Genomic DNA, 144179 nt, shown 5'->3' with positions numbered 1-144179 from the left:
ATTGAAATCAAATCCATAATTCAATATTTGGGTTTTGAGATTCTTCATCGGTAAAAACATGATAAAGATTGGGTTTTAAAAAGAACTTTTCAGACCAACTGGATCATCTCCACCGGGAAGCTTCCAATATAATTGAAACTCTGCTGCATTGCCTGCATCAAGCAATCATTCATGGTGACACCCAATAATTTGTCTAAGTTTTTACAGTTATATTGCATTCATATCCTAGTAGACGTGCTAATTTTTGTATTTTTGTATATTCATGTTATCTAGGTTTGAGACTCGGATTTTTTAGGTCATTTTGAATTATTCGAATTGTTGATTTTGAAGTTCAAAATGAAAAAAAATATATAATTGTTATATTTTGTCACATTCTTTGTGTCCGATGCTCATGTCCAACACATACCATACATGTGTATGAGATGTAAGATAATCTAATTTGAGTATCACAGGCATGGATATATGTCACCAGTGGCTGTCCAAATATTATTTTAAGAGAATGTACACATATGTTAATAATACAAAAAATTTTAATGAAATGAGCACAAATAAGATTTCGGGTGAGTATCATCAGTAAAATAGGTAATTAAAAAAAATCGATCAGTGTTCACTCTCTCGAGATGCTGTGGATCCGCCATTGTATGCCATCTTGCAGCTTCTTTTTGGTGTAAAAGTAATCTAATCTTTATTGTGTTTTAGTTGGCTGAAGCTGGTTATACAACCGTCTATGTCTACGTTCACGTGCAATAATTTTATGTTTTTGTCACCTTCCAAAAAAAAAGTTCTAGTCCTTTTTTCTTCCATATATTCTCAATTTATTAAGGCCTCAATTCTTCCACATCTAAGAAAACTATCAGAACGTATGAATGATTTCAATTTGAGTGTGTACTGTGAGTATAAAAATTCAATACATGTATCAGTTTCACTAAACATTATTGAGTCCTTGTTTAAGAAAAAAAGAAGAATCCAAGTAACATAAACTGCAACAAGAGTACATGCTGCTTGTGTAAATGGCTGAGTTAGTCCAGGGGGCAGTTTCTTGATATATTAATCAGCATCATTATGTGTATAGAATGTGTTTGCTTTGCTTTTAGGCAATTATTGTTCTGACAAAATAAAAATATATACACGTGCTTTATTTGGCCATTCCATATTTATTTTATTCTGCTTTGTTCTGTTGTTGTATCAGTATTTGTTTTCATTTCCTTTGAGTTGTGTTGAGTGTTGACTTGAGGGTCTTGCTGCTTTTTGGCATTGGGGGCTTCTGTTCTTGATTCCATACTTTGCAGCTACAACAGGCAAAAATGATTCTGGGGGAAGGGATATCAGTGAGTGATGGAAAGTTGAATGTGTTTGGAAACTACATCTTGCATGATGTTCATGAAAATGTAGTGATAATACCGGCCTCTGACCCCCGGGATGCATCGGTCTATGGGGCTTTCATCGGAATCGAATCAGATCACCAAGCCCAATACATGTGTCAGATGGGCCTTAGTCCAGGGCAACATGTTTGAGAGGGACATCAGTTTTCTAGTGCTTATAGTGTGTATATATATATTTGGCCCAAAACAATTAGCCCAAAACACTTGATCGATCCATGGAAGGCTTAGGGTAGGCAACGAAGATCCAAAAAAATTAATTCTCCCTTATAAGTTCTATTACATTTTTGTTTTAAAAAATTATTTATGTTTTGTCTATTATACGATATAAGTATAGGCATAAAATTATTATCTCGCCCAGGGCATTAAAACTCATTGGACCGGCCATGTAGATCACAAGGGAAGCAGAAGAGTCTTTCCCGTAGGAAAGCTTCAGTATGTTCATCTTCATACCTCTTCAAATTCATTAAAATGTTCTCTCAAATGCATGTGTTTCTTGTTTATTACCTTTCTTTAGACATGGAATCTACCTATAAATGCAGTGTAGAAACATAGCTAAAAGTCCTAGGGAGGTGATCAAGTATTCCGGTTTTAGTGATTTTGATCCTATAAGATGAGTTTTGGATCGCATTGGCAGGGAATTGAGGTTCATGTGTGTCTTCAGACGCAATTTTTGGTGGATGACTCAGTGGATGGGAACATCTGGAAAAGATATCCCCTTTGAGACCCAATTCTTACTTGTTGAAGTATGCGACGACACTCTTCTCGACAATCGAGATAAAGATGATGCTAAACACTCAGCTGTTGGAAGTCAACAAAGGTGGGCACCGCCTGGAAATTAAAACTTTCAAATTGAGTGGGCAGAAATTCAACAAAGGGGGCACCGTTCGGTGCCCCAATTTTTAATTAAATTTGTAAATGGGTTAATTACTTTTGTAGCCATTGCACACTTTAGGGTATTTACAAGATTAGTCCTAAGCTTCAACTATAAATACCCTAGCTCATTTAGCTTCAAAATCATCCCCAAAAACATTTCTTTCTTCCGATACTAGAGAGCTTTCTTGTGAGTAGTAAGTGTTTTGTAAACACCTGTAAATTTTCTCTCTTAGTAAAAGATCTGCAGCAGCCCGGAGACGTAAGCACAATTGGTTGAACTCCGTTATCAATTTTCGGGTATTATTTTTCCGCTTTTATTTCGCATTCTCACTAATCTGGTTATAAGGAAATTACTTGTACTCGGTTTATTTCCTAACAACTGGTATCAGAGCTTTTTGGTTGTGAATTCTGTCAATTTTTGCGAGGTTACTATTCGGGTTACGATTCACGTGAATAGTGAATTTCGTGAATAGTGAAATTCGGACGGCGATACGAGTTTGTCGACGGAGGTGTTCTAATACACGGCGGTTCGTAGAAATTGTCAGAAACGATCCAAACGAAACAAGATTCGAGTGGGAGCGATGGCTGCAGACGAAGGGAATGTGAAAATTGAAAAGTTCGATGGTGCGGACTTTGGATTTTGGAAGATGCAAATTGAAGATTTTCTGTACCAGAAAAATCTATATCAACCCCTCTCAGGAAAACAACCAGAGGGCATGAAGAATGAAGACTGGGCTCTTCTCGAAAGACAAGCCCTCGGAGTTATCCGACTGACGTTATCCCGTAATGTTGCTTTCAACATAGCAAAGGAAAAGACCACGGCGGGTCTTATGGCTGCTCTCTCCAATATGTATGAGAAGCCATCGGCCTCAAACAAAGTTCATTTGATGAGGCGATTATTTAATTTGCGGATGGTGGAAGGGGCATCGGTGGCACAACACCTAAATGAACTCAACACAATCACAACCCAGTTGAGTTCAGTGGAAATTGAGTTCGATGATGAAGTTCGAGCTTTAATTCTCTTATCATCTCTGCCAGACAGTTGGAATGCTACTGTCACAGCAGTCAGCAGCTCATCGGGGAACAGCAAATTGAAATTCGACGATGTTCGGGATCTGGTATTGAGCGAAGAAATTCGACGGAGTGAATCGGGTGAAGCATCAACCTCCTCAGCCTTGCACACAGAGTCCAGAGGGAGAACTTCAGAAAGAAATTCAAATCGTGGCAGATCGAAATCCAGAATGGGAAAATCAAGAACATGAAATAAAGATTTTATTTGTTATAATTGCGGCAAGAAGGGTCACTTTAAAAGAGATTGCCGAGCACCGAAGAAAAATACCGGCGCACAGGAATCTGCTAACATGACAGAGGAGACAGGTGATGCCATGATTCTAAGCATCAACAGTCCGATTGAATCATGGATCTTGGATTCAGGGGCATCTTTCCACTCCACCCCATGCCGAGAAATCATGGAGAACTATGTCAGTGGTGATTTTGGGAAGGTTCATATAGCTGATGATGAAACCTTGAAGATCGTCGGAAAAGGAGACATCCGACTAAAGCAGCCAAATCAGACCACCTGGAAGCTGACAGGAGTGAGACATATTCCTGGCCTCAAAAGAAATCTGATTTCTATTGGACAGCTTGATGGAGAAGGATATAGTACAACCTTTTCAGGCTGTGAATGGAAGATTACCAAAGGAGTAATCGTCATTGCTCGTGGAAAGAAGACTGGTACTCTCTATGTAACCTCAAACTTAGAGAATATCATTTCTACAGCAGATGCTGATGGAAAATCAAACCTATGGCACCAAAGGTTTGGCCATATGAGCGAGAAAGGGATGAAGATACTTTTGTCAAAAGGGAAGATGTCGGATCTAAAGAATGTAGATGTCGGACTATGCGAGGATTGCATCTTTGGTAAACAAAAGAAATTCAGCTTTACAAAGATTGGCAAGACTCCCAAGGAAGAAAGGTTAGAATTGGTTCATACTGATGTATGGGGACCTCCCCAGTTCCATCTCTTGCAGGCTCACTATATTATGTCACCTTCATCGATGATTCAACAAGGAAGGTGTGGGTTTATTTTCTGAAGAAGAAATCAGAAGTCTTTGATGCCTTCAGAAAATGGAAGGCCATAGTGGAAAATGAGACTGGTTTGAAAGTCAAGTGGTTGAGGTCTGACAATGGAGGAGAGTACAGAGACAGTAGATTCAGAGATTTCTGCGCAAACAATGGGATCAAGATGGAGACAACAGTTCCCATAACACCGCAGCATAATGGCGTAGCAGAGCGCATGAACAGAACTCTGAATGAACGTTCCAGAAGCATGAGGATACATACCGGATTGCCCAAATCTCTATGGGCTGAAGCTATCAACACTGCAGCTTACCTGATCAACCATGGGCCCTCAGTTCCTTTGGATGGCGGAATACCAGAGAAAGCTTGGAGTAAAAAAGAAATAAACCTTTCACACTTAAGAGTGTTTGGTTGTATTTCTTATGTACACATAAACTCTGCTGAAAGAAGTAAACTTGATGCTAAGTCCAACAAATGCGTCTTTGTTGGTTACGGTGGTGATGAGTTCGGTTACCGGTTTTGGGACTACGAAAATTGAAAGATCATCAGAAGCAGAGACGTCATTTTCAATGAAAATGTGATGTGCAAAGACAGGTCAACCGTAGAATCAAGTAATACCGAAGCTGAAACAAAGGAATTTGCTGAGTTCGAGGAGATTTCTGGAAATGATGTTCAGATCAATCCTGAAGCAGTTCAAGAGAAAGAACCAGGCACACCAGAACTGAGACGCTCCTCCAGAATTCCTAAACCAACCCAACGGTATTCGCCTTCTTTGCACTACTTGTTGCTGACTGACAATGGTGAACCAGAGTGCTATGATGAAGCGATGCAGGTGGATGATTCAGTCAAGTGGGAGTCTTCCATGAAAGATGAGATGGACTCGCTTATGTCAAATCAGACGTGGGAATTAACTGAATTACCACCAGGCAAGAAAGCGCTCTATAACAAATGGATTTACAGGATCAAAGAAGAGCACGATGGGAGAAAACGCTACAAAGCAAGATTGGTTGTCAAAGGCTTTCAGCAAAAAGAAGGTATTGACTACAATGAAATTTTCTCTCCAGTCGTAAAACTGTCTACAATCAGACTGGTGTTGAAAATTGTAGCTGTAGAGAATTTACATCTTGAGCAGTTAGATGTAAAGACAGCTTTCCTTCATGGTGATTTAGAGGAAGAAATCTATATGAGGCAGCCAGAAGGCTTCATAAAGGCAGGCAAGAAAAACCTGGTATGCAGGTTGAAGAAGAGCTTGTATGGTTTAAAACAAGCTCCTAGACAGTGGTACAAGAAGTTTGATAGTTTCATGAGTAGCAATGGTTTTACCAGATGCCAAGCAGATCATTGTTGCTACATCAAGAGGTTCGACAATAGCTTCATTATTTTATTGTTGTACGTTGATGACATGCTCGTTGCAGGATCAAACATGCAAGAGATTATACACTTGAAGCAAAAATTGTCGAAGCAGTTTGCTATGAAGGATCTGGGAGCTGCAAAGCAGATTCTTGGGATGAGGATCAAGAGAGACATAAAGTCGGGGACTTTGATGTTATCACAGGCTGAGTACATCAACAAAGTACTCTCCAGGTTCAACATGCAAGATGCTAAACCAGTAAGTACACCTTTAGGTGTTCATTTCAGACTCTCCAAAGACCAATCACCAAAGACGGAGGAAGAACGTGCACACATGGTGAAGGTGCCGTATGCCTCAACAATTGGAAGTCTGATGTATGCCATGGTTTGTACCAGACCAGATATTGCTCATGCAGTGGGAGCTGTTAGCAGGTACATGAATAATCCAGGCAAGGTACACTGGGAAGCTGTCAAATAGATCCTCAGATATCTGCGGGGTACTACAAACAAAGCACTTTGTTTCAAAGATGGAGATACGATACTGACAGGCTATGTAGATGCTGACTTAGCCGGAAATGTTGACATCAGAAGGAGCACTACAGGGTATGTCTATACTCTAGGAGGTACTGCAGTGAGTTGGGTTTCTCAACTACAGAAGATAGTTGCTCTCTCCACAACTGAAGCAGAATATGTCGCTGTTACGGAAGCCAGCAAGGAGATGGTTTGGCTCCAAAGTTTCTTGGAAGAGTTAGGCAAGAAACAAGAAAACAATGTTTTGTATTGCGACAGTCAAAGTGCTATCCATCTAGCAAAGAATCCGTCTTTTCATTCCAGAATGAAGCATATACAATTGAGATATCATTTTATTCGGTCTCTTATGGACGATGGGATTTTGAAACTTGAAAAGATTAGTGGAGCTCAAAATCCGGCAGACATGTTGACAAAGACGGTGACCACGGAAAAACTGAAGTTGTGTTCAGCTTCAGTTGGCATGCTAGAGTAACAGGACTAGAAAAGCTGCTGCATTGATCAAGGTGTGAAGACAGATTAAAATCAGTCTTCAAGTGGGAGATTGTTGGAAGTCAACAAAGGTGGGCACCGCCTGGAAACCAAAACTTTCAAATTGGGTGGGCAGAAATTCAACAAAGGGGGGCACCGTTCGGTGCCCCAATTTTTAATTAAATTTGTAAATGGGTTAATTACTTTTTTAGCCATTGCACACTTTAGGGTATTTACAAGATTAGTCCTAAGCTTCAACTATAAATACCCTAGTTCATTTAGCTTCAAAATCATCCCAAAAATATTTCTTTCTTCCTATACTAGAGAGCTTTCTTGTGAGTAGTAAGTGTTTTGTAAACACCTGTAAATTTTCTCTCTTAGTAAAAGATCTGCAGCAGCCCGGAGACGTAAGCACAATTGGCTGAACTCCGTTATCAATTTTCGGGTATTATTTTTCCGCTTTTATTTCGCATTCTCACTAATCTGGTTATAGGGAAATTACTTGTACTCGGTTTATTTCCTAACATCAGCTGCATATGCAGTTTTCATGCCAATGCTTGAAGGTGATTTCAGGGCTGTTCTTCAAGGGAATGAACAAAATGAGATGGAGATATGCTTGGAAAGTGGTAAGAAAAGCATCAACTTAGATTTTACATTATCTGAAATCGGTTCTTTTTATTAATTCTTAGGATTGGTGATTGTCTGCAGGAGATCCTGCTGTGTATAACTTTGAGGGCAGTCATTTGGTTTTTGTAGCTGCTGGATCAGACCCCTATAATGTTATCAACAACTCAGTGAAGTAAGCTTTTACAGTTTTGTATGAAAGGATATGTAGCCTCAAATGTCTGTTTGCAATGTTTATTCTTAGTTACAGCCTAAATTAATTGACTTGGGTGCTAGTTCGGAGATGAATATGTCCAACACGGGTGTCTCCAATTTTTTTAAGGGTTTTATGTACTTGGAAATCCCTTGGAGGATCATATCCCCATACCCGTATCCAAATATAGGTTGAACACGGTACCAGATACGAAGGAAAATGAAGAGTTAGAGAAACGTGTGTTGCACTATTGTTGCAGACCATTGTTTTTGGGATAAGCAAAGTCGCCTTTCTAAAGCACAAAAAATCTTTTTTCTTTTTTAGTTTTGGCAAAATGATTGATCAAGTTGTATCACAAATTGAACACAGGACTGTTGAGAAACACTTGCAAACCTTTTCTCACCGTGAGAAAAAGAAGGTGTTTTCTCATGACTATTTATGCTGCTCTCATCTCATCCCTTGTTGTCAAAGGTCTTATTGTTTTTCCACACATGATGGCTCAGATGCCAGACATTTTGAACTGGTTTGGCTGGTGTACATGGGATGCTTTTTACACCAATGTCTCTGCTGAGGGTCTGAAACAAGGATTAGAAAGGTTTTGCTCTTCTATTTAAGCAACACTTTATAAGATAATATGGTTCTTGCATCAGCCAAGGGCTTGTAACTGATTATTCTTTTTGCAGCTTTGAGAAAGGTGGAACCCCTCCTAAGTTTGTCATTATTGATGATGGATGGCAAACAGTTGGTATGGATCCTACTGGCATCGAATATCGATCTGATTGTACAGCAAAGTAAGTACTTGAACTTCAAACCATAATTAGTTTTCCTTTTCATGGTCAATAAATTCTAACCATCTAGGCTCTTTTCATTTTCTAGCTTTGCTAACAGATTAATACATATCAAAGAGAATCATAAATTTCAGAAAAATGGCAAGGAAGGTCATAGAGTAGATGATCCGGCAATGAGACTTCGATGCATTGTCAATGAAATGAAAGATAGATATGCTTTGAAATATGTTTATGTATGGCATGCAATAACAGGATACTGGGGTGGAGTAAAACCTGGAATTACTGAAATGGAACACTATGAACCAAAGTTGGTATATCCTATTTCATCTCCAGGGGTACGGTCGAACGATTATTCTGATGTTTTGCAGTCCATCACTATGAATGGTGTTGGCCTAGTGAATCCGGAGAAAGCTTTTGAATTCTATAATGATCTTCATTCATATCTGGCATCTGCTGGTATTGATGGTGTCGAAGTTGATGTTCAAAGCGTTCTTGAAACTCTTGGAACCAGACATGGTGGAAGAGTAAAACTCACTAGAAAATACCATCAGGCATTAGAGGCCTCAATATCTAGCAATTTCCGTGACAATGGTATGAGTCACAATACCGACACGCTATATAGGTAGCTGTTCTAGTCAGTTATACGATGTTATCGCACATACCCCGTAGTTACATATTTTCATGAGTGAACAATCTGTTTTTGCAGTGCAAAGAACACAGCTGTTATGAGAGCTTCAGATGATTTCTTCCCAAGAGATCCTGCCTCTCATACGATTCACATTGCATCGGTCGCTTACAATACTGTTTTTATCGGGGAGTTTATGCAGCCAGATTGGGATATGTTTCATGTAAGCTAACAAGTTATAATTATCCACCATTCCTTATTACATTCAACATATTGTATTGATGTTTTTTGGAGTTTAAATCGAAAATAAATTTATTAATTCTTATGCCAGAGCTTACATCCAATGGCTGAATACCATGGAGCTGCTCGTGCCGTGGGAGGATGTGCAATATATGTCAGGTGCAACTTTTGGTCATTAGTTCCAATGGCTTTTGTTTAACAGTAATCGATTCCAAATTCGATTTCTTATAACGGATGATTGATCTTCACTTCTGCAGTGACAAACCTGGACATCATGATTTCAATCTGTTGAAGAAGCTTGTACTTCCCGACGGTTCCGTGTTGAGGGCGAAATATCCTGGAAGACCAACTAGAGACTGCTTATTTTCTGATCCAGTCAGAGATGGAAAAAGGTTAGACTAATCTTCTAAATGTCCTTTGGGAGTCAACTTCCTCCCTAATTTGCTAATGTACGCTTTGGCTTTGCAGTATTCTGAAAATATGGAATGTAAATGATTTCACCGGTGTCATCGGAGTATTCAATTGCCAAGGAGCCGGATGGTGCGGGGTAACAAAAAAGATGGTTAACCATGATGAACAACCTGCAGCTATCACAGACTTTATTAAAGCTAGAGACATCGAGTATCTGCCTCGAGTAGCTGAGGGTAGTTCGACTGGGGATAGCATCTTATATTCACATCTTGGTGGTATGCTATGCAAAGCTTTTATTTCATTCCTTAAATACAACTGAAAATTGCAGATTAATAAACTTCTCCGTGATGCCAACTGCAGGAGAAGTGACTTATCTCGCAAGAAACATGTCTATCTCGATTACGTTAAGGCCCCGGGAATATGAAGTTTTTACTGTTGTTCTTGTTGTGGCACTGTCTAGTGGGTCTAAGTTTGCTCCCATAGGCCTACTCGAGATGTTCAATTCGGGAGGGGCCATCAAGGGATTGAAATGTGAATCTGAGGACCCTGTTACAACTATTAACTTGAAAGTTGAGGCTGCGGTCTGTTTGGTGCCTATTCATCGACTCGACCACAAAGGATAATGGTTGATTCGGAGGACGTGGGGTACGAATTCAAAAGCGAATCCTGTTTGGTTACCTTTGATCTAGGAGTCCCCAAGGAAGAGCAGTACCTCTGGAACATTCTCATTGAGCTATAAGAACGGAAGTATAATGTCGCGGTGGTATAAGGAAATTTGAAATTGGTTATTGTTCGATGATTGCCTACGGCTTGAGCTGTTTCACTTCGTTTCAAGAATGAAATGTGTACGGATTAAACAATGAAGCTGGTGTAACAAGCAGTTTATGTTGAAGTTACTGATAATACTAGAAAATGCATATATAACAAGACTAACTAGTTAAGGCTGGAGGCAAAATCCAAATGTGCTATGCAATTAGTCACAACAGGATGTAAACCTTTGACACACATCTCTTTTAATGGACTGACCATCATCTCTGAAAAATGATATATATATATATATATATATATATATATACTAACCAAGTCACCTCAATAGTAAAAGAATAGTTGTTATGTTTAGACGTCTCAGATTCGAGAATCAACGACTGTAAGGTATTTAAACGTTTATTATTAAATGATTGAAAGTCTTTAAATACCACTTAGAATCACCTTAGATTAATAAATGCCCCTCCATATAATCAGAGGATCATTTGTGTACTTTACTCTAATTTATTTTCATCTTTTAAAATTTTATAAATTTATATTTTAACATAAAATTCTACGCAGATACATACTTATACTTATGTTCAGATTGCAGCAAAATTTCTTCATTTATTTCATACCTATATTTACTGCATAGATAAGTGGAGAAAATGTGTTAATTAATAGAAAAATAAATGTGGAAATAGAAATGACAAACAATTTCCCGATTTTGCATGCAATGCAAAATGTCAATTATGTCGCCTGCTTAATAGCAGCAATAATTAATTAATGAAATATGTCATTCTATGTTTTTTTTTTCTGTTTTACATAAATATTAAGGTTCGCCTCACCACCACATCACTCCTTATTAATATATTTTTCCCCTATCCTGTTAATATCTTCAAATATATACCATTTTATGTAAAATTTCATTTTTGGTACGAAACCATTTTCTACCACAACTCAACGCTTTCCCAAATCCCAATTGTTCATCATTGCATGAAATTTATTTTAAATAATTAATTTTTATAAAATATTTATTTAAAAATTATTTGATTGAAATTTACTAAAATTATTTTTTAGAAAATTCTTATTAATAAGAAATTTTAAATAAAAACTGAAATTAAAAAATTAATTATTAAATTAATAAATAATAATTTTAATGAAGCAAACAAATAGATATTATGATTAATGTATTAATTTAAGGAGTGGCCTCCACGAAGCTAAATGGGTTTGAATTTCTAAACGTAATTTTAGTTAAAAATGTTTATTTTTATCGTAAAATTAATGTCAAATAAGTAAAAAAAAATATGGTACAAACGGTGGTTTTAAATTAATTGCAAAAGTTAAAATTTGTAACTTTTTCATTTTTAAATTTGTATTTGGAAACAAATTATAATTTTACTCTTACTAACGCACGAGTTTCACTCAATTATGTATTTATACTTTATTTTAATAATTCAAAACTAACATCCTTAAAAATTAATTTATTATTTAATAATTTATTTTATTACTTAAATCTACATAAAATTAATAGTTTATATATTAAATTTCACTTTAATTTGCAAGTACTAATGTATTTTTGTAATATGTTTTGTCAAAACAAGTATTAACATTATTATTTTCATAATAATATTATATTCACGTGTTAAAAAATATTGATAATATATTTTTTAATAAAATATCTCATTTACAAAAATATTATTAGTAAATTATTATAAAATATTATCATATTTTTATTTTAGTTTAAGTTGATATATTTTATATATCATAATATTAAAAAGTATAAACATAATTTAAATTCTATATTTTTAATTTATAACATAATGTCACATTTAATCTTTTCAAATTCACTTCTTAACAACAATCACAAATAGATAAGGTCCATTTGATTTTAGAAAATATATTTTATTTTCATTTTCATTTTTATAGAAAATAAAAAACGTTGAAAAAGCGTGCTTGATTATAAAATTAAAAAATGATTTCTGAAAAATGAAAACAAAAATAAGTGAAAACATGAAGAAAAAAAATATTTTTACTATTTTCATTAAAATTGTTTTACGAATTCAAAAAAAAAAAGGAAACGTTATATCTACATTTTTAACTTAACTTATGCATGCTTAAATCATTCTAACAATAATTTTTTGATTTAATGGCATCTAAACCTTCAAATTTTTGTAAAAAAAATCAATATGGTTCCTAAATTTTTTTTACACTCAATTTAATCCTTAAATTTATTTTTTAGTATTTTAATATTTAATTTGTTGAATATCGTAATCATTGTTTATATTTTATATTTTTAATATAAATAAATTTTAAATTTTTAAAAAATTAAAAAGTCTTCAAATTTTCTAAAATAATCAATTAAGTTCATCTACCACATCATTGTTCATCGAGTACTATTACAACAGTATCGTGAACTGTCACATCAATATTATATATTGTCAAATTTGTGAACTGTCATGTAAGCGTCGTGACAGTCAATGTTTGATTTTGTTATTCAAAGGGTTTGATTAATTTTTTCTAAGTTTAACTATCACAGTTGGTGTAAAAAAAAAGTTTAGGGATTACACTAATTATTTTTCCCAAAAATTTGAGGGTCTCAACATATTTTTTATGTTAACGACACTTTTGTGTGCTATTACTTGTAACAATATTTTTATGTATTTTTAAAATTAAATTAATGTCTAATATGCATTAACATTATATTCTTATTATAAATTAAAATAAATTTCGTATTATGAAATTTCTGATCAACTTTATTGTTTTATATTTTATATAACTCATATGTTAAATTTATGTAATGATTTTTAATAATTATAATATAATATAATTATTTAATACTATTCTTTTTATTTCTATTTTAAAAAATTAGATATCAAATATATATTTATGGTATTTTAGTTTTGAATTTAAATTTTCATTTATATTAAGTGAACATGTTTTTTAATTTTCAAAAAATTAAAAATAAAAATTATTTTCTAAAAAAGAGAAAATAAAAATATAAAATCCTTTCAAACTTAGTTTTTAACAACAATAAAAACAATTAAATTTTAAATTGTATTCTTAAACTACACTTTTAAAAAAAACTATTTCAAACTTTTAAGAGTCATTTTTTAAAAGTTCTGTCAAATTAATCTTTAATTAAAGTAGATATATCCATAATTCTCCAATTATTTTTAAATTTTTATTTTTTAAATGAATATACACATTATTTCAACAATTATTTTTATTATTAGTATAATCTAAAATTAAATTAAATTTAAAAAAGGGATCCGTTTCATCCGTCATCACACATGTATTCTTACGTTTATTAGTACAAACTTATTTACTTATTTTAATACTAATATATTATAATGCTGAACCTTTCAAGACATTTATTCATTTTTTTATTACTTTATTAATTTCTAGGTCTAATTATGATTTTAATCCTTCTATTAAGTTGAATTTTATATTTGACCTTTTTCTTTCTCTATATAATTTAATGCTCTATTTTAATTATATTATTAGCAAATTCATATCAATAATATTATTAATTCCTTTAATGACATATTAGAGAAGATAGCGGATTATTATTATTTTTCTCTTGTACTTTCTCATGTTTTTCTTAAAGCTTTCTTGCTCGCCAAACATCATGGGAGCTTCAATTTTTTATCGGAGAGTTGATATTGATGACAAGATAGATAGATCGAGAGGTCACCAGCTGCAATTGCTTTATCACTGACTGCAGTGGAGCCCGAGAAAAATTTATACTTGTTTTGTAATCTTGCGTCATCATATATTTATTTCTGAATTTAAACGGACACTTTTTTAGGCGATTTTTTCCAAAACTCACCTATTAAAATTTTATTTATCTGTCAGATATCTTTTTATCTTTATTTATCGATCTAACATCCTTTGCATGAAAGAGCGACCCATGCACAGTGTCTTACGTTAATCTGACGCCACGTGGGGTAAGGCGCGGCTCATGCACCGCGCCTTATGCTGACATGGCGACACGTTAGCTATGGCGCGGTGCATGGGTCGCGCTTTCTGCCACGTAGGGTTATAGCGTGGTGCATGGCCGCGCCTTCCTGCAATTATAACATGCTTCAGAATGGCGCGGTGTATAGATTGCGCCTTGCATAATTGCATCCGTACTTCTCGGGTTTATAGCATCTCCTCTCGACTATAAATACCCCTCTCACCCGTAAACTCTCTCACAACTCACTCTCAATCGAGAAACTAATACAATAATCATCTCAACTAGTAAATAACACCTGGCAATCCTCTTATATTTGATTCAAATGTTCGTTCGAGCTTTCGTTATAAGGTAATTTTTTATAATATTTTTTATAATTATATATGATTATTTAAAAAAATATTGTACTAAATGTTTTCAATTAATTTTTGTGGTTGTAAAATTTGAAAGCGGGAGCATACGTCGAAATATTTTTGTCGATACGGTAATAATATAAAATTATATTATTTAAATTATTTACGTTTATGTGTAAAAAATTTATTTTGTTATATTTTAATTTATATATTATTTATTTAATTAGGCTTGTTTCAGTTTTTTTTGCAGATATAATATTGTTTTACTTTCAAACTCTATGAATGACGCGAATTTCAGCTATTGATTATTATGATAGAGAAATTCAGGAAGATGAAACCGGCATTGTTTTCGTATCAAATCATTATGTTAAAATATCCTTCAAGAGAAACATAACTCTTGAGGAGCTGGTAACGAATATTACAAGGAAGGTTCATGTTGGAAGTACTAGAAGAATGTAGTCGCTTCAGTACAGATTTCCAACATCATTTTTTCCATTAACTTATACAGCGTTCGAACTATCGAACACTGATGATGTTGAAATGATGGTTAATTCTCAAAGTAATTATTCAGACGCCGATACGGAGATGTATGCAAAGTTTGTTGAAGTGTGTGCTGTTCGGGGTCTGTCATTAAGCTTCCACTATGGGCTGACTGAACAAGTTGACAACCCAACTACAGTAATGTGTAATGAATTTAATGTCATAATGGGAAATCCGCATCATGGTGTCATCCCATCAACTTCAATGGGGAGACATTCATCAGCAACTCCTTACGATCTGTACCGAGGTGGGTCCACAAACAATCCGTATAAAAACATCGCGTCCAGTTCAAGGGGAAGGCATTCATCTGCCAATTTATTTGACTTTAATATGGAGATGCCCTCGATGCAACAATCTGTGTTGTTTCCATTTGACACGATGGCTTCAAGCTCTAGGGGGAGGCATTCGACTTCGAGCTTTTTCGATCTCAATGTCGATATGCCTTCTAGTTCAAGGGGAAGACATACAAGTAATAGGTTCTTCGACCTAAATGTGGAGAGCATGGAGGAACCATCATCTCCACCAGAAGAACCACTTCGTGAGCCAGGTGTGGATGGTGTTGAGACTGGACTATTCATTCACCCAGAATCACTGTAATTCAACTATGATAATGATGATGTAGATGAAGTTTCCTCAAATGTGGCATAAACTAACCCTTCAACACACATGTATGAAGCTGACTATGGTGCAATGTGCGGGTCAGAATTTCCGGATATACCTCATCTCGGTGGCTATGGATTTTACTCATCAATAAATAATGGTGAGTTATCTTTAGGCATGAAGTTTTCAAGCATAGAAGAACCGATGATGGCTATAAAAAATTACAATATACGTAATTTTGTTCAATCCAGAGTCACCCACTCTACGACAGAAAAATATGTATGCCACTGTGCCCGACGTGAAAACGGATGCAATTGGATGGTTCGTGTATCGAAGAGGAAGAGAAAAAACAATATATGGGAACTAACAGTATACAACGGTCATCACACATGTTTTGCTGGAGGGATCAACCAAGATCATCCTAACTTAGACTCTGAAGTGATCTGCCAAGCCATCATGCACATGGTAAAAGCAAGCTCACATATAGCTATTGTTGTGTTGATTTCAACTTACAATAGCAGTATGGGTATTTTGTCTCATACAGAAAAGCATGGAAGGCAAAGCAGAATACCATTAAAAAACTTCACGGCGAATGGGATGCATCTTACAAAGAAATTCCAAGTTGGTTTAAGTTGGTGCAGAGGTTGAATCATGGGATAATTGTGGACTTCAAAACCTCTCATGCATACCATAATGATCGAGTTTTTTACGATCGATGCCAATTCTACCGGGTTTTATGGACTTACCCACAATGCATTAATGTTGTCAAATACTGCAAGCCTGTGGTCCAGATCGACGAGACTTTCTTGTATGGAAAATACAAGCAAGTTTTACTATTGACAGTTGTCCAAGATGGTAATCGCAATATTCTTCCAGCTGCTTTTGCTCTTGTTGAAGGAGAAAATACATATTTTTGGGGTTTTTTCCTTCGAAACTTACGTTCACATGTTATCACGAGGGAAAAATTTGTGTCATTTCAGATCGCGGAGCTGGGATCAAAGCATCAATGGAGTCTTTAGGTCTAATGTGGCAACCACCCTTTGTCCAACATAGGTATTGTATCCGACACATTGTTGCGAACTACCATGGAAGGTTCAAGAAGAATGATGAACGCCAATTACTTGTGCGCATGGGTAAGTGAAACTGCCGTAGTTTTTTTTTCTTTCGATCATTTTCATTTTTTAAAGAAACAAAGTTAGTAAGTTATACATTTTATGCTCAGGTTACGAACTACTACCTCAAACATTTGAATCCATGCTTCAAGATTTGCGGGCGAATAACGAGGAAGGATACGATTACATCAATCTCATCGATAAAGAAATGTGGACAAATGCATATGATGGTGGATATCGATATGGACACATGACGACCAACTTGGCTGAGGCAATCAATTCGACCTTAATGGGTGCACGTCACTTACCTGTATCGGCTTTGGTAAAAACTACATATTTTTGTTTAGGGGGCCTTTTTGGGAAGCTCAGGGGACAAGCTTAAACCTGGATGCAAGGCGGTCATGTCTATCACCCTAGATTAGTTACAAATCTACAAAAAAATTTGATGCATCAAATGGAATGTCTGTAACAAGCTTCTCTAGAACGCATAAATTGTTTCGAATCACAGAGTTACTGCAACCTCTTCAAGGGATTGAAGTTGTGTTGTTAAGAGTAAATCTACAAGACAGATAGTGCGACTGCGGGTTTTTTCAAGCTCTGAAATATCCATGCTCTCATGTGATAACAACTTGCTCACATACCCATCAAAAATGTGATAACATAAGTGTTTAAGGTATACGAATTTGAGTTCCCCCCATAGGTAATGACAAAGACCCTAATGAGGTTCAGAATTGGGTTCCGATTGTACCATATCTAACTTTATTGAGGGACCATGGTCGGCCAAAATCCACTCAAATTCATTGTGATATGGATATTCGAGAAACATCTAGACACGACAAAAAATGTGGGCATTGTAGAAACCCAGGACACACTAGAAAAACATGTCCACTTCTGTTGTCATCAAGTAACCATTGATGAGGAATTGATGTAGTTGTTGTTTATCAAATAATAATTCTTGTAGTTTAATTTATATTTACTTAAAGTTAATGTCATTTGATAACCGCTGATGAAGATTAAAAAAACAATTCAAGAAAACGATATTCGACGTTGGTGTTATATGTGATTATAATAAAAGAGATAATAACTGACATACTTAAGAAAGTTATCAAACACAATTATTAAATTTTATCAAACTAATAGCAATTTGTTATTTGAATATAATTTTAAATACTACAAACCTACAATAAGTAATAAATGGTAAATAAAAAAAATTACAATAACTTGTATTAAATGGTAATAAACAAAATTAACAAAATAAATTAACAAAAAGTCCAACAAAATTAAGTATTAAATGATAAATAATAAAAAAATTACAATAAAAAAAATCCAATAAACAAGTAAATACAAATATAATAAAATATCAAAAACTATCGATGTCTGCAGTGCGAATGTGTTCCGCAGGACGGTGGCTGTCGGTCTCGAGGAGGATTTATTCGTATAACTGGTTGTGACTCCTCACTATCATCATCATCATCATCACCATCATCATCATCATCATCATCATCATCATCATCATCGTAATCGTCGTCGTCGTCGTCAGGAGCAGATACATTTTGTTGATGAGGAACTGATGACGATGTAGCACCTCCATAGAATAAGGACCTTGGAGGTGTATGACTGACTAATCCATCGCTCATAGAAAACTGAGAAAACTCAGAAAACACATACAACGATGAATGAGAAAACTGTACAGGAAGTGTCTGTGTGACAACCATCAGTGATGAGGTTGCACCCGCCAAATTAATAATCATATGAACCCTAAGTCGAATCTACAAACATAGGCCCATAATATCCTCCAGGAAGGGTCATATAACTCTATGAAAGTGGCGACGGTGACATCTAGTAAGGGAAAGGCAGTGGCGGCATCAGATATGGTTGCGGGGTGTACGTCGTTATAGACGGTGGTTGCTGTGAAGGTTCCAGTGGTGCAGTCGACGATGAACCGGAAGCACTTGCTCTCCGTCTACGAGTCGGGAGACGGTGGGCTTGTGAAGGTACACGTCTCTGTCGACGTCAATGAATATTCCATCCTCATGTATCATCGGAAAGCAGAAACAGTTTCCTATTGCTGTTGAACCACTCATAATAATCATCTACAACCATCAAGTCGTCAACATAAATGGGTTCCCTATGGGGAAGGCGCCGATGTCGATCCTCCCATATAATGACCCACTCATAATGCTTCACCAGCCAATCTGTATCCGTCTTTCCGTGCCTATATGTGTTATGCAACTGGTACATATTGAGAGGTGCTTCCGGAATTGGTTGTACAAAACCAAATTGCCGGAGCACGCGATCAGTGGGGAGTCACTCGACAATCGCATAACAGATCAGAGGGACAACCGCCATCCAAACATCTAATGGGCCCCTCAGGTGGGATGCACATCCTCATATCATCATTAGAATATGGAGTTATTCAAACTAAAACAAATATATGTAATTCTTATCAAAAATAATAATCTAATTATTATACTATGATACAAAATCGATTTTCAAACATTAAAATACATACCTCTGTGCCAGCCTTCTGATAGATTAGTAGCCTGATTATTTCTAATTCATCAGGTAGACCCCGATGATTTTTCCTGTCAATAGACCACCTATTCAAAGAATTTTTTTTATTATACACTGGATAAAATGATTAATATACGAAATCAGTTTTGTAATTACCTTAATAGCAGCGGGAATACGAACGGGTTTTTCACAACAGGACATAAAGAGAGCAAGCGATATCATGCCCAAGACTGTAGCAGAAGGAGACATCCACCGATAGCATTTTTCCTGTAGTCAGTCGCTCGACACATCTCCCTATACAGGAAAGCCAAAACTACCGAGTCCCAACTCAGTGATCCAGACAGATGCAAATCGTCAAGATGCCGCAACCACATTCAGTGAAATTGGTTGCGTGATTTGTCCGGCATCAGCAACCCTCCTATCAGCTACAGTATGCATGCCTGTACATACTTTTTAACTTCATCATCTGAGGCGTCCTCACTCAAATTCTGAAAATTTGCATATAACCAATTTAACAGTATTCGACCATCGTTAAAATTTTGTGGGACACCTCCTAAATACTACTGACACAAAAATATTCCAGTTACCGTGCGCCATCCCTGAAATCAAATCTCCATCCATCGGAAGCCCCAAGTGCATGGAAACATCCTCAAGAGTAATCGTGCACTCTCCGCATGGAAGATGAAATGTGTGAGTCTCCGGTCTCCACCGCTTCACTAATGCAGAAATCAGGTTTGGTTCGATCCTACAATGGCCTTCATATCTAGCTATATGACCGAATCCAACCTCAACAAAATACGGCCAGACATAGGTAGGTATCACTAACTTAAGGTTTCGGATAAAAAGATCTAATATACGATCGTTCTCCTAAAAATATTAATAATTATCGTAAATTAATTTATAAACTAATAATCATACATTAAATAAATAAATTATTACTAATAATTTCAATTAAATTAAAATGTAAAAATGTTACCGTATCAGCATAATGACTCGATATATGATTTCCATCCAAACGAAGCAGGCCGCCTTCTATTTTATAACTGCACAAAAAAATTATTAAATAAAATATTAAAAAATTTAAATAACTAAATAAAATACTAACAAAATATTAAATATAATAAAATATACCTTAAAGAGTTATGAGAGAATATAAGAGTATTTGAGAGAAATTAAGAGGATTTGGTGTGATGAAAATGATTGAGAATGAATATATTTATAGAGAGGGAATGGGGGTGTGAACTGACGTGTGGTTGCGAAATTAAAGCATGGGTCGCGCCTTTCTGACTCATGTTAGAATTAAAGTAAAGGCGCTGCCATGCACAACGCTATACCACTACGTAGCGCCACGTGGTGTAAGGTGCGGTCCATGCACCGTGCCTTACTCAGCGTGTCGTCATGTCAGCATAAGGCGTGGACCGCGCCTTACTTCACGTAGTGTCAGATCAGTCACCGTATCTTCCTACAAAGGGTTTTAAATTCGTAAATAAAAATAAAAGGGTGTTTGACAGATAAATAAAGTTTTAATCGGTGATTTTTCCAAAAATCACCTTTTTTATATATTCAAACGATTTTATATTTATTTTAATTAATAGTTTGTTTCAATAACTCTTTATACGTGGCTTGTTTTTAGCTATAAAAATATAAGCCTAGAGACCTCAGTAGATTTGAGACGTCAAGTCGAGTGCCCATAATAGTGAAAGTTGTAGGGTAATTCAGAGATAAATTTGTTTCGACAACGTGAGAAAATGATAACGCTTAGGGTGTGTTTGGTTGGGAGAATGTGAGATTTTCATGGGAATAAAATTCACATTTTCTCGTTTGGTTGGACGGGAATGTCATTTCCGGTAATCTTACATTACCAATAGTAGATTTTTTTGGGTATATTACCGGGAATGTCATTACCTCTATTTCCTTAGTTATTGTTGGATTACAGACATTTTAGACTAAAACGTCCTTAAAAAAATTTTCTTTCAAAAATATCATTATTTTGTCATTGAATAATAAAAATTCTATGAAGGTTAAATTACAAATTTATCCTTAAACTATTTTAGATTTAAAAAAATTCTATAATTAAAATTTTATATGAAGTTTAGGGGTAAAATAAAATTTTACCATTTTATTAAACCTTTTTATATTTTCAATTTTGTAAAAATAATTATATAAATTTTATGAATTTAAATTTTTAAAGAAAATATATAAATATTTTCTAACTTGTTAAAAAAAATATAATAAGGATAATTTGGTCAAATATATATTCCAATAATATTTTATTCTTTTAACCAAACACGGTAATCTTGCATTCCTGCTAAACCAACCAAACACAAAATTAAACATTCTCAGTAATCTTATTCTCTAGTAATCTTTTATTCCCACTGGTAATCCTATATTCCGTGAACCAAACGTACCCTTAGAGTTAGAGAAATATAGATTAGGTGAGGTTATTTGGGTTATCGATAATTGTATACTTCGTATTAATCACTACATATTCACCAATTGTCACTCATTAGTTCATCATCATCATTTATAAACATGTATTGTCGTTTAAATCGAATCGATAAATTGCACTACTTGAATCTCTAATCGTTTAAAGATGTTTCAGAACCTCATGTGGAGATAAAAGTGAAGATCAATTGAATAGATTGACGACGATAAAAGGTGATGATGATCGACTAGTAAGAATTCGATAACGAAAATAGTAAACGATAATAATTAATTCATATGTGTTTTGAGAATTAGGAATTTAAGGATAATAATTTTTTTGACTTTAAGATTTTAAGAGGGTTTTAAAAAAATAAAAATTCTATATCTTTTTAATAACAAAAATAAAAATAGAGCACATGTTGTATGTTTATTGGATGAATTTTTAATGAACAATTTTAATTTTAGAATAATAATAAAATAAAAAATATAATTTTATAAAAATAAATGAAATATGTAAAATAAAAATTTAAACATTTAAACATTTTTTTATATTAAATCAAAATTTGAAGTTGTTGAAAATGTGTTACCATCATCATCTTAAAACAATGACTAACAATGTGAAACAGCAAAGAAGGATGAGAAGAAGACAAGCAGTTCAAATTACCCGAAGAAAAAGGTCGGAGCAAGGAAAACTTAGCAACTGACATACTACATGTATACCCCCACCAACGCTTTTCAAAATTTCAATCTGCTTTTATTTCTTTGATGTTATCATCCCTACAAAGAAGAAAAAACTTAGGGTGTGTTTGGTTCACAGAATGTAAGATTATCAATGGGAATAAAAGATTATCAGATAATAAGATTACTGAGAATGTTATATTACTGTGTTTGGTTGGTTTTGCACGAATGTAAGATTACAGTGTTTGGTTGAAAGAATAAAAGATTACTGGAATGTATATTTTACCAAATTGGCATTGTTCTATATTTTTTAACATGTGAAATTTTAAATATTAAATAAAAATTATTTATATAAAAATTTTATTTGTTGATAATATATTACTTAAGTATTTAAATATATCATGTATTATTTTAATTTTAATTAATATTAAAATTTACATAATTTATGTAAAAATATATTAAAATTTTACATTAATATTTAATTAAATGTTTACATTGTGAAATTTCTTCATAAATATTCATAATAATAAAAAGATGTAAATTATTTTTGTTATCTAAGATATAATATTTATTATATTTTCTATATATAATTTATTTATTTATCTTTTATATTTATATTTAATTCTGCATACTTTATCATTATTATTTATCTCATGAATTTATATTACAAAAACATAATTCAAATAAGTAAGAAAATATAATACTAAAATTAATATTGTCTATAATTTTATATTTCACCGTCATTTATCATTATAGTTGCTAAAATTTTAATAAAATTATTAATACTCGGTTCTAATCTGTTTTGTACTTAACTCTTGATTACGAAAAGCAAGCAACCCAATGATCCATGTTTCCCAACCTGTAATTTCTCTCTGAACTTATAAAAACCGACAGATGCCAAACTTTGAACATACTAGACCATTAATTTCTTTCAGATCATACACAAATGACAAGTGAAATAGCTTACTTGTATCTAAAGAGATATAAAGTAAAGCAAGAAACAATGGGAAGCTTTAAACAAAATTAAAATTATACTAATATAAAAACAAGTTGATGCTTAGGGCCGGGTTCGGGCCGGGTATTGGTCCCCCCGTCCCCGTTTAAAAAACCCATACCCGTCCCCGCTTAAAAAACTTCTCGGATTTAAACAGGGATCCCCATCGGGTAATCAGGGAAAACTACGGGAAAACGGGTATCCCCGTTTAGCATAAACGGTTATTTAAACGGGTATCGGGCCGGGTATATATATTTAAATTAAATATATAAATATTATATATATTTTTTAATTTAAATTTATTAATATTATATATATATATAATAATTATTTTTAATATTTATTGGGCCGAGTATCGGGCCGGGTAATCGGGGCGAGGATTACTAAACTCATCTCCGTCCCCATCCCCATTTAACATAAACGGTTTTTCCCCATCCCCTTTCCCGTTTAGCATAAACGATTTTTTCCCGTCCCCGTTTAATTCAGTTTTCGATTTTCCCAGTCGAGTTTGAGTTTTTTTGCCATCCCTATTGATGTTTAACAAAAATCCAACACTTGAGAAAAAACAATTAAATGAAGGTTCAACAAATAACATGACAACTTTCTTGAAATTGTCACATCTAGCTTGCTATTTGAGATCCTAGCTCGTCGCCAGTTAAGATCGACTGGAAGAAAGAAGAGAAAACATACAGTGGATGAAAACTTCAAAACCCAAAATCCATCCTTGGTTTAAATAAATTAGAGAACCAATGGAATAGTTTCTCTGAACTAAAAACATAAAATAGGAGCTCTAATAAAATTTACCTCCTGACTAGCAAACTCAGTGCTATTGCATCGAACTGCACTAGTATTTTTGAAAGACCAAAACTTTTGTTTTAACAGCCATGATATTACGCAACTCTGTCATGATATTAAACAAGAACTATTCAAAATTCACTTTATTAGATGCAAAGTCAATCATGATGAAATGTCCTAGTTATTTACACTGGACTAGCCTAAATCTAAGCAATTTCTTAGCTATAGTGTCGAATTTTATAATTTAGGAAATATACCTTCATATACAACAATGCATACACACATGAAAGCGATAACGGTTAACTATCAAAGACAGTTTTTACTACAAAAAAACTATCAAAAGTAAGAACATCTTTGTAAAATGTTTCAGGGTTTTGGTCAGATAATCATTAAGCTTCTTGAGCATGATGCCATCTCCTCAAAGCGCTCCCCGGATCTCCACCACTTGCAATAACCAGTTCGTGGAAAGCAACCAACTCTTTCGATAGATCATTGATTGTCCTCAGCTGCAACTTATCTGAAAGTCTTTTGAGAATTGCAGGGTCGGGATCCTTTTCTTTCTGTGCTACTGCTAAATCATGTTCCATATGCAAATCAGGTGAGTCCAGCCTTCCTTTTGCTCGTCTGAATTGTGCATGAACAAGTTCAATCTGATACGAAAGAGAAATAGTAAGAACAGGTAACTCGAATCTAGTTGTTTGTTTTTGTGAAGCTATAATTTCGATTGTCCTAAATGTGCATGGAACAATTCAAACAAAACAAAGAATCAACAGAACATATCTAATTTTGGCAACATTTTCGTGGAAAAGTACCTCTTCCTGGACTTCCTATGATATATCAAGTTCATCATATGGAATCTCATTCAAAACTGCCTCAATGGCTTCAGTCATTTACTGGAACTTATACACTATCTGGTTCTTTTGCAAGGCCTGCAGAAAGTAATACAGACTCATCTCAATAAATAATTACTACATAAATATAAATGAATTTGTGAAAGATAACAAGGTTAATTAGTAGCAAAAAAAGATAGCTTAAAAGAACGAAAAGATCAAGCCTATTTCTACGAATTTACCTACCAAGTAAAATTATGCGCTGAAAAGGATGGAAAGGACGATTTCCATTTTATTCGACTCCGGCATAAACAGATTACTATATTTTATAATTGATCACTTGAGTTATCGCTTAATTGGGTGATTGAAGGAATAATTACTAGATTATGTGCATCTTTTCTTGAATTCATGATTGCTTTATAAGGTTTAGGTGATGAACCCGACAAAGCTTCCACTGGTTTCCTTTCTTCTATGCAACCTATGTATACAGCATAATTATATACTTATCATTCAACAAACATTTGTAATGATATATTAATAATCATCATCTTTTTTTTCACTCCTTCAATCTATCTTCTGCTATCTAAGCATATTTCCAATCAAAAATGGGTTCGACCAATCATACTAGATTATGAAAAATGGCAGAATGAATCCAAGCAAAACAACAACTATAAGGAAACTATCGATCGAGGTTAACTTAAATCAACTACACTAATTTCCAATCAAAAAGCAACCAAAACCTTAAGAAACCTAACTCGAAGCATATTTCCAATCAAAAATGGGTTCGACCAATCATACTAGATTATGAAAAATGGCAGAATGAATCCAAGCAAAACAACAACTATAAGGAAACTATCGATCGAGGTTAACTTAAATCAACTACACTAATTTCCAATCAAAAAGCAACCAAAACCTTAAGAAACCTAACTCGAAAGCATTTTTCTGAAAAAATGGGTTCGACCAAAAAATACTAGATTAAGCTAAACTCTTACCCGAAACCAGTTTTCTGAAAAAATTAAACAAATCAAAAATTGTAAAGAAAGGGAAATCCAACATGATCACACATACATAAAACCAGAGAAAGTGAAAACAGAAACAGTAGATGATGATATCAAGCTTTATTCATCGAAGGAATCCAAATACCATGGCAGGATTCCAATTCATTATAAAACGTCCAGTTCATTATAAAACGGAGTTTCAATTACTTCATGTGTCCAACCACATCACTTCCAGTTCTCAACCAACCCTGCAAAAAAAAAAGGAAACGCCGACTAAATGAGAATAGTGAATCGATATACGGAAAACGGTCGATGAACATTCTTTTTTCTTCAATTTTTTAAGGGATTACGTACTTGGAACAATCGACGTTCGGTGAAATGGCGATGGGCAATGAGATTCCACAGTTTGAAGGAAGAGCCTGAGCCAAGTCGTTTTTGGGTTTCATGTTCTTAGCTGCAGATTTTATGCACGCACAAGCAGCCTTCTTGTCAGCCGACGACGTAGCCGCGGATGCCAGAGCAGACGCTCTGGCACAACAAGTCGACGGCGGTTTCCCGCTCCCTTTCACCAGATAGTTCACACATGGTCTCAAGTCCTTGATCATGGCACTGCACGAAATGGCGGCATTAGAAGTCGTTGCGATCAACGAAAGGGAGAAGAGAAGAAAAGGAGAGAAGAAGAACTCTTACCATGAGAATGATGAATTTTTCGCAAAGACAAGCTAAAGGGGAGAAGAAGATACGCAGAGGCAAAGGGGAAAAGAAGGACATTTTAGCCGTTAGCACATGGGAATAAAAGAATACCTAACATGTGCGTGGGAATAACATTCCCAAGATTAAGCACACAATATTTACTATTGGGAAATAGATATTACCCCCACTTGAGAATGTTACCCAACCAAACATGAGAATCTTTAACTAGGAAAAAAATATACCTATCAGGAATCATGAAATCCTTGATCCAAACGGGACCTTATTGTTTTTCTTCGGTAAAGAAAAGTATTAACTTTATTTAATTTTCTGGTTTTTTTTTATTCATTCCCATTTCAGCTTTTCCAAAAATTTTCTATAAAGGTGTGTTCTTTGCTATGCCTTTTCTCAGATTTGATGTAGGTTCCAGTTAGATGCATATAAAGCTTGGAAATGAAGATATGAAGTTTAATTTTGTTATAATATGAAATTGATAGTAGGGGATAAACTTGAAAGATGGGATCTTGATTTGGGGTTCTATTGCTTTGTTGATATTTCTTTGTGTTAAGCATGCTTGCTAATGTTGTGTTTTCCCTTTCTCTTGCACAAATTTCTATTATGCGTATGTTATTTAAACCTTGAACATTTAAAAACCAAGCAAGTGACTTTGTGATGCTTTTTATGTTACTGGCTGTGGGGACCTTATAGCTCTCTTGATAGGTGAAGATGGATAACAAGGGGGAAGTTGGAGTTCAACCTCACCTTGAAGTAAGTTATTATTCATATTTTAATGTTTTATAGTCCTCCATTCTTTGTTCTTCAACCCTTTTTTTGGTTGATGAATATGCATTTTAAGTTGCTATTTCCTCTTTAGTGTATCTAGAGCCAGCATTTCTATTGTTGTAGTGCATATTGTTGCAGATGGGACCACTAGATGATGTGGCAATGCATGATCTCGATGATGAGTGCCTCTATTCCTCTGAAATGGATGCTCAAAAGACACATCCTATTCATTCAAATCAACCGGTTTTGTTCTCTGGTTTGCCTGTTGGTGGTAATAAAATGACAAGGAATGGTGTTTATAAGAGCATAAAGACCGTAGTTTTCTCGAATAAACTCAACTTGCTTATTCCTTTTGGGCCTCTAGCGATTATGGTTCATAAAATGAGCGATAGTAATGTGAGTTTTAGTTTTGATGCTCTTTTTTTGCTTGGTTTTCTTTTTGAATTAAGTTCTTTAAATGGTGAGGTGGATTGATGGGGTGGGTCTTCTTTCTAAGTTTGCTAGGTATAACACCTTTTGCGGACCGTTTGGGTTATGCTACTGAGTATGGATTCGTGTTCTTCTTTGAATTTGGTATTTTGATGCTATGAGTTGTTCTATTGCCGCCTAATATTGCTTTTTTATTTGATCAAATTTAGGCAGCTGGCTTTTCACACTGGACCTACAGGTTTTTTTTCTATTCTTAATTCTTATGGATTTTTTCTTGATTAAACTTGTTTGTTGGTTTTAACTTGCTTGTCAAGGTTCCACTTAAAACCCCCTCTCTTTTCTTTTTTATTTTTAATTATAAGTTCCGTGTTGTAATAATTTTTCATCTGTCTAAACGAGTTTCAGTCGGTGGTATTCTAAATGCTACATTTGGGAATGCAACCGAATTGATTATTTCAATTTATGCACTGAAAAGTGGAATGACACGTGTTGTTCAGTTCTCGTTGTTGGGCTCAATTTTGTCAAATATGCTGCTTGTTCTTGGATGTGCATTCTTTTGTGGAGGGCTTGCACATTATGGAAAGGAACAGGTCTTCAGCAAGGTAAAAGTATTAGTATGTTGTCTGATCTTATTTCTTCTATTTTCCATTATTCTATCACTCTAAACTGAAGTAAACTTACATTCAGGCAACAGCTGTTGTCAGTTCAGGACTGCTGCTGATGGAAGTCATGGGCCTACTCTTTCCAGCAGTCCTTCACTGCACACACACTGAACTGCAAGTTGGGAAGTCGGAGCTGGCTCTTTCAAGGTTTAGCAGTTGTGTTATGCTTCTAGCCTATGCTGCTTATCTTTGTTTTCCAGTTAAAAAGTCAAAAAGATACCTATGTTCCCGTTGGTGAGGTTGGTTATCATTGTTATTGGTATCCTTTTAATATAATAGGTACTTTCCTTGTTATTTTGTGTAGCATACTTGAGTGTTGTGGCAAATGGTGTAATGTCAGGAATGAAGTATCAATAGGGAGAATGAAAATGATAATGACGATGAAGCTCCAGAGATCTCCAAATGGGAATCAGTAATTTGGCTTGCTATCATGACTGCTTGGATTTCGATCCTGTCAGACTATTTGGTGGATACCATAGAGGTAACATTTGTTTTTTAATCTTTCCTCTTTCTTGGTTAAGGAGATGGATATGCTAAAACATTTGAGTTCATAGGTCACTCAAAGAATCCAGTTGTTAAATCGGGAGCGAGTATGTAATGAATCATACATACTGGTTTTATAATAAGCATCCTCTAATGTCATGTCTGGTCAAGCCAATCTGAGGATGAATCACTGATAGAATGATTTGAAAGTTGGTTAGAGGCCTGCATCTGCATCTGCATCTGCTTCTTTTTTTTTTTTTTTTGCACTTGAGGTATTAATTAGCACATTGTAGGGGTTTAAAATTGATTTTCCTTTTAAAAGCTTCACAAAGGCTCTTAACAGAATCCGGATTGATTATCTATGTAACAAGCTGTGCATGATTAATATCTATGCTCCAACTTGAAGGTGAGTATTACAGATTTATAGGTTAAATACTAGGGTTGATATATATTGTATGATATTCAAAGTTAATGTAGGATATTACTTTACATATTATAGGACCTTTATACTTGTATATATACTCATAATGTTGATGAATAAAATACAAGAAAGTATTATCTTCCTACTATTTCTGCAGTTTTTAAAAAGTTCTTGAGAATATATGGTGATTGGTTTTCAATTAGCTTTCTCTTGTCTGATGGTTGTTTCTTGGGGGGCATCTGGTGCATGGAATGTGCCGATTGCATTTATTAGCGTTATCTTCCTCCCCATAATTGGGAATGCTGCTGAGCATGCAAGCGCTATCATGTTTGCCATGAAAGACAAGCTTGTAAGTTGATTCTCTTAACTTCTATATCGTAAATTCATTTACATTTTTGCTATTTAATAAATTATCTTCAGGCATATCCCTGGGAGTGGCGGTAGGGTCATCAACTCAGATTTCTATGTTTGGGGTATGTATTGTACATTGGATCTACCTGTTTTTCTATTGATGCAATTCCATTATCTCCATATACATCCGAATGCTGGAGACTTATCGTTTTATTCTCCGGTTTCTGTAACAACAAGAAATGAGTTAAATATATTTCGTTACGATATCTGTCTCTTAGGTAGGGGGTGTGGCTTACTTTTGTCAATTATTTAGGATCATCCACTTTTTCACATCACTTGTAATGATGTTAAAGCATGAACGGTGTTCAAGTCACGAAGAATTTATACTCGACTTTGGAGCAAAGCTGGAACTGATTTTTTGCCTCAGTCATGTTAACTTTTATTGTCTTTGAATCTGCAGATACCATTTTGTGTGATTATTGGGTGGGCGATGGGGCAGGAAATGGACTTAAACTTCCAGCTTTTTTAGACAGCAACTCTGTTCATTACTGTTATAGTTGTAGCCTTTTTTCTGCAGGTTGGTATATCAAGAACTTTATATTCGAGTTTGAGTAATGGATATCATTTTTAAGAATTAACCGAATGAAAAATAGGACGAGAAGGCTGTGGGATGTAGGTGAAGGTAACTTTGTTTTTCTCTAATTTCGTGTGCAGGAGGGAACGTCTAACTACTTCAAAGGACTAATGCTTATACTTTGCTATCTGATAGTGGCAGCCAGTTTCTTCGTACATGAAGATCCTTCAGCAGCTGGTCAGTTCTTCCTCCATTCCTTGTCAAAATCCTTCTTTTGATTTGGTTTCTCTTTTGTGGTTTCCATTGTTTTAGTAATGGTTGTGCTGTATGTAATCAATTCGATATTACAGATCAAAGGAAGGAACCAAAGACTTGACACTAGTAAAACTGTTGAATTATGGGGATTTTGTAACCTGGAAAGTTGCAGAGGCAGATTTCAAACAAGTTTGTCCCACAAAGCATTGCATGCTGCTGTAAATAGTTTGTTGACAGCCAAATTTCCATATGTTTTCCCAGAGCTAAGTTAAATGCAGGATTAAACTGTGTATTTTTATAATCATAATCTTGTGACAAATCAAGATTCAAGCTTTTGGGATGAAAAATATGTTTTTTGCTTAAAAGACAGTAGTGATTAAGTAATATGATGCAATGGGATTTTTCATGGAAATAGTTTTACCTAATTCGTCCCCACCCCTACTAAACTTATTTTAATTCGTTTTATCTAATTCGTGTTGAAACGATGAAATTAACGTACCAAAAACTATTCACAGCAAAAGCAAAAGAAACAAAAACCCATCATAGCAAAATGTAAGGAAACAAAGATAGAGGGAAGAGTTTAGTTGGAGATTGGGTGGAAGGAGAAATAGTTGTCACACCTCAAACGGGGTTAAATTTTAATAATATAAAATATTAGTTTCATTGTGTGAGTGCTCTAAAAGTATAGGGATTTCTGCTGCAATTAGACCAAGAATAATATGTTAAAAACCAAATTCAGTTTTGTAGACTTGCTTTTCCCCCATTTTTAAGATTTAAACTGTTTCTCTCTTCTACGAAGTGACCTATATGATAAATGAATTGTTGTTATTCCTTGAGTACCTGGGTTCGAGCACCATAGATACCAATGATGTGAGTGTTCAATGTCAAAAAGGTTTAGAGTTATCTTTAAACAAATATTACATTGTACTTACACTAGATTAATAAAAAAATTGTTTCTCTCACACACACTCTCTTTAGCCTTCTTTGGTTTTGCTCAGTTTTGTCACTGTACTGACCGTCGTGACAGTCACTGCCGGTACCATTGGAATTCTTTCATTTTTTCCATTACCCTTGCGTTTGTGGAAGTGAGGCTAAGGAGTTTTGGGTTTCGTAAAACTATCGTCTCTGTCGCTCATTGTTAGAAAATAAGGTTTGTTTGAGACTCCTCACTAAAATTTAAATCTGTAAATTTGTGTATGACTTCGGTCACTGGAGGGTGGCTCACGCACCACATGCGTTGCTGTCGCGCGTGTGGAATTGTTTTTCCTGCAAACCGAGTTTGATGGGTTGAATCAGCTTGAGCAAACCAGACTCAATCTGTTTGATCGTATCGACTGACCTGTTTGATTGTCCAACTCGTTAACTTTGACTCTTGATCATTGACTTTGACCATTGACTGTTGACTTTGATCACATCCCTTTGACCATGATCATTGACTTTTTCTAAAGATCCCTATCTTTTTGTTTTTGACATCCTGAATTCATTTCCGCGGTCCGTTTTGCCAAATTCTAACACGAAAGCCCTGATTGTTTTTCATATTTAGTATTTTACAATATAGTTAAGTAAAAGTATGAAATTTATGGACTTATTATATGATAATATATTATGATGATGGTCACATGTCTCCGTACCGTTCCTTAGTAAGTCTTAAGTGTCTAAGTTCAGCTTAGCTTGACTCAACATGTTTGATTCGAGATACGCGTTTTCGTTACGCAAGATCTACTACTATTGTTTGTGGGAATTTAAAGCTTAGTTGGTATAGGTTAACTCATATATGTGTGTTCCTTTGACCTATTTGTTACCTTTGATATTGTATGCTATCACGCTATATGATATTATTTCTACATATTCTGGTTTGTGTATCTGGGTTATGACCCTTTTTTATTACTACTACATCATTTTAAATATGTACATTGATGCTTTCCTAATTCTGCATGAGATTTGATCCCCATCTTGATTTTGTTTGGGATCCTCTTCGGAGGGCTAAACCCTCATCCTAACTTCTGTATTATGACTTGGGCACCTATTCGGAAGGTAACGTTTGTCGACAGTCGTTTTCGTCCAAGTGACGCTTATTATACGTCATTATATATAATAATAATATAAATATTATTATTTATAAAGCCCGAAGGCCAGGTTACAAAGCGAGGCATACATGCCTGATTACAAACCCAACCCCAACTCGGGCTAGGTCCAGATTTGGGTTACAATTAATTCAGGCCCAGCAAACTGAACAAGGCCCAATTTCAGCAAGCCCACGAGCAAATCCACCAGAATCTAGGGTTTCCATCAACGTTCCAGTGTCGCACAGCTCTCCACCATCCGATCCAGATGAAGATCGACACACCAGATTGCTCCAGATGATTCCAGAAACCCTTGGGTATCATTGCAACCCTAGGGTCTATTCTGGCCACCGCCGCCATCGCTCCAACCAAAGACTGCCACGATGGTTGACGCCTCTCCAGATCTCACTAGAGCACTCCAGAAGCCTCTAGAAGATCAACACCAGCTGTACAACGCATCAAGCTAGGGCGAGTCACCACCGTGGGTCCGGTGACTCACCGGATCTCACCATCATTACACCGATCTTCAGGGGCTATATACACCCAGCCCTGCAAAGAAAGAAATAAAGCAAGAGAGAAAGAGGCAAACAACAACAAGAACGAGAAAGAGGAAGCTCTACAAGCAACAGAGAGCAAATATCCACACAACATCCAAGCAAGCAATGAAAGAGCAAAGAGAACAGTGATTTTACCGAAGGTAAAAATCCCAGATTTAGGCTTATTGAAGGATTTTTAGCAAAAAAAGGACTTGGATTCGAGACGAGGGTGTTCGAATCTACGTTTTGAGGTAGTTTGGTATTTTCCAACCACAATGATGAACAATACCGTGAACAGTACCGTGAACAGTGAACCGATACACTGCTACAGTACATGAACAGTGTATCGATGCACAAAAATTCGAAGAAAAAATGTGTATCTATGCACTGCTACAGTGCATCGATGACTTCTACAGTAATTTTCGTAAAATACATATAAATTCATAAAAACTTAAACTTTCATCAGTATAAAATTACCATTTACATATATACGTTTAAATTTATTTAAAACATTTTTATATTATTAAAATCTGTTACATGCCTACTAAACTATGACTAAAACAGTCTATAATGTCATACGGTTACTGATGAGGCGACATTGACTGAATGTCCCAATATCTCCTTACAAGCTGTATTCAACCTACGAGTGAAATAAAACACATGTTAAGTATTACTTAGTGAGGCATAATTAATCACAAATAACATTTTTACGTACAAATTATATTATGATATTTAATCTCCAAGGAATCTTTAATTCCAATGAATATACTATAATCTGCATTACTGATGCCATTAACTCATTTATCAATCATTATTGGAATCCATACATTCCATAGGAAATTCATACAATTCATGTAATTTCCTTTTTAATATTAGCACTCTCAGTGCTCTATCTGGAAGATCATACACTTAGTATGCTTCCCCTTTCATTTTAGCACACGAAGTGCCCTATTCAAAAATCCATACCATTAGTATGATTTTGTTACCATTTTAGCACATGAAATGCCCTATGTGAAAATCCATACCATTAGTATGATTTCCTTATCCTTGTAGCACCCTTAGTGCTTTATCTGGAAATCCATACACTTAGTATGATTCCCTTACCATTTTAGCACATAATATGCCCTATCTGGAAATCCATATTTTCAATATGATTTCCTTATCATTTAGCACACTCAGTGCTCCATATGGAAATCTATACATTCAATATGATTTCCTTATCATTTTAGCACACAAAATGCCATTCGGTAATCACTATACATACATCAATAGGTTATGCTATTTTAGCTATTACCACATGTACGTACACCTGGTTCGTATTGCTATTATTTCTAATACACAATTCTGATTACTCAACTACTTTGTCTTTGCCTTTCGTTTTGCTAGACTCGGGAGCTTGATTTCGATCTACTCAAGCATCCATTAAAGACACATTCAATATCACTTATTAGTATATTGAAATATTTCATTTCTTAAACTAAAAGAAAGGCTATTTTCATTTATTTATTTAATGTATGCATCGGTACATTTTATAATGTATCGATGCATCCTCTCACTGGTACATCGGTAAACAACCTATGCATCGATGCACTATCTGCATTCGATGTTTAATTATTTAAGTGTGCATCGGTACACTCCTTGTGCATCGATGCACTATCTACATTCGATGTTTAATTATTTAAGTGTGCATCGGTACATATTGAATGTGTACCGATGCATTTTATCCAGAATTTACATTTTGAGCACGAAAATCACTTAATTCCAGCTCAAATGCTCCATATTCCAACCCCTTTCATACCCTTAACTCCAATACCTTCATCTAAACTCATTTATACGCATTTACTACATCCTTAACCTCAAAATCTTTTATTCTACATGAGATTCAAGAATCATACCCAATTTTTAACATGTTCTAAATCTAATTGTAACACTTCATATCTCTTAATTAAGTTGATGACAAGTCAAATCTACCATAAAACATTCATAAACCTTCATATTTCATCATGTCACTCAAAAACTCATTTTCTTTAATCTCTAATATCTCATCTATAACTTAGTTTTAATCTCTTTTAAACCTTCCTATAGCTTCTATAATATACAAAGCTTCAATCCTCAACAAAAATTGAAGGAAACAACCATTAGATTGAAAACTTACCTTTGAGCTGAAGGGGAGAGTTTTCCACGGCAAGAAGAGAAAATGATGAAAGAAAAGGTTGACTTCATATTCTCCTCTTCATCTTATCTCTTATCCTAATCCCATTAAATTGAATATTAAATTCAATTTATTCCAAATGACCAAAATATCCCTTTAATAATCATTTCTTACAATTTAATCTAAACTATAAATCCTATTCATCATCATCTTTCATTATTTAATTTAATTAAATCCACATCTTTAAATCATTTCGATTTAGTCCTTAAATAAATTTTTGGGGCATTACATGTATCTTGAAGAAGCTTTTAAAATCATGGAAGGATATGCACATAAAAATCCTGTTAGATTGGTGCCAAAAGCTTTTTATGGTAAGAGCATCAATAGAAGCAGTCACAATGGAGAGAGTTTTTATAAAGCTCAAGCCCGTTTTTGGAAAGATGAAAACAAGAAACTGAGCAAAGAGGTCGAAGCCATGCTTGATGATTTTTGAAAAGTCAGTCAAACCTTTAAAGATGTTGGATTAGGAAATACTCCTGAAGAATGGATGACATAAATTATTAAAATGAAGAGTGATGCGGATTACTGGAAAAAGCAACATGAGAATCAAACAAAGAAATTCTCCTATGACTTTAAAATTACTGAAGAAATATACAACGCAACCATCACAAATTTGGAGAAATATCAAGCTGAAAACCAGATATTGAATAAGGATATAGCTAACATGGAAACTTCATACCTGATCCATCAATGTGAGATTAATGCTGAATTAAAGTCAACTAGAGCTCAGAACCACACATTGCTGAAAATGGTGGATGATTATAGAAATCTGGTACAAGAACTTCTTGAGCATAGAGGTTCTATGATAAAATAAAATGAACAATATTGTCTACAAATTCGGAAATGATAGATAAGATTCAAGAAAAAGAAGATGACATAAAGAAAGTTGCGGCTCAAGAAAGCAAGGTAGCCCATAAGATGGTAAATTTAACTAGTTTTACAAGGGAATTAAAACAGAATGACGAATCCACTTCTGAGTATGAGTGGAAATTAACTTGAATTTTTAAGGAGATAGAAAAATTAGAAGGGAAAACTATCCCTTATATGTAATGATCCTTTGGATGTATTGAAAAAAACCTTTTTTGTGTTCAATGGGAGCTGTTTTAAGATAATTACTCTTGAATTACACCTTTTCATACATGCATTTCACATTCACAATCATGTTCTGCATAGCTTGATAACATGCATCAATCATGAAAGCATGAGAGTAATCAGTAAAAGATTTTGAAATCAAGAGTTCTGAAAATCAGGGGCAGGTCTTAAAAAAGATTGAAAGCAATGAATGGAATATTAGCTCGAGTTGGAAGGGTTAAGAGAATCCAAGAACAACTTATGGAAATCCAACGAGAAATGCTTGAAGAAACAAGAAAGTTCCAAGTTGAGTCCAGGGAACAAATGTTTGAGATGACGGGTATGATGGTTACTTTGTTATACGGGGAGAAAATGTCATAAGACCCTATTGAGCATGAAAAGATGAAAGCCTTGGGAAAAAGTCTGGATTTCAATGATATGATGACAAATGACCAAGAACCTGTTGTTGAATATAGAAATCCAACCCATTTTCACAAATTAGGAAATATGACAGATAGGATGGACATTGAAGCTGGTACAAAGAATATAAATATTTAACAAGTCCCATTGAAAATGGATAAAAAAGGCAAGAAGGAAAAGAGGATGACACATCTCTTTCCAATTCTAATTTTGTATTCAAAATTGTTACCCTTTCTCTTTGAAAGTGGTCTTATAGCACCCCTTCCTCCTAGTACTTATTTGCATCCAAATTGAAAAAATATCAATAATCCATACAATTATCATTCTGGAGATTTTGGTCATTCTACTGAAAGTTGTATAATACTAAAATTAAAAGTCCAAGACCTTATGGCAGAAGGGTTATTATGTTTCGAAAATGGGAAACCTAAGCTCCTCAGAAAACCAAAGCTGGTTGAAAAACAGAAATTTTCAAGTCATCGTCTCTTTCAAGATGATGGTCAAAAGTCATATATTCAAAGCAAATATTTTTAGGAAAGCAATAGTAAAGAAACGATCATATCAATGGAATCTCTACCCTGTTTTCGTTCAATCTCATTCAGCAAGTTATATGCAAAATTACATGAATGCCAACTTATTGCTCCATGTCTGGCTAAACCATTGGTACCTCCTTACCCAAGATGGTATAATAAAAGGGTCTTTTATGAGTATCATGCTGGAATCCGAGGATACTCTATTGAAAATTATGGTAACTTCAAACGACGAGTTCAAGATCTTCTGACTCATGGAATTATAGAAGTGGATGCCAAAAGTCAATCCATTTTGATCAAACATTTGGAAGTTAACTACAGAAATGAAGTTGATAGTGTCAAAATAAATGGAGGACAAGGTAAAAAATGAAGCATGTATGGCAAATTTAACTCTTGTTACTTCTCCTAAGTTAAAAAATGAGGCAAAAATGAGAAATGAAAAAACAAAAGGAAAGGTAATTCGTGACTGACCTATAGGTTTAAAAAGAAACAAGGTAGATACAACCTTTGAGACACCTATATCAGATCTTTTAAAATCAAGAAAAGCAAGGGGCAATTTAGTGAATGCTACTCTAAATACAGTTGGAAGAAACATCCAGAATCAAGACTCAACCATCGTCATCAAAGAGATTGGTTCTGAAATTCAAACTAAGCTCAACTGTTAATAAAAAAAGATGATGGAAGGATTTGATCAAGAGATTACTCAGGGAAAGCTGAGATTTGTGTATCTAAAAGCTCATCCAAAGAAGCTACCCAAGAAATGATCAAGAAATGGGGGCAAATATAGACAGAGATCATGGTCTGATTATACACCCAACATCCAAAGAATAATGGGGCAGTGGAAGTTGTTATCTACCACTATTGTACCTTTCGTTTTGTAGCATCTTGTTTGAACATGTTTTTGTTCCTTTCTCCGCCTTTTGTAATAAAAATGTGTTAATTTTAAGGTTATGAACATTGAATCAATTTTGCAATCTTGAATTTCTTTGTCATTGGATTAAAAGCTCTTTACAATTAGAGTTATACATATTTGAAAAAAGTATCAAGATTGAACACCAGAAAAAAAAGGACCCTGACCTTACCTCAGAAGAAATGCATCCTAAATATTACCTTTCCACAAAAATGAGGGAACCTTTTCCAATGCAAGGAATTATACAAAAAGGCTTGGTATTGATATTTAGAAGCATACAACGTGGGGAATCTTGTGAAACATTACAAAGCTAACCAGATTACCTTTCTATTGATGAGGTTTGATGATGAAACTTTGATAAATCTAGTCTAAGTTAGTTGCTAGTAAATTAAAATTTGGTAATGAGATTTTCTAAATTTCACCAAACACATAGACTATAACAGGTTCTCATAAAAAGTAAGAGTCATAGGTACAGTAAAGTTGTCCCTCTAAAGCAATTGGTTAATAGCCCTGACTTTATGGATAAGTTTCAATTAGTCCAATGATGGCTAATGTCAATAAAGCCGAATTCAGCTAGCCAAAATGGCAAAGGAATTTGTTGTAAAAAAGTGAAATAATGCATGTTATAGTCTATTTCATACATATGCACACATAAATCTCATTATTAGACCAATGTTTTCACACTGCTTTGGATAAAATCAAAGATTTTAGAGAATTGAAATGGAGGTATTCTAGAAGGTATAGTAACTGTTATACTAGATTATGTCATTTTATACGTATCCGGTTAAAGATACCAAGTCAAGAAAGTGAGTCATGTGACAATGTTCACAAAATAGCGAGAGAGGAGTGACATCTTCACTAAGATGTAACCATAGAAAATAGGAAAGCCAACATGAAATTAACCTCTTAATCTTGATACTTGACAAAGAACAATAACTCTGAAATAGTAAAAGTTATTGATTCTTTTGATATTATTTGAATTCATGTTTATGATTTGATTCTATTGTGAACCTGTAGAGGTAATATTTTTCAAAATCCTTTCATTCTTTGATAAAGAATTGATGAAGAACATTTTTAAATGGGATGGTCTCAAATGAAAAAGGCTTCTGAAGTAAGTCGATAAGCAAGGCCAGAATAATGAAGCATTTCATATTCTTGAAAGTAAGTGGCCCGAAAGATCAAAATTTGAAGAATCAAACTTATACCATTCCCTTTGGGGCAAACAGTCAAGAAGAAGATGATTACCTCATTTGGAAGAGGCACATATCTCAAACATTTATGTTAGAAAGATTGACCACTTCTTAAGTTTGTGACAACATTCCTCAAGTTGTTGAAATGAAAACATTCAAGATTACAAGATTTGGCACCAAGAAAGCCACATGTGTACCTACAAGGGGGCCTTATCAAAATTAGATCTCATGAGAAGAATTAATGGACATTAAGAGTGAATCTTACAATTTAGAATGTTGGGACGTGTTGAAGGCCCATTTAAAAAATGATTCAAATGGGTATTTTGAACGATCACATTAGTAGTATTTGTATTAGCAAAAGGATGAGGCATGCTGGACCCTAACAATGATAAGGAAAAATCATTCCCTGAAGTAAAAAGGTATGAAGAATAAAAATGGTGAAACAATGACAGTAGATATCACTATTTTTTCTACCATGTGATCACATTATCCCCACATAAAAACCACATGAAAGGATGAATGTGTTGTCAAATGTTTTACGAACCAGTAATTATGGTACTGAAGCAATGTTGCGATCATGTGACTGACATAAGATGAAGTTTGTCTTCACACTCCAAGAATCAGAGATAAGAAATGATTTCTTTCCATGAATGAACGTTGGAACTTTAACAACAAGAAACTAGTGGAGCCAACTAAGATTGAACAATGGGTTATGGTTTGAAAAACCTTGTTCAAGATCAGATTAGATGTGGAAACACGAAAGGAATTAGGATAAATCCTTTTATATGATTAGATGTGGAAATATGAAAGGAATTATGATAAATCCTTTTTGTGATGTGTTTCAAGAGTCAAATCAGAACATACATGGCTGATATCTTGATTAAATCTCTGATGAGTTTAGCATATTCATTTTTGCAAAGATGATAGATTCTCTTTTCAAAGATCAAAGCTTTACCAGATTTCTACTCAAGTTCAGATAGAGACAACTGGTGTTATCAAGAGAAGCGAGACAACAAGGTCATAATCCTAAGTATGAAAAAAGTCCCATAAATGAAACAGTTCTTCTGAAAACAAAAGAATATACAAATATACAAGATGATCAGATGATTCTTTGAAAATACAAGCTTGAAAGCATAAGTTGTTACACTAATGATTGAAGTAAACCCTGAAAAAAGATGATCAAGTAGAAGAAGATTAAACTTTGGATTCAGATAAAAATTGATGCATTCATAAGAACATCATTTGTATAAAGATCATGCATTTCATTAATATATTTGATTGCATTTTCATAAATACATTTTGTAAGAAGATACAGGAACAAAATACCTTATAAGTATAAGGTATAATTCAAATCACAAATGAAGAAGTTATATTTGGAGAGGCAAACACAATCCAGACAGGAGAAGTATTGGGGCATGCCCAACCAACAAGTTGTTTCGAAAGATGAGAACATGATTTTCAAATGTTTCTTATTTAATCTTTTCCAAAAATGAAATTTTTGAAAAATAAGAAGTGTCTTATTTAGTAAACTATTTCCAGGAATTTGTAAAGCCTTCGGGTCATTTGTAAATCCTTTGGGTAATTTGTAAAGCCTTCGGGTCATTTGTAAATCCTTTGTGTCATCTATTAGTTTTTCAAGCAAGATGATTCTTGTCAAGTCAAATCAAGTCAAGCTCCATGGAAGAGTAGTGGAAGCAAATCCAACTTTGAATCTGATCTTCACGGAAGAGTAGTGAAATTAGATTCTTTTCAAGTCAAATCAAGCTCCACGGAAGAGTAGTGGAAGCAAATCCAACTTTGAATCTGATATCCACAGAAAAGTAGTGAAATTAGATTCTTGTCAAGTCAATCAAATTCAATCTTCACGGAAGAGTAGTGAAGCAGAAGTAAATCTGAACTCCACGAAAGAGTAGTGGAACGGATTTTTTAGCAAAGTATGAAATCTTCACGGAAGAGTAGTGAAGCAGAAGTAAATCTGAACTCCACGAAAGAGTAGTGTAACGGATTTTTCAGCAAAGTATGAAATCTTCATGGAAGAGTAGTGAAGCAGAAGTAAATCTGAACTCCACGAAAGAGTAGTGGAACATATTTTTCAACAAAGTATGAAATCTTCACAGAAGAGTAGTGAAGCAGAAGTAAATCTGAACTCCACGAAAGAGTAGTTGAATGGATTTTTCAGCAAAATATGAAATCTTCACAGAAGAGTAGTGAAGCAGAAGTAAATCTGAACTCCACGAAAGAGTAGTGGAACATATTTTTCAGTAAAGTATGGAACCTTCATGAAAGAATAGTGAATCAATCCAAGTTTGAGTCTGAACTTTACGGAAGAGTAGTAAAACAAATTCTGTTCAAGTCATTCCCAATCAAAATTCGAACTCCACAAAAGAGTAGTGGAATAGATTTTTCAACAAAGTATGAAGCCTTCATAAAAGAGTAATGAAGTCATGCAAATTTAGCCTTCACAGAAAAGTAGTGAAGCAAATCATTTGTAAAGTCAACTTTCAACCTTCACAGAAGAGTAGTGAAGCAGGAACATGACCAGATCAAAATTCGCTCTCCATGTAAGAGTAGTTGAACGAATCCCCAACAAAGCAAGAGGTTCACTTGACGAAAACTTGTCTTTTTATCTTTGCTTTATTATTGCTTACACAAAAATAAAGCAAAAAGGGGTAACTATCGACAGTCGTTTTCATTCGAGTGACGTTTATCATATGTTATTATATATAATAATAATATTATAAATATTATTATTTATAAAGCCCGAATGCCAAGTTACAAAGTGAGGCATACAGGCCCGATTACAAACCCAAGCCCAACTAGTTACAACCCAACTCAGGCTAGGTCCAGATTTGGGTTACAATTAATTTAGGCCCATCAAACTGAACCAGGCCCAATTCCAGCAAGCCCACGAGCAAATCCACCAGAAGCTAGGGTTTCCACCAACGTTCCAGCGCCGTACAACTCTCCACCATCCGATCCAGATGAAGATCGACGCACCAAATTGCTCCAGATGATTCCAGAAACCCTAGGGTATCATTGCAACCCTAGGGTCTATTCCGACCACCGCCTCCATCGCTCCAACCAAATACTGCCACGATGGTTCCCGCCTTTCCAGATCTCACCAGATCACTCCAGAAGCCTCTAGAAGATCAACACCAGCTGCACAATGCATCAAGATAGGGTGAGTCACCACCGTAGGTCCGGTGACTCACCGGATCTCACCATCATTACACCGATCTTTAGGGGCTATATACACCCCAGCCCTGCAAAGAAAGAAAAAAAGCAAGAGAGAAAGAGGCAAACAACAGCAAGAACGAGAAAGATGAAACACTACGAGCAACAGAGAGCAAATATCCACACAACAACCAAGCAAGAAATGAAAGAGCAAAGAGAAGAGATAGAGAGCACTTACCATTGCCGAAGCCTAAGGGTCATCGAAAATTTGACTTTACCGAAGGTAAAAATCCAAGATTTAGGCTTATTGAAGGACTTTTAGCAAAAAAAAGGACTCGGATTCGAGACGAGGGTGTTTGAATCTACATTTTGAGGTAGTTTGGTATTTTTCGTGACGGTGGTGGAGTAAGGCGACGTAAGGCTACCGACCAGTGGTGGTTATCCCTCAGGCGAGGGATTTCTAGAGAAAGTTGAGAGCCTCTCTCTCTTAGAGAGAGATACAAAAGAGAGAAATGAGAGTGATATCTCTCTTTGGGTCGGTTATAGGACTTAAATACCCTCTCCCGAGAGATGTCATTTTGGGGAGGGTATCTTTGTAATTTTTGCATGGTTAAACTACACGCGTGGTCCCCTTATTTGTAAGCCTTCCATTTTGGTCACTGAAATCAGGTTTATTTGTATTTTAATTTGGCATTTTAATTTTGTATATTTATATTTTATTCCATATATATATATACGTATATTTAGGTTAATTATACATTTAGTACCTACATATTAATAAGTTTACATTTTGTCCTATGTTAGTAAATTAGGTTAAATTATATAATTAGTCTATTATTTTCAATATCATTTCAAATAAGGCTAATTAATTTTATTATTTTATCTCTTTAATTATTATTATATAATTAATCAATATTAGTAATTTTACTTTAGGATAATTATTATATATAATTTATTAATTTAATTTAATATGACTTAAATATTAAATAATAAGACTAGTAATTTTTATTTAGCATTTTTATTAAGTTATTTAATAATTATTAAGTTTCAATAAGCAAATTTGTCATTTACTGCAAAGACATTTAATTAATAAATACCGGTACCAATTTTGGGAGTTGTGGGAATGCTAATTCTTTCCATACGTACTCTCGAACTCTTTTTTCTGGTAAGTAGATCCGAGTTGTATTATTTTAATATTATTCTCAAGAATTTTTATTAAAATAATATGATATTTTGGTGACCAATCTCACCATATAAAAGATTGGTGGCGACTCTACAATTTGGTGTTTTATTTGATTCATGGAAGACGAACACTTACTTTTTTCGAGACTAGTTACACCGTCTGGGGTGTACTATTTGCACTATCCGTCGGCAGGGCAGAGAAACATCTCGACAACATCCCCATCTTATTTATTTGCGACGAAATGTATGGTTCTATGTTATTGATGTTGCGTTTCGATGAATAGATTCTAATGTTACTGTTTACGCATTATTTGTGTTGTTATATATATATATATATATATATATATTAATAATTATTTTACTGTAGAGGACACATTGAGTTTGTAACTCACTTTATTTATGTTTATATTTTCATATTAACCAGAGGTATACTGTTTGGCTGTTGGGGAGCAATCTCGATTTCATATTGTGTAAGATTAAATATTTATTTTCAATCCCTTTTAACTGTGGCATAATTTTATTTATGATTTTGTAACCAATAAATGGTTTTAAGACGATTTATTAATCTAAGATCATTTGTAAACCATTTCTGTGATCATCAAGATTATTCTAATTCAGTTGTAACTTCTGCGCCTAGTTCAGGGGATTACAATAATAAAAACGGTGTGAGGGTGAATCTTATCGATTGTTAGCAGTGGAGTCGAGAGATCTCTTTTGATCAACATTTTGAAGAAAGAAAAGAAAGGAAGAGTGGAAGACGAGGGAAGAGTGGAAGTGTGCGAAAAGAAAGAGAGAGAAAGAGAAAAGTAAAGTTGGAATGTCACGATTGTATTCTCATTGATAAAGATATTTAGTTTAATTATGAATTTAGTCCTTTAATTTTATGATAATTAAAACATATGAAAAAATTATTACACTTTCACTGTTTAACATATGGACAAATTGTTAAAAAAACCCAATGAACTAAAAAAAATTATCATCACGAATCATGATCTCAAAATTAACGTATTAATCTAAATTAAAACATGAGGAATACATAATAAGTTTATAAAACCAGAGATAACGACAAGTAAATAAGATCGTAAAATAAGAATATACAAATTTAAGTAAAAAATATTTAATGAAAAGAATCATAATAGTTTCATAGCATACTATATTAGGTTAGTAACCCCTGCTCTGCAGAGGTTTACTATTTTGATTCAAGCAAGCTAGTAATCTTACAATGACAGAGTATATTATTTATAACTTTCATAGTTTGTTGTTCATTTGAATAATGCATATATATATATATATATATATATATATATATATATATATATGTATGTATATGTCATGGGAATGTAGCAGTATAGCTGATAAATCATGTTAACTGAAATTCGTCAAACCTTGCCAAACCTTCACCTTATGTATGGATATAAATAATACGAGTATCAGCTGATATTTCTTTTCATTATTTGGTACACGAGATTCAGCGAGATGTAAATAAAAAAGTGATCTATAAACCTTGCGAAACATCCACCACATCTCATTTCTGTTCCTTTCATCAATATTCTTGAATAAATAGAAGGCACATCGAAGATGGTCCATGAAGTTGGAGAAGACAACCAGTCTCCATTGCTGGGAAGTTCTTCTTCCACAACTCAAGTATCAGCAGAACCTGTTAACAGGACTGGTATATATATATATAATTATATATGTGTGTGTTCTTTAACTGATGACCCTTTTCTTTGTTCCCTCTTTTATCACCTAATGCATATATAGTTACAGTGATTTCCCGGTTCTTAGGAAACTCTGAGCCAAAAATAAAAGAAAATTAAAGAAGAAGAAGCTTAAACAAGAATGAAAGGTGGAAAGCATGATGACTTGAATGTGCAGATGTTTGGGTTTGCATGAGGCGTTGAGTGGTAGCTGCAGTTTGAAAGTCAGATATATTTCATATTTCTAGTGTTACAAAACTCGGAAAGCCTCAATTTAGATATTAGTAATTTATTGGAAGCCACACTAAGTACATGCTTCCAGATTCAGTCCAAAAGGAGAAAAAACTATATGCTTCCGAATAATAAATTTCAAATATCACAAAAAGATACCTTAGTTGTTTGTTTCATTGTTCATCTGATATCCTTGTTGTACATGCACATGCATAAATAGACTGAGAGGTGGGTAGGATAGTCCCCAGTGAAATTTTTAGATTTTTTAATATATTTTATTGATAATATGTATGTATTTGCATGATTTCGAACATCTGTCCAACGCCAGATGAATTTAGATTGTAACAGTCTGGGTTTAGAGATTTTTTATAATTATTCTAATTGAGATAATGTTATATATTTGAATTGAATTAATTTTACTCTTTAATTATTTGAGGTATCAAATTTGTCAAGTCCAATATTTATGTGTTAAGTCATTTTAAGTTTTAGTTATTTTAATTTAGGTCATTGTTGATTTATTTAAATTTACTTGACTTCGGGTTATGTTTGCTCAGGTTTAAGTTTATTTTATATTTAGATTGGGTCAATTGTAATTTTGGATCAATCGGATTAAGGTCACATACTTGTGTATTTAGATAGTTTTAGGTTAAAGTCACTTTAGTTCAGGTCATTGTTAGTTCATTTAAATTTGAGTTGTTTTGGGTTATCATAGTTGCATGTTCAAGTTCAGAACATGATAGTTCATGTTATTTCAGATTAATAATTTACGTCATTTTTCGAATCGTTTTAAATTAGAGACAGTTTTAGGTTTAGGTCAATTGTGTTAGTTTTAGTTTTAGATTATTTCAGGTTCGAATTGGATAGACCTTAGTGATTAAATTTTTATGATCATATCTAATTGAGTTGAATTTTATAAAGTTTAAGATTGTTTTCAACTTTTTGAGCATCAAATCTAATTTCAAGATATATATATATTTTGAACGATAAAGAGTAGAAGCCTAGCTAACAGTCCGACTTGCAAAACGTTGAACCCAAACGGTACCGATCAAGCAGCTGCCGGAGATCAGCTGGGGCTCTTCTAGGACTATTAAAGTACCAATTTGGGCGTCGGGGGTGCTTGACAATAGAATCAGCCGGACAGTTTCCCTCTCTAGGACATCGTAATCCTAGCTTTGTTTAGTCAATATTTTAGTTTTAAATTAAAATCACTCCAAATCTTCCATACAAAATGGAAGTTAAAGAACTTGAATGTTAACTTGTCTTTAAGGCAATACATTTAGCATAAACACTTTTTTTACCATATCTTTTGGTCGTAGACAGATTTTCAGCGTATCTCCCTTACTTTGGTAAAAGCAGTAAATAAGTGATTTTGGGGGTCTAATTTTTGATATTGAATGTGATAGGGGCAGGCGTATTATCCTTGCACGTTCCCTCACCCTCAACATGGCCCCATCAGTCTATTTGCTTTAAAAAAAAGAATACTAATAATAATAAAAAATAAAGGTTAGAATGAAAAGTCATGATATACTTAAGAGTCAATTGAGATTTTACAGATTGTTCATTAAGAATGACTATAGTAAAAGTCAAATTTCATCTTACAAGTTCAAATTCCTAAATCTCAATCACTCATACTAATACTAGTTGACAACCCATCAAAGTCCATTCTTATATGGAAGATGTTCTTTTTGTATTTGGGTAAGCCTTCTAGTCTTTATCTCCTATGCGGAATAGTAATCGATGCGAGATTTATATAAAATAAATCAAGAAATCCTTAAACACCAAGTAAGTAATATTATAAAGATTTATCATAAGAGTTAATTGCATAAATCACGTCTTTAAATTATGTTTTTTTATTTTAAATTAGTCCTCAAACTTTTAAATATTTCATTTTCATCCTCAAATTATTATTTTCATTCTAAATTGAACCCCAAACTTTTTAGATATTTCAATTTCATCCCAAACTATATATATATATATATATATATATATATATTAATCACATCCTTTGTTAATAAAATCATTAGGCCAAGTAATATTATGTTATGTTTGAAAAGAAAAATAAAATTTAGTTTAAACTATGCTTGAAACTATTACATGATTGGATGACACAGTGGATAAAATTGAAAGATTCAGAAGTTTAGGGATTAATTTAAAATTAGGGTCATAGTTAGGGATGAAAGTGGAATGTTTAAAATTTAAATAACTAATCTAAAATGGAAATCATAATTTGGGGATGAAATCATAATATTTAAAGTTTAAAGCCCAATTTAAAAGGAGGATAATATTTTGAAGACATATGATGCAATTAACTCTTATTATAATATAAATAATTACCAGTTAATATCTAATGGCATATTGATCTTGAATTCTGTGTAATTCGAATTGAATTATAATTAATCAATGATAAAGAATTTAAATTAGGATAAACTAGGAAAGATGATTTGGATAGGGAATGAGTTCCAGTCCCCTTGATTCAAGGACTATTTATTATATCTATCTATATATAGGTAAAGATTGCTTCTTGGCTTCATTGTGTTTGACTACTCTGGCTGGTAAAATATTAGTGTAATTGACGGTGCTCAGTGCTCGCAAGGTATTTGTCTTTTGTTACAAAAATATTGTCTGGGTAGCTGTGTAGGCAGGTTGAAAAATAAATGAATCCTTTCTCTATCAGAAAAACGGTTGCTTGTTTATTTGTGATGAAAACATGAATGCATTGCAGGAGAGAAGCAGCAGCAAGCTTGTACGGAACTACAGTGGCCTCTGTCATCACCTCTGCTACTACCATCAAGTGACATCCTCACTTCTTTCTTTTACTTTAATACCATATGATACAGCCTTGGATGTAGTTACTTCTCGTAAAAATTTTAAATTTTTATACATTTAAATGTTTTTTTATATGTTTTTTTTTTATTTTTAACTTTTAAAAATTTATATATTTATTATCTTAAAATTTTATAAATTCCATCCTAATATATATACTACTTCAAACTCGATGGGATGTTCCGATAAAGTTTGGAGCGCATCGAGACAAATAGAAATAACAAAGTGTTACTAATCATTTGATTTGAGATTTCGTCCTGTTTCTTTTCTTCTCCACTAGCTAAAACCTCCTTAGAATTTTCAAACTTAATATTATATGACAAGATGTGCTTCTTGTTTCCCAAACGCATTATCCTCTTTCTTTTGTCCACTCACAAAATTACTACCGACTTCCAGTTAACAGTAAAAAAGTAACGCCCTACCCCAAAGTTTAAAGACTTTGCAATTTGATCCAACTTGAAACATCCGATCTGACGATTGACTTGAATTCGAATTGATTTGATCATAAAAACTCAACACACAAAATTTGTAAAGATCAAGTGACGCCAATCCAAAATTATTATCTAAATTGCCATTCCTATTCCCAATTGGCTGGTCTAATAACATGTCTTGAAGGTTTCCAGAGTAATTGTTGTTAAATATCAACATCAGCAGGCTCAAAACAACCGATTCTGTCCAATGGTCCATAACTGGATTCTTCAAAACTTGTGGGCTCAAATAAGTCCAGCTAAGAGTTTTGGGATTTTCATTATGGACAAAAATATCAGATTATATGTTCCCAAAAACATTGACCCCCTTCTATTATTGTGCAGTAGCAGACAACAAAATTTGCAACTAGTTTGACGATTAGGCAAACTATGGTCCTCTTTTTCACGTCTAACCCATAGTGAACCACTTTTGTTTTACATATAAGTTGTGACCTCACCCATTAGCTCAGCAAATTCGGTAGAATTTGTCACCACACACTTAACTGAGTTCTAAGTTTAGGATAAACTTACATGAGAATCACGTCTTTGTTTCCTTTTCTCTGTTATTTTCCTTTCCCCATGAAAAACATATTATTATTATAATTTGACAAGTATTCATGGAATGACATCCATTGAATCTATACAGAAGAATGGGTGATACTGATGCTCATAAATTCTTTCGGCATATCTGCTGCTTGTTTTTGTGCATCTCTTTTTGAAAGAAAACAAAGGGGTAACATTATTGCAACAATCACTTTTCTAGGGCTTGTTGAAAACAAGCAATCTAGCTATAGGCTTAGACCAAGATTGATGCAGAAAGCTACTGTATAGCTACACAGTTTCATGCATGCGACATGAACCATGAACACTCGGGTCAAAGCTTATTTTATCATGTTAAACAAAAGAGAGTGAAAAAAGTGGATAGAGTGATTATCAATAAAGAGTTGTACCTAAATTTTGATGCAAACTAAGCCAGTTTGTTTGTATACCTTCCTTATTTCATTTTAACAAGACTAGCCAACCAATGCCCCACTTACCACTGCTCATTTCATATCCTAAAGATTCTAATGACAGCTCATTGTAGTTACTTCAATTATATCCATCTATCTACTGTTTTATATATATTCTATCTATCTATATGTATGTATGTATGTGAGGGAACTGAGTGCAGAGTTTGTTAACTCCTGGTTGAACGCCTCTTTGAAAATTTTCTTTTGGCAAAACCTGAGACTGTCTTCAATAAAACCACAAAGGACATATTTTCTACAAGTGCTGCAATTACGTATAGGTACAAGGCCAAGCTTCATCTGCTTCCAACTTTTTTAGTTTCTCTAACTATTGCTTCCTGGTAAGGATATACTAAATACATATTGTGTTTAACCAGTATTAATTACTAACATTTATTTGTAAATCCTTCACCTCAAATTTTCTGCGTTGAGTGAAGTCCGATGACCTTGTGGTTCGTTTAGATAGACTGGGATCTGAGGAGTGGTTAGAGAATAGAGATTACCATGTGAGTAAGAAAAATACATAAATGACTGCAAATTTGTAAGTACAAGTTTTCAATTCCATGTTTCTTACAATTACATCAACCGGTTACTTAACTTGTCGCCGGTGGCATGTCTAACCACATTAAAGGGGTCACGCCACTGTCTGAACAATTCCTGGAAAAGACCATTTGATTGAAATTGAAAGATCTATATAGATAGTACTTGAATGAACCTGATTCTTTTGGACTTAGAGGAGATCATACTTTTGGTGTGAGGGATTCATTGGTGATTAAGAAAAACAACTTTGTTATTATATCTAAAACTGTTGTGCTTTTTTTAATATATATTCCAGAGGTTTACTCTTTAATTATGCTTCATCTTATGTACAATCTGCAAGAGACATGATTTGCCTCAAGTGGATAAATGGATCTCTGTTTATATTAGAAGCAAATAGCCCGTATGAATGACATTCATTCAAGTGTTTTGATGGCTGAGGGGTGATCTGGCATTGTGCTCAAATTTGGCCTTAGACCCTATTTTTTGGATGTACAGCTCATAAATTTTCTTATTGAAACCTGCCGTCTTCTTCGAATTACTGGCCTACAATGGTTCAACACTCCCTTGAGCTTGCTAATGGCGCTTGCGATGATGATGGTCATCCTGCACGAACTGGTAATCCTGATTTCAGGTCTAAAGTGCTTATGATTAGTATTATGTTCTTTTATTTTCGGTCCGATAGAGCTTTAACTTTAATATGTGTATGCGTGGGAACTCAATCAGGGACCTTGTGGAGTTGTGTGGCACACATAATCACTGCTGTTATAGGCTCTGGAGTTTTGTCCTTGGCATGGAGTACTTCACAGCTAGGATGGATAGCAGGGCCTACTGCGTTGCTTATTTTTGCTATTATCACCTATCTTTCAGCCTTCCTTCTTTCTGATTGTTACCGTTCCGATGATGGCACACGAATCAAGTCTTACACTGATGCTGTTCGGCATTATCTCGGTAGTTTTAAACTAAATTTTCACTCTGTCATCACTTATGTCCCTTAGTAAACTTGCCTCCTATGAAGCTTAATTTGGTTGAATAATTCAGGTAGAAACCGCACATGGATGTGTGCTTTGCTACAGAACCTGAGCTTGTATGGAACTGACATTGCTTATGTAATAACAACTTCAACCTGTATGAGGTACTTGATGAAATCCTTTAGTTAATATCTTGTCACTTTTCATTTTTCTTTAAGTATTAGCCATATCCAGACATGAGTATTGGGATATGATAACCCTTCAAATATACAAAAAAAAACTTAATGAAATTCGTACCTACACTCGTTTCTCATATCGGACTCCAAGTAACATTGGTATCCATTACCCCCATACAAGATTTACTTCATATTAATGTCTTTAAGTTAATGTTTTTTCTTTAATAAATTTCTACTTTTTTCCTATTGATTTTTTTGTTTTTGTTTTTGGCCAAATGCAGAGCGATTCAGAAATCAAACTGTTACCACAGAGAAGGGCATGATGCTCCATGTTCATATGGGTATACTTCCTATATGCTGCTATTTGGAGCTGTTCAAGTTGTGATGTCACAGATACCAGATTTCCATAATATGGCATGGCTTTCTGTTGTTGCTGCAATCATGTCCTTCACTTACTCCTTCATAGGGTTTGGACTTGGGTTTGCACAAGTCATAGGTATAAATAACAGCGAAATTCGAAAACTTGCCTTTAATTTTCGTCATTGGTGTTATAGTTCAAACTTAAAGAGTTTATCTGAGAACAAATACAAGAGGATTTGCACTTAAGACTCAAGTCTTTGATTGCAGAAAATGGGACGATTAAGGGGAGTATAGCCGGAGTGCCTGCAGCTAGTGTGGCTGATAAACTATGGTTAGTATTTCAGTCACTTGGAGACATTGCATTTGCCTATCCATATACAATCATTCTTCTTGAAATACAGGTATTGGTTCATTCCTTTTTAAAACAAATTGTTTTCACAGTATAAGCTGAATGCTCTTATGAATATCAAATTATTTTGTTGGTCCCTTTACTGTACTTGAATTTGAGATTTTGTCCTTGTATTTGACAGAGGTTAAACCCTCTATTTTTATAATATCATCACTTTATTAAACTATATCGAATTAAAGTACAGTAGAGGGAAGGAAAACGGAATTTGACTCGGGAAATATGTAGGATCCTAACTGAATCATGAAATTGTTTGAATTTAGGATACCCTGAAGTCACCTCCACCAGAGAACAAGACCATGAAAATGGCCTCAATGATAGCAATATTTGTAACAACCTTCTTCTACCTCTGTTGTGGTTGCTTCGGATATGCTGCATTTGGCAACAACACGCCTGGGAATCTCCTCACAGGATTTGGATTCTTTGAACCCTACTGGCTAATTGACTTTGCTAATGCTTGCATTGTTCTTCATCTGGTGGGAGGATATCAGGTATGTCACCCTATATTGAAAATTCATCTAGTTTCTGAGCATAGTTCACAATGTTGATCGTATATTATTCGAACTTGGATGTGTAGTCGTATCCAAAAACATGGACCTATCAACCCAATTCGACCATAAAAACTCAACAATAGGAACTCTTTTAACCCAAACTTGATTTGACTAAAACCGATATCAACTTAACTAATATGTCCACAACATGAAACCAACCTGACTTGTCTAATTGCCATGTCTATCTATCCCCAAGTCTAGATACGAGTCGAAAACGGATGTGTCACACGATATATCAAGAAAAATGAATGTGTCAGAACGACACTGATAGTATTACAATCATGTTAAGACCACCTATTGTTGGTATCTTTTTGGTTGCAGATATTTAGTCAGCCAGTGTTTGCATTTGTGGAGAGATGGTTTACCAGCAAGTTCCCAAGCAGTGGATTTGTGAATAACTTGTACACAGTCCAACTCCGATTTTTGCCTTCATTCCAAATGAATCCTCTCAAGATATGCTTTCGGACAGCCTACGTTGCCTCGACAACTGTGATTGCGATGATCTTCCCCTACTTCAACCAAGTACTAGGAGTGTTGGGGGCATTGAACTTTTGGCCTTTGGCCATATATTTCCCTGTGGAGATGTACTTCGTGCAGAAGAAAATCCAGCCCTGGTCCAGAAAATGGATTGTTCTCAGGACTTTCAGCTTTTTTTGCTTGCTCGTCACAGTTGTGGGATTGATAGGATCAATTCAGGGTCTTGTTAGTGCAAAATTAGGATAAGTGTTCATTGTGATTGCACTTGTATTTAAGTTATATTTTTTTTACTTTAGGCATCTAGATTTTTTTTATTAAAATAGGTGTCTATGATTTCATTAAATTATCATTTTAAATTTCATCTATCAACAACCAAAAAAAAAAAATCAATACGGATTGACATATATAGTTCTGCTAGCATGTACATTGATAGGTGGGGTGGTTCATCGCCGGTTACGTTCACAACTGATTACATGGACAGCCTTGTAATCTATCCATTGTCGTGGCACTTCATGATACCTAACGCCGACGTTTGGTGCAAAGCGTCTTGGTATTCTCGACTCATGCGTTCTCATCGGGATTCTTGGACATTCCTCCAGGGTTTTTTCAGTTCGATCTTGGAATTCTTGGCTCATGCGCACACATCGGGATTCTGTTGCTACTTCACTATATATATATATATATATATCATGGGAATGTAGCACTATAGCTGATAAAGCTGGTTGAATGCAATTCTTCAAACCTTGCCAAACCTTCAACTTGCGTATGGATATAAATAATACGAGTATCATCTGACATTTCTTTTCATTACTTGGTACTTGAGATTCGACTAGATAAAAAAGAAAAACTATACAAAACTTTCGAAACATCCACCACATCTCATTTGCTTTCTTTTCATCAATATTCTTGAATATAGAAAGGAGGCACGTCGAAGATGGTCCATGAAGTTGGAGAAGACAGCCAGTCTCCGTTGCTGGGAAGTTTTTCTTCCTCAACTCAAGTATCAGTAGAACCTGTTAACAGGACTGTTATATATAATTATATATGTGTGTGTTCTTTAACTGATGACCCTTTTCTCTGTTCCTTCTTTTATGTATATATATAATTATATATGTGTGTGTTCTTTAACTGATGACCCTTTTCTCTGTTCCTTCTTTTATCACCTTATGTAATATAGCTGATTGCTCTGATATCATTGGTCGAATTTTATAGGGTGGCCAATAGGATAAAGCTATGTTCCTTAAATGAAGTTACAGTGATTTTCCAATTCTTAGGAAACTATGAGCCAAAAATAAAAGCTTAAAGAAGAAGAAGAAGCATAAACAAGAATGAACGGTGGAAAGCATGATGATTTGAATGTGCAGGTGTTTGGGTTTGCATGAGGCGTTGAGTGGTCGCTGCAGTTTGAAAGTCAGACATATTTCATATTTTAGTGTTACAAAACTCGGAAAGTCTCATGTTAGATAGATATTAGTAATTGTTGATAGTGACAGTAGGTACATGCTTCCATATTCAGTGCAAAAAGAGAAAAACTATAAGCTTCCATATAATTAACATCCTTGCTGTACATTTACATGCACATGCACATGAAGCATTTCTTTTTTGCATGATTTCGTACATTTGTATGAATCTAGATTGTAATAGTTTTGGGCTTTGAGTTTTTTGAGTTATTGCGATTCAATTCTGTTTTATATTAAATTTACTCTATCTCTTAATTCATTTATTATATTTTTAATTTTTTCAATTCAATTATTAAATTTTATACATTGATTTTTTTTATCACTCGATTATTTTCTACTATCAAAGTAATTATTTGACTTATTTTAATATTATCATATGTCACATAGGATTTATAATTTAATAAAATAAAAATGGCAGGGTCCTCCTCCTTTATCTTCACCACTTAAAGACCCTTAGTTCAAGGAAGTCTAAGGGATACTAACTCAATTTAAGATTAAAAAAAAATCTTAAAGAGCAACTGAAAATATAATAAAAATTATAAGATTTTCGATATTTACATAACATTTTTTATTAACAACTTAATATGTTATCTTCTTCGTATCATTTAAGGTTTAAAAAAAATATTAAAAAATCATAATATTTTAAATTACATTTAAAATAAAATATTATGATTTTTATTTTTTCCCACCCTAAAGTCATCGTTGGTAGCCATATATTTATATTGTGACACAGGAAAATCAACTTTCCAGTTTCTTTAGTTTTCCAAAGGTAGTTACTCATTTCCCCTTTCATCAAAAGTTTCATATTTTTCATTTCATTTATTTTCAGTCATGTTGTTGAAAGTTGCTCCAACTTTTTATTTGTTTGACTCCTCTCACGAAAAAGCAAGGTCTTTCGTTGTTTTCCTCTGCTCCATCGCAATCCTCCTTTTCTTCTTCCTCTTCATTTCTTTGAATTTCTTCTCCAAGAAATGGAGATGGGTCTGTTATTGTTTGTGCAACTAGTGTTGTTTTTAAGCCCTTTGAGCACCAAGATCTCTCTAATTTTTGTTGTTTGTTTAAAATAATTTTTTTTCTTCCTCAAGGAAGCAAACAAGTGTGATTTTGGGGCCTTGGGTGGAGCGGTTTAAGAACAAAGGGGATCATTTCTTAGTTGGATTCTTTGTTTTTTTTTTCTTAGGAAACAAACATGAGATGTTAGCATATGTTGTGGAAAGATTTTAAGATATCTATTTTTTATCCTTCCGGGATTCTTTCAAGCTGTAACTTTTCAAAGAACCTGTATAATTGCTACTGGTTAGGCGATTCATGCAATTCGAAGTCTTGTGTCATCTCCATCGACATATCTTGTGGCTGTTGTGACGGTAACTTTACTCGAGCTTGTTTTGGGGGCCATTATTAGTTATAACGAAAATCAGGATCTGGGTTTGTTCATTTTAAGGATAGAAAATCGAGAGAAATGAGAGAAGGGAGAAGAAGAAGGTAAAGGGAGAAAAGAACCAAAATGACATTGTCTTATTTTCAATTTTATTTTTTAGACTATGTAGTTTTGGTAAAAGTTTTTTAGACACCCGTTTTTGTCCGGGTCTACAAAAATATTATTATTATTATTATTATTATTATTATTATTATTATTATATATTACATTTTGCAGCTCAGATTGTAAGCCCCAGAGCCCATTACAAGCGATCCAGCTATCACCCAGAAGTCCAACTGAAGCCAAATGAAGATACCCAACCCGGTTACATCTTAACCCAGACCCAACTGGAATATGGATGACCCAGCCACCAACAAGCCCACTCAGCAGACTCGAAGACCCAAACATTGGGCCAAGAATACTACAAACCCGACCCGAACCGGCCCAGTTAATAACTCAGAAACTTAGGGGTTCAGAACCATAATCCAGCCACCTCACCCTAAAAAGCTGCTGCCACCCGCCATCTAGCTTTCCCCAATGCCTGACGTCGCCACCGACAAATCTGCAGGTAACAGTGACAATCAACAGTGAGATGATAGAGAAATCAAAAAAAAAATATGTTAAAAGTGGCAATGTTATCCCGAGGAAAATTTGGTCTACAAATCTAAAGCAATCAAGCTCTATTTCCTCGAGCAGCAACAATCTATCAACAACCATCACCAATCACATAGAGATAAAAAGCAAGGAGGATGAGAGAGAAAGGGAGAATTGGGAAAAGAAAGAGAAGAACGAGAGAGAAAAAACCCGAAAGAAAACCCAAATGGATTCCACCCAAACAGAAACAAAATAGAGAGATATCGAAAGAAAAAAGAAATAGAGAAGAGAGAAGAAGATACATACCTCAGTCCTCGCTCGTCGGAGGCAAAAAGGGTCGTCGTTTCTCAATTTTTTCAAAGGGTAAAAATATAGACCTAGGGCTCTCAGGGTGGTTTTTAGGTTAAAAGAGTTTAGTGGTTGGGTTGAGGGTGAAGAGGGGAGTGTTCGGGGAGTCTTTTACTCCCTCAGACCGTCGTGGTCTGATGTGGGTCAGAGCCGGTGAGCGGCGGCCTCCTTTCCCCGACGAGGGGAATTTGAGAGAGTCTGTGACTCTCTCTTTCTTTATTTTCTGAGGAAGAGAGAAAAATGAAATCAAATGGGGAAAAGGCCCTATTTTGGGACTTATATCCCCTGGTCAAACGACGCGTTGAGGGGCTATGCCTCTGCGTGTTTTTGTTCTTGGGGGATAATTACAATTCGAGTCCTCGTAATACCACCCATGTATTTTAATTATTTAGGGATAATATCACATTTGGTCCCCCGTGTTTTGTAATTTTATTATTTAATTATCAGTGAAATTTTTATTTCCTTTTGTTTTAAGTTCCCATTTTATTTTTGTTGCAAATTCATCTCATTTTTTATGCTTATATTTGAATCCAAGCCAATGTATTTTTAGTTCATACATGTTTAAGCAACACAAGTTGTGTTTGTTTCATTTTAATCATTATCTTCAGTGCTTTAGTGTTTTGGGGCTAATTACAGTATAAGTCCCTGCTCATGTGTAATTTATCCTTTTAGTTAGTAATGAAGTTATATGTTCTACTGTTTTAAGCTTATTCTTTTCTAGTGTTTACATTTAAGTCACTAGTATATTTATTATGCAATGTTCGTTAATTTTCGAATCTGGCCTTGTGTTTGCTATTTATTTTGATTTAGTCATCATTTAATGTAAATATATTTAGGTATAATTATTATCTGCTCCCTTATGTTTCTGGTTTGTTTCATTCCAGTCATTAATGTTACATATGGGTTATTTTAGTTTCCAATATATGTATTATTTAATTTATGTAATAATGTTTATATTTTATTTGTGATTATTGTTTAGCCTTTCAAGTTTTTGGTAATACTATTTTGGTCCTTTATTTATGTGTACATTGTTTTATAAAATAATAAAATTTCATTGTGAGGGTAATATACAAAGATATCTCCTAACTACAAGGGAATGTATCTTTTTGAGGATTATTTGCACAAAGATTTTTTATTTGATAATTTTCTTTGCTCTGAGTTTACTTATTTTAAATATTTTTACCTCTTTTCATTTTTATTTGTTTTTGAAATATATGAAAATCTTTTGTGAGGGGAATATATGAGAAAGTCTACTAATTGTAAAGGAAGTGCTTTCCAGAAGATTGTTCACACAAAAGGGCATTAATTATCCGAAAATTGACACTTTTTAAATAAATTCGAATAAATAAGAAGATCGTAATTTAAATATATTTTCGAGTTTGTAATTCCCAATATTTAAACAACATATAATCGTTTAGGTACCAAAATTTGGGCGTTGTGGGGGTGCTCACCCTTCCCCATATGTAATCGACTCCCGAACTTTTAAAAATGAATCTTTGGTAAAAAGCATACCATTTTTCTTCTTTCAAGGTTTCCAACCTCCCTATCTTAAAGGTTGGTGGTGACTCCAAGGTCAAATTGTTTTCAAAATTAAATTTCATCGCCTTCTCCGAATTAAAATTTTCAAGTCTAACGGATTCCCCCGGGGAACCGTTATGACAGCTTGGCGTCTCCGTTGGGGACCTTGAGAGTCAGGCCATAAACGATTATACGTTGTTTTTTATTTTTGGGAATTACAAATTTAACTTGTATTTAATTTATGATCCTTTTATTTATTTTGAGTTTCAACATATTATTTTTTTAAACTAATTGCTTTTTGATTTTAGTGATTTTTAGATTTGAACAAATTTTTGAACTTGTGCCGTCTTTTGTCATGTTTTTAAAGGTTTGTGAGTTTTTTCCTCACACACAACACGTACATTTACATATCATAAGCTCATTTACGAGCTTTGTCCATTTTAAGTTGAGGTGAAAGCTTATCCTACGTGAGATAAATTGTTTCTCCGCATGGGTTTTAGCTAGTAACCTTTGAGGTTCATATACCTTTTGTCAAAGTGAGATAAATTGTTTCTCTGCATGGACATAAGTGAATGTATCCTCTCAAATTGAACTCGATCTGCATGAGCCTATAATGGGCCAGAATTGAGGGTTTGACAGCCTAAGGAGGCACCAACATGGACAATTCGAGTACCCTTTTTCTTAGAACCTAACACATCATATAGTGTGCCCTAGTAACCCACCCCGATAAAATTCATGCAGAACCTCTGTCCGTCAGTAGGTACCCAAATTAAGTGTACACAAAGGAAAAATGACTCTAAACCTCTTCTCTTTACCTGCATTATTTTATTTTATTGATATTTGAATTATTTTATACTGACACATTTTCTATGTTTGGTTTTTATGATTATTGTTGTTTGGCATTGCATGATCATCATAAATAAAAGAAAGGTGTTGATTAACCAAATAATCATTATAGAAGAAGAGCCACCATTAAAATGGAAAAGAGTTTTCATAACAAGGAAGAACGTAATCCGACGGTATGAGCTTTGTAGTTTGCATGGGGATTATGTATCACAAAACCATAATCGTAGATGGACCTCTCTTGTAAAGATAAAAACTCTTTTGGATAAATGGAACTCTTTCTAAAAATGGTTACTTTTGGAAATCTATACCTTTTTCATTTACATTTTTCATTGCATTTATTTAAATATTTTCACATTTTTTGCATCTGCATTTGCATATTCACATTCTGCATGGCATTCATTGAAGCATTTTTTACATGCATTAATCATGGATTCATGGGTTATCTCGTGGAAGACTTAGAGGTAGTGTTTTTAACTATGAAACTTCGTTTATATAGTACTGAGAATTGAAACAAAATTTGAGAAGTTAAAGAGAGTTTGCAAAGGATGCAAATAGAATGAGAGGTTAAAATGGAGCAGGTACAAAAGGTCACTATGGATTGTATCTTGCAAAACCAAGAAAACCTGGTTGATCAAATTGTAGCCAAATTGACTGGGCTCAACCAAGAAAGAGGCAAAGAGAATATTTCCTTGACATGAGAAGCCTCTGAATGTGTGATGGCACATGCTAATCCACAAAGACTCATTTCGCCCCACCAGCTTCCAAGCCACCAAGCAGGCTTCCCCACCACTATATCACAAGCAACTATGCCATATCCTCGGGGTAATTCTATTGATCATAAAATATTCGCTCCTAAGGAGAAGAGAAGAGCCAAGAATGAGATCAATGATAATTTAAAACAGTGGTGCAGAGAGACCTTCAAAAGAATGAGAGTACAAAGCTCTCACAATGAAATGGATGCATCCGAACTAGTCTTAGTTCCTGACTTGGTGCTTCCGCCCAAATTCAAGATGCCCGAATTTCAAAAGTACAGTGGAACCAGTTGCCCCAATGCACATCTCACGATATTTCTTTGAAGAATGACTGTATACACCAACAATGATTAGATGTTGATCCACTATTTTCAAGACAGTCTGACTGGACCCGCTTTTAGATTGTAAAACCAACTGAGTCGTGCTCAAATCGTCTCTTGGAAGGATTTGGCTAGTGCCTTTCTGGGCCAATACAAGCATATGACTGATATGGCCCCTGATCGAACAACACAAAAAAGTATAGAGATAAGGAATGATGAGAGATTTCGACAGTACACACAACGATGGAGGGATGTCGCATCTCAAGTGCATCCACCAATGATTGAAAGAGAGTTCATCACTTTATTCATCGATACATTGAAGTCTCCATATATCAACAACATGATAGGAGTTGTCACTAAGAGTTCCTTTGACATCGTCATGTGTGGAGAAATGATCGAAAAAACTTTCAAGAATGTCCAGATAGGAGGCACTAACAGTACTGACTTTGAGGATAGAGCTGAAATCAACATAGTGGGATCTTATCTAGCTAATTTGGGAAATAGGCCTCATAATGTCTTCCGTGAAAAGACTCGTATCAATTCAATTTCAATGACGTAGAGGGAATTGCTCCCAATGCTAGTTGAGAGGAACCTTGTGATTCCAGTTCAATCTAAACCAAGAGAGGCCCCATATCCTGAAGGTCATGATGTTAATGCCATACTCAGTTATCATATTAGGAGCTCGGGGCATACCACTTACAATTGTAGGACATTGAAGTGCAAGGTCCAAGATTTGTTCGATTCAGGGGCATTAACGTTCAATGGGACATTCTGATCGAAAGTCAGCTGGGGCATCTATGAGGAGTTTTGTTGTATTCTCATGCATGTCATCTTGTTTGAAATTATTTTTCTTTTGTACTTCTTATGTTTAAAAGTTTGAAACTCACTGGGCGTTCGAACATTTTCAATAAAATGCTTCATTCTTAGGAAATAAACAATGAGCAAATTTCAATCTTGAAATTCTTTGAATATCTTTTTAATTAAAAGCTTTTTAATAATTGAGGTTATAAATCTTTGACAAATGACAAGATTGAACACCTGCAAAACAAAAACCCCTTGATCCTAATCTAAAAGATACGTGTCGAAACGATTTTTTTCTCTGAAAAAGTGAGATTTTGAAAACCACTCCATTTTTTATTCTTCTCTTTGTGATTGATTTTTTATTAAAAAAATAAATGCGATTTAAAAAAACCTCTCGTTTTGAAAAATTTGGGATTCCATTTTAAAATAAAACGTACGGCTCGAGAAGACACCACCAATCTTTGATTAGGGTGTGATTGGGCACCCAAAAGAATTTTTCCATTTTAAATAAAAGATTAATTTGAATTAAAACGATAAATTTAGATACGCGTTACCAAAATTCAAGTTCGGAAGTCGGTTATGCGTGGGGAAGGATTAGCACCCCCACAACGCCCTAAATTGGTACCTAGTCGATTAATCAATGTCTTTGCAATGGAATTTACAAATTCAAATTTAATTTGATTTTTGATCCCATAAAACAATCAAAATATGAATTTTACCATGAAATATAATAATATTAAATTATTTCTTGTTGAGAAGAAATAAATCCCTCATAACTTGAGGTAATTAATTCTTACTTCAATTGAAATAAAGAAATATTATAATTCCATTATAACATTCACATGCACCAAAATTGATTAAATTAAAATTACCAAGCCTTGTTAGAAAGATGAAGAATATTCAATTATTTAAAAATATTGAGACCAGATCTTAGATAAGTTCTAACAATATTTTTTTGAAAAATTTAAATAATTGAATATTTCTTTTTCTTATGTTCCAAAATTTTAAGGTGATGAATCATTTTTTTAGGTTTCACTATTGGGATACACTTTTAATTCAAAAACATCGAAATCGACTCTCTAATGAGTTAAGACAAGCCACTCAAAACAATTTTAAATTAAAAGGGTATTACCCTTTATCCAATTAGGTCGAGTTATGCATGTGAGGCTATCATATATCTCATACATAATTGATGTCACATGATTTCTAAATTACTTGTTCAGACGTTTCTATAAACGTGTTAATCATTAAAGTAACATGCATAACTAATTAAGGAAAACATTTACCAGTACACAACTAACATTTACAAGTTATTAATAGCACCTAAAAGAAACAATAATTAAAAGAAAACAAAAACCAATAGATTTAGGGAAGAATATTAACAAATTAAAGAAATATTGACCACTTAATACAAATATTACATATTTCAGACCCTAAATTATTAATAAACCATAAGCATGCATAGGATTAAAATTTAAAAAACTTAAAACAACAAGTCAAACACATAAACCGAATGAAAAATACACAAACAAATTAAATGGGCTAAAATGAAATGAAGCATAAATTAAACATTCATCTTAATAATTAGAACATGGGTTAAAATAAAAAATACTCTTAAATACAAATGGCTTAAATACGAATAACCCAAAGATCAAAACTGATTTACAAAATGGGAAAATAACAACAATGAGACAAAACAAAAAGGATAAATAATAACAAGGTCCCTACAAGTGACCATTTTATGAAAATGCGCTCAAATTTATGAGACCCAAACCGAAATAACCCAAAACTCAATGTATAAAATACCCTAATGAAACTTTTAACCTAAACCTAATCACTTTTAACCCAACCCGGCCGCTTTCATCTTCTTCTCCACTCTCTCCCTCGCATCCACTCTTCGACTCCTCCTGCCACCGTGTAACCAGAAACCTACAGCCTTCACCTACTACCAGGTCGGATAATATCGAACCTACACCCTAAAAATCCTAAACATGTCGATCTACTTACCTAGACCAGAACAAATCCTAAATCTCCCTAACAATTGCCCTTAAAAACTTTGATTTGAAACCTGACCACCATTGATGGTGACAGGGCCACCCCTAAACCAAAACCAAAGCCTAAACCAACTCCTTAAACCATTTTAAACTAAAACCCTAAGACCCAAACAACCCTTAAAAACCCTCCAAAAACTCAGAGACGATTACAAATGTCCCCAACACTTGACTCCGATGAAGACCCGAAGCAACAAACTCAGGCAAAATAAATCTCTCTCTATTCGTATTTCAACCCTAAACACATAAAACACTGGAAAGTGAAACAAAAAGAAATTACCTTAATAAGTGTTATGGCTTTCTTTCAAACGAAAGGAATAGAGAAATCTAGAAAACTTTCTTTCTATTGCTTTGAAAAAATCTATTACACATGTTTCTTTAGGTTTTCTCACCGAATACAAAAAATTTCCCCCTTTTGGTATTCCCCCTAATAGTTCCTAATCTCCTTTGGTTTTTTCTTTTGTTGAAGACCCCCTCTCTTTTGTTTCTATTTTTTATGGTTGATAAATGCTCTCTTTTTTCCTGCCCCCGTTAATTATTTTTGAGAGACATATATATATCTCCTTTTTGATCCGGCTCTTCTTTGTTTTGGCTTACATGCGCGGGGCCGAGGACTCTGCATAGCAGAGGGATGTTGGTGCCCCTCAGCAAACTGCTTCTTGCTGGTGTTTTGGACTGTTGTAGGTACAAGTGGTTGAGGCTGGCATAAGCCAGATCTATGGGTGGGGTGTGCGTATGTTGAACGAGAAGATCTAACGGTCGGTGTTCATCCAATCCAACGGTTGATATATTTTGACGGTGGCTAGTATCCTTGTTATGTTAGGGTTATATAAAACCCTATGTTATCATCAATCTGGATTGTCAGATTGGTTAGCTGATATGAAGGTCTCAACCTTTTGGTGGCGTTGGACTTTGATGTAGCTAGGGATTTTAAACCCTAAACCTCTGGGTTATTACTTCTTGGGCCTCAAACAAGCTCTGCTCTGGTTTGGGTCATTTGGCATGTATTTGGGTTGATACTTGTATATAATGTAGGTCTGTAATAAGAAAGAAATTAATAAGATTTAGTATTATATATATATATATATATATATATATATTATTTAATTAGTTAATTGCATATATATATATTAATAATTATATATATATATATATATATATATATATATATATATATATATATATCACTAAGCCTATAAATATAATAATATTAGTAATAATAAACCCAAATAAAATTCAAATAACACCCCGAACATATCGAGCATCTACAACTGTGCCTCTTTGTTCATTGTCATGCAATGAGAATAGAGCAAAGATCAAATAGATGGTCAAGTTTGTCCGGCCATGATAAATTCAAAAGATTAATCCGCTCCACTGTAACTTCAGAATAAATGAGACTAGAAATATCTTCGAAGGACGGGTCTGCTCCCTCTTCTTTCAGGGAGTATAGGACTTGAAACATCTTCGGAAAATAGGTCTGATCCCTATTCTTTTAGGGAGTATAAGACTTGAACAATCGTCGAAAAATGGGTCCGCTCCCTCTTATTTTAGGGAGTATAGGACTCAACAAATCTTCGAACAACGAGTCAGTTCCCTCTTCCTTCAGGGAGTATAGGACTCGAACAATCTTCGTAAAATAGGTCCGCTCCCTCTTCTTTCAGGGAGTATAGGACTCGAAAAATCTTCGAAAAATGGGCCCGCTCCCTCTTTTTTTAGAGAGTAGGACTCGAACAATCTTCGAAAAATAGGTCAGTTCCCTATTCTTTTAGGCAGTATATGACTCGAAAAATCTTCAGAAAACAGGTCCGCTCTCTTTTCTTTCAGAGAGTATAGGGCTCGAACAATCTTTGGAAAATGTGTCAGCTCCTCTTTCTTTCAAAGAGTATAGGACTCGAACAATCTTCGAAAAATGAGTCCGCTCCCTCTTCTTTCAGGGAGTATACGACTTGAACAATCTTCAAAAAATGGGTTCGCTCCCTCTTTTTTCAGGGAGAATAAGACTCGAACAATCTTCGAAAAATGGGTTTGCTCCCTCTTCTTTCAGGGAGTATAGAACTCGAACAATCTTCGGCAAACGTGTCCGCTCCTTATTCTTTCAAGGAGTATAGGACTCGAACAATCTTTAGAAAGTGGGTCCGCTCCCTCTTCTTTCAGGGAGTATAGGACTAAAAAATTCTTCGAAAAATGGGTTTGCTCCCTATTCTTTCAGGAAGTATAGGACTTGAAAAATCTTCAGAAAATGGGTCTGCTCCCTCTTCTTTCATGGAGTATAAGACTCAAAAAATCTACGTAAAATAGGTCTGCTCCCTCTTCTTTCAGAGAGTATAGGATTCGAACAATCTTCGGTAAACATGTATGTTCCTTATTCTTTCAGGGAGTATAGGACTCGAAAAAACTTCAAAAAATGGTCCGCTCCCTCTTCTTTTAGGGAGTATAGGACTTGAACAATCTTTGGAAAATGAGTCCGCCCTCTCTTCTTTCAGGGAGTATAGGACTCGAAGAATCTTCGGTAAACAAATCCCTTCATTCTTCTTTCAAGGAGTATAGGACTTGAACAATCTTCTGAAAATAGGTCTACTCCCTATTCTTTTAGGGAGTATAGGACTCGGACAATCTTCGGCAAACATGTCCGCTCCCTCTTCTTTCAGGGAGTATAGGACTCGAGCAATCTTCGGTAAACGAGTCTGCTCCCTCTTCTTTCAGGGAGTATATGACTAGAACAAACTTCAGTAAACGGGTCCGCTCCCTCTTCTTTCAGGTAGTATAGGACTCGAATCATCTTCATAAAATGAGTCTGTTTCACTTTTCCTTCAGAGGAGATCAAACTCAAGATTGATTTGCTTCACTACTCTTCCGTGAAGGATTAAGATTAATTTGCTTCAAAGGTCAAACCTGACAATCAAACATTACCAATCATTAATGTTTGCTTGAAAACATTATACTTAAAAATTTAGAATTTGAGAGAATTAATGAAAATCCATCTTTATTCTGTGAACTTGTCTCGCATCCACCATATATGTGAATCTTCTTTGGCTTAATTGTCATTTAAACACCTCTCTTCTTTGGATACTAAAATGTTGACTACTCTCCACAAGAAAGTCAAGTTGAGAATAATATGACTTAAAAGTTTGACTTCCTTCCATGAGAAAGTCAAGAACAACATCACTAAAAGGTTGACTTCTCCTTTAATATGTTCCATCATTTTTCAACTAAATAGTTTGCTTTCCGAATCTATTTGACTTTCCCCACTCTCATGTGTTCTAGTCCTTTTAATCGATTGATCCGCTTCTTCATACATGAGAATCTTTGCTTTTTCTCCTACATCTGATAGTCCTCACTTCAAAGTAATGCTTCTTCTATGGATTAGACCTCTATGTTCTTCAGGGTATGCCTCTCTAAACATGATTCCTGGCTTTTGGGCTTTGAATTCTATCTTTCACCTTGCTGGGATTTTGACATCATGAATCTTTTATTTTCTCTAGAAGATCTATAAAAAATATGTGTTTATGTGTAAAATGGAAATGCAATGCAATGCATCTCCTTTCAGGCAAATGATATGCTTATGAATGCATAAATCTGGATTTAATCTTCATTTGACTCCAAAGTGGTGAACTCAGTCTTCTTCTATTTGATCATTCCTCTTTAGGTTTACTCAGATATCAGTGTAGCAACTTATGATTTCAAGCTTGCATTCTTCTAAAGATTTGCTCGATCATCTTCTATATTCTCGTCGTCTTTGTTTTCTGTCTTCATTTTGGAGGAGGTATTTTCTTCCTTAAATTCTTGCTATATTCGAAAATATGGCATGGTTACCCCATTTATAGAGACTATGTATATGACTATGCCAAACTCTGCAAAGATCAATGGAAGAACAACGTCTATTCTGATTCGACTCTTGAAACACATCACAAGGAGAATCTATCCTAATTTTTTATGTCGCCACATCTAATCAAATATCAAATAAGGCTTGTTTATACCATATCAAGTTGAGAGGTTTAACAACAACCCATCATTCAATCTTAGTGGGTTCTACTAGTTTCTTGTTGTTTAAAATTCCATCGCCCATTTCGCGGAAAGAAATATTCACAATTTATCATTTTTAACCTTGGAATTATACTTCATATTAGGTAATGGAAACAACACATGATCGCAACATTGGTTCAGCACCATATTAACTAGTTCGTAAAAACATTTGACAACCCATTCATATTTCCTGTGGCTTCTGCTCATAATTTTCAACCAGTGAAATTGTTTGCATAGTATTCAGAGTTTTTGTATGGTATTACAAGGATATCAAAACTCAATGGTATGTTTTGGTTCACCAACATTAATGTATGTGAAATCACCAGAATAATGCAACTGTATGATGGACAAAATGATCATATATGGTAAACTCCACTGTCAATGTTTCACCATTTTTATTCTTCATACCTTTATGTCTCATTGAAGCTATTTGCTCAATTCAATAATATTTGCACATGATAATATGAGCTTTCAAAAATGCCTCCCACTAATACTTCTAGCTGAAGAAGGCCTTCAGTATTGTCCCAACATTATTTCATACCAGTACGGGCCTTCAAAATGCCCTAATATTTCAAGTTGGAAAGATCACTCTCAATGTCTTCTTGGTCTGAATCTTGTCATCTCAACATGATATGGGTTTCTAGTCATGCCCCAAAGTGGGTACTCATGACTCTCTTCGTGCTCAACATATCCTAACCTCGAATGTTCTCATCCTGGTGTCACTAAACAATAATATTGTCAAATAGCTTAAGGGTTTCTCTTCATAATGCCATTAACACTTAAGAAGTGATGAATTTTTTTTAACAAAAATGCCTTGCATTTTTATATGATCTGAAATATGGGCTCTTTTCTAAATAAGGTGATCATCTGCTTCTTGACGGGTTACACTTTGGCATTTTTACTATGCACTAAGATATATTCCCCTTTCGCATAGGGTGATCATTTTATTGACAGGTTGTTGACAATGTCATAAGGGAGTATTACAAGCTCCATTCCTCAGTCTTTCTGATCTCTCATACTATTTGCTTTCAAAATTGTGAAATGCTTCATTATTCTGGCATCGTTTATTCTTTCTTCAATAGAGGCATAATGAGCCTGACCACCTTCAAGGACCTTTCACATTTGTGAGTGTCCTATTTGAAAATCTTTTTTTCTTTCTCTTATTTTAGAGATCAAAGTGAAAGAATTTTATAAAACATTACCCCTTAATTCAGGCTCACAATCGAATCAAATCATAAACATGAGTTCACAGAATATCAAAAAAATCAATAGCTCTTTAATGTTTTCAGAGTTATATCTCTTTGAAAAGTGTCAAAATTGATGAGTTGGCTTCAGGTTGGTTTCCTATTTTCTATGGTTTCGGCCACCAAAATGTCCTTTCTTTCTCGGTCTTTATGAACATTACAACATGGCCTTCTTTATTGGCTTGGTATTTTAATCGGATGCGGACAAAATGACGCAACTAGCATAATCAATTACTAGTCTGTCTAGATCACTTCTATTTTGATTATCTGAAATCTTCCATTTGTTCAAGTTTCGTAGACTCCTCTAGCAAAGGCACTGTCGAAATATCGATCTAAAAATGAATTTTTTGAGTGCTCATGTGAAGTCAACTATAACAGGTGTTCCTTAACTCCCTTAGTCCATCTTTACCGAAACTCCTTTTTTAGAAAATTTACAATAATGTGGCTAGCTGAAATCAACTTTATTGTAATTTGCCTATATCAGGCTAACTGAATCTTATCCATAAAGTCGGGGCGTTAACCAATTGCTCTAGAGGGACAACTTAAGTTTTATTGTATATATATTATAATCACCTTTATTAGACTAGCTGAATCTTATCCATAAAGTCGGTGCATTTAACCAATTACTCTAGAGGGATAGCTCAAGCTTTATTGTATACATATAATATTATAATATGGGTATACGGATCCAATTTTATAAGTTTGTCAAGAAGAACCTGTTATAGTCTAGGTGTTGTTGAAAGTCAAGAAAATCTTATCTTTAGAGTTTAATATCCAAGCAACTGACCTAAACTAGATTCATCTACTCGACTATTCCATCTGTAAAGATCATAATCATCATTGAACGCCATTAACAAAAGTATGGTATAATCAGTTTTGTAATGTTATACACAAGAGATGCCCCATGTTGTTCATTCCTATGCATACATGAATACCAAGCTTCTTGTTCATTCCCTTATGATAGGAGAAGGTTATATCTTTCACTGCAGGAGAAGGGTATGGTGTTCGAGCGTGTTTTGTGGGGGTAAGGTCCAGGTTCCTTGTTTTACCAGTTTTTAATCACGTCACTTTGTCAAAGAACTCTAACTTCGATTATTTACAAAGTTTTTTTAATTCAATTGATATTCAAAGAATTTCAAGTTACAAATTTAATTCAATGCTTACCATCTTTAAAGTATCATGAATTCATTTAAACATCCTTACAAAAAGAAAGATAAGAAAGTTCAAAATAATAAGTTCAAACAAGATGTTACAAATGGAACAAAGCTCTATGATGGAATGAAATGACCTCTTTCTAATTAGGATGCCCCATTATTCATCTAATGCAATGACACCTGACTCAAATGGATGCTCCACTCGAGCTTGTCATCCACTGTTCCACCAATTCTTGTTTCAATGTTCCATTTTCTACAAGCATCTCTATCTCCTTTAATAGCGGTATACAATACCTTGTAGAATGCCCCAATATGCCCAAGTGGAAATCACAAACACTACCTCGATCATAACTGTAGGCAGAAAGGTTTAGTTGCACTTCCACTGGCCTCGCTGTGAGGTATTGACCTTTAATCAAATGGGGGTTCAAATGCGAGATAGAAGTTTGGAACAATTTCAAAGTACTTTCCGATTACGAGACTTTCTTTAATTGGTTCGAGTGAATAGCTGCTTCTTTTCTTTTATGGCTATGGGGACTCTAGGAGTGACATTCATTCACCTCATCAGCTTTAGTTTTTTGCAACATGATCTCTGTCACATTTTCTGGAATAGTACCTAATCCTTGGAGTTGAATTAGATTACAAAACTCCCCAACAGGTTCTTGATCATTTGCTATCATCATATTGGCTGCATAATTAACATTATGATGTTCACTGGAAATCTTCATCTTTTCTTGGATAATAGGGTTCTCTAACGATTTCTCCCCTTATATCATTATAACCATCATGCTCATAAACTTGGACATTTTTTCTCTGGATTCATCTTGGAACTTTCTTGCTTTATCAATAATTTATTTTTGGGTATTGATAAGTTATTCTTGGATTCTTTCGATCTTACTAACATGTGCTAATATCTCATTCATCGCCTTTGATATTTCTATAGACACGCTCCAGGTAACTTCAAATTGTTTTCAGAGCTTCTGTATCCTTCACGAGTTGCTCTCACGTTTTCAAGATTGATGCATGTAAAAATGCTTAACTTAAAGCAGTGCGAATGCAAATGTGAATTCCAAATGCAAATGAAAAAGGTGTTCATTCCAAAAGTGACCACAATAGAACAACCTTCATTTAGACAATAAGAATTCAGTACACCATGTAGTCAAAATATAAATGTGATTCTTAATTTCTTCATTTCCTTGAGTCGTACTCTACATGGAATCTAACATTACACCCCAAAGTTGTCAGCATATTTTATCACCTTTGATGACACCGTATGTCCTTTTTGAAATCTCCATTCTTATTTCCAATGTGAAGTGGTCTTCATTTTTTATGAAGGGTCTTCTCGTCCTTGGTATGACTGTATCTAACTCTTGAGTCATCATCTTGGCCTTTTCACCTTTAAAGGAAATCTTCAATCAACTTTAGATTTCTTCATTCATCAGATGTCATGCTTTATTGATCATTTGAACATCTTTGGATCTCCCGGTTTTGACTACATGGTTTAGAATTTCTTGTCTCAATATGGCATACCTTCTTATTAGTCAATCACTTGTGAATTCACACCTTTGGATGACATGAAGATGCAAATGCAATAAAATCACTATAAAATAGACACAGAACAAAAATGGGTTAATACACAAGATAAACAACAAGATAGTAATTATCGTAATCATTAAATAAAACCTACCCAATCATGCTGGCTACCCAATCATGCTTTCGTAGATCCTACCCAACATGATATCTACCCACATGCTTTGTTATTCACAAAAAATCCTAACTGCATGATATCTAATTCACATGCTTGTTTGAGAAAAATAAACCTAACTGCATTATCTCTAGTTTATACTTCTAGCAAAAATAAATAAATAAATTCGAGGAAAATGTTAGAGTGAGTTTCCCTTTTGTGACTTTTGTAGAACCACAAACAGAGATTCAGTATCAGACGGGCAGAGTTTTGGTATCACTAACAGGGTCCTCGAATTGCCCTTTGCTCGTACCCCCTTGGGCTTGCCAGACCCTCGATCCTCACCCATTATAGGCTTAAAATAAATCGAGTTTAATTCGAGAGGATGCATTTCCTCATATCCATGAGAGGAAACTCAATGTTTCACTCGTAATCATGAGACATATGTACCCCAGAGGCTACTTGCTAAAACCCATGCGGAGAAAAATAACTTTTCTCACGTAAGCGTAGCATTCGACTCTACCTAACAGGACATAGTACAGTTAGAAGGCTCTAAATATCGAAAGGTTATACGATAGTGGGGGAAACTCATAATCCTTTGTCTTGATCCAGAAAAACAACAAAATAAAGTAAAGGTCAGAAAGCTGAAACATGTAAATCACACGTTACTACAACTATTTATTTGTTAATCAAATTATAAATCAGAATGTAAATAAAACTTATTTAAAACTAAACAAAGGATCAAAAACCAAATTATAATGAATTTATAACTTTTATTTGCAAAGACAATTAACTAATCGACTATCGACCTGACTCTCTAAAAAAGGTCCACAGCGGAGTCGCCAAGTTGTCAAAACGATTTTTTTCTCTTAAAAAGTGAGATTTTGAAAACCACACCATTTTTTTATTTATCTCTCTGTGATTGATTTTAATTAAAAATAAATACGATTTAAAAACCTCACGTTTCAAAAAATTTGGGATTCCTTTTTAAAATAAAACGTACGGTTCGAGGATTCGCCACCAATATTTGATTAGGGTGTGATTGGGCACCTAAAAGCATTTTTCCATTTTAAATAAAAGATTAATTTTAATTAAAATGACAAATTTAGGTTTACGTTACCAAAATTCGAGTTCTAGAGTCGGTTACGCGTTGGGAAGGATTAGCACCCCCACAACACCCTAAATTGGTACCTAGTCGATTAATCAATGTCTTTGCAATGAAATTTACAAATACAAATTTAATTTTATTTTTGATCCCATAAAACAATCAAAATATGAATTTTACCATGAAATATAATAATATTAAATTATTTCCTATTGAGAAGAAATAAATCCCTCATAACTTGAGATAATTAATTCTTACTTCAATCGAAATAAAGAAATATTATAATTCCATTATAACATTAACATGCAACAAAATTGATTAAATTAAAATTACCAAGCCTTGTTAGAAAGATGAAGAATATTCAATTATTTAAAAATATCGAGACCATATCTTAGATAAGTTCTAACAACATTTTATTTTCGAAAAATTTAAATAATTGAATATTTTTTTCTCCTGTTCCCAAATTTTAAGGTGATGAATCATTTTTTTAGGTTTCACTGTTGGGATACACTTTTAATTCAAAATCGTCGAAAGCGACTCTCTAATGAGTTAAGACAAACCACTCAAAACAATTTTAAATTAAAAGGGTATTACCCTTAATCCAATTATGTAATTAGGTCGAGTTATGCACGTGTGGATATCATATATCTCATACATAATTGATGTCACATGAATTTTAAATTACTTTTTCGGACGTGTGTATAAACGTGTTAAGGATTAAAATAACATGCATAACTAATTAAAGAAAACATTTACCAGTATACAACTAACATTTACAAGTTATTTATAACACCTAAAAGAAAACATAATTAAAAGGAAACAAAAACCAGTAGATTTAGGGAATAATATTAACAAATTAAAGAAATATTGACCACTTAATACAAATATTACATATTTCAGACCCAAAATTACTAATAAACCATAAGCATGCATATGATTGAAATAAAAAAAAACTTAAAACAACAAGTCAAACATATAAACCGAATGAAAAACAAACAAACAAACCAAATGGGCTAAAACGAAATGGAGCGTAAATTAAACATTCATCTTAATAATTAGAACAAAGATTAAAATACAAAACACTCTTAAATACGAATGGCTTAAATACGAATAACCTAATGATCCAAACTGATTTACAAAATGGGAAAATAACAACAATGAGACAAAACAAAAAGGATAAATAATAACAAGGTCCCTACAAGTAATTGTTTTGTGAAAATGCGCTCAAGTTTAAGAGACCCAAACCGAAATAACCCAAAACTCAATATATAAAAAACCCTAATAAAACATTTAACCTAAACCTAATCACTTTTAAACCACCCGGCCGCTTTTATCTTCTTCTCCACTGTTTCCCTCTCATCCACTCTTCGACTCCTCCTGCCACCATGTAACCAGAAACCCATAGCCTTCACCGACTACCAGCAGTGGTGGTTGGATAACATCGAACCTACACCCTAAAAATCTTAAACCTGTCAATCTACTTACCTAGACCCAGAACAAAACACAAATCTCCCTAACAACCACCCTTAAAAGCTTCGATTTGAAACCTGACCACCATTGATGGTGGCAGGGCCACTCCTAAACCTAAACCACATCCTGAACCAACTCCCTAAACCACTTTAAACGGAAACCCTAAGACCCAAACAACCCTTAAAAGCTACATGAAAACCCTACAAAAACTCAGAGATGATTACAAACGCCCCAACACCTGACTCCAATGAAGACCCGAAGAAACAAACTTAGGTAAAAAATCTTTTACAAACAAAGCATATGAAAGTGAAACAAAAAATACCTTAACGAGTACTATGGATTTTTTTCGAACAAAAGGAAGAGAGAAATATGGAAAAATTTCTTTGTATTGCTTTGAAAAAATCTATTAAACTTGTTTATTTAGGTTTTCTCACCCGAATACAAAAATTTTCCCCTTTTGGTATCCCCCCAATAGTTCCTGATCTCTTCTGGTTTTTTCTTTTTTGTTGATGACCCCCTCTCTTTGGTTTCTTCTTTTTTTATGGTTGATGAATGCTCTTTTTTTTTCTGCCCCCTGTTAATTGATTTTTGAGACAGCCCAATTCCGGGCCCACCTGAAAGACGACCGCGACACAGTGAAATCAACACACGTTAAGTAATTTCATAGTGAGGCATAATACTGTAATGAAAATACAATTTATTCATAATCATGTCATGACTATCAACGACGATATAATTCATATATTTAATGAAAACCCTTTACAATCTTTTTAGTTAAACCAATAATTGGCATCGTTTATGTTGAAATACACTATTTTTCATCTAACTTGCATTAGTCGCATATTTCAGCCAAATGCACAGTTAGGCATTTAACTTTTCATCTAACTTGCTTTATTGGCACCTTTCTGCCAAATGCATAGTTAGGCATTTAACATTTCATCTAACGTGCATTACTAGCACCTTTTTGCCAATTGCACAGTTAGGACTTTCATCTAACTTGCATTATTGGCACATTTCTGCCAATTGCACAGTTAGGTCTTTCATCTAACTTACATTATTGACACCTTTCTGTCAAAAAATATAGTTATGCCTTTCATTTAACTTTCATTATTAACACCTTTATGCCAATATGTACAGTTAGGCCTTTCATCTAACTTTCATTATTGACACCTTTATGCCAATATGCATAGTTAGGAATTTAACTGATCATCTAACTTGTATAAATGGCACCTTTCTGCCAATATGCATAGTTAGGTATTTAACTTTTCTTCATTCATTTTAGAGCAGTTGATACGCTAAATCTTATTCATAATATCATTGCTATACACTTAAGGAAAGTATATCAAATATTGTAAAATATACATTAAATCAAAATGTTCTAAGTTGACTTATTACGAGTCTTCCTTATTTTTGTATAAATACAATAAATGCGCTAACCTTATATAGCTCCTTAGTATGCTGAAATGGCGTCCAACTACTTTGTAACTTTACCCTTATCCTTTTTCTTGCTTGACTCGGGAGCTTGGTTATGATCTACACAAGCATCCATTAATTACACATACCATACAAATTTTAGTATACTCTCTAACATTTATACTGTTAATACTACTCAAAAGTACTATTATTTTCAATTTCTATTCAAATTTCAACCTATCATACAATTTCAGGCTTAATAGTATCAATACCCCTACCCTGATATCGATACTTCTATATTATGGTACTGATACTCCCTTTCAGTATTGATACCATTTATGTATTCTGGAATCCATCGTATCGATACCTTTCTCTTAGTATCGATACTAATTGCATCAGTATCTATATTGTTCATCAAAATTATTCAGATTTAAACCTATAGTACCGGTATTGTTCTTCCAGTACCGGTACCCTTACCCATATTTCCATTTTTCATCTCGATTTTTACCCAAATTTGGTCAAATTCCTATATGTTTACTCCCAGTAATACTATTAAACTCTTATTTACGTACCTAACCAATTTTCCTTCATTTAGCTTCTTATAACATATAAATCTCCAAAAAAACATCTCAAACCAAGAATCATACCACTTTTTTAACATGTTTTTAATCATATCCAAGACTTCTAATCTCGTATTTACTTCTTTGACAAGTCAAATATACTAGTAAACATCAATAAAAACTCATATTCCAACATATCATTCAAAAACCCATTTTCTTCAATCTCAAATAATCTATCATACTATTAGTTTTAATCTTATTTAACCCTTCCTTAGGCCTCTACAATACTCAATGTTTCAAAATCAACCCAAAAATGAAAGGAAAAGCTAGCTAAATGAAGCCTTACCTTTGGCTATGGAGGAGAGTACTTGTACGGGAAAAAAGAAGAAGAAGAGATAACTTTGTTGGCTTTAACTTTCCCCTTTTCCCTGTTTAAATCCATAATAAGGAAATGCATTTTAAATTCAGTTCCCCTTAAAGGACCAAAATGCCCTCTTTATTCATCCATTGTTACTAATTGGTCTTAATCACTATTCCAAATCATTTATTATATTTTATCATTTATTCAAATAAATCCTCAAATTTTAAATATTTTTAATAAAGTCACTGACCTCATATTTGGGGTATTACAATAGGAGTGTGGGGCTACTATCATGCATAATATTTGATATTATAACATAACAATATATCTTAATTAATGTATAAGTTCATAAAGGATCAATATAATTTTAAATATGAATGTAAGAAAAATAGAAATGTAAGAAATGAGAAAACTCCCTTGGCCTTCAATCTTGAACAAGTTGTTGTAAAGAAATGAGTAGTAGGAGTAGAAATGGGATTGTATAAAAAGAGCTTAAAATTAGTATTATGTTCTTTTGGTTTCGGTCTGATAGAGCTTTAACTTTACAGTATGTATGTATGGGAACTCAATCAGGGACCTTGTGGAGTTGTGTGGTACTCATAATCACTGCTGTTATAGGCTCTGGAGTTTTATCCTTGGTATAGAGTACTTCACAGCTAGGATGGGTAGCAGGGCATACTGCTTTGCTTATTTTTGCTATTATCATCTTTATTTCAACCTTCTTTCTTTCTGATTGTTATTGATCCGATGATGGACACAAATCAAGGCTTACACGGATGCTATTTGGCATTATCTCGGTTGTTTTATACTAACTTTTAACTCTTTGTCATCTTTTGTTTTCTTGTCTCTTTAGTAAACCTTCCACCTATGAAGCCTAATTTGGTTGAATAATTCAAGTAGAAACCGCACATGGATGTGTGTTTTCCTTCAGAACCTGAGCTTGTATAGGTCTGTCATTGCTTATGTGTTAACAACTTCAACTTGTATGTGGTACTTGATAAATCCTTTTGTTCTCTTCATTATTCTTTAAATATTGGCCATACCCAGATATGAGTATTAGGATATGATCTTCTAATAACCCTTGAAATATGCGAAAAAACTTTAATAAATTTCATTCCTACACTCGTTTCTCATATCAGACTCCAAGTAACATAGGTATCCATTACCCCATACAAGAGTTACTTCATATGACTGTCTAATTATTATTTTATTTTTTATTATAGGCAAAACTCCATATGGTTAAATAAAATTTATAAATTCTTTAATGGATATATTTATTATAAATATAAATTCAAATTTAGGTAAATTTTTTCTTCTTCTATTCATTCATTCTGTTCATTCGCATTTTATATTTCACACATTCCGGTTATTATAAGGAGTTAGATAAATTTTCATGTAATTCACTAAAAAATAGAAATTCAATTCCATCATTATTGAATTGAGTTAATGTTTTTCTTTTCTTTAATTAATTGCTACTTTTTCCAACGTGCTTTTAAGTTTTTTATTTTGGATGAATGTATAGCGATTCATAAATCTAACTGTTACCACAGAGAAGGGCATGACGCTCCATGTTTATATGGGGAAACTTCTTATATGCTGTTATTTGGAGCTGTTCAATTGTGATGCCATAGATACCAAATTTCCATAACATGGCATGGCTTTATGTTGTTGTTGCATGTTAAAGTATGCCCAAAGACCAACTATATGATGATTGTATAGATACATTTTATTTACTGATTTTATTAAGGCATAAAGTAAACAAATACCCTTAACGTTTAACTATATATGCAATTGTGCCCAAATCGTTTTTTGGGAACATTTGACCTCCTCACGTTTCATTTTGGGTCAAAACGCACCCTCGTTGGATAAAAACAGTTAGTTAACTAACGGTCAACGCCTGAAACTAATTCAGCAAGAACATGTGGAGGGAGATACTGACGTGGCATGTCCATATCATAGTAGATGATGACGTGGCAAATACACGTAGACTAAATGTTGACGTTGCATGTACACGTGTAATGCCAAGTCATCAATTTTTTAAATAAAAATTAAAATATTATTTTTAATATTTATATTTAATATTTTTTGTCTAATGAAATGATGACACGTGCCAACATCATATGACACCATATTGATTTAAATTTAAACCAATCAAAATTACTTTTGTGGGGAATTGAACCTGGGCCAATAGTTTAAAACCCATCACTTAACAACCCAGCCAAGTCTTTCACTTGTTTATTTTTTGCATTGCAAAATATTTAACATATATATTATATCTCTCCCACATTTTATCAAACACCTTCTTCATCCCCTCTTAACATGCAATTTCTTCTCCCTCTTAACACGTGATTTTACACAAAAAAAAATTTTCAGTGTGTTCTTTTTCATTTTTCTTATCCTTTTCGAAGTAATGGTCACCAATACATAAACCACACTCCACATGCTTTTACAGAAATCCCACAAATTTCATTAAATAAAACCATGCTTCTAATCTACACTTGTAATTCATTTCCTTTCATCGTCGCCCAAAAACATGTTTTCCATTTCAACTCCTTTCCAGCCCCTGCTCTTTAAATTCAAGCGTAATTCTTCACCCAAACATTATAAAACCTTTGACCCGGAAATTTCCCTTTGTCTCCGAACCCGGAAAACTAGTTTTCTTGGAGGGATCTTGACCCCAAAAATTGGGTTACAGGATCGTCCAAGAACTATGGTTCAAACTTCGGTGTTGAAGGACTCCGGGGACGGAGACGATGCTATTCAAGTGATCAAAGTTGAACAAGAAGGTCTCATCGATGGATCAATACGGGTCCAAAGTTTAGAGCCCACTTTGAATCGTCTGGTGAGTATATTTATCTCATATCCAGTATTAGGATGCATATTTGTTTTCAATGTTTAATGAAGTGGGTTTTCTTTTTTGGTTGGCTATTTGGAAATGATAGAGCGAGTGGTTGGTGGCGGCTTTGTTCGGAGGGGTGATACTTTGGAGGCACAACGCTGAGGCTTTATGGATGGCGATGGGTTCGATTGTGAACGCGATGCTCTCAGTTGCGCTGAAACATGTGCTGAACCAGGAGTGGCCTATGGCCGGGCTTAAGTCCGACCCGGGGATGCCATCATCTCATGCCCAATCCATTTTCTTCATTGTCGTCTTTGCTATAGCTTTAAGTAAACCCTTACATTACACTCCTCCATCCCCCACTTTGCATTAAGATTGCAAGTTTGGCATTTCAATATACGAAATTGAGTGAATAATATTTCAATTCTGTATTTTTCGTGTTTCACAGTTTTGGAATGGCTGGGAGTTAATGAACTTTCTGTGAGCATCTCCGTTCTGGCTCTGGCATTCGGTTCATATTTTGTGGGTGCACACATCCTTGGAATTAGAGGGATGAAGAAAGTGTTTGATAAAATGTGTGAGAAATAATATGCAAAAATTAAACAAATGAAAGACTTAGCTTGGTGGTTAAGTGATGGGGGTTTTAATCAATTAGCCCTGGTTCGGGTAGTTTTGCGGTGCGGCGCTTAAGAAACGGCTAATATACGGTGTGATCGGTTAAAATTTAGACCGGTTATGTTATATTATTTAACCGAAAATATTATAAAGTACAATAACATATTAGGTAGCGCTTATATAATGTAATAAGTAGCGTTTATATTGACCTATTTTATAAGAAAACCTGTATATTTATACCGATAACATTGCAAATTTACCTATTACATTATAATATGTTGAAAGTGTCCATATTTTTTTATAAAAAGGATCGATACTTTTTTTAAAGTTATGTAATTTATGTTTCAATTTTTTAATAGTGTTTCATATTTTTCACCTACAATATTAATTTAATAATTTCATTTGCACAAAAAATTATTTGATTGTTTTGATATTTTATAAAATAATATTTAGAATTTAAATTTAACAATATTAACCAAAGATAATAATAAATATGTAATATATATGTTTATTGTTTTTAATTTAATGATAATATATACCGTAACATAAAAAATAAATCATTAGATACATATAATTACTAAATTGATATCTTAAAATTCACTCAAAAGATAACTTTAAATTAATATTTTCCACAGTGAAATAAGTATGAACACTTTTATAAAAAGGATAGATACTTTACAATATAAGCACTACCTATTACATTATATAAACGCTACCTATTACATTATATAAGCGCTACCTATTACATCATATTTTTACCTATTATATTGAAAGTGTCCATACTTTTTATAAAAATGATCGATATTTTTTTTAAAGTTATGTAATTTATGTTTCAATTTTTTTAATAGTTTTTCATGTTTTCCACCTACAATATTAATTTAATAATTTCATTTGCACAAAAAATTATTTGATTGTTTTGATATTTTATAAAATAATATTTAGAATTTAAATTTAACAATATTAACCAAAGATAATAATAAATATGTAATATATATGTTTATTGTTTTTAATTTAATAATAATATATATCGTAACGTAAAAAATAAATCATTAGACGCCTATAATTACTAAATTGATATCTTAAAACTCACTCAAAAGATAACCTTAAATTAATGTTTTCCACAGTGAAATAAGTATGGACACTTTTATAAAAAGGATAGATACTTTACAATATAAGCATTACCTATTACATTATATAAACGCTACCTATTACATTATATAAGCGCTACCTATTACATCATATTTTTACCTATTATATTGAAAGTGTCCATACTTTTTATAAAAAAGATCGATACTTTTTTTAAAGTTATGTAATTTATGTTTCAATTTTTTTTAATAGTGTTTCATGTTTTCCACCTACAATATTAATTTAATAATTTCATTTACACAAAAAATTATTTGATTGTTTTGATATTTTATAAAATATTATTTAGATTTTAAATTTAACAATATTAACCAAAGATAATAATAAATATGTAATATATATGTTTATTGTTTTTAATTTAATAATAATATATACCGTAACGTAAAAAATAAATCATTAGACGCCTATAATTATTAAATTAATATCTTAAAACTCACTCAAAAGATAACCTTAAATTAATGTTTTCCACAGTGAAAAAAGTATGAACACTTTTATAAAAAGGATAGATACTTTACAATATAAGCACTACCTATTACATTATATAAACGCTACCTATTACATTATATAAGCGCTACTTATTACATCATATTTTTACCTATTATATTGAAAGTGTCCATACTTTTTATAAAAAGGATCGATACTTTTTTTAAAGTTATGTAATTTATGTTTCAATTTTTTAATAGTGTTTCATGTTTTCCATCTACAATATTAATTTAATAATTTCATTTACACAAAAAATTATTTGATTGTTTTGATATTTTATAAAATAATATTAATTTGGGTCGATACTTGTTACATTGTTAATTTACCTATTACATTATAATTATTGGTTTTGATGTTTTTTGGGTCGATACTTGTAGTTATTGTACATACCTAAATATGTACTGCGAATTTAATGTTGTACCCACCCTTTAACTACCACTACCAATACCACATCCTATTGAAAGCAGCACGACTGAAACATGTTCAAAATGAACCTTTGCTTACATCTCCATCAACTCCTGGACCACTGAACTTGCACAACAAAATTTTTGCCATGGATAATACTGATGTAGACAATGTTAAGCCAACCGAAGAATGCCATGAAGTACATAATGTTGATGAATCTGACAGATTGGTTGGTCAGCTCTTTTGTTCACGTGATCAAGCTTGGTACTTTTACAAGGGATTCACACGGGAACATGGGTTTAGTACACGTAAGGGAACAACATGGCTTGACGTGGAAGGGAATGTGAAGACACAAGAATTTTGTTGTTCCAAAGAAGGGTTTCGAGTATCAAAAGTCAATACTGTTGATCGTCAACGTGCTCATACGCCAGTCACAAGAACAGGATGTAAGGCTAGAGTCGTAGTTACAGCAACAAATACAAACGATCAGTGGGTTATAAGTAAGTCTGATCAGAAACATAATCATGCATTGTGCACACCTACTATGACACCATTTATGCGTTCTAATAGAGCTGTAAGTAAGGCTGATATCGATGAGGCAACAACATTGAAAGAGGTCGGTGTTGGCACGTCACAAGTAATGAACTATTTAACGCAGCAGGCAGGGGGCTATTATAATGTTGGATTTACACATAAAGACCTCTACAATGCACTTCAAAGAGGTAAAGCAAAGGAAATCGTCGATGGGGATGTGAATGCGCTTATTGCCTACTTTGATTATAAGAAACATGATGATCCCGAGTTTTTTATGACATACTCGGTAGACGAATCGGGGGCATTGTATAATCTTATTTGGTCGGATTCTACATCGAGATCGGATTACACATGCTTCGGTGATGTAATTGCGTTCGACACAACGTACAAAGATAATTTGCATGGTCGACCAATTATGCCTATTGTTGGTGTCAATCATCACCATAACACAATTGTGTTTGCCACTTCCATAATCGCTGACGAGACGTCTCAATCTTTCGAGTGGGTGCTACAGAATTTTTTAGAAGCCATGATGAATAAATCACCTATTTCAGTTGTCACCGATGGGGATAGAGCAATGCAGAGGGCTATCAAATATGTTATCCCTTATGCTAATCACAGATTATGTTCTTGGCATCTTTCTCGCAATGCACAAGCTAACATTGGTGACCCAAAGTTTACAGCAGCATTCTCAAAATGCATGGCTTCCTGGTGGACAACCAAGGAATTTGATATTCAATGGCGTTCGGTTGTTTCAGAATTCAACGTCCAAAAGCATCCATGGGTGATTGAGAAGGGAAATACACGACACTTATGGGAACAAGCATATCTAACCGGTCATTTCTTTGCCAATATTCACTCAACACAAAGGTGCGAGTCTATGAATGCTTCACTAGCTATTGCACTGAAACACAAGAAGACATATTTAGATGTTGTTCGTGCAATTGAAGATGGAATTAGTAGAATGCGTATGAACGAGTTGAAAGTGGATTACTTAAGTTCCCATACGAAGCCCTTTTAGATCACAAAACTGGTCGACCTTGAAAGCCATGCCGCTGCGATTTTTACCCGCGAATCTTTTCGTGTGTTCCAAGATGAACTTATACGGGAGACATTGTACCGGATTGAGGCAGAGATTAAGTCCTTATCAGATGAATGTCAACATTATATTTTGTCAAAGTACGCAGAATAAAATAGGAAATTTGAAATTAGTTTTGATTCTCGTACGAAAACTCTAATTTGCTCATGCAAAAAATTCGAAACCGTTGGACTTCCGTGTCGCCATCAACTTCACATTTTGAGGCACTTGGACTACACATATTTGCCATGGACTTTAATTCAAAGTAGGTGGACTAATGATGCGAAGGCTTCTGCACCCAGTTATGTTGATTTGAATGTGTCTCCAGAAGTGATGCAAATGGCAAGGTTCGCTGCTCTACGTTCAACGTCAAGTAGGTTATGCTACATTGCATCAAAGACAGACGAGTCTTTCAAAACCGCAAGAGATGAGATGAAAAAACTAATAGAAGAATTAGAAAACTCGTTTGGTTTGAATGATTCATTCAACCAGAGTATTGTAGTAAACAATGTTCGTGACCCTCAACGAAAACAACGCAAGCGAAAAGAAGTGCCGAAGAACAAGGTCGAGAAGAAAATTAGGCGATGTGGGTACTGCAACGGTGAGGGACATAACAAACTAACATGTCCTCAAGTCAAGCTCAGTTTGAGTACAAGCACACAGCCTACATCAACTGATTTTTTCGAAGACGGAATGGAATGACAACGATCTCCATATATCGTAAGTATCAACATGACTCCTATTGTGTACAAGAAACATGTACATATAAATATTTTAAATGAAGGAAGAAAAACCGCGTTACTTAAAATTAGCGACACAATATTAAAAAGTGTCGATATAGGTTGTAGACCTATTCGCTCATAAAACCGATATATTTATACCGGTTATATTACAAAATTATCTATTACATTATAATTCTGGGTTCCGATGTGTAAATGTCGACACTTTTTGACACGGTATCGACACATTTTTCTTCCATTCTGGACACAAAGTACCGACACAATATTAAAAAGTGTCGACATAGGTTGTAGACCTATTCGCTAATAAAACCGGTATACTTATACCGGTTATATTACAAAATTATCTAGTACATGATAATTTTGGACATCAAGTACCGACACAAAATTAAAAAGTGTCGATATAGGTTGTAGACCTATTCGCTCATAAAACCGGTATATTTATACCGGTTATATTACAAAATTATCTATTACATTATAATTCTGGGTTCCGATGTGTAAATGTCGACACTTTTTGACACGGTATCGACACATTTTTCTTCCATTCTGGACACAAAGTACCGACACAATATTAAAAAGTGTCGACATAGGTTGTAGACCTATTCGCTAATAAAACCGGTATACTTATACCGGTTATATTACAAAATTATCTAGTACATTATAATTTTGGACATCAAGTACCGACACAAAATTAAAAAGTGTCGATATAGGTTGTAGACCTATTCGCTCATAAAACCGGTATATTTATACCGGTTATATTACAAAATTATCTATTACATTATAATTCTGGGTTCCGATGTGTAAATATCGACACTTTTTGACAAGGTATCGACACATTTTTCTTCCATTCTGGACATAAAATACCGACACAATATTAAAAATTGTCGACATAGGTTGTAGACCTATTCGCTAATAAAACCGGTATACTTATACCGGTTATATTACAAAATTATCTATTACATTATAATTCTGGACATAAAGTACCGACACAAAATTAAAAAGTGTCGATATAGGTTGTAGACCTATCGCTCATAAAACCGGTATATTTATACCGGCTATATTACAAAATTATCTATTACATTATAATTCTGGGTTCCGATGTGTAAATGTCAACACTTTTTGACAAGGTATCGACACATTTTTCTTCCATTCTGGACATAAAGTATCGACACAATATTAAAAAGTGTCGACATAGGTTGTAGACCTATTCGCTAATAAAACCGGTATACTTATACCGGTTATATTACAAAATTATCTATTACATTATAATTCTGGACATAAAGTACCGACACAAAATTAAAAAGTGTCGATATAGGTTGTAGACCTATTCGCTCATAAAACTGGTATATTTATACCGGTTATATTACAAAATTATCTATTACATTATAATTCTGGGTTCCGATGTGTAAATGTCGACACTTTTTGACACGGTATCGACACATTTTTCTTCCATTCTGGAAATATAGTACCGACATAATATTAAAAAGTGTCGACATAGGTTGTAGACCTATTCTCTAATAAAACCGGTATACTTATACCGGTTATGTTACAAAATTATCTAGTACATTATAATTTTGGAGATAAAGTACCGACACAAAATTAAAAAGTGTCGATATAGGTTGTAGACCTATTCGCTCATAAAACCGGTATATTTATACCGGTTATATTACAAAATTATCTATTACATTATAATTCTGGGTTCCGATGTGTAAATGTCGACACTTTTTGACAAGGTATCGACACATTTTTCTTCCATTCTGGACATAAAGTACCGACACAATATTAAAAAGTGTCGACATAGGTTGTAGACCTATTCGCTAATAAAACTGGTATACTTATACCGGTTATATTACAAAATTATCTAGTACATTATAATTCTGGACATAAAGTACCGACACAAAATTAAAAAGTGTCGATATAGGTTGTAGACCTATTCGCTCATAAAACCGGTATATTTATACCGGTTATATTACAAAATTATCTATTACATTATAATTCTGGGTTCCGATGTATAAATGTCGACACTTTTTGACAAGGTATCGACACATTTTTCTTCCATTCTGGACATATAGTACCGACACAATATTAAAAAGTGTCGACATAGGTTGTAGACCTATTTTCTAATAAAACCGGTATACTTATACCGGTTATATTACAAAATTATCTAGTACATTATAATTCTGGACATAAAGTACCGACACAAAATTAAAAAGTGTCGATATAGGTTGTAGACCTATTCGCTCATAAAACCGATATATTTATACCGGTTATATTACAAAATTATCTATTACATTATAATTCTGGGTTTCGATGTGTAAATGTCGACACTTTTTGACAAGGTATCGACACATTTTTCTTCCATTCTGGACATAAAGTACCGACACAATATTAACAAGTGTCGACATAGATTGTAGACCTATTCGCTAATAAAACCGGTATACTTATAACGGTTATATTACAAAATTATCTAGTACATTATAATTCTGGACATAAAGTACCGACACAAAATTAAAAAGTGTCGATATAGGTTGTAGACCTATTCGCTCATAAAACCGGTATATTTATACCGGTTATATTACAGAATTATCTATTACATTATAATTCTGGGTTCCGATGTGTAAATGTCGACACTTTTTGACAAGGTATCGACACATTTTTCTTCCATTCTGGACATAAAGTACCGACACAATATTAAAAAGTGCCGACATAGGTTGTAGACCTATTCGCTAATAAAACCGGTATACTTATACCGGTTATATTACAAAATTATCTAGTACATTATAATTCTGGACATAAAGTACCGACACAAAATTAAAAAGTGTCGATATAGGTTGTAGACCTATTCGCTCATAAAACCGGTATATTTATACCGGTTATATTACAAAATTATCTATTACATTATAATTCTGGGTTCCGATGTGTAAATGTCGACACTTTTTGACAAGGTATCGACATATTTTTCTTCCATTCTGGACATAAAGTATCGACACAATATTAAAAAGTGTCGACATAGGTTGTAGACCTATTCGCTAATAAAACCGGTATTCTTATACCGGTTATATTACAAAATTATCTATTACATTATAATTCTGGACATAAAGTACCGACACAAAATTAAAAAGTGTCGATATAGGTTGTAGACCTATTCGCTCATAAAACCGGTATATTTATACCGGTTATATTTCAAAATTATCTATTACATTATAATTCTGGGTTCCGATGTGTAAATGTCGACACTTTTTGACACGGTATCGACACATTTTTCTTCCATTCTGGACATATAGTACCGACACAATATTAAAAAGTGTCGACATAGGTTGTAGACCTATTCTCTAATAAAATCGGTATACTTATACCGGTTATATTACAAAATTATCTAGTACATTATAATTCTGGACATAAAGTACCGACACAAAATTAAAAAGTGTCGATATATGTTGTAGACCTATTAGCTCATAAAACCGATATATTTATACCGGTTATATTACAAAATTATCTATTACATTATAATTCTGAGTTCCGATGTGTAAATGTCGACACTTTTTGACAAGGTATCGAAACATTTTTCTTCCATTATGGACATAAAGTACCGACACAATATTAACAAGTGTCGACATAGATTGTAGACCTATTCGCTAATAAAACCGGTATACTTATAACGTTATATTACAAAATTATCTAGTATATTATAATTCTGGACATAAAGTACCGACACAAAATTAAAAAGTGTCGATATAGGTTGTAGACCTATTCGCTCATAAAACCGGTATATTTATACTGGTTATATTACAAAATTATCTATTACATTATAATTCTGGGTTCCGATGTATAAATGTCGACACTTTTTGACAAGGTATCGACACATTTTTCTTCCATTATGGACACAATATTAAAAAGTGTGAAAACTTTGTTGTGGATATCATGTAAACAATGATATAGTAATGTGTTTCGATACATTTGCAAGCAGATGTAAAATACATTAATAACTAGTATTGATATTTCAACAATCCTCAAATGTATATGTATACAGAGAAGCAAATATGGAATAATTAATGAAAATATACACACAATATAATCACACCAAAATATACATACACAAGAATATTCAAATAATGTACCGACAAACGAAATTAATCCGATGAAAAAGGGTTATTTCTAACGAAGTCCGGAACATTAGAGGCTTTCAACAAATTTTCCAAATACTCTCGTATGTTTCCGCCTTTTTCTGAGGACATACATAAATACTTTCAATTATCAAACTAATGAGGTGCAATTTTACTAACAATAAACTAAATTCGCATAAGCATGAATAAATTTGTGTCATACCTAGAGCATTGTCATTCGAATGGGAAGCATCGTCAAAGGTATGTGGACATATGTAATTGTATTTCTATATAAACACATAAGTTGTTAAAATAATCAATGTCTGAACACCTGTTCAACTGGAAAAACATATTGCATAAATGCAACTTACCGGATTATAAATCATTTTTTCCGCTGAATCATCGACCAAAAGTGTATTTAGCTCGTTAAAATCTGGACACGCGTTCCAAACATCATTGAGATCTTTACAGTAGGTAACAGTATCGTATGTTTTGCATTTTGCTTGATCCTGTTCACAAACAGTCGAACATAAATATGTAGGAATCATAGACAACGAAAAGTCAGCAAACTGTAATGACATTCATCTTACCCACACGAATAGAAAATGCTCAGAAAATAAAGGTAGATTCTCAAGTACACGGTCGACGTTATGCCTGAGATTGTAATCAAGTTTGAATGTTAACATTCAAATATATATTAACAATTTTGACTACAATAATTCAATTGCTCCAAACATGTTCTAACCTCAGCTTTGAAGACCAAAGGGCAACAACAAAATTGTCGACACAAAATTGCATAAACTCAAATAATCCTGTTCTGAGGACAACATCTACAACATGAAGAAAATGAGATTAAAGTTCTACGCTTATATGTTAAAATAATGGATACAAAAGAATAGAATTGAAACCTGCAGGCCGTCTTGGGATGTAGGCAAGGACACCATTGAGATCAAAAATTAAAAGTTTTCTTGAAGGCGGCGTTGCAGACACGATATACTTGTTTGGATCATCAATATCATCATCATCATCTTCATCGTCATCTTCATCGTCATCTTCATCGTCATCTTCATCGTCATCTTCATCGTCAGCTTCATCTTCATTGACCGCTTGGTTGTCCACATCTGTTAAAAGAAAATAAAATACAGTTCAGAACGTGTAAATGTTTAGAAACATAAATAATGAATTACCTAACTTGTTTGATGTCGTTGACGTAATTCATCACGCAACATGGAGACTTCATGTTGCAATGATGAAATATCAGATCGCATTCCACTCACAAGGGAATCAATATGCTCCCGAAAATTGACCATGTATTCCATCATGGTCTTAATTGTGACATCCTCTGCAACTGGAGCTTCTTCCATCATTGCGTCTCCACTTGGTTGCTCTTCTTCATGGCCAACGGGGTCCATTTCCTCCCTCTCTTGATCTAATCCGACCTCCTTGACACGCTTCCAACCGAGTTTTTCAACAAAATCATATCCCGTTTTTTTAATAAATACCATGTCAATCTTGCGGGTTAATCGAACAGGGGCGTCATGCGAAAAATCAACTTCCTTCTTCTTCAACAGACGGGTGATGACACATCCATATGGTAGTGTAGTTGAAATTGTTGCTCCCTTTGTGACCATATATACAATTGTATTAAATATGAGTTTTGCAATGTTTGGAGCCGTTTTGGATTTGGATTTATACTTTGCTATCCACCAATAATCGCTATCTCTAGGTCGGATATACCATGTGAGCATTTTGTTAAACACTCTCGACTCTACATCGAGGTGAATTGGGCTATTTCTAGCAACCCGTTTAATTATAGACCAATCTACACCATTTTCATCTGAATCCCCTTTATTCGCTACACCTAAACCCTCCGCAATAGTTTCTGGAGATATATATATATCCTTCCCCATGACATGTGTATTAATACCTATTATATTAGTCTTATTAGGCTCGTGCTGTAAGGAAGCATTGTTGTAGAAGACTCTAACTAGGTTGGGATAATATCTTGGTTCTACACCAAGGAATTCAAGCCAACCCCAAGATGTAAATGTGGATTTAAAACTAAATGCATATTTATCATCAAGCAAGAAACCCATGTCAATGACACGTTCGGGATGAATCTTCCTTACTTTAAAACTCGTCTGCCATCTTTGTTTCTCCATATCGGATCTAAAGTTCAGAGTTTCGAAGGACCTGATTTTCTCAGAAGAATCGTTTGTTTCAGAAGGAGGTTGTGGTTGAGAAGAACTGGGTTGAGAAGAGCTTTGAGAAATACCGTGCTTCTGACGCTGACGTTTTGGAGCCATTTTGGTTGGATGCTATTATAATAGAACACTAACACATTCAGGAAAAAAACTCCAATATAGAAATCAATTAAACTCATAAAATATCGATAAATGTACATGAATATCTGATCGTCACTGTTATGATAACGCTAGTATTCTTCGGAGAGGAAGAGTTATCTTCTGCCTGCTTGCCTTTATGTTTAGGGTTTTTCGATTTTAGAGTACTATATATAATGAACAGCGGAAAAAAACTTGATATTTAAATTAGTATCGACAAAACATTAAACAGTGTCGATACATTATTTAGACCTATTCTCTCATAAAACCGGTATACTTGTACCGGTTAGATTGAAAAATTACCTAATACATTAAACTTATGGGTTTAGATGTTTATGGATCGACACTTTTTATATATGGATCGACACTTTATGGTTGCACCCTGTTTGCCATTCATTATGGACCAAAAATATCGACACAAACTACAAAAGTGTCGACACATTATTTAGACCTATTCTCTCATAAAACCGGTATACTTGTACCGGTTAGATTGAAAAATTACCTATTACATTATACTTATGGGTTTCGATGTTTATGGGATCGACACTTTTTATATATGGATCGACATTTTTGTTGCACCCTGTTTGCCATTCATTCTGGACCAAAATATCGACACAAACTAAAAAAGTGTCGAAACATTATTTAGACCTATTCTCTCATAAAATCGGTATACTTGTACCGGTTAGATTGAAAAATTACCTATTACATTACTTATGGGTTTCGATGTTTATCGGATCGACACTTTTTATATGGATCGACACTTTATTGTTGCACCCTGTTTGCCATTCATTCTGGACCAAAAATATCGACACAAACTACAAAAGTGTCGATACATTATTTAGACTATTCTCTCATAAAACCGGTATTTTTGTACCGGTTAGATTGAAAATTACCTATTACATTATACTTATGGGTTTTGATGTTTATCGGATCGACACTTTTTATATATGGATCGACACTTTATTGTTGCACCCTGTTTGCCATTCATTCTGGACCAAAAATATCGACACAAACTACAAAAGTGTCGATACATTATTTAGACATATTCTCTCATAAAACTGATATACTTGTACCGATTAGATTGAAATATTACCTATTACATTATACTTTTGGGTTTCGATGTTTATGGGATCGACACTCTTTATATATGGATCGACACTTTATGGTTGCACCCTGTTTGCCATATTGTAAATTTGCCTTTTACTTTAAAGTGAATTTTGTAGCTATTGTACATACCCTCAATATATATGAAATAGCCATTCATTCTCGCACATGATGACAATTATGATGACATTTGGTATAATACAGACAACAATCTCCATATATCTTAATTATCAACATGACCCTTAATGTGTATAAGAAACATGTACAACAACATACTGCTAACTTTTCTCATCTCATTCATAATTATATTCACATACAAAATTATAAATCTTATACAAAATTATAAATCTTATACAAAATTAACCCTACATTTACATCATTGCATCCTTTTGTTATTCTTATGTATCATGGCAGTTTTTGTTATCTCCTATCTTCGTTGATTTTGATTATGGCTTACAAGATCGTTTAATATTCGCGATCGATCCCACTCTCCAACAACCTATATTCAAATTGTCAGAACGTTAAGTATTGTAAACTACAGCATTCAATCTACGACTTTTAACAATTTTACCACAAACGAATTTCTTTCCACTTACAAAATCACCAGTTGCCCCTGTAGAACCGATCGATTCCATCCACATCATCACATACATGCCGCAATCATGTCTGTTACAAAATTTGAAAACCACACATGTCAATTATGATGAATACTGCATAAATTAAGCTTTCTATTTGTGATAACATCTCATACCCATTCAATTGCTTATTCTTCTTATACTCCACAAATTTGAAATTTTTCAAGGGATACTTTCCTAGAGATCCACAGGATTCAACCCAAATGCGTTTCTTATTATAAACATCTAATATTTTAATTTGCATTAAAATAGAAGAAGTTATGATCCAAAAAAATTATGCATTATAATTTACATAATGTCCTTTCATACATACATACATACCAATCTCTATGCATCCTTCACTCTCTGTTTAGCTGCTTCAATTGTAAACATACTATCATATATTGTTGCAACACGATCTACCATATCCAACACAAACAGATACCAATGTGAATTATGGTAGTTTATTGTGATCATGATCTGCAACAAATTTCACACCCATTTGACAAAATTCACTTCTATATCCGAAAACATCATTTGCAATTGGTATGGTGTCTTACCTTCTAACAGTCGGTGAATTTCACATAGTTATTCAATATGGGACCCCAGAAGGTAGCAATACTCTCAACACTTTCTTTGCTGTTGGCATCCAACGCCTACTGCTGCAATTACTGAACAAACATTATTAATTTACCGTCTATAACACTACTTATCTCCATTTATTAATTTAACTCACCACTAATTGGTATGGAAGGTAGCCAATCCTCCGGAGTGACTTCTGAGAATCGTAGCATACTGTCCAAGCGAGCAAATCAATAACCTAACAAAATTAATTACACAATCAGAACATATTCAATAAGTTTTAATATTTTCTACTTTCTACTTACCACACCGCCAACCCATTCCGTAGGCTTCAACGTTGCAACGTCGTATACACTAGCGAATTGATTTCCCATTAAGATTACAGAATATCTGTATGAATCATTACGATTAATATGTTGTCATGAAATATTTAAATATAACTCACAAGCAATATATTTCACTTACTCCGATTCTAACTCACTATTCCATAAATAATCACAAATTGCAGCTTCGATGTCATCAATTCCGCTTGGAATATCCGCTTTTTCAACCTACAATTTTGCATACAAATTTTTGTCACAACAACATAATAAAATTCAAATTAAGTTTTCTTTTATTCAACTTACCTTCTGTTCTTCTTCTGGGGTGCAGGACATTCCGAATCCAAATCTGCTGCTATAACACTCTCCGGTGTATAAACGACATCGACTTCCTTCCTCCTCATTTCTTCCATCTCTTCTTCTCCTCCCTCTTTCTTCTTCATATTTTTTCAGTTCATCGTATTTTTTTTCTACATAGCTCTTCATCTTTTTTTCACCCTTCAATTGATCTCCTTCATCTCCATCTATTTTTCCTTCCACTACCCCCTTATGCCTCTCAAGTGTATCTTCGACTCCCCTCAAGTTCTCTTCGACTCTATCAAGTTCTCTTCGACTCTTGATTGTCTTTGCATGATATCAAAATTGGATTTTTTTGATATCAGCCAATTCAGACATCAAAATGTCGAAGTTACTATGTTTTCCTCACTGTCGTCCCACTCACCGTCATCCCCCATACAACCATCTCTCCTTCTTCTCCTCTGCCTCCACTGCCTCCTCTACATCCTTGCCAATAACCTTCAAAATTAAATTACAATATTAAGACATTAATTATATTCTTAATATTATTTAATTACATTTATTACCCTTTCTTGCTTCTTCGCTCTATCCAACTTTAACTTCACGATCACTCTAACCACCTCTTCCTTCCCCCATGCACGGATGCGTGCCACTCCGGTTCTTTCATAAGCCGGCACTGCCTCACAGCCCGACCAAAAATCGAACAGTGCAACCTGCATTTATAAAAATTTATATTTTTATATAAAACACAAAAGTTCTTCAACTCATTTACCTCTAAGATTGCTATGCACCCTTTGAGGTATCTCTGGCTGCCCTTTTTAAAGGTGATTATTGATTCAATCAATCTCGAATGGATATATTCAGTCCAATTGAATTCACCCTTCAAGCCTTCATCACAAATGAGCTTCATATGTTCCTTGTTCATTGACGTATGACCCGTTGGACAAAGAAAGATACCGACAAGGTATAATAGAACTCTGGCCTTCAGCTCATCCCCAACGTAAGATCCACTTTTTATTTCCTCTTCAATTTCAGCATATGTCACCTTCTGCTTCAAACCATATTTGGAGGCAAGTGCTTTCCAGTCCTTACTCTTACAGACTTCTACAATACTTTTGCCTTCATTTTCTACCCCCAATACGGCTGCAGCACATGGGATCCCGAGAGGAAATGAAAAATCACCATACTTAGCAATACATTGTATGACATCAAATTGCGCCATCAAGGATCGACACAATTCCCTCCGAATAGGTCGATCCCTTACTCCTACCAACGATCCAAAACCTATTTCTCCCAGCACATTCAACTGACCCTTCTCCTTAAGGTGTTTAAATAATGAATTCACCCTTTTAATGTTGCATCTTGTCGACACTTCCTACATTTTTTAACAATATATAATGTTATAGTTCTTATATATTTTGTATCAACGTATTTACAAGTTTAATGAATACCTTATTTTCATGTGCTTTCCTCCGTTCTTTGTATTCTTTACTATCATTCCTTGACTGTGTGATGTAAGGTTCCTTTTCAACATCACTCATTGAATTCCATTTGGACCTCACATCTTTTTTCACCTAATATTAAACATAAACGTTTCTTAATCAATACATTAACACTAAATACTACTCAATGTCAATTTCATTTTACATACCGAACCGCTCTGTGTGCCATCTTCCTTCATCCATTTGCATTCGACCATACTGTCAACATTTAAAATTTTTAATCAATTTAAATTTTATTGATACTTTAATCCAATTACCATTTCAACAATAATAACAAAAAGACATTGATACTTGCTAGAAGTACATATATCCACCCTTTGGTTGCTTTCGAGTCTCGGCCTCAATTTCAAAGTCATCTGCGCCACCAACAATTTTCCAACCCATTGACTCCATTTTTCCTTCATATATCAGTTTACGCAAATCAAATCAAATACTTGTTACGTACACTTTATTCAATATACAAATAGATAACTACTCTTGTGGTAAAACGGTTTTCTTCAAAAGAATTTGAATGGCCACTACAAAATGTGTCGACACATTTATACAACCTATAATATCATTTTTTACCTATAATATTTAATAAAAGTATCGACATTTATATTTTACCTTGAATATCACTTTCTACCTGTAATCTTTCTCAAATGCTTCTTTACTCTAAAACTCCAAACAACACATAAAAACCCTATTTCCTATTACTGTAATAATTAAAAACTAGGGTTTCGACAACATACTTTTCGATTCGACTGCAGCAACAAACAAACAAACTTCGCTTTAGACACGCCTTCTGATATGCAACAACAATTACGCTTCGATTTCAAAAACTCGTCCGTTCTATCTATTTTCAGAGGATATTTAGATATGGCCTTTATATTTTCATCAGATATGTTATTTATATTTAATCGATACAAATACAAAAGTGTCGATACTTTTATGTCAGGTGTCGATACTTTCGAAAGGATATTTACCTATTTCTTTGAAAGTGTCGATAATTTATTACACGTACTTACGAAAGTATCGACACTTTCAATATATCCGGTAACGTTTTACCGGTTTTATCATTTTGATACCGGTTTTATCATATTTTTACCTGTTATATCGTTGTGGATCGATATTTTTTTAAAGTATCGACACATTATAGGCGCTAAAACTGCTTCTTTTTAAATTCACAAAGTGTCGATCCTTATAAGTATCGACACTTTCAATATATCCTAACGTTTTACCGGTTTTATCATTTTGATACCGGTTTTATCATATTTTTACATGGTATATTGTTTTGGTTCGATATATTTTTTAAAAGTATCGACACTTTATAGTATTTAAAACTGCTTCTCTTTTAAATTCACGAAGTGTCGATCCTTATATTAAAGTACCGACACTTTAAATGTATCCGGTAGCGCTTTACCGGTTTTATCATTTCAATACCGATTTTGTCATAGTTTTACCTGTTATATCGTTTTGGATCGACACATTTTTAATTTGGATCGACACGAACTGACAAGTTAAGTTTGCCAGTTGCATAATTTTTTAATATTTCTTCATGACTTAGACCTACTACATTATTATTAGTCAACATTTCCGGTAGCGCTAAACCGAATTTGTTAAATATCTTTTAATGTATCCGGTAACGCCGTATATTAGCCGTATATTAACCCACCTTCCCTGAGACAATCCCCCCAGGTTCAATTCCCCACAAAAGCAATTTTACTTGGTTTAAAATCAATATGGTGTTGATATGGGTCATCATCTCATTGGACACAAAATTAAATATAAATATTAAGAATACTATTTTAATTTTTATTTAAAAAACTTACTGACGTGACATCACACATGTACATGCCATGTCAACATTTAGTCTATGTGGATTTGCCACGTCATTGCTGAGTCAGCTCATGGCGTTGACCGTCAGTTGACTAATGATTTTCATCCAACGAAGGTGTTTTTTGACCCAAAATGAAACGTGTGGAGGTCAAATGTTAAAAAAAAATGATTTGGACACAATTGCATATATGGTCAAACGTTAGGGGTATTTGTTTGCATTATGCCTTTTATTAAATAAAGGCATTGCCACTATTATTTTCTGTTATATATCTGTGTCTAATATAAACTAAAATATAATAAAGCCTACATGATAATATAATTATTATTAAATGTCCTTAGTCGAATATTATTATGGGTATGGACAATATTAATATGTTTAAGACTAACGTGTTATTGATTTATGATAATGAATTGTCATTGGCATAGAGATGTCCAAATCGATGCATGAATATGTTGTTAGAGAACGACATATTAGATCAACCCACTATGAGCATATTTCTTGGATTAATATATGATGGTTACAACATTGCTCATGGTGATGACTATATGTATGATCCTCAAACTTGAGATCTTTATTATTTTAACATATATTGTTGTATGTTTTGATACAGTTAAACAAGCTCCGTAAATAGTTGCATTATAAACACTAATATTGAACATATCTCGATATATATAGTGGGATATGAATTATTAAGATATGATTTATCTTTCCTACATAATAAGAAATATATCATAGGTCACTTGATCGAGTGAGATTAGAAATACATAGCCATGCTTTAATAAGTTGATATGTGATATCACAAATTATACGTTAATTATATTCTACTCTAGATATCAAGAAATAATAGATGGGTTATACAAGTGTGACTATTCCAAGACTTGTGCCTATTCTAGATATAAAGGAAAAAATGATGTAATAAATAAAAGAGTTAGTCACGAAGATGATATGTTGAATCATGATCTCTTGTAACTTAGGTAACAATGATATAATGCTAGATTTCACTATTTGTTTGTAATAATTAAAATGGTTCTAATAATTACTACTAATGTTACAAGAACCTACAGGGTTACACCCTAAGGATGGAATGAGCAAATATTAAATTATATAATGCAATTATAGTTAATATATGTATATTTGATATACATATAATTTAATTATCCTGAATAAAATAAGTGGGCATTAAGAGAATGTAATTCTAATTACAACTCTTTTAATTAATATTTAATTTGAAATAGTTAAAGAAGATTAAATTTTCAAATAATTAAAATAAGATTTTAGTTAATTCAGAATTTAAAAACCCTAAAAGTTAGGGTAACTCACATATATAAAGATAAGTAAGGGTCTAGCAGCCGTTCTTCTTGATCTTTCAGCCAATTTTATCAAAATGGTCTTTGAGAAAAAGTAAAAAAATGCTCTTAATCGGCTAAACCAAGTAGAGGCCGAGACGTTTTCGTGTAGGCTTACAATTCAAATCGTTAATGATCACTATTACCGTTGCTTCAATCTTGTTGTTTTTCAAGGAACCCAATGCAAGTAAACATATTCTTTTCCTTTTATTTTTTGTTTTATCATACATGGATTGTTGGTGAGACCTTCGAGTTTTGTTTCCGCTTCACCATGGGGTGCATCGACGGTTCCAACAATCATGTCCTTCACTTACTCCTTCATAGGGTTTGGACTTGGGTTTGCACAAGTCATAGGCATAAAAATACCTGCGAAATTAAAAAAATGTGCCTTTAATTTTCATCATCGGTGTTATAGTTCAAACTTAAGAGTTTATCTGAGATCAAATACAAGTGGATTTGTAGTTAAGATTCATGTATTTGAATGCAAAAAATGGGGTGATTAAGGGGAGTACAATCGGAGTGTCTGCAGCTAGTGTGGCTGATAAACTATGGTTAGTATTTCAATCACTTGGAGACATTGCATTTGCCTATCGAAATACAATCATTCTTCTTTAAATATAGGTATGGTTTCATTCCTTTTTAAAACAAACTATTTTCACAGTATAAACTAAATGCTTTTATAAATATCAAATTATGTAGTTGGCCTTATTTAATGTGCTTAAATTTGATATTTTTTCCTTGTATTTGACATAGGTTAAATCTATTTTTATATTACCATCATTTTAATAAACTATATCGAATTAAAGTACAGTAGAGGCGAAAACTGGAATTTGACTAGGGAAATATGTAGGATCCTAACTGAATCATGAAATTATTTGAATTTTGGATACCCTGAAGTCACCTCTTGATAACTCCATAAAATAAGCCATATTTAGGGTCTTTTTCAATGAAATTATTGAGTGTCTAAGAGCTCATATAGAATCATATAAATGCATTTAGTAGCATATAGTTTAATGTGGTGGAAATATGTTTTGTCGTGACATTTTATTTTGTAAGCGGTGCTGCGTTATGAGGATGGTGTTTTGTTTGATGATGTGTAGGATTTGGGAGCATGGATAAGCGAAAGGGAATTGTCGTGACATGACGAGACTACTGAGCATAATGTAAATTCCAAATCTAATGACATTTTGGAAACTAACCAGATGAAAGAAGATATTTTTATTAGCCATCTGTCTTTTTCTTCACGTTCCCTCAACCGTTAGTCATCTGGTAGGAGACATCTAGCCTCAACGACATTTTTTGACCATGCCCAGCTGCAATCTGCCCAGGAGGGGACCACACCTAACTGCAATCTGCCTAGGAGGAGACCACGCCCAACTGCCCTGGAGGGCACCACTGCTGCATCTGAATCACCCCTCAAGTGAAAAGAGCTTGATCGGGGTATCCTAGAAATTTTAACACAAATTCCTAGGTTTATTCCCCCTATAAATAGGAGAAGAAGCCACCATGAGAAAGAGACTTTATACACGTTGACTTGAGCTTTTTCATAGAGAAAAAGGTCACTCATTTTTTCGTCAATCGTCTTTGTCATGGTATTCCTCCATTAACAAGCTAGAGAAAGTAGTGAGCTAGGCGTCCGAGAGAAGCTAGCGAGCTAGGGAAGTTCGTGGTGGCCGAGGGGAGCTTTGGCAGTGCACGTCGAAGGCTTTTCCTCCTTCCCTTTGTTGTATGCTCTATTTTATCTTATTTGTTGTTTTTGTATGTTGTTGATTGTTTTGTTTATGATGATTAATGCCTTAAGGTTGTAGGAGCTATGAGCGTAGCCATTCCATAGGAGATTGTTTAGTGCTCAAGAGAATGACTAAGTAGCATGTCCTTAGTGTTCGAGAGAAACTAGAGAGGATCCACATAAACAACGGGTTCTAGGTTGTAACTAGGCCTAATCCAACCTTATACATAAGGTTAGGATTTCGATCGACTAAAATGAGGAGTGCTTGATCGAGAGGTTAGATATTACTGTTGCCGCTAAAAGGTATTGTCGTGACCTATCATGTTATCTGGACATATAGGATCCCTGCACTTGCTAACGTCAATAGGTATGCCATGTCATCTTGAACTTGTCGAGTCCCTTGACTAGAGATAACATAAGGCATCATTAGTAAACTCTGTCGGGAAAATAAGGCATAGAAGTAAGACCAACCTGAGAATTAGACTTAAGTTTCCTAAGTGACTCCTATCATTCATTGTCGTAGTAGCTTGTTCTGTGAGTAGCCTAAAGTCCTGATAATCAAATCCAATATTTATATTTTGTTTTGCCTTTACATTTTCATTTGATTGCACCAAACACAACTTAATTTGTCATTACATTTCCATCTATTTTGCCAAGACATTTCCATTTGCTACCATATTCCATTATACCATCATTCCATTCCCACCAACATCCATTTCATCTTTCCACATCATTCTCATTTGTACATACAATCACTAACTATACTTAGGTAAAGTAATTAATTGCTTTGACTGAATTTATACAATTTCCTCCAATCCCTGTGGATATGATACTCACTCATCACTGTATTACTTGTTCGATTGTGTATACTTGCACATATTTTCGTGACCATATATAGTAGTCACAATTCGCGGAAAAGTTTTTTTTGTGTCGTTACCGGGGATTGGCAACTGGAAGTTAATTAGTTTTGTCATAGCATTTTTTTACTTGTTTATTTTTTATATATATAGTTTTACTTGTTATTTTCTTATATTTTTCAGGTTTTTCTTGGTGTATAACTAGAAGACACTTTAACGAGCCATTAGAACCAATTGAACCTGAGATTGAGAGGCTGTTTAGGCAAAGAAGAAGTGCTCAACGTACAAACATGTATCAAATTGGAAATCAAGGTACTGCTCATGAGGAAGATCAGAATGCTAGGGCAATTCCGAATGCTGGGATATAGCCAGACCTTGTGCCATTCGTGATCACTTCAATTCTATCTTGGACGACTTAAATCTAGGAATTATGGCATCCGAAATTCAGACAACCCATTTTGAGCTCAAACTTGTCATGTTCAATATGATAAATTCCATAGGGCAATTTGGGGGCATGGCAAATGTAGATTCCATACAACATATTCATAACTTCTTAGAGGTGTGTGATTCTTTTTATCAACAAGGAGTGCACAAAAATGTATTAATGTTAAAGCTATTTCAATATTATTTGCGTAACCTAGCAAGGGCTTGGTTGAGTGGCATTCTAGCGGGTTCGATGGAGTCTTGGACTAATTTGTGTAAAAGTTTTTTACTGCGGTATAATGTACTGGACATGAACACACAACTAAGGAATAACATCGCTTCTTTTCGTCAAGCTGATGGCAAATCAATGTATGGATGGGATCGGTATAAAGGATTGTTTCGCAAATTTCAAATCATAGTTTTCAAGATTGGACTCAAGTGGTAATTTTCTATAATGGAGTTAATGCACCCACGAGGATGATGCTAGATGCCTCGGCAAATGGGACATTACTTGATAAATCACATACGGAGGCATTCGACATTCTGGACAGGATTGCCAACAATGATTATCAATTCCCATCTTCAAGGCTTGGAATTGGGCAAAAATCAAATGAAGCATTCGAGTTAGACACTAAGGATTCTGTGTCCACCTAACTTGCTGCCATCGCCAACATGTTAAAGAATTTGCAAAGACCAAGTGAGGTGAAAGAAGTAAAGGCAGTCATTTCAGCATGTTTATTATGCCATGTCGATCAACATGAGAGCGAGTGCCCGACCAATAAAGAATCCATCAACTATGTAGGAAACTACAATCGAGACAACAATAATCCATATCCTAACTCATATAATCCTGGATGACGCCGACATCCAAACTTCACATAGGGAAATCAAGGAACCAGAAACACTAATCAACTCATTCGACAGAAGAATTTTAGTGACTCCCAAGGTTTTCAAACAAATATGCCATGGCATAGTTCTAACAAGGAAGGGCCATCTTCCTCTAACATAAGTTCTTTGGAGGCCATAATAAAAGAGTTTATAACAACCACGAAGACCATGCTGCAAGACCGTGTGACCTCCATAAAAAAATCAAGGAGCTTTGCTTCAAAACCATAGTTCATCTCTAAGGGCACTGGAGGGTTAAATTAGTCAAATTGCCGCGACATTACAATAACGTCAACCAGGTCATCTACCGAGTGACGCTGAAGTTACAAAACCTCGTGACAATAAGCAATGTAGTGTACTCACTCTACGGAGTGGCACCCCAAATTAATGTAGAACACAAGTTTAGGGAAAGATCAAAGAATGATTTACCCCCTGCAACTGTGTAAGCTGAGCATGAATTTCCAGAAGAGACGCAAGTGGAAGAGGATAAGGACAAGGGTTCATCGAGTAAAGCAACTGAGGGAGCAAACAAAAATACCGAGGAAAATGTTGTTCCCGCCCCTCCATTTAAGGAAGTCAGAGCCCCACCTCTTTTCCCACAAAGACTGAAGAAGCATAATGATGACATTCAATTCAAGAAATTTGTTGACATTCTGAACCAAGTTCACATCAATGTTCCTTTTCTTGAAGCTATGGAGTAAATGCCAACATATGCTAAATTCTTCAAAGAGATTGTTACAAAGAAAAGAAAAGCTGAGAAGTACGAGACAATTGCCATGACAAAAGAATATTACTTTGCCTTAAGCAAACTGCCACCAAAAAGACAAGATCCAGGCAGTTTTATTATTCCATGTTCAATAGGAGAAAATTATGTTGGGAAGGCACTATGTGACCTTGGCTCAAGCGTGAACTTAATGCCTAAGTCAATCTTCGTGAAGCTTGGAATAGGAAATGCAAGACCCACCTCTGTTATCTTGCAATTAGCTGACCGTTTCCATGTTTTCCCCGATGTGCGAGTCAAGGATGTCATTGTAAAGGTGGAAAAATTTATGTTTCGAGTAGACTTTCTTATACTGGATTGCGAGGTTGATGCCACTACACCCATAATCTTGGGGAAACCCTTCCTAGCTACTGGACGTATTTTAATCGACTGCGGGAAGGGTGAGCATACTATGAGAGTGGCCGACTAATGTGTCATTGTTAATGTTTTTCGTACTCTCAAGTACATGGATGAGGCTGAAGAATAACAGAGCATTTTTAAGTGGATTTATTGATAGTAAGAGAAACTGATAAATTTTACCATGACAATTTTATTCAGTTGGAAAATTATGAGAGGCTATTTGAAGAAGAAAGAGCCGAAGAGCCCGATGACTTTTCTTTGGAGGAGCAGCAAGCTTTCTCATAGCAAGCCCAGGTACACATTTTAAACCTCTTGATTTTGATGAGTTTGTTCCTCCTAAGCCCTCCTTACAGTATGCACCTATCGTAGAGTTAAAGAATTTGCCACAACATCTTAAATATGCTTATCTAGGTAGTAATGAAGCTTTACCTATTATTATTTCCTCTTTCTTGACTCCTAACCAAGAATGTAGTTTGTTAAGAGTTTTGACACATCCAAAGAAAGCGTTAGGATGAACTATGGCGAATCTGAAGGGAATAAGTCCCACTATTTGCATGCACAAAATCTTGCTGGAAGAATGTCATGGCGCAAATCCATAGAACCACAAAGAGGATTAAACCCAATCATGAAACAAGTCGTGATGAAAGAAATTCTCAAATGGCTTGAGACTGGAGTGATTTACCCCATATCTAATAGTTCTTGGGTGAGTCCTGTCCAATGTGTGCCAAATAAGGAAAGCACGACCGTGATGACTAGTGAAGACAATGAGTTGTTATAAACATACACTATCACCGGGTGACGGATATGCATGGACTACTGCAAACTCAACAAGGCCACTAAGAAGGACCACTTCCCTTTTCCCTTCATCGATCAAATGCTGGACCGACTGGCTGGCAAGGCATATTATTGTTTCTTGGATGAATACTCAGGTTATAATCAAATTTCCATTACACCAGAGAATACTACGTTCACATGTCCCTATGGCACTTATGCCTTCCTAAGGATGCCTTTTGGACACTGTAATGCATGTCAACCTTTTAGCGATGCATGCAAGCCATATTTTTTGACGTGGTTGAGGTTTTTATAGAAATCTTTATGGATGACTTATCTGTTTCTGGAAATGACTTTGAGAAATGCCTTGGAAATCTAGCAAAGGTACTCAAGCAATGTGAGGAGGTCGATCTCGTGCTGAATTAGGAAAAGTATCACTTCATGGTGACCAAAAGCATTGTTCTAGGCCATAAGATCTCTCAGAAGGGCATTAAATTGGACAAAGCCAAAATCAAGGTGATAGAGAAAGCTACCACACCAACTTCTATCAAGGGAATTAGGAGTTTTCTTGGACATGCTGGTTTTATAGAATATTCATCAAGGACTTCTCTACAATATCCAAGCCCTTATGCACCCTGCTTCAACAAAATCAACCATATCGTGTTCGATAAAAATAGCCATGGCATATTCACCAAGCTGAAAAAAATACTTATCTCTACACCCATCGTGGTCCCCCCGATTGGATGTCACAATTCAAGCTGATGTATGATGTGAACAATTTTTCTATGGGAGTTGTGCTTGGCCAACGTAGAGGTAAAATTTTCCATGTTATATATTATCCTAGTCGTACCTTAAAAGAAGCACAATTGAACTATACTATAACTAAGAAGGAATCACTTATCGTGGTATTTGTATTTGACAAGTTTATGCCATACTTGATAGGCACCAAATTCATTGTTCACACTGATCACTCAACTATAAAATACTTAGTGAATAAGAAAGATGCAAGCCTAGACTCATTAGGTGGATATTACTACTGTAAGAATTTGACTTAGAGGTAATAGATAGGAAATGTACTGAAAACTAGGTTACTGATCATTTATCTAGGCTAGAAAACAATTCTGAATGCCATGACATTTCAAATATTCAAGAAGAATTCCCTGATGAGAAAATTTTATATGTCACGACAATTTCGTGGTAGGCTGACATCTTCAATTTTCTTGTTAGTGGTATTTTTCCTTATGAATTGAACAACCAGGGAATGAAGAAGTTCAAGCATAATCCCAAGTTCTACTTCTGGGATGAGCCACACTTATTCAAAGAATGCACCAATCAAATAATTCGACGTTGTGTCCCTAAGGAGGAACAAAGAGACATTCTATACCATTGCCACAGAGCCCCCTGTGGAGGACATTTCAAAGGTGTGAGAACTGCTGTTAAGGTCCTCCAATCAGGATTTTATTGGTCGTCACTACTTAAGGATGCTCACGAGTTTTGCAAAGTGTGTGATAGATGCCAGCGCACTGGGAACATTTCTAGACGACACGAAATGCCATTGCAAAATAATCTGGAGATCGAGCTATTTTGACGTATGGGACATTGACTTTATGGGACAGTTCCCATCTTCTTTTGGAGACTTGTATATTTTACTTGCTCTGGACTACATATATAAGTGAGTTGAAGCTATTTCCACACCGAGGAATGACTCTAAAACTATGCTCAAGTTCCTTCACAAGAACATCTTTACCCACTTTGGAGCACAAATAGCCATCATCAGTGACGAGGGTACTCATTTTGATAACAAGCTAATTGCCAAGGAATTACAAAAAAATGCAGTACGACATAAAATTGCTACAGTATATCACCCACAAATTGCCTTCACAAGAACATCTTTACCCACTTTGGAGCACAAATAGCCATCATCAGTGACAGGGTACTCATTTTGATAACAAGCTAATTGCCAAGGAATTACAAAAAAATGCAGTACGACATAAAATTGCTACAGTATATCACCCACAAATTGGAAGATCAAGCAAATCTTAGAGAAGGTGGTGAATCCTAGAAGGAAGGACTGGTCCTCAAAGTTTGACGAAGTGCTATGGTCTTATCAGACGTCATTAAAAACACCTTTGGGAATGCCACCTTCCAATATGGTATATGGAAAAGCATGCCAGCTACCTGTGGAGTTAGAGCATAAGACCTTTTGGGTGATCAAGAAGCTGAACTTTGACGCTAAACTAGTTGAAGAGCGAAGATTACTCGATCTGAATGAAATAGAAGAATTTCGAGCACAAGCATATGAAAATGCCAAGCTTTAGAAAGAAAAAACCAATAAGTGGTATGATCGAATGCTTTTGCCAAGGCATTTTCATATTGGCCAGTAAGTGCTCCTGTTTAACTCGAGGCTGAAGCTCTTTCCTGTAAAACTGAAGTCACGATGGTCCAAACCTTTTTACTTTTTGAAATTTTTAGTTTTTCTATAGGGTTTGTTTTAATTATTTTTTTCTTTTTCCCCAACTAACAACCCATCCACACGTTAAATAACCCCTTTTTTACCATTTCACACTATTTTCATCCTTTTTGCTATCTCACTTAGTCTTAATCTTTTCTTTTTTCCCCTCCTTAACACCAAACAACATAGCCAAAAAGCTTTAAACTTTTTCATATTTTCTTTGTTTTTTCAACTACACCATGGTGCAGTCACGCCCCTCAAGCATGGCTCCATCATCTCTATTGTGTTTTGTTGATGAAGTGACACAAGAAAGGTTTCAAAGCCTAAAAAATCACTGGGTTTTCTTTGAGTTAGGCTTCATTTTCTTCGACGATGAAGATGCGGACCTCGGTAATGATGTCATGGACATCGTTCACCAACACTAGTGGAAAACATTTGTCAAGCATCCGGAGAATGTGAATGCCTTTCTGGTGAAGGAATTTTATGACAACTTAACCGACCCAAATCAACATGCCGTGGTGGTTTGTTGTATTTCTATTTGCTTTACCTCTTCGGCTATTAACTGTTATTTTAACTTACAAGATATTGTTGATAACCACACCACTTTCATAAAAGAGACGGATATTGAGACTTACCATTGGATTCTGGAAGACCTCTGTTTTTCAAACACATAGTTGAATGACCAACAAGTTAGCAGACAAACGGTGGATCGCGAGAGGATACAACTGAGGGATAAGTTGTGGAATGAAGCACAAGCTTCTCCCTACTGCCCACAACACCACAGTCTCACTACAGAGGATGCTTCTGTTGCACTCTATTTTAATAGAGCATTCAATTAACATAGGCAAGATAATATTGGAACAAGTTCATACTTTTGGAGTGACCTTCTAGTACCTTGGTATTTCCAAACCTCTTTACGACTCTCTACCTTAAGAAAAAGGTGCCCGAGGAGTAGTTTGATGAGATATTGCCAGGGCTATCTGGTATTACAAAGGTTAAGCTTCATATGTTACTTGGATCCAAGGAAAATGAGGGAAAAGAAAAAGAGGAGAACACTTCCCGTGATGAAGCAACCCAAGATGCCAGGACAAAACTAGATGCCCTAGAGGAGGTCACTAAGAGAACCCAAGAGGACGTAGAACAACTGACTGGCAATATGATGACCTTATTTGCTTAAGTAAAGTGCTAAGATGAGTTTATCGCGAATGTTTTCATGGAGATTCTCCTGCACATTAATGTTGATATCTTTGTCTTCCCTGATTCGCTCTTGCAACTATCTAAGAATATCGAGGCATCAGAAGATGCTCACCAACCCACTGATGAGTAGGAACCAGCTGATCCTGATCCATTTCACTCTGTGCCACTAACTGAATGTCGAGAAGACGAGCTCTAGCTTTCAACCATACCAGCACCCCCGCAACCCATAGAGCCACTTGAGAATGAACAATCAGAATTGTCACAGCAAATTCCTCTGCGATATAGTAGACACTGATTGAAGAAGGTGTCTAGGGGGTGAGGAGCCACAATTATCCCCGGTCCCAGAAGGCCATAGGACCCCCTATTGCACCAACATCAGATTCTAAACATTCCAGCCCCACACAATTGCGCAAGCATCCACGTCGCACGACCGTTACACCACCACCAACATAAAGTCAAAGTACCTTGCATTACATTGCATTGCATAGCATGTAGTCTAGTTTTACCTTAGTTTTTATTTAGCATTGAGGACAATGCTTCTCTCAAGTTTGGGGGAGGTAGAGTATCTCAAATCATTGCATTATAGTATTAGTATAATTAATATAACATGATATTAGTAAGTGTTTGAATTAGTTTTATGGAATAAATTAAGGATGACTGATGACGATGAACTCTTTAGCACTAGAATTGAATGTACATAACTGTCGAGGATGATAGAACCAACTCTAGGACTTGCTTCTTTGAAACCTTTGGATACATGATTGTATGTTTTCCATGTTTAAGGAACTTAGAATTTTTTATAAGATAACTCTTGCATGCCTTTGCATAAAGCTTTGATAATGAATGATGAAAACCCCGCATAAAAATGAATAAAATTGAGAATAAATGCTTTGGCATATCTGTAGAGGGACACTCCGCTATGCCACAACATTACCTGGAAACTGCATTTAAATAAATGGCAACCACGGCATATGAGTGAATGAAAGTAGTCACGGGATGACTCTACCTGACTAGCTCTGGGTGTAAGGTATGCTCCCTTTCACCTTGAGTGTAGGATGGTAGGTGTGATGGGATGACTCCCCTCGTAACAGTAAAAAAAAACAATGTGAGAGTAAACCTTGTAAATTTCGTGGCAAAACAATAGATGTTACTTAGAATTTTCTAGATTTGTTAAGCATGGACTTGATACACACGCACACACTCACACACTCACACAAAGGATCCTTTTCCCAAGGGACATTACTTGATTTCTCAAACTAGTCTAGTGTGTTAAAGCCAACTATTCTGAGGGCTGAAATTTTATGTAACACCTATCTTTCATATACCTTTTCGTATATGAGATATGGATGTCACCTTATTTTTGAAATAGTGTTGTATTTTGAAAACCCTTAAAAGTTTGTTTCAAAATTAAAATTAAAACATTTTAGCACAATGATGAAATAATCATCGAAATATACTACCAAAATGTTCACTTTATATACATTACAGAGAATTTTTATTTAAATTTGATTACATGCCAACAATTGTTCAAAATAAACATGATTATCCTATCGTAACTAATGAGAGTCAACCTTAACAGATGATATATGCTGTTACTGCTGCACTCCTTATTTAATTTGTCTCCGTTTTTACCTACGCGTGGAAACAACACACGCTAAATATTTACTTAGTAACACATGATATTGTAAAGTAACCTTTGTGTATACATAGGTATGTCATATTTATTTAGTTCGTACTAAATCCTATATTCTTTAACGATCCTATAATCCTCCTAATTTAAACCGTATTTCATTCACAATTATCTTAATTATTTTTAGTATGCCTAGAATACATATCTTCCTTTATATTTAAATCATATCTGCCTTTCACCTAACTGGCATGATTGACAACTTTCTGTCAAATGCAAAGTTAGGCCATAATCTTGTATTTTAGAACAGTTTCTACTATAATAATTATTCATACTATCAATGAACTCTCTCAACTCATTATAAAACTCTATAGTTTACATTGGTAGTGCTAATACCATCATTTCTTAAGCCTTACTATAATTTAGGTGAGTTGCATACCCAATACAAAAATTCACCTAATTATTATGAACTTCTTATATTTGTACATATATTTCAAATACGAAAATTCATACACTTAGTATGAATTTATTAACTTTTTGCACACAAAGTGCCCAATATGGAAATTCATACACTTAGTATAAACTTCTTAATTTTTTTCACACAAAGTGCCCAATACGGAAATTCATACACTTAGTATGAATTTCTTAACTTTTTGCACACAAAGTGCTCAATATGGAAATTCATACACATAGTATGAATTTCTTAACTTTTTGCACACTTAGTGCCAATTGGTAATCACCATAAATACATCAATAATTCATATAACTATGACTATCATAGCATATACGTACATAATTAAATGCACTCACCTGGATTATCTCGCTATTATATCCAAAATGCAAGGTTGATTACTCTGATAATTTTCCTTTGCCTTTAGTTTTGCTTGACCGAGGAGCTTGATTTCGATCTACTCAAGCATCCAACAAAGACATGTATAATATCAATTGTTAGTATATTTCCTAACAATTATACTTAAATGTTACTTAAGAGTACATATTTTTAACTTTCTATAACAATATCAACATATTTTCAACATTTCTGGCTCAATAGTATTGATTCCCGCACCATGGTATCGATACTCTATTACGATATCGATACAAATTTTTGCATTCTGTGTTCAATGGTATCAATACCATCCTCATGGTATCGATACTCCCTTCTTGGTATCGATACCACTTGAATCGATATCGATACTACTCAATAGACTATACTGATTTTAATCTTATAATATTGGTATTGTTCTATCAGTATCGATACCCGTGCCCAGAATTTCCAGTTTTCAACCCGATTATCATCTAAATTGGGTCAAATTTCATTATGATTACACCATACAATACTATTAAACTCTTCTTTATCTATTCATGCTAACTTTCCTTCATTTGGTTTCTTAAAACATCTAAAATCTTCCAAGAACATTAAATTCTAAGAATCACACTACTTTTTTAATATGTTCTTAATCATAACCAATGGTTGCAATCTTTTGTTTACCTCTTTGAGAAGTCAAATCTACCAATATACATCCATAAACACTCATATATTAACATATCATTTCGAAACCCATTTTCTTAAATCTATAATATTTTATCCATAACTTGGTTTTAATCCTATTTAACCCTCTCTTTAGCTTACATATCACTTAAAGTTGTAAAAACAAACCATATTCGAAAGGAAAAACTGATTAATTAAAGTTTACCTTTAGCTATGGAGGGTAATTCTTGCACGGGAAGAAGAAGAAAAAGAGAAGAGATAAGTCTCTTTGTTTCTACTTTCCCCTTTTCTTCCTAAAATCCCTAATAAGGATAAATTTTAAATTAATTTCTCCTTAAAAGACTAAAATACCCTCTATATTCATCTATTGCTACAATTTAATCCAAAACACTATTTCAAATCATTTTCTTATTTTTACCATATATTCAAATAAGTCTTTAAATTTCAAATCATTTCAATATAGTCATTGACATGATATTTGGGGTATTACAATTCTCTCCCTAAAAAAAATCATCCTCAAATTTAATGACTTTACGTGTTTACCACAATACTTCAACTAGAGGAATCATTTTGTTTACACGATTTCTGGATTTCTCTAATCCGTATATGTATTGGTTCTTTTTCATAATTCAATTCTAATCGAATCTCTATTTTTCCCCAAAGTAAGAACAAGCAATGGATTTGATTGGTCATTAATAAGTAATGACACATGAAAACATTATAGGTCTTGTCCATTTTAGAAGACAAAAGCTAAATGAAAAAATCTATTAAGGATCAATAATTCTCAAACTCAGTACCAACCGCAATACTTACTTCCAAAGCGACACTTTCATAAAACTTTACCACTTTCTTGTTACTCAATCACTTTTCTCTTTAGATACGCATAAGACTTTTATAATTAACACAACTGTAGTACTACTGAATATAAAAATTATAACGTCAAATCTTTTAAGACATTCGACTATGGCCTACTCTAAATCATGCATAGATAATTCCTCTTGTGAGTCTTTAACTTTATTGAGGCATATGCCACCACCTTACTTTTGTGCAAAAGCACACTTCCTAAACCGTTGATAGATGCATTAGTATAAACCACATAATCTATACCCAACCCAAGTTGTATAAACCATATAATCTAACGTCGAAAAGTTTTTCACTAACCTTCAATAGTAAACCCAACGAAATCCGAACTTCATGATTATTCTTTGGGAGTTTCCAGTTTACTACAACATGAGTTTTTCTTAAGATCTCCTCTTATACCTTATATCAAAACAACATGGCCACATGAAACCATCTCTGCTAACCAAAGTTTCACATTTGAATATTTTGGCAAACTAGTTATTCTCTCGAAGAGTTTTTATTTAACTGTCAAAATCTATGTATAACCACATAGGTTTATATTTCTTTTCGCTAATAACACACATACTTCCCAAGATGAAATACTCGAGTTGATAAAACTTTGATCAATCAACTCTTATAATTGAGTCTCTAATTCTGTTGACTCCCTTAAGTCATTTAATACTATATCATAGAAACATGTTCAATACCTTAATAACCATTAACCTTGAATTCCACCTTTCGATATGGAGGTAACTCAATCAATTTACCTGAAAAGACATATATAAATTCCTAATTTTTGTGAAATTCTCAAACAATTTCTAATTAATTACTTGAGTATCTATCACATTAACCATAAAGATATATATATATATATATGACATCATTTTCTTCATAATGATTTTTGATATCACCTTGAATGATGATTTTAATTTCTCACTAAAACTATAATTTCCATACCCTCTGAATCTTTCTGAATTATTCGTCTTTGGAGACAAACAACTTATTTTCAATATAATTTTAAATCATCTAATGAAAAATTCATCAGATACACCGGGAACATAACCCCGAGAATATTTACTAAATGTTTACTACATGTTTAACTCATACTTGCAACATGACCCATTAGGGTTTATCGCTATCATATCACTCGAGATTAAATTAAATAGAATAATTTTATTTTAAAATCTTTCATTTCCTTCTTGAGGAAATCCATGTAACTTTCTAGATCCATTTAAAATATTCTCGAGCAATTGAAACATTTTCTCTCTCAACTATAAAAGTATAATTATCAACATCATTAAATAAGAAGACTTGGCAACTTTACAATAATAACCTCATAGCAGTTAATGCTAAAAGTACACTAGTAACCAAATTTAATCTTATAAACAGTTCAAACTTTTTATTAGATTCCTTCAATGCAAAAGCATCGTTAAACGTTGGGGCATTCCTTTAACAGAATGGAGGAAAATTCCTATAAGCTTCTACTATTCTACGTCATGATACTAAAATCATGTCGAATTCTCTAGGGTCAATTTTGATCTCGACCTTCTTTTCAATATCATCTACTTTCTTACCTTTGTCCTTAGCTTCCGACATCTATTAGGACATACCTAAGAATAACAATAAAGCTAATAAGGAGTGACATTAATCGTCCTCTAATTAACACCATATCAGTAACTTTGATATTCTTAATGGCATGTAATCCTTTTTACATTAAAATACATTCAATTTCGGCTGAGAATCGACAAAACCTATAGCTCTGATACCAATAAATGTAACACCCATCTTCAGTATACCTTTTTATATACGAGCTATAGATGTCACCTTACTTTTAAAATAATTTTGTCTTTTGAAAACCCTTAAAAAATTGTTTTAAAATTTAAATTAAAATATTTTAGCACAATGATGAAACAATCATTGAAATATACTATCAAAATATTCACTTTATATAAATTACAAAGCATTTTTCTTTAAATTTGATTACATGCCAGTAATTGTTCAAAATAATCATGATTATCCTACTGTTACTGATAAGAATCAACCTTAACAGATGATATATGTTGCTATTGCTGCACTCCTTATTTAATTTGTCTCCATTTTTACCTAGCTGGAAATAACACACGTTAAGTATTTACTTAGTGAGACATGATATTGTAAAGTAACCTTTGTGTATACATAAGTAGGTCATATTTATTTAGTTCATACTAAATCGTATATTCTTTAAGGATCCTATAATCATCCTTTATATTTTTCTTTTCCGTTTATCTCTTTATTCATTATTCTTTATTTTCATTGATATTATCCATTCATATTTATAATGCATCATTATGCTTTTTCATTTATAACATCTTTTTATATCGATAATGCACCCATATGCATTTCAATTACGGCATCCTTTCATGCCTTTTATACAACGTTATGCATTGTTATACATCTAGTCTTTTACTTAAAGGAATTCAACCATTCATTTAACTGGTAGGATTGACACCTTTCTGTCAAGTGCACAACTAGGCCATAATTTTTTTACTCAACGGTATTTAATAGTTCATCAAACTGGCATCATTGACACCTTCCTGCCAAACGCACAGTCAGGCCTAAAAGGTACTTAGCCTTTCATCTAACTGGCATGATTGACACCTTTCTGTCAAATGAATAGTTAGGCCTCAAAGGCACTTATCCTTTCATCTAACTGGCATGATTGCCACCTTTATGTCAAATGCGCAGTTAGGCCTCAAAGGCACTTAGCCTTTCATCTAACTGGCATGGTTGACACTGTTCTGTCAAATGTACAGTTAGGTCTCAAAGGCATTTAGCCTTTCATCTAAATAGCATGATTGACACCTTTTTTTCAAATGCACAGTTAGGCCTCAAAGGCACTTATCCTTTCATCTAACTAGCATGATTGACACATTTCCGTCAAATGCACAATTAGGCCTTAAAGGCACTTAGTCTTTCATCTAACTGGCCTGATTGACACCTTTTTTTTAAATGCACAGTTAGGTCTCAAAGGCACTTATCCTTTCATCTAATAGGCATGATTGACACCTTTTTGTCAAATGCACAGTTAGGCCTCAAAAGAACTTAGCCTTTCATCTAACTGGCATGATTGACACATTTCTATCAAATGCACAGTTAGGCCATAATCTTGTATTTTAGACTAGTTTCTACTATAATAATTATTCATAATATCAATGAACTCTCTCAACTCATTATAAAATCTATTGTTTACATTGGTAGTGCTAATACTGTCATTTCTTACCCCTTACTATAATTTAGGTGATTTGTATACCCATTACTAATACGTAAATTTGCCTAATCATTATGAACTTTTTGTATTTGTACATATTTATTTGTACATATATTTCCCATACATAAATTCACCTAATTATTATGAACTTCTTATATTTGTAGATATATTTCTCATACAGATATTCATACACTTAATATGAACTTCTTAATTTGTTGCACACAAAGTGCCCAATATGGAAATTCATACAGTTAGTATGAACTTCTTAACTTTTTGAACACAAAGTGCCCAATGCAGAAATTCATACACTTAGTATGAATATCTTAACTTTTTGCACACAAAATGCCCAATACGGAAATTCATACACTTAGAATGAATTTCTTAACTTTTTGCACACTTAGTGTTATTTGGTAATCACCATACATACATCAATAATTCCTACAACTATTACTATCATAGCATATGCGTACATAATTAAATGCACTCACCTGGATTGTATCGCTATTTTATAAAAAATACAAGGTTGATTACTCCGATACTTTGTATTTGCCTTTAGTTTTGCTTGACTCAGGAGCTTGATTTTGATCTAGTCAAGCATCCAACAAAGACACGTACAATATCAATTGTTAGTATATTTACTAACAATTATAATTAAATGTTACTCAAGAGTACATATTATTAACTTTCTATAACAATATCAGCCTATTTTTAACATTTTTGGCTCAATAGTATCGATACTCCCACCTTGGAATTGATACTACTATACTATGGTATCGATACTCTATTACGGTACTGATACCATTTTTGCATTTTGTGTTCAATGGTATCGATACCATCCTCATGGTATCAATACTCCCCTCTTGGTATTGATACCACTTAAATCGGTATCAATACTACTCAACAGACTATACTGATTTTAAGCTTATAATATCTGTATAGTTTTATCAGTACCGATACTCGTGCCCATAATTTGCAATTTTCAACCCAATTATCACCCAAATGGGGTCAAATTTGTTATGATTACACCATACAATACTATTAAACTCTTCTTTATCTATTCTTACTAACTTTCCTTCATTTAGTTTCTTAAAACATCTAAAATCTTCCAAGAACATTCAATTCTAAGAATCACACTACTTTTTCTAATATGTTCTTAATCCTATCCAATGCTTCCAATCTCTCATTTTCCTCTTTGACAAGTCAAATTTACTAATAGACATCCATAAACACTAATATATTAACATATCATTTCAAAACCAATTTTAGTAAATCTCTAATATTTCATCCATATCTTGGTTTTAATCTTATTTAACCCTCCATTTAGCTTACATATCGCTTAAAGTTGTAAAAACAACCCATTATCGAAAGGAAAAACTGATAATTGAAGTTTACCTTTGGCTATGGAGGGTAGTTCTTGCATGGAAAGAAGAAAAAAAAAAGGAGAAGAAATAACTCTATTTGTTTCTACTTTCTCCTTTTCTTCCTAAAATCAATAATAAGGATAAATATTAAATTCATTTCTCCTTAAAAGTCTGAAATACCTTCTATATTCATCTATTGCTACAATTTAATCCAAAACACTATTTCAAATCATGTTCTTATCTTTTAATATTTATTCAAATAAGTGTTCAAATTTCAAATCTTTTTAATATGGTCCCTGACCTGATATTTGGGATATTACATTTGATCCCATATTACTAGCTTGAACCTGAACTTGCCATGGTATTTTTATTTTGCTTAATAGTATCCATTGCTCGAGGACAAGCAATAACTTAAGTTTGGGGGTGTGATAACTCTGTAAAAAGGTCATATTTAGGGTATTTTCACTTAAGATATTGACTATCTAAGAGCTCATATAGGACCATATAGATGCATTTAGTAGCATATAGTTGCATCTTGTGGAAATATGTTTTGTAATGGCATTTTATTTTGTAAGCGGTGTTGTGTTATGGGGAAGGTGTTTTGTTTGATATACATGATTTGGGAGCAGGGATAAGAGAAAGGGAATTGTAGTGACATGATGAGATTGTTAAGCAGAATGTAAATGCCAAATCGAACGACGTTTTGGAAGTGAACCAGACAAAAGAAGATATTTTTATGAGCCAACTATATTTGTCTTCACGAGCCCTCAACCGCCAGTAACCTAGTAGGAGAAATCTGCCACCTAAGTTGCCTAATTTTGTTAGGACCACACCCAATTGCAATCTACCCAGGACGGGACCACACCCAACTACCCTGGAGGGGACCACTACTGCATCTGCCTCACCCCTCACGTGAAAGGAGCCTGATTAGGGTATCCTAGGAATTTTAACACAAATTCCTATGTTTATTCTCCCCTATAAATAGGAGAAGAAGCCACCATGAGAAAGAGCCTTTACACACAACGGCTTGAGCTCATTTTCAGAGAGAAAAATGTCTCTCATTTTTTCTTTAATTGTCTTTGTCATGGAATTCCTCCATTAACAAGCTAGAGGGAGTGGCCATATATAGTAGTCACAATTCGCGAACACCTCCCCCAGAGAACACGACCCTGAAAATGGCCTCAATGATAGCAATATTTGTAACAACCTTCTTATAACTCTATTATGGTTACTTAGGATTTACAGTATTTGGCAATAACAAACCTAGGAATCTCCTCACAAGATTTGGATTCTTTGATCCCTACAGGCTCATTGACTTTGCTAATGCTTGCATTGTTCTTCATCTGGTGGGAGGATATCAGGTATGTCACCCTACATTGAATATTCATCAAATTTTGGAACATTATTGACAATATTGATCTATGTTATCAGAATATGAATGTATAATCGTATATCATGTCTCAATACGAGTCAAAAACAAAAGCATGACATAATATTTAAAGAAAAATGAATGAGTTAGAACAACATAGATAGTATTACAATCATGTTAAGAGCACCCATTGTTTGTATCTTTTTCGTTGCAAATATTTAGTCAACCAATGTTTGCATTTGTGGAGAGATGGTTTATCAGCAAGTTCCCAAGCAGTGGATTTGTGAATAACCTGTACGCAGTCCAATTCCCATTGTTGCCTTTATTTCAAATGTATCCTTTCAAGATGTGCTTTTGGACAACCTATGTTGCATCGACAACTGTGATTGCGATGATCTTCCCCTACCTCAACCAATCACTAGGAGTGTTGGAAGCATTGAACTTTTGGCCTTTGGTCATATATTTCCATGTGGAGATGTACATCGTGTAGAAGAAAATATAGCATTTGTCCTGAAAATGGATTATTCTTAGGACTTCTAGCTTCTTTTGCTTTCTTGTCATAATTGTGGGACTGATAGGATCGATTCAGGGGATTGTTAGTGCAAAACTAGGATAAGAGTTCATTCTGTTTGCACTTGTATTTAAATTATATATTTTTTACTTTAGGTATTTGGACTTTTTTAATCAAAATAAGTGCCTATTGTCTTATTGTATTATCATTTTAAGGGTAAACTACATGTTTGGTAACTGAACTTTTCTATCTCTCTTATTTCACTTATCATACTATCAATTTTTCAATTTACTTATTGAACTTTATAGATTGATTTTTTGTCACTCAATCATTAAATAATTAACGACATTAGGACATAGCCATATTTTAATCAAAACAACGTCGTTTTAGTCTAAAATTTATTCTTTCAATAATTCAAGATGACGTCGTTTTGATGTAAGTTCTCATGTTATAGCGTTGTTTATTTATTTAATGACGAAGTGACAAAAATCAATCTATAAAGTTTAGTGAATAAATTGAAAAAAAATAAAGTAGAATTTATGAAAGAGGAGACAAAATAAAGTTCATTTACGAAACATGTAATGTACCCTCATTTTAATGTTTATCTATAACATTAAAAATTCATCATCCAATAAATATATAACACATGATCTAATTAAAAAAAACATAAAATCATTTATTTTCAGAACCAAAGTTTTAAATCTTTATCCTTATTTCTTAGATTTCTGATTCTTTTATCCTCACACTCCTAATAATCTATTCTCCCCCTTATCTTCACACCAAATGCTTAAATCCCTTTAAATTTCACTCTGGCTTTCATCATTCATCGCTCACTAGTTCACATCGTTGTCGAAGGGACCACAAGATGTTATGGCAATGAATGATCTTGGCGATGAGTGCTCTTTTCCTCTTAAATGCATACTCAAAAGACACATTCTATTCGTTCAAATCATCTTGTTGTTTAACACCCCACACGCTAAACAAATACTCTAAAAAATTAGAGGAAGAAAAAAAATAAATGAAAGATAATACTTGATTTATTATGGTGTGATTTAAAAAACTAGCATGACACTTTCTTATATAAGCATGAGAATACTTAACATTAGCAACAACTAAATCTTAAAACTTACAAACATTAATAAAAATATAATAAATAAATAAATGTAAATATGTTGGTGTTGATATTTCAACACTCCCCCTCAAAACTAACTTTCGTGTTGAGTTGAAGACAAACATATTCGAGCTTATTGACACCCAAGACTTTCATGAATAGGTCTGTCACATTGTTATATGTCTTCAATTTTTCAAGATTAATGTCTTCTTGCAAGACTTTTTCTCTAACAAGACGATAGTGCACCTTCACATGTTTAGTTCTTGCATGAAGAATCAAATTCTCGGCTAAACGTATGGCTGACAAGTTGTTACGATATAAGGTGACTGAGAACTCTACTTGTTGATGCAAGTCTTTCAACAATTGTAAAATCTCTTAGTTGTCATTTGCTATTGCTCTAGATTTAAGTATAAATACATGCCTTGTAGTTGAACGTCAAGTATCGTGGTCACTTACATAGTCAACATCACAATATCCAACTATCTTGCAATCTCTACCTTTTTTGTATTGAATATCTTGATCAATCGTACTCTCTACGTATCTCAAAAATTTTGTCGAACTACTTTCAAGTGAGGTTTCTTTGGATTTTACATTTAGCGACTCACAATGGCAACTACAAAAGAAATATATGATTTTCTTAAAGTTAAGTAGATAAGAATAGTAACTAATTGTTGATACATTGTTGCATCTTCTAAATATTTTCCTTCATTAGCATAAATGTTGACATTCGTTTCCATCGACATAGAAATTATCTTGCAATTGAACTTTTTTAATATATCATTGGAATACTTTTTCTAATTGAGAACAAATCCTTCCTCAGTGTGACCAATCTCGAGATCATGGAAATGTCTATGTTGTCCAAGTTATTTCATTTAGAAGCAAACTGATAAATTCTCCCTAATTCAAAGAATTTCCGCATCATAATCTCTAATGATGATTAAAGCATCCATATATACTAGTACAATAGCTAGTTTCTCGTCATCTACTTCACAAACATACTAGAATCAAAAGGAGTTACATAATAGCCATTATAAGTTCGAAATTCAACTATTTTCTCATATATGGCCTTAGGTACTTGCTTCAACCCATAAAGTCCCTTTTGAAGCTTGCAAGCATAATCAAGACGATTCCAACTTTGAAAACTCATTGTTTTCTACATGTAAACCTCGCGATCTAACTTTTCATTGATAAAATGCATTCCTCACATCCATTTTTCATTGATTCCAATCCCTACTAGCTGCTAATGTTACTAGGACTTGAACAATTGTAAGCTCTGAAACTGGACTAAACGTTTCATAATAGTCTAGTCCATATTGTTGAGAGAATCCTCGAGCTATCAATTGAGTTTTATGTCTCTCAATCGATCAATTTGTGTGATGTTTTATCTTATAGATCCATTTACAAGAAATAGGCTTCACATCTCTTGGTTTTCGTATGAGCTCCCTAGTCTGATTTTGATCAAGTGCAACAATATGGTCTTTCATTAGTTCAATCCTCTCTTCTTTTTGAGAAACTTATTCAAAAGTATCTTGTTCTTTTGCATCACATTTTTCTACTTTGGCAGTGTTAGCATATTGTGGACTTGGCTTTCTGATCCTTGTTGATCGTCTAAGTGGTAATGATTCGTCTATTTCACTAGGCTTACAATCTTTGATTGGTTGCTGGTGAAAACTATTTTGTTATGGACTTTGAGTTACAACTTCTTATTCATCGTCGTCAACAATTTTAGTTCCATCTAGACTAAATTGAACATCAGAAGATTTTAAATCTTTTATGTGAGTATATGATTTTGGCAATAACTCTTTTCATGAGGACCACCATGAAGATGCTTTATCAAACACCACATTGTCAGACAAGTAGCATTTTTCAATTTTAAGATCATAATATCTTCACCCTTTTCTCTAGCTATCGTACCCTACAAAATACATCTAACAACTTTTTTCCAATTTGTTATGCAAGTGGTTAGGTATAAATACATAACAAACAATTCCAAAAACTCAAAAATAGCTCACTGTTGGTTTTATTTTACATAATTTTTCAAAATGTGAAAGAAAATGTAATGTTTGTTAAGGAAGTTTGTTGATTACAAGAGATGCAATTTTCACTACTTCCGCGTGCATGAAGCATACTTCGGCATAATTATGTCAAATTGTTGTTGTTCTTTTCGGCTATACCATTTTAATATGGAGTGCCAACACATGTGAATTGATGATGTACTCGACACTCTTAAAGAAAGTCTAAAAGCTCATCTGAAGTGTACTCTCTTCTATTATCTATATAAAGACAACAAATCGTTTTGGCAACTTCCACTTTCGGAAGCACTTCAAATTCTTTAAACTTTGAAAAAAGTCTCAATTCTTTCCTTTATAAAATAGATCCACACATATCTAAAAAATCATAAATGAAGGTCACCATGTACTTCATCCCACCAATGAATGTTTGTTTAATACGTTCAAACACATCTGAGTTGATCAACTCTAATGGCTCATCTTTTAAAATCCCAAAAACCGGTCTAGAATTTTTTTGAATTTCAATGAAAAAAATTATCTCTTTCAATATTCAAATCAAACTTTTGAAATAATAAGTTTAAGTTTTGGAATAAATCCTATATTTATTAAGTTAATATCGAAATTCTATGGATAATGGACAAAATGAAAGAAATCTAAAATTAGTAGTTTTAATTGTAAGTAAAGTTTGGAAGACTGTTTCCTTTGCTTGTAAAAGATCAATGACTAAGATCTTAATTTATCCAAACTTCCTTAAATGGTGAGTCACTATCCATGTGTCCTTCAATTATGATTGAGTCATTTTCTTAATTAAAGAAAATGGAAAATTTGAATGAAATAAGGGTATAGTTCACGACAAATGCATGTGGGAGAGAGAAATATGAAACCCATCTTCAACTTATTTCCTTTTCACCATTTTCAAACTATCTTCAAGCATTCTTATATTTTTAAATTTTAATTCCTTTCAATCTAACCATTGATTTCCAAATCCAATTAGGTATTTGGTAAGCCCATGATCCTAACTTTTTTGGTACCAATTTCATTAAGTTTTGAACACATGTGTTCTTGGTCCATAAACCCTAGCTTTGAGGGTTTGTTTAATTAGGAAACCTAAGTTATAATAGAAGTAATTCTAAGCTCCATGTTGAATTTTTCATGATTTTAAGGCTTTAGAACAATTAAGCCTAATCATTTGGAAATTGGGGTTCAATGTTAACTAGTCAATTTGTTATAATGTGTTTCAAAATATTGACTGATGAATTCTATGTTTGATTTTGTTCTCGACATGAAATAGATTGAAGAAACTCCTACCCAAATGGGAGAATCAAGCTTGCAATATTGGTATGATGATCCAAAATATATAGTGAGTGTAGTTTGGGTGTTTGGGTGACTCAATGTTGTTCCAATTTTATGGTTTAATATTTCTTCTAGGTGAATTCAATTGATATATTTTGGGCTCACATATAGCATTAAATAGAAAAGTGAATATCAAGATAGGTTTGGTAAGCTTATTTATCTTATGATGTATTTTATTAACATGTTATGTTAATCTTATGTGACTATGATATGTGTGACATGAAAGCATGAAATAAATTAAGTTGTTATGATAAATTTCTTATGTTCATGATATTTGTACTAAACAAGCATGTGATATGTGAAACTATAATTCTATGTGATTTGTAAGAATAAAAGTATGATAAAACGTGTTATGAAAATATGAATTAAAACATGTTATGATTGATAAGGAGCTACAAGTCACTTGGTGATCCAAGGTAAGAAATTGTATAAATGATACGGAGCTAAGGCTCACTAAGTGCATAAAGTTAAGAAATCATGTGAAAAAGATACATTAAGTAACGTCCTTTGGTGATAAGTTTAGTTGGATATAGTTGGCATGCAATAGAGTCCATTTGAGCTCATGTTAGGGTTTGGATTACGATCCATGGATTACGATCTATATTTAGTGATGTTGGAGGGAAGTTGTGGGTCATTGGCGATGTTTGAGGGTGACAATTCTTGGTTATTGGAGAAGTTTTGGTTGGGGATTTGTGTATCTGTACCTTATTAGATTCCAACTAGCTAAGTAATGACTTATATAATATAAATCTTAATGTGAAAGTGAAATGACAAAGTTAATGATTAAATATGATTATGATTCTATAAAAATAAAGTTCATGTATGACTTGTCTTTAGGATGTTAATAACTTAAGCTATCGTTAGCTGTAATGTTTTAGTTCATGTCATGAATGTTCTTGATATGATACAAGTTATTACCATGAAAGGCATGTATGATGAGTTATGCTAATTGTATTTTCCATGAATTTACTTATTATGAAATGTTCATTGTGTCAATTGTCATTCAAGTATATTAAGGACAACCTAATATGTTTTGTTCATTTTATTTATATTATGTTAACTACCTCACTAAGTTATATAAGCTTACATTCTCTTTGTTTTACCATTTCAGAAATTAAGTTTATTAGATCACCGATTGTGTTTAGGATGTTGCAAGTCACTTCCAAAGTAAATAGTGTAATTTCTTTGTGTTTAAACTCCTAGATGGTGGCATATGTCTTGTTGTGTATTTAATAAGTAGCTAAGGTTGTATGTTAATTAGTTTGAATTTTGAAAGTCTTGCTTTGGTGTATATGTGTGTATCAGTTATGGTGGAGTATCATGAGGGCTTGTTATTAAAGGATAAGTCCTTAGAAGCATTCTATAAAGCCCTCAAGTATGTGTAGTTAATTCATATCATATAAATATGCCTTTGATAAGTTGCATGAAAGATTATAAGCATGTTATGGTTTGGTATTTTAAGTTGAAAATTACTCTGGATGGTTATGATCATGATAATATGTTTGATGTGTTGATTTGTTTGAATAGGCTCCTATGATAGATGAGATAATATTACTAATAGTTATGAAATGATCATGTTGTATGATGACTGTATGTAAAATATAAGGTAGTTAGCATAATCATGTTGGCAAGAAATTGTTATTATGATGAAGCATGTATTTGATTGTATGTTGGTTTATAAATACAAATTGTTGAATAATTAAGTTTTTTTTTAATTAGTGTAAGTTTATTGGAAAAAATCCATTTAGGAACAAGTTTATAGGTTGTAACTTGATTTTCTATATAGAAACAAGATTTTAGGCCGCAACATATTTTTTCGTATAGAAAACAGATTTTAGGTTGTAACCTGATTTTTTATATGGAAACTAGATTTTTAGGTGTAACATGATTTTTCATATAGAAACCAAAATTTAGGTTGCAACCTGATTTTCCATATAGAAACCAGATTTTAGGTTACAACTTGATTTTTCATATGAAAGCCATATTTTAGGTTGCAACCTTATTTTTCACATAGATACTAGATTTCCAATTCCAACCTAATTTTTACACTTTCCATGAAATTTACTTGTTATGATATTTACTTGTTATTTCATTTGAATCGATTTGTACTTGCCATGAAATTTACTTGTTATGATATGTTCATTGTGTCAATTTTCATTTAAGTATATTAAAGACAACCTAATACGTTTTGTTCATTTTATTTATATTAAGTTAATTAACCCCAATAAGTTATATAAGCTTACATTCTCTTTGTTTCACCATTTCAGGAAATATGTTCGATACCTTTGTATTTAGGACGTTGCAAGTCACTTCCAAAGTAAAACAATATAATTTCTTTGTGTTTAAACTCCTAGATGGTGGCATATTTCTTGTTGTGTAATTAATAAATAGCTAAGGTTGCATGTTAATTAGTTCAAATTTTGAAAGTCTTGCTTCGGTGTATATGTGTGTATAAGTTATGATGGAGTATCGTTAGGTCTTGTTATTAAAGGATAAGTCCTTAGAAGCATGCTATGAAGACCTTAGATATGTACAATCATTTCATACAACATAAACACGCCTTTGATAAGTTGAATGAAAGATTATAAGCATGTTATGGTTTGGTATGTTAAGCTGGAAATTACTATTCATGATTATGATCACGATAATATGTTTGATGTGTTGATTGGTTTAGATAGGCTCCTATGATAGATGAAATAATATTGTTAATGGTTATGAAATGATCATGTTGTATGATGACTGCACGTAAAATATGAGGTAGTTGGCATAATCATGTTAGCATGAAATTGTTATTATAATGAACCATGCATTTGATTGTAATGTTGGTTGATAAATGCAAGTTGTTGAGGAATTAAGTTCTGTTTTAACAGGTGTAAATTTATTGGAAAAACATAAAATTAGTTTGGGAATCAGTTTATATAGGTTGCAACTTGATTTTTCATATAGAAACCAAATTTTAGGCTGTAATCGATTTTTTCATATAGAAACCAGATTTTTGGTTGCAACCTGATTTTTCATATAGAAACAAAAATTTAGGTTGCAACCTAATTTTTCATATAGAATTCGGATTTTAGATTGCTACGTGAATTTTCATATGGAAACTAAATTTTAGGTTGCAACCTAATTTTTCACATAGAAACTATATTTTCAGTTCCAACCTAATTTTTGTATTGGAATCAGCTTATGAGTAAGTAAATTATGTGTTAAATGAAATACAAAGTTTAATATGATTTTAAGACAAAACTTTAACCTATGTATAACTGCAACTTTAGTCCCTAAACTTTTAAAAGATTAATAATTCATCCCTAATTATTATTTAGGGTTAATAATGAATTACTAATACTTTTTATGTTAAGAATATTATGTTTGTTTAAAGATCATATTTTGGTTAATTCAGATTAAGTCCCAATGTCTTTGAAAAGTTACAGTTTTAGCCTTTAAGAAGATAATGCTATGAAACGATTCAATCTGATAGTAATGATTAAACTATGGTTGTGTATTGATTGTTTTAGTAATGTCTGTGTTGAAAACATTTTGATATTTCGATATAACAAATCAAGTTAAATGAATTTTAAGATTTTCCAAATGATTTTCTAAGTATATTCGATAGAATTATTCGAATATCAAAACATTACTCCAAATCTTTCAAAGATCATTTTAATTCTTACTCAAAGTGTAAAATTAAGTTTTAATCTTAAAACAATTTCAAAATAATTTTACAAAGTATTTCGAACCATTTCAAAGCCAAAAATTCCAGATTGCTCATAGGGAACCGATTCCCCCCCCAAGGTGGTACCGATTCCCCCTGAATGGTTTGGCTCCGAGATTTACAGAATGCTCGGAGGGAATCGATTCCCCCCATAGGGGGTACCGATTCCCCCCCTGTTCAACGGTCGAAAATTTGAATTTTACACTTAGGGAACCGATTCCCTATGAGGGGGAACCAATTCCCCTCACGCTCCAAGCTGTTTTATTAATTGTTTTCACACTAAAACGGCTATATGATCTTCACTAATCATCCCCAACGTTTAGAAGTGATTCAAGGTGTATTTAAACAAGTTCTGAAGCCCTTGATCAATAAGAAATCATATAGAAACAAGAGAGAAAGCATCAAACACCAAGTTTGTGCAAATCAAGCCAATTTTCCTTTCAATATTCATTTTGCTTTCAAGAACACCATTTGTGCTCATTTGTAATTATCTTTGAGTGTTCTTTTCTTGTTCTAGAATTGTGCAAACATCTTACCTTGTGAGGTTTTTCTTGTAAGTTTGCAAATTTGTAATATTCTCTTTGGGAAAGAGTGTTCTCAAGAATTGGGGTATATTCTTGAGGGTGTTGTGAGGTTATCTCTTTGGCCTCAAAAGAAAGAAAAAATTAGTGAATTTGTTGGAAAATCCTTAGTGTGGATAGCTAAGGTAGTGGACGTAGACTTTGATAGAGAAAGTCGAACCACTCTAAATCGTTGTGCAATTACTTTCAATTTTCTGCAAAAGTTTCCACCAAATTATTAATTACCAATTCACCCCCCTCTTGGCCAAATCTGTCAATCGATTAACTCAACAATTGGCATCAGAGCCTAACTCATTTGAAGGTTTAATCGCCTTTTGAGTCGATTCGGGAAGAGTTATATCGATAATCAAAGTCATCAATGGCCTCCGCTTCAAACTTCGACTCCGGTCTCGACTCGATGCCCGTCAACAAGCCTCCTTTCTTCAATGGAGCTAACTATGCCTATTAGAAGAATAGAATGATGTACTTCATTCAAGCAAGTGACATGGGAGCATGGAATGCTGTAGAAGAATGATACATCAAACCTCTCACTCATCCAAGGCTGTGGAGTGAATGAGAGACAAGAATGTTCCAGCTCAACTCCAAAGCCATCCATATCATTTTTTGTGCTCTTGGACCAGATGAATACGAAAGAGTTTCATCGTGTACAACCGCCAAAGAAATATGGGATAAACTTCAAGTCACTCATGAAGGTACCGATGAGGTAAAGAAATCTAAAATTAGTATTCTAACGCATAGTTATGAAAATTTCAGGATGAAACCAAACGAAGATATCAAATCTATGACGGATAGATTTTCAACGATTGTCAATGGTCTCAAATCATATGGAGAGATCATTTCAAATGAAAAGCTTGTGAGGAAGTTAGTCTACTCCCTCCCAAAATCATGGCAATCAAAGAACACGACAATCATCGAGTCTAAGGACTTAACGTCCTTAACTCTTGAAGAGCTAATTGGGTCACTCCTCACTCATGAAATGATGCTCGAAGATGAGGTGGACCTCGACAAGATTGACGAGACACCAAAGGAGAAGGAGAAGAAGAAAAAACATTGGAGTTGCTCTCAAATCTACAAAAGATGAGAGTGATTCGAATAACGATGACGATGATGAGGAAATGGCATTGTTTGCCAAACGGTTCATAAAAATGATGAGACCTTATCGAGGAAGAAAATTCAAACGAAATGAAGGCCTCAAAAATGAACCGAAAGAGAAGGAACCAATCATTTGCTACGAATCCAAAAAGCCAGGGCATGTTAAATATGATTGCCCACAATTGAAGAAAAAGGGTTAATCAAAGAATAAGCACAAGGCTCATGTGGCTACATGGAGCGATGAAGAAAGTTCCGATGAAGAGGAACAAGAAGTAGCTAACTTGTGCTTGATGGCATTTGGGGAAGATTCTAAGGTAACCTCTAACTCATCTGATTTTGATGATTTATCCTATGATGAGTTATTAGAGGAATATAATGGGTTGGCTTCGGATTATGAGAAATTATTTTTAAAATATAAAAACGATGTTTCAAAATTGAAAATTGAAAACAAACTCCTATCCAAAACCAACAACGATCTTGAAAGTAAAATCAAAGATTTGCAAATCAAACTAGAAGAGTTTGAAAAGAAAAATTTAGATTTGCAAAATTTACTTTCAAAGATCAATGATGATCATCAAAAGAAAATTGATGATCTTAAAACTTGTTTTGATAAAGTTGGAACAAAACATTTTGAAAAAGGTGGAAATTCAAAATCCAACTTTGTTAGAAAAAGTTTTAGAAACTACAATCATAGAGGTCCCTAAAGAACCTCTAATGGAAAAATCGTTAGAAGTATGTGGGTTCCTAAAGAACTCATTACTACTAAGATAAAAATATCCTACACAAATGGATACCTAAGGGGACTAGGATTTTGGAAACTAATGTATATGGACCCAAAAGAATTTGGGTACCAAATATCAAAAATTAATCTATGTTTGTAGGGAAATGAGCATTGCTACAAGGCACGGGAAACAAATTCAAATTCATGGTACCTTGATAGTGGATGCTCAAGACACATGACCAGAGACAAAAGCCGGTTCATTGAGCTTAACGCCAAAAATGGAGGAGAAGTGACTTTTGGAGACAATTCAAAAGGTCACATTGAAGGTATTGGTACAATAGGTAATACCTCTTCCATACAAATTAAAAATGTTTTATATATGAATGGATTAAAGCATAATCTATTGAGTATTAGTCAATTATGGGATAAAGGATTCACTGTCTTATTTGAAATTAATGGTTGTAAAGTCATTGACATTGCATCTAATCTGATTATGCTTGTTGGTCATAGAATAAGGAACATTTACATGGTGCATTTATATTCTTTTGATATGACTAATTTATGCCTAGTTGCTAAGGATGAACATGATAGTTGGTTATGGCATAGGAGACTAGGACATGCTAGTATGAGTGTTTTGCAATGGCTAATTAAAGGTGATTTAGTTCGAGGGTTGCCTAAGCTTAAATTTGATAATGATAAAATCAGTGATGCTTGTGCTAAAGGAAAACAAAAGCGTGTTTCTTTTAAATCCATTAATGACGTATCAACTAGTAGAGTATTACAATTGATCCATGTAGATCTTTTTGGGCCAACTAGGACTACTAGCTTGGGTGGAAAACAATATGCATTTGTCTTGGTAGATGACTATTCTAGATATACTTGGGTTTTATTTTTAAGTACTAAAGATGAAGCATTAGAACAGTTCATCATTTTCAAAAAAATCCAAAATGAAAAGGGTTACTATACTAGTGTTAGGAGTGATCATGGCACTGAATTTGAAAATCTTGGATTTATTGAATTTTGTAATTCTAATGGTATTAGTCATAATTTTTCAGCACCTAGAACCCCTCAACAAAATGGAGTTATTGAGAGGAAAAATCAAACTTTAGAAGAAATGGCTAGAACTATGCTTTGTGAAAATAATTTGCCAAAATATTTTTGGGCGGAAGCCACAAATACTGCTTGTTATGTTGTTAATCGAGTAATGATTAGGCCAATTTTAAAGAAAACTCCATATGATATTTTCAAAATAAAAAGCCTAACATTAGCTATTTTCATCCTTTTGGATGTAAATGTTTTGTTTTAAACAACGGTAAAGAAAACCTTGGCAAATTTGATGCTAAAAGTGATGAAGGAATTTTTCTGGGTTACTCCTTAAATTCTAAAGCTTATCGAGAAATTAATAAAAGAACTTTAGTTGTAGAAGAGTCTATACATGTTGTTTTCGATGATAATCCCCTTCCAAGAAAGGATTCTTGTGTGAATGATGATGTAGGTATTATAAATACAAATGATGTTAGACATGAAGTTGGAGAACCATCATCAAAGGAAGAAACGAAAAATGAGGAAACTCATGATCCTCTTGAGAATCCAACCATTGAAGAAAGGGAAGTATCTTATCCAAGAGAGTACAACTATGTCAAGGGTGGTGAGATTATAGGTGATCCATCCAAAGGGGTAACAACTCGATCTTCTCTTAGAAATATTTGTAATTATGTTGCATTTATTTCATGCATAGAGCCTAAGAATATTAAAGAAGCATTAAATGATGAACATTGGATTATAGCTATGCAAGAGAATTAAATCAATTTGAGAGAAGTAAAGTATGGAATCAGTTGAAAGGCCTAGTAATAAATCTACTGTAGGTACTAGATGGGTATTTAGGAATAAGCTTGATGAGTGGTAATATAGTGAGAAACAAGGCTAGACTTGTTGCTCAAGGGTATACTCAAGAAGAGGGCATAGACTATGATGAAACATATGCTCCCGTAGCTAGGATGGAAGCAATTAGAATGTTATTAGCATTTGCATGTTTTCATGAATTTAAATTATATCAAATGGATGTTAAAAGTGCATTTTTAAATGGTTTTATAAAAGAAGAAGTGTATGTGGAACAACCTCCAGGTTTTGAAGATTCAAAATTTCCAGATCATGTTCTTAAATTGACAAAAGCTCTTTATGGTTTAAAACAAGTTCCTAGAGCTTGGTATGAAGATTGTCAAATTTTTTAATTGAAAAAGGTTTTTCAAGGAAAGGTTGACACTACATTGTTTTTAAAGCATAAAGGTAAAGATTTATTAGTTCAAATTTATGTTGATGATATAATTTTGGTTCTACTAATAATGTTCTTTGCCAAGAATTTTCTAAGCTAATGCAAAGTGAGTTTGAGATGAGCATGATGGGGGAGCTCTCATTTTTCTTGGGACTCCAAATCAAGCAAAGAAAAGATGGCATCTTCATTAATCAAGCTAAGTACATCAAAGATATGCTCAAGAAGTTTGGACTGGAAAATGGGAAACCTCATGACACTCCAATGAGCTCTTCAACAAAGCTTGACTTAGATGAATGAGGTAAATGTGTAGATGTTAAATTATATAGGTCAATGATTGGCTCTTTTCTTTATCTAACTGCAAGTAGACCGGACATTATGTTTAGTGTTTGCTTATGTGCTAGATTTCAATCATGTCTTAAGGAATCACATTTACTAGCTGTTAAGAGAATCTTTAGATACCTTAAGGACACTCCTAGTTTAGGACTTTGGTATCCTAGAGACTCTAGTTTTAGCTTGCATGCCTTCTCTGATGCGGATTATGGAGGATGTAAATTAGATAGGAAAAGCACCTCCGGTACTTTCCAATTCCTTGGAAATATGTTGATTTCTTGGTTTTCAAAGAAACAAAATTGTGTTGCATTATCTACCACTGAAGCGGAATATATTTCAGCCGGTAGTTGTTGTGCACAAGTTTTATGGATAAAACACCAACTCTTTGATTATGGAATTGAAGTAGGTACTATTCCTATCAAGTGTGACAATACTAGTGCTATTTGTCTCACTAAAAATCCCATACAACACTCTAGAACTAAACACATTGAAATTAGACATCACTTCATTAGAGACCATTTCACTAAGAAAGATGTAGTTCTAGAATTTTTTGATACTTTGCATCAATTAGCGGATATTTTTACAAAACCCTTAGATAAGGAAAGGTTTTGGACACTTAGGAGAGAATTAGGTTTAACTGACCTATCTTCACTTAGTGTTTAAAATAATTCAGCACTTTTAATAAATACTGAAAAATGCTCATAATAGTAATTTTTGATTGCATTCATTGCTATTAGTTAGGGGGAGTTTATGATTCTTGATGAAAAATTAACTTTATGTTCAAATATTGATTAAAGATTAATTTAATTGTTTGAACATAATTATTTTTTAATATATGAGTTGCCTATACCACTAGAGAAGATTAATTTAGCATTTTGTGTGCTTAAAAGTTGGATTTTAGCATTTTGGTGCAGAGGGAATCGATCCCCCCCATGAGGGAACCGATTCCCCCCACAGGGGAATCGATACCCACCTGGGGTTCTGTTAAAATCGGGCAGAACACCCCAAAACCCTCTTCCACCGTTCTCTCTCTCAACTTTTCTCAAATCTCCATTTTTGCCTCAAATCAACGATATTAATCGGAATTCGATTCAAATATAATCTTCTAAACCTGTTGGAATCATTAAAATCGTGCAAACAACATCTAAATCCCCTCAATCTTCATCTTTCAAGGTAAATTTTTCTAAACTCTATATTTCATTGATTTTGAACATAGGATTAGTTTTAATTAGTTCTAGGTTAAAATAGTGATCGGGCATTTATTGTTTAGTGATTAGAAACTAGATGTTACAACTAATTTCATCAAAAACACAAGAATTTTCCAAAAATTTTCAAATTTTCGCTATTAAAACAAAAATGTTAATTTTCAAATTATTGTGTTTTGATTAAATTATGTTGTTGTTGTGAAAACTATACATTTATTGTTTCTCAAAACCATATTTTTCAAAAGTTTTTCAAAAACTTTGCCCATTAGGATTGATTTGGAGAACCTTGAAATATTGAGGACTCAATTGAGTTTTGGGATTAATTGAATTGCATACATTTGTTTTTAAAATTGTAGGTTATCCAATCTATTCCGATTTCCTTCACCATGTCTAATCCTAAACGTGCTAGGTCTTCATCTAGTCGTTCTAGTCGTCAACCAAATCCACCTCCAAATCCTCCCCCTATTCCTCAAAATCCTATTCCAAATCTTGATCCTAACTTGACTATCCAAAATTCTTGTTTCAATCAACCGGGTCCTAAAGATTATCGTTATTGGTTTTACCAATATTTTGACTCGTATAAGATTAGGGAAGAACGTATCCCATCTCTTCAAGCTATGGTTGCTATTAACTTTAAATATTTCCCTATCTTGCACGAATGGAAATTTGATAAACTTTTCGAACTTGAACCCGTTGTCTATCATCAACTTGTTCGTATCTTCTATTGTAATGCCGTTTTCAAAATCGTGACAAAACCAAACCATAGGAGTACGTTCCTACCTCCTAGGTCAATATTTCCATCTTGATCCGGCTTACATAGCCAATGACTTAGGCTTGGATAATGAAGGTTTATCAAATGAAAAACAAGTTTTAGGCTCACGATATAAACGAAATGATAGTGCAAGTGTTCTAGATCTTCACGAGTGTTTTCTTCATCTCATGATCACTTGGTGGTTTCGACCATCCGGGGGTCGTTATTCTACTCTCAGAGCTTTAGATCTTTGGTGGTTGCATTGTTTTGAACACAATATAAAAATAAACCTTTCCGAGATTATCTTTGCTGAGATTGTTGAAACCGTTAACCTAGTGCCAAATAAGAAACTTTGTTCTTCAATAGTTTACGGTTGTATCCTTAGTAATCTCTTTTCTAAAACCGAGCTTCGAGTTGGTCTAGATGCCTCCTTTCCTATTAAGAAACAAATCAATCTTCTTTCTTTAACAAGAGCGGGATGGGTCAAAAATAAAGAATCCGGTGAATGGGTTCGATCTTCTGCAACTACTCCGGGAGCTAGTTCTTCACAATCTCCACTCGAAGCTGACGAAGATCCAGAGTTTGAACTATTAATGAGGGATATCGATGAAGCCGAAGATGAGCTTGAGCAACCCGAGGAGCACGCACAACAATCGACTCAAATGCCTCCATATTTTCAATCCTTTATGGAGACATTTGATTTCCGATATGCGACCATGGATTCGCGCTTTAATTCTATAGAGTCTCATTTATCCACAATAGGAGCTCAACAATTAGAAATTCTTCGGGATATGCGTGCAAATAATGAAGCAACCAACGCACGTATTAATGACCTCACTAACGAAATGGCCGCTATGCGAGGTCGTTTTCCTCCTCCTGATCCGGATATGTGATTAAATGTTTTACTTTGAACTCCAAACTTATTGTTTTAACATTTTGAATATTTTGGAATGTTTGAATTTGTGAATTGATTGATTGTGAATTTGTTTGGATTTATGGGTATGAACTTATGTTTTGTGTGATTTATTCATTATTGCATCATTTACTTCATGTTAGATATATGACCAATTTTGCCATATCACATTAAATATGAATATTGATTATGAAACCAATGGCTAACGTTTCTCTTGCTTGTGATCTTAGCAGCTTATATTATATATAATCAATTGGCTAACTGATTTCAAAACCTTGTTTAAATTCTTTAAAATGTCTTTTTGATTTAACAAAAAGGGGGAGAAGTGTTAAAGTATTTTTAAATGATAAATGGGAGAAGTGTTAAAGTAAGGGGGAGTAATTTCAAAACTTGAAATACTTGATTTCAAAATCTTAAAATTACTAAAATGTTTTTGTTATATCAAAAAGGGTGAGATTGTTGAAAACATTTTGATATTTCGATATAACAAATCAAGTTAAATGAATTTTAAGATTTTCCAAATGATTTTCCAAGTATATTCGATAGAATTATTCGAATATCAAAACATTACTCCAAATCTTTCAAAGATCATTTTAATTCTTACTCAAAGTGTAAAATTAAGTTTTAATCTTAAAACAATTTCAAAATAATTTTACAAATTATTTCGAACCATTTCAAAGCCAAAAATTCCAGATTGCTCATAGGGAACCGATTCCCCCCAAGGGGGAACCGATTCCCCCCAAGGGGGTACCGATTCCCCCTGAATGGTTTGGCTCCGAGATTTCCAGAATGCTCGGAGGAAACCGATTCCCCCATAGGGGGTACCGATTCCCCCCTGTTAAACGGTCAAAATATTTGAATTTTACACTTAGGGAACCAATTCCCTATGAGGGGGAACCGATTCCCCCATGCTCCAAGCTGTTTTATTAATTGTTTTCACACTAAAACGGCTATATGATCTTCACTAATCATCCCCAACGTTCAGAAGTGATTCAAGGTGTATTTAAACAAGTTCTGAAGCCCTTGATCAATAAGAAATCATAGAGAAACAAGAGAGAAAGCATCAAACACCAAGTTTGTGCAAATCAAGCCAATTTTCCTTTCAATATTCATTTTGCTTTCAAGAACACCATTTGTGCTCATTTGTAATTATCTTTGAGTGTTCTTTTCTTGTTCTAGAATTGTGCAAACATCTTACCTTGTGAGGTTTTTCTTGTAAGTTTGCAAATTTGTAATCTTCTCTTTGGGAAAGAGTGTTCTCAAGAATTGGGGTATATTCTTGAGGGTGTTGTAAGGTTATCTCTTTGGCCTCAAAAGAAAGAACAAATTAGTGAATTTGTTGGAAAATCCTTAGTGTGGATAGCTAAGGTAGTGGACGTAGACTTTGATTGAGAAAGTCGAACCACTCTAAATCGCTGTGCAATTACTTTCAATTTTCTACAAAAGCTTCCACCAAATTATTAATTGCCAATTCACCCCCCTCTTGGCCAAATCCGTCAATCGATTAACTCAACAGTCTGTATAAGTGAACTATTCTCATAATTTTAAAATTTATGGTTAAGTCACTGGATTTTCCCAAATTTTGAATATAGCCTCTAAGTATGAATCCAAGTTATAAATTGTTAATGATTGTCTATTAGATGATATTATCAATCATTTGATTGGATTGTTGAATATTTGAATCTATTTAAATGATTGCAAGTTAAAATTATATTCGCTCCATGTTATTTTATTTTGGGTTGAGTTCTGTAAACATCTTTGATCCTTGTTTTCGCCAATTCCGATTTTCATTTTGTTTTTATGTTGTTCCATGATTATTTCGGTTAGAATTTGGATGCTTGAGTTTGTTTCAATTATTGAAATTTATATTATCTATGCTTTTGGTTTGTTTCATTTGGTTTAAATTTTTAGATAGCATCCCTGACTGATTCCATCGATTATTTCGGTTTGTTTTTATGTTGTTCCATGATTATTTCGGTTAGAATTTGGATGCTTGAGTTTGTTTCAATTATTGAAATTTATATTATCTATGCTTTTGGTTTGTTTCATTTGGTTTAAATTTTTAGATAGCATCCCTGACTGATTCCATCAAGACCGAGTTGAGGATGTTACACATCTTCTCTATATTTAAATCTTCTGATAATTGATGTTATTTTCCATACTAACATCATGCGCATATTGTGCATGTTATCACTTTAAGTTGTGGAATTGCTTTTAACATTGACTTTGTCATCATCTTGTCTAACTCGGAGTAGCTGATTTTACTTAAACTGCATGTGCCACAAGTCTGTTGTCTCATTTCTTCTTATTTTGTGAACGATTTCTGTAGACATCACATAGATAGACTCTAATATTCTTACCTTAATCACTGACACTTCTCCAATCTCAAGGTTATGGTATACCTTTACATCTTGTGGACCAAATAGAATAACATGACCCAAAGTTATCAACTGTTCTACTGAAAGAAGATTTTTCTTCATTCCTGGCCCATGGTAGAGATTATGAAGTGGCATCTCAGTAACATTTTTCTGGGAGAGACCATTGAGTTACTAATAAGTGTTATTAGTAACGTTGAGTTATTTTTTGTAACCACCACATGACTTTCCTTGTATTTTGACAAATTATGTAGTTTCTCTTTATCAGCTGTCATGTGGTTCAAACAACCTGAGTCAATGATCCAATCATTTTAATAATCAATTTTACAAGTTTTTGTTGTGAGAGCTAGCTCTTTATCACTATGAAGAATACCTCTGCATTCTATTCATTTTTGTTGGAAGTAACAACATTACTTTCCACGAGTTTTTAATTCAACCAACAAGATTTTTTAATGTGACCTACCATTGCATGTTGTTTAAAATTTCGTTTGCATTTATTGGCATAGAGTGCCTCTTCTTATTTTTTCAATGAGACTCCAATTTGAGTTAACACTTCTTGACTGGTTAACAAATTTTTGAATTCTACAAGTGATGGTTGATTTTTCCATCCTTGTATAGCAGCCACAAAACTCATGAACTCTGATTTTATACCATGAATAATGATTTATTTCATCCTGGTATATGTGGAAACTGAAATGAATTTTGTTTTTCAATATTTTTATATCAATAAAGTTTAAAATTACAAACTAGAGTTTTACCCTACTAGGATGCATAACAACTATACTAACATTTAAAATTTAAATTAGAGATAAAGTCAATGTAATCTAAACCAACTAAGATTATTAACAAAGAAAAAGTAACAAAATAACTAAGTATATACACAACTCACACTCCCCCTTAAGCTGGTGAATATATATTGTATAATCCTATCTTGTACATAAAATTATCAAAACTTGCTCTTGGTAGTTCTTTGGTAAGCACATAAGACAACTGTTGATTAGAAGAAACATAGGATAACTCAACTGCTCCACCATTAACCTTCTTAGAAATAAAGTGACTATCAATCTCAATATTCTTGGTATGGTCATGCTGAACATGATTTCTAATAATCATGAAGGCAAATTGATTATCATAAAAAATTGATAACTTGTCGTCGTGATTCAACTTAAATTCCTAAAGTAACCTTAATAACCATATCCCTTCACAAAATCTAATAGCTAAAGCTCTATATTATACTTTAGCACTGCTCCTAGAAACAATTGATTGTTTCTTGCTTTGCAATGTAACTAAATTTCCCCATACAAAACTACAACAACTAATAGTTGATATTCTCTCAGTCAGCTCTCCAACCTAGCTCGCATCCGTATACATCTTTACTATTCTATCTTCATGCTCTCGAAAGATTAAACCATGACCAAGAGTGAACTTTAAGTATCGTAGCATTCTATATGTTGGCTAATAATATTAATAGGAAAAGCCATATCAGGTTGAGTTAGATATAAGTAAAATAATTTTCCAACCAATCTTTGGTATTTCTCCTTTTTGCTCAGCAAAAGACAATTTATTAACATAAATAAAGAGTCAAAGTTCAACTTATGAGCCTCATTAAAAACCTCCCTAATCTAATTGGAGGAAAAGAGTAATACATAAGAGAACAATACAAACACATCGAACCAAAAATAGAAACCAGATACTCAAGAAACCCACCCCCTACAAAATCAACTCTTGACCATCTAAAAGAAACAAAACATTACAGCCATCAAAGCACTTAAAGGTAAAAAATAGCACATCAATTCCAGTCGACAGTTCGACACTAGACACCAGCAATTCATACTGAGGCACAAAAACATTTCCACACACTCTAGAGCGAGCCACCAGAATTAATTCTCGAAGAAGATTACGCTACCAAAAAAATAATATGGAATCCAATACAAGGTCCATCCTAATGTCACCAAACTTGGAGTCATAAAACTCTCAACAAACCATACAATCACTAACCAAGCAATCGGACCACAATCTTTTTTCAACCAGCAGTGCAATTACAACACCAATGATAATGGCTCTTCCTTAATTATTCCTACTAAATAACCTTCACTTAATATTCGTCAGAACATGACCTAACTGACACCAAAATACAGCCCTTGAATCTTCTTCACATACATTGCATTGAACAAACACTGATCTGTTATAGAATGCATTGTCCAAGACCTCCTGCAATACTATCATTCTCATACAAAAAACATCTTACAAAACAAATGATCCAAATTTTCCAGCTTATCAAGGCCATTCACATTCCATATTTCTCAAGTTCAATGATACTTAAATTAAACACTTTAACCTTAGATTTGAAGTAATCCACCATAACGTCTCAGATGCCACTATTTTGAATTCAACAACATACCATCAACAACGAACTACCTTATCACAATTGACAATTCTTGGTCACACACCATCTCATACCAGCAGAATCCAAACTTCTGTCGAACAACAGCATCATCCTCTATTCCTTTCCAGACTCAAAAATAAAAAACAGGTACTCTTCCCCCACAAACCCCAGGAAAGAACAACCATGAATTAAATACATAAACTCTCTAAATACACCGAATATAAAACAAAGTCAGCATAGTAATGGAGAAAAATATAATAGATTAACAACGCCAGGATAATTTTTTTCTTCTCAAAACTTCCCCTTATGAAGACAGCTAAAATTCAATGGACTTAGATTGAGATTCACCTTCCAATTCCACCAAGGCTATTATTTCCCGAACCAACTTCTCTTCTGAGCCTTTGAACTCTATTCCTAATTCTCTACCAAACTGTAACGTTAACATTACTTCCCTCTTTAGTCTCTGGCATCCTGCTTGAATGTAAAAATCAGATAGGGAAATACCTTCAAGTTCATTCAATTCTTCCTCGCTCTGTTTCTTCTTTTGGCTTCTCTTCATTCGAAAAAATCTATTCTTTCTTTGTGAATTTGCGAATTTCTCCTGAATGCTTTGAAGAGAAGTGTATTATTTATTTTTCCCCGCCTTTACTTTTTGGATCTGCCTAGATTTAAGAGTTAAAGTATCCTCGCTCAGCTCTTGGTTTGAGAGGACCATATTAACCACATCCTCCACAACCCTCATTTCTATTTGACCTTCCCATATCGTCAAGTCTTTAAGATTTTCCTTTATTTCCTCTTTATCACATACTGACATAAATATATTCCTACTGTCATCTTATGCCACTATCTCCTCATGTTCCACCACTTCCTCATTTTTCTTGTGAACCTTCCCCATTCTATCATCTTTATTCCTCAGTCCCAAAATTGCTTCCTCCCTAATGTTTCTTTCCTCTTCCTCCTCGTACGACAAGTTACCGCCTCTAGAAATGTTTCCCATACAACGTAATTGACTGTCATCTTCTTTAAGCCACCTTTCGAAATTCTTTTCCTCCGATGAGACCTTACTTGTTCCTGCCGAGGACTCAGAATCTAATACAACCGGACATTCTTTTTCTTCTCGTTTACGAACAATTGTAACACTTCTTCTTGTGGAATGTTCCACAACACTAATTTTAAATATATCTCTACCAACTTCCAGATCAACCACTTCGCCAATTATTTCTTTCCTTTTTGTTGCTATAAGAATAGACATCTCCTCACAGCCCCTTGATTGTAGTGCATTTTCTCTCAACGCTAAAAATTCTCCCCATTTCTCTGTTATCCTCTTAAACGTGGTATGATTCCAACAGTGCAACGACACTCCAAATAATTTAATCCAAGTTACTCTTTCTGATAGTCTGTACGATTCTGACCAAGGGTGAACTTCCAAGAAAACTTCTTTTAAATACGACCAGTTATGCTCCTTAATGATACTATATAATTCGTCATCATCAATCTCTACTAAGAAATCTTTCCCTCCCAGAAATTTGGTCTTAATTTCACCTAAGCCTCCTGCGCGTAACCTATCTTCCACCTGACTCGAAGAACAAACTGTCGCCATCATTCCTTCCAGGCATTTCTGAAGCTTTTGAACTACGTCCTCATCTACATCCCCCTAAATAAATTTACTACTCCTTATTACTTGATCCTCCGAAGTTGATCCTGCAATATTGTTATTTTCTTTTTCTACCGATGTTGCAAACTTGGAGGGTGATAGTCTATTTGTTTGCCCGCTTTGGCCCTTAGCTCTATATCGAGCTTCATTGACTGATAATTGGTACCCAAAAATCCATATTCCATCTAATCTTTGAATTGCTCTAACTGCATCGTTTCTTTTAGAGAATCTCACAAAACCAAAACGCTTCCCTGCTCTGTTTAACTTCCTTGCTATGTAAGAACTAACCACATCTCCATGCCTACCAAATAGTTATCTCAATCCACTCCAATGGTATCTAGGTGGAATGTTCTGAACAAACAGAGTTGGAATGACGCTTTCATTCCCCTCCATTTTAACATTCAAACAACGTACATCTACTGTTACACGTGCTACTATAGAGACATATTGACAAACACTTGGTGTGCGTCAGACCCAGAAAAATCCTCAGATCAAATAATACCCTCCGATGAAGAGTAGACTTGAAACAATACTCCCCAACCCAAATCAAAATCCAATGAGAATAATGAAGGAAAAGCCACTGAGGAACTAACTGCAGATCGATAATGATGGCCTCTTCTCTTGTTGGTATTTCTCCTTATCCACATAATTTCCCATTTCTTCCTTATTCATATTTAAACTTGTATTTATTGGGGTTGTCGTAAGCTTACAACCTAACATCCATGTTTCGGTTAAGAGACCAAGAACATACTTTCTTTGATTAATGATAATTCCTAAATTTGATCGAGCTACTTCCATAACAAGAAAATATCGTAACTTACATATGTCCTTTATCTCAAACTTAATGTTCAAAAAACTTTTCAACCTATTAATCTCACACACATAATTACCAGTAATAACAATATCATCTACGTACACAATCAGAATAATTTTTCTATTAAGTGTTATATTTACAAAAATGTATATGATGGTCTGACATTTCTTGTAACAATAACTAAGAATTACCTTTATAAACCATTCAAACCAAGCACGAGGGAATTGTTTAAGGCCATAGAGAGCCACTTTCATTTTGCAAACCTTTTGAGTCTTTGAGTGTATTCTTAAACCAGGAGTAGGCCTCATACACGTCTTCTAGCCAACCATTTCAAAAGGTATTTTTATATCCAGTTGATTAAGCCCCCAATCCTTAGTAATAGCCAGACTAAGTAAAACTCAAACAACATTGGGTTTAGTTATTGATGCAAACGTCTATTTGTAGTTAATTCCACAGGTTTAAATAAAGCCTTTAGCAAAGAGCCTGGCTTTATACCTCTTAGTTTTGTGATTCGATTTATATTTCACAGAAAATACCCATTTGCAGCCAATAAGTTTCTTCCCCTTTGGTAAGTCTACCATGGTATATGTGTTAATTCTCTCAAGAGCTCCAAGTTCATATTCAACTGTCTTTTTTCATTCTAAATCCTATAAAGCCTCTTCCATAGTAGCTGGAATTTGTACATTGTCCAAGCTAGTTGTAAAAGCTTTAAAAGAAGTTGTTAATCTCCCATAGGCAACTAATCTTTGTATCAAATGTTTAGTACATTGCCTAATGCCCTTCCTTTTAGCAATAGGCAAATCATCAAAATTTTGTTCATTGAGAGGAAATCACTACCATTATTACATTGTAAAGCAACCACACTAAGTGCCAACTCTCGCTAAGCAATAGACTATAAAATAGCCTCTCTAATAGGTTTTAGGCACCGTGCATAGACTCGTAAGGTTTCGTTTGGTGTTTAAGTATTCGAAGAAGTTGAAGAAGGTAAAGGACGAGTGGGAAACATGCCAATAAGGCTTGAAAGATTTTTTGGGAAAGAAGTTGAAACATGTTTCAAATATACCATAGGCAAAATAGGAGGATATAATAGGTCATCAATGAACGAAGAAGGTTGTAACACATTCACACTTTCCCATAGATTGAGACGCTTGAAGAAAAAGATCATGTTTAAAAATTGAGACATCCATAGAAACAAAGGTTTTGTGAGAAGTAGGAGAATAACATTTGTAACCCTTCTTAAGAGAAGAATACCCCATAAAAAAGACATTTGTGAGACTAAGGATTCAATTTGGATCTAGTAGGATTGGTGTTTTGAACAAAGATAGTACAACCAAATACTTGCAAAGGAACAGTAGAGGACATAGGTTTAAACGAATAATACTTTGGTAAGAAAACATCTCGAGGAGTTTGAAAATTTAATACTTTAACAGGCATTCGATTAATCAAACATGTTGCAAATCAAAAGAGCCTCACCCCATAAACATTTAGGAACATTTGTAGAAAAAAGTAATGCATGAGTTACCTCTAATAAATGAATGTTTTTCTCTAGATAACCCCATTTTACTGAGGAGTATCAACACAACAATTAATTTGCAGTATGACCTTCTCTCAGACAAATCACCCAATGTGTTTACAAAATACTCTCCCCTATTACTAGATTAGGATTTGAATTTAAACTTGAAATTGGGTTTCAACCATAGCATAAAAACTTTTATAAAGATGTACAATGTCATATTTCTCTCTCATCAAGTAAGTCCAAGTAGTCCTACTATGATAATCAATGAAGGTGATGAACTAACGACATCCACTAATATTTTTTACCTTAGAAGGGCCCCAAATGTCACAGTGGATTAAGGAAAAGGTTTAGAAGGTTTATATAATGATGGTGGATAAGAGCTTTTGGTGTGTTTAGCTAATTGTCATATAGAGAAGTAAAAATAATTAGGCTTTTTATTAATGAACAAGTGTGGAAACAAATTGGCTAAATAGTGGAAGCTAGGATGACCTAGCTAAAAATGCCATAACATCACATCATCAGATTTTTCTAAGGGAAAATAACAAATAGAAGACTAGGACTATGGGAAAGCTTCTAAGGGAGAAGAACATAGAGCCCATTCGATAGTCTAGCATTTCCAATCATCTTCCCCCGAGTCCATTGCCTACAAAGTACAAGTACAATTAGTAAATGTAGTAGTACAATTCAAATTTTTAAATAATTTACTAATCGATAGGAGAATGCACTCTAAGTTAGGAACATAAAGAACAATCTGTAGAATTATATCCGCATTTATAAAAAAAATCCAT

At 33.9% G+C, this 144179-nt stretch overlaps 3 protein-coding genes and 3 pseudogenes across 6 annotated transcripts; all 6 read left to right on the top strand.

Moving 5' to 3' along the window:
* Nucleotides 1-1041: 1041 nt before the first annotated feature.
* On the top strand, nt 1042-10303 carry LOC120200420 (annotated as a pseudogene).
* On the top strand, nt 2903-3124 carry LOC120200487 (the record flags this gene model as incomplete). The annotated part of the gene is made up of 1 exon (XM_039201322.1): nt 2903-3124. A coding segment is annotated over exon 1 (222 nt), but the record flags the coding sequence as incomplete, so codon positions are not given.
* Nucleotides 10304-27211: 16908 nt separating the features above from the next.
* LOC120200486 lies at nt 27212-30841 on the top strand (annotated as a pseudogene).
* A 19322-nt stretch (nt 30842-50163) lies between these two features.
* On the top strand, nt 50164-54030 carry LOC120200482 (probable amino acid permease 7). Of its 4 annotated transcripts, XM_039201319.1 has the most exons (9): nt 50164-50543; nt 50700-50768; nt 51298-51417; nt 51526-51750; nt 51841-51934; nt 52228-52442; nt 52574-52707; nt 52976-53203; nt 53585-54030. In XM_039201319.1, the coding sequence occupies exons 3-9, from the start codon at nt 51351-51353 to the stop codon at nt 53984-53986; spliced, it is 1365 nt and encodes a 454-aa protein (XP_039057250.1). In that variant the 5' UTR covers nt 50164-50543; nt 50700-50768; nt 51298-51350; the 3' UTR covers nt 53987-54030. The 4 variants fall into 4 exon arrangements, with proteins under 4 accessions (XP_039057250.1, XP_039057249.1, XP_039057251.1 ...); XM_039201318.1 differs by lacking the exon at nt 50700-50768; XM_039201320.1 differs by lacking the exon at nt 50700-50768 and having other exon boundaries at nt 50164-50603.
* Nucleotides 54031-77720: 23690 nt separating this feature from the next.
* On the top strand, nt 77721-118704 carry LOC120200483 (annotated as a pseudogene).
* On the top strand, nt 79314-80323 carry LOC120200484 (lipid phosphate phosphatase epsilon 2, chloroplastic-like). The gene is made up of 3 exons (XM_039201321.1): nt 79314-79700; nt 79801-80026; nt 80146-80323. Exons 1-3 carry the CDS (start codon nt 79392-79394, stop codon nt 80283-80285), a joined length of 675 nt encoding a protein of 224 aa, XP_039057252.1. The 5' UTR covers nt 79314-79391; the 3' UTR covers nt 80286-80323.
* Nucleotides 118705-144179: the final 25475 nt, after the last annotated feature.

This window comes from Hibiscus syriacus, unplaced genomic scaffold, assembly GCF_006381635.1.
Source record: "Hibiscus syriacus cultivar Baekdansim isolate YM2019G1 unplaced genomic scaffold, ASM638163v2 tig00005974_pilon, whole genome shotgun sequence".
Classification (NCBI taxonomy): Eukaryota; Viridiplantae; Streptophyta; class Magnoliopsida; order Malvales; family Malvaceae; genus Hibiscus; species Hibiscus syriacus.
Note: the sequence above shows the minus strand (reverse complement) of the source record. Positions and strands in the feature narration are given on the sequence as shown.

Bases quoted from the DNA above. Each gene is read 5' to 3' on its own strand.
- LOC120200482 (XM_039201318.1), top strand. From the start codon at position 51,351: ATGGTTCAACACTCCCTTGAGCTTGCTAATGGCGCTTGCGATGATGAT. The intron at 51,935-52,227 runs GTACTTGATGAA...GGCCAAATGCAG, and splicing joins ACAACTTCAACCTGTATGAG to AGCGATTCAGAAATCAAACT. The intron at 52,708-52,975 runs GTATTGGTTCAT...GTTTGAATTTAG, and splicing joins TCATTCTTCTTGAAATACAG to GATACCCTGAAGTCACCTCC.
- LOC120200484 (XM_039201321.1), top strand. From the start codon at position 79,392: ATGTTTTCCATTTCAACTCCTTTCCAGCCCCTGCTCTTTAAATTCAAG. The intron at 79,701-79,800 runs GTGAGTATATTT...TGGAAATGATAG, and splicing joins AGCCCACTTTGAATCGTCTG to AGCGAGTGGTTGGTGGCGGC. The intron at 80,027-80,145 runs GTAAACCCTTAC...CGTGTTTCACAG, and splicing joins CGTCTTTGCTATAGCTTTAA to TTTTGGAATGGCTGGGAGTT.